A 144,179-nucleotide genomic window follows, 5' to 3' on the forward strand; every position below is an offset into this window, starting at 1 on the left:
TTTTAGAATGCATTTTATTTATTAGGAAATAAAACTCTGAAGGGAGTGGGTTTTCCCTTGACAGAGAAAGAAGTCAAACTGTGGTTCCAGAAAGATTCATATAATCATATAGGAAGTTCTGAAATGTTAAAATAATCTTGCATTCCTGGGATAAACCCCAGTTAGTAATGACATATTTTTCTTTTTATATTTTTGGATCAATATGCTAAATTTGGTTAAGAATTTTTGTATCTATATTTATGAGGGATATTTGCCTGTAGTATTCTTTCTTTTATTTCCTTTACTAGTTCTGCTGTAAGGATAATGCTGGCCTTATAGAATATATTACAGATTATTCCCTCTCCTATTTTCTGAAAGAATTTATGTGGAATTGGTATGATTTCTTTCTTTTTTTTATTGGAGTATAGTTGCTTTACAATGTTGTGTTAGTTTCTGCTGTACAGCAAAGTGAATCAGCCTCACGTATACATCTATCCCCTCTTCCTTGGATCTCCTTTCCATTCAGGTCACCAAAGAGCATTGTGTAGAGTTCCCTGTGCTATACAGTAGGTTCTCATTAGTTATCTATCTTATAGATAGTAGTGTATATATGTCAATCCCAATCTGCCAATTTATCCCACCCTCCCCTTTCCCCCTTGGTATCCATATGTTTGGTCTCTATGTCTGTGTCTCTATTTCTGCTTTGCAAATAAGATCATCTATACCACTTTTCGAGATTCTGCATATACGCGTTAATTGAACTCTTTATAGAGATTGGTCTTATGGTCCAGAATGTGGTATTTCTTTGTAAATGATCAAATTGCCCGTTGAATGAGTGTGCATTCTGCTGTTGTTGGGTAGAGTGTCCTATAAATTTTAAGAAAAGTTGGTTGTTGGTGTTGCTCAAGTTTACTATATTCTTCATGATTTTCTGTCTGTCCGAACTATCAGTTTTTGAAAGCAAGTATTGAGATCTCTGTTGAAAATTCCAGATTTGCCTAGTTTATCTTTTATGTTGTTTTTTATAACTTTTTACTTCTGTTAGCTCTGTTGGTAGGTGTATAAACAATTTGGTTTTGGTTTTGGTTTACATCCTTTTCGGATTGCATCCTTAATCATTATTATTACAATTATCTCTTTATCCCTAGTCATATTCTTTCTGTGGCTGAAATCCACCTTTCCTGATATTAATATAACCACTCTTCTTTCCTTATTGAGTATTAGCATGGCATGTATTGTCAGTCTCTTTTCACTGTAAGCTATTGATATCTTTTGTATCTAGTATGGGTTTCTTATGGATGACTTATAGCTGCTTCTTGCTTTATTATTATCCAACCTGGCAATCTTTGATTTTAGTTGGGATTTAGTTTACTTTTAATGTGGATATTGATATGGTTGTGTTTAAATGTACCACATTTCTACTTTTTTGCCCTTCCTTTCTTTTTTTTCTGATTTCCTTTAGATTAAGGGAATATTATTTATGATTCATTTTTATCTTTGCTAGCTTATTATCTTTACCTGCTTTTATTACTTGCTTTAGGGTTTACATGATACATTTTCAACTTATAAAAAACTACATTCAAAGGATATTATAGAATTTTGATATAATATAAAAACCTTACAACTCTGTACTCTTATCCCTCCCCTCCTGGCCTTAGTGCTATTGTTGGCATAATTTTCCTCTAGGTATTTTTTCTCTAGATGAAATTCAGGTAATAAGAAAAGATATTCAACACGTGTCATGTTTTATACATTTTGTATTCTAGGCATGTACTCTAACTTAGTCCTCACAGTTTTATGAGATAACAATCATTGCCTTCATTTTTCAGATGTGAAACCTGAAGCTCAAAGAGATTATATAACCTACCTTAGTCAGATAACTACTAAGTAAGGGAGTTGAAAATCAAACACAGATCTTTATAATCTGAAACCTATGCTTATTTTTATATACCACCATTTTCAATAAGTATTTATTGAATGAATAAATGAACTTCTAAATTAATGTATTTGAGGGACAAAAAAGGTACGCTGAATTCCAAAATTTTTACATTTGCTTTGCTTTGATAACATCTAAAATGTTCATAAGTGGAATATATCCCCTTAGCTTAAAATGATAAACAGCTAATGTGGCACACACAATGTTCACTGAGAGTATATCAGTGAACATGGAAGCAGTTAATTAATAAACAAGGGAACTTTGCTGCTCAGAAAATGTTTAGCAGTATTGCACAAAATATGGCATAGCACTATATGATTGAAGTGGCTATTTTCTCTTAAGTTCCAATGAGAAAACTATACTTCCAACCTTAGTACTTTAGCCATCCCCATAGGTAGGCAGAATAATACAACAGGATGCTGAGATTAGATATTTCAGAGATTAACAAGTGAAGCTGAAGGCCGGTACTCCACAGAATAATGTTCAGGAAAGCACAACCTTTTGGAATCAACTGATAAAGACTGCTTATATAAACATATTTATAAGCAGAAACTTCATGTTTTCAAATGAGTTGTGTTCTCTCAATATCTCTCTTTTCAGTGAAATGCTGAAAAGGAGAGAAATGAAGACATGAATCTATATTGCCATATTCTCTTAAATACAGCATGAACTAAGATCATCTTCCTTCAAGAAAAAAAGTGTGAGGAATTCAGAGAAGAGAAGAACAGAGACAGCCACTAAAGAAATATAAACAAAAGGATTTAAGAACATTTTAAGATTATTTTGTGGGGTTTGAATACTATTTCATAGGATATCAACTCCATGGCAGTAACCGTCAGCAAGTAAAGTGGCAGGTAAGGCAGGATTATTTGTCGCTGCTTGATGAGTATTGCGATGAAAGAGAAATTAGAGAGTTTCAGGGTAAGGTACAGGGGGTGCTGATTAGAATAATAGAAGGGAGTTGATGAACTGAATGAATTATGAGGGTTTGAATGATCTTGAAGAATTAGGAACTATGGAAATCAAGGGATGTGAAGGGATGAGAATGCCATGAGTATCACCTTGGAATTAGAACAGTTTTCTACAATGGTAGAGTTTAAGGCTGTGCCCTGAAGATGGATAGCTGATATTTACTGGAAATGGAAGCCATTTAGATGAAGGATTCTGAAGTACAATGACATAAACTGATGGCTCTGGTTATTTGGATAGTGGGGTATCAACTTCAGAAAAAGGTGGTGCAGAACTACTGTCTGTTGTATTTATAACTGGAAACACTGTCTTGTGACTCATAGTATTAATCCCAATCAGAATACTCTATCAGGATAACAGAATTTTTTATGTTACTTTACCAGTTTTTCATAATAATTCAGACCTAGGGTTCATATTAGGTATTTCTTTCTACCTACCATATAATTTTGGGTACACAGACAAACAAAGTTCTGTTTATTTCTTATGAAGGTATTATATAATTTCTTCCTATTCTGGGTGTTTATTTGGTTGAAGATTTCAGATTTACTTTTAGGGGTTTTCTAAGTCTGATATTTAATTATTATACAGTTGTAATTTAACCAATATTTCCCTTGCCTCAGCTTAATGACACTTCCTCCAAAAAAATTTTATGACTTCATATAACTTGGTTAGTTCCATTCTATACACACTTCTACCATACTGGAGCTGCTCACATTAAAAATGTGTCACACCACATTACAGTTTTATGTTCATTTTGAAGTATACAATGACATACCTTGAAGTCAAAGAGCAAGTCTTATAAATATGCTGTTTATATACCTTGCTTTGCCAGAGACAGTTTTATTTTTTAACTGTCTCTTCAACATCCTGTATATTGCAGTCAAATTGTCCTGGTTTGGATGCCAAATTATATGGTCACTCCACTTATAAACCCTATACCCCTAACAACCACCAGAAAGCTAGGTAAATGGTGATCACTCAAAGATTTATGGAATTAATAAATGAATGAACAATTAAGTCAATAAGTGAACTGACTCCAGTTATCCTTAATTCTGTTTTTTTAAAGATATTTTAGAATGACCTCTTTTAAAAATTTGATCATTCACTTTGTATCCCCAACAGAAAAGGACAAAGTGAGTAACAGACTAAAATATACTGTGCCAAAACTTGCTAACATTTTAATATATTACTTGTGAGAAAATCATTTCTGCAATTTATGTGGACAGTTATCTGTTTTTCTCTTTACCTCTTTCTCTGCCTCTCTTTCTCTTTTTTGTTTCCCTTTCTGTCTCTCTTTGATTCTTTCTTAGTGGCTTGTTATTTTTCATAATTCTTCATGGTATCAGTGCAGACAAGACTTAAAAGATCTCTATGCAGTGCTTCTGTTAGGTATAAAAATATTTCATTTATAGCTTTCAGTACTTCTTATCTATTTCTTTTTGAAGAATTTAATCGTGAATTATACATACCAGTGCAGCATGAAATATTCAGCTCATGTCTTTCACTCCAGTTCAGCCTATGAAACAAAGAAAGAGTGGTTTGAACATAGAAAAGAGAGGGTCTGTGTATAGCAATATCGACAGTACTATTTAATAGCATTTTTCCCATAGCAGGGCCCAGATGAAAAGTCCAGCATAACTAGATTTCATACACTCAGTGCAACTCATATAATTCATTCAATTAACTGAAACAGAGACATAGCTTTAAGCATTTAAAATACAAGAAGTGTTTTCCAAAAGTCAGAGAGAAACGATATTACTGCAAAAGTGAATTATCATTATTCAAAGCCATAATCAGACATATTTTATGAAACATGGAAAAAATTAATATAGGTTTTTAAGCCAATAACTATTTTTGAATAGTAACAGAAGATGTTCCTATCAATTTTAATTGATAATTGATGGATTGTTCAGTTCGATTCTTTATCATTAGAAGTTTCCTACTTTATATCTTTCTAAATCTAGAAAAAGTAAAGTCCTCTCCATTTACTGAAGAATTCTGAGTCATAACTGTTTGAAAAGAGTGCATGGGCTGAGACCTGATAGTTGGTTCAGGTCACTGTTGGCAAACTCTTCCTTAGGGAAAACTCAAGGTAATAATGTATTTTATTGAGAAAACTTGCCCTTCAGAACCATTCTTCAGTTCTTCTTTTGTAAACCAGTGAATATAGGATTTGTCTTTTTTAAAATCCAACAGTTAGGGGCCAGTGAATTTTATTCACCAATGAAAATGAATTTTCCTACCTACTTGATGTACAGAAATAATGGAAGACAATAAAAACAAAGAAATAAAACCAAAAACTTTGTGAGGTCTTCTTATCTACTGACTTTACAATATATAGAATGTCAAATTACTCTAGAAAATGTCTAATGTGTGAAATTTCCAGATTGTTTGTACTAACAACTTTTCTATCAAAGCCTTTATGGTTTGGAAATTATTTGAATTTGAGTTGAGTGGCACAATATGAACGCAATTATCCTGTTCAATGGAAACTTTTTTTTCTTTTTAAATATCTGTTTTTGTTTTCTTAAAGTCATTTTCTCTTCAAGCTAAAGAGTTAATTTATGATTGGGAATCTATAACAACATAATCTTGAATTGTATGCTTAAACCTCAAAGCCATCTTGTAAAATTCCTGTTAAATATGATATACTAAACTCCAAATTTTAAACATCCTTACCTGTATTTCTATTTTTATTACAGTTCATTTAAAAGTCATCTGATTGAATATTAGTTTTGTATTGTGTAAATTGAAGTGTTTTACAAAAACTGTATTAAATATGTTATTCTATCCCTAAACCTCTTAGGTAATCTAATATAAATACAAAAATTAAAATTAGATTTTAAATAATTTACATTCAATTCTAATAAATATAAGAGCACTGATTCTATGCCAGGATTTGTGTTTAGCACTTTTATATAGATGTTTTATTAGTCAACGTTCTCCAATAGGGGATACACTTATTATACACCAATAGGATATACACTTATTATAAGAATACACTTATTATAAGAATTTTTTCACAGGATTATGGAGGCATGGAAGTCTGTGCCACCTATAAACTGGAGAATGAGGAAAACCTGTGGTATAATTCAGTCTGAGTCTGAAGGTCTGAGAAACAGGTGAGCTCAAGGCGCAAGTCCAAGTCCAAAAGCCCTAGAATCGAGGGTTGGATTGTGTAAGCCCTGATCTGAGTCCAAAGGCCTGGAAACTAGGAACACTGATGTCTAAGGGCTGGAGGAGATGTATGTCTCAGCTTATGCAAAAAGAGCAAATTCATCCTTCCTCTGCCTTTTTTGTTCTATTCAAGCCCTCAACAAATTGGGGTGATGTTCACCCCAATTGTTGGGGTGCATTGGTGAGGGTGACCTCCTTTACTCAGTCTACCAATTCAAATGTTAATCTCTTCTGGAAACAACCTCACAGACACAATCAGAAACAATTATCTACCAGCTATGTAGGCATCCCTTAGCCCAGCAAGACGGGCACATAAAATTAACCATCAACAAATCTACCACATAATCATTATTATTATCTATGTTACAAATGGTGAAACCAAAGTATAGTTTGTTAAATGTCTTAAGGCCAAACAGATGCAAAGTGGTGGACTTGGGATTCTAAATGGGACATTTGATTCCATAGTTTGTTCTTTCAGTAGCTGACTACCAGTTCCATTCACAGAGACATTGTAAAACATGAACATCCTGCTCTAGTTAAAGAGTGGGGAAAAAACACAAAATAATAACGTTTCAACATATACTGGTAAACTATATTTTCTGAACAAGGTAACACAGTATTCAGCATACAAATTAAAGGCAAACTACAATGAATACTTCAAGTACTTTAAGACTATAATTTACTATTTTTAAATTTTTAAAAATTGTTTACTTTCTATTTTACTTCTTTTAGATTAAGTATTAATTATTACTCAGTTTACCTTCTATTACCTAGTTAGCCATTCTTTTACAATAATTATAACATTTACTTCAGAAATTTGATATGCATTCTTGACAAACTACATTCTAATCTAGATCAGATCTCTTAGTACTTCCCAAATAATGGTCTTAAAACACTTTAGAGTCTCTTCCTATATTTCCAAATTGTGAAATTTTGCTATCACATACTTTAATTCTACATATATTTAAACTCAATTGTGATAATTCTAATAACTAGAATTAACTGTGAATCTGCTTAATTGAATTTTTCTCATAGCCCCATCTCCTGGCTTGGCTGGTAAATTTCGAATACATACTAGACATTGTGTTTCAAAAAAATTACCAGTTCTATAAGATGTTATCTTTCTATAAGAGTAGTTATTTTTGTTTCTGGTATGCAGTTAAAGAAGGAGCAAACATTTTACTCTCTCCTGGTATGGAGCTAAGCTGAGCTGGATTTTGTTCACTGTTAGAGACCGTTGTGCTCCCAGTGTATACTTACACTTGAAGGCAGCTTTTCAAGAATCTCAACTGAATTTTTTCCTTTTTGGAGGGCCCTGAAATCCATTTATTCTCTCTATTGCACAATGAGAATAAAAATTCTTTGCAGTTTCTCAGCTCTGCTCGGCTTACCAATTAAGAAATGCAGATAAAAGATATCTACACTGAACTACAAGACATTGGTTAAAGAATACACAAATAAATGTAAAGATACCCTGAGTTCATGGATCAGAAGGATTAATATTGTTAAAATATCTATATTATCCAGAGCTATCTATAGATTCAATGTAAATAGCATCAAAATTCCAATGTCATTGTGTGCAGAAATAGAAAAAACAAACCTTAAATTTGTATGGGAACACAGAAAACCCCAAATAGCCAAGGCAATCCTGAGAAAGAGCACAGAGCTGAAAGCATCCCACTTCCTGACTTAAAACTATATTACAGGGCCGGTCGAGAAGATGGCGGAAGAGTAAGATGCAGAGATCACCTTCCTCCCCACAGATACACGAGAAATATATCTACACGTGAAACAACTCCTACAGAACACCTACTGAATGCTGGCAGAAGACTTCAGACCTCCCAAAAGGCAAGAAACCCCACACGTACCTGGGTAGGGCAGAACAAACAGAGACAAAAGAATAGAGACGGGACCTGCAGCAGTGGGAGGGAGCTGTGAAGGAGGCAACGTTTGCACACACTAGAAGCCCCTTCGCGGGCGGAGACTGTGGGTGGCGGAGGGGAAAAGCGTCAGGCCGCAGAGGAGAGCACAGCAACAGGGGTGCGGGGGGCAAAGCGAAGAGATTACTGCACAGAGGATCGGTGCCGACCGGAACTCACCAGCCCGAGAGGCTTGTCGGCTCCCCCGCCGGGGCGGGCGGGGCTGGGAGCTGAGGCTCGGGCTTCGGTCGGAGCGCGGGGAGAGGACTGGGGTTGGCGGCTTGAACACAGCCTGCAGGGGATTAGTGCACCACGGCTAGCCGGAAGGGAGTCAGGGAAAAGTCTGGACATGCCGAAGAGGCAAGAGACTTTTTCTTCCCTCTTTGTTTCCTGGTGCGCGAGGAGAGGGAATTAAGAGCTCTGCTTAAAGGAGCTCCAGAGAGGGGCACCAGCCGCGGCTAACAGCGCGGACCCCAGAGACGGGCATGAGACGCTAAGGCTGCTGCTGCCGCCACCAAGAAGCCTGTGTGGGAGCACAGGTCACTCTCCACACCTCCCTTCCGGGGAGCCTGTGCAGCCCGCCACTGCCAAGGTCCGGGGATCCAGGGACAACTTACCCGGGAGAACGCACGGCGCGCCTCAGGCTGCTGCAACGCCTCGCCGGCCTCTGCCGCCGCAGGCCCGGCCCGCACTCCTTACCCATCCCTCCCCGCGGCCTGAGTGATCCAGAGCACCCGAATCAGCGGCTCCTTTAACCCCGTCCTGTCTGAGCGAAGAACAGACGCCCTCCGGTGGCCTACACACAGAGGCGGAGCCAAATCCAAAGCTGAGCCCCGGGGGCTGTGCGAACAAAGAAGAGAAAGGGAAATCTCTCCCAGCAGCCTCAGGAGCAGCGGATTAAATCTCCACAATCAAGTTGATATACCCTGCATCTGTGGAATACCTGAATAGACAACAAATCATCCCAAATTGAGGCAATGGACTCTGAGAGCAAGATTTATTATTCTTTCCCCTTTTCCTCTTTTTGTGAGTGTGTATGTATATGCTTCTCTGTGCGATTTTGTCTATATAGGTATGCTTTCACCATTTGACCTAGGGGGTCTATCAGTCCTTTTTTTTTAAAATTTTTTTCTTAATAATTATTTTTGATTTTAATAACTCTATTTTATTTTATCTTACTTTATTTTATTTTATTTTATCCTGTTTCTTTCTTTCTAATTTTTCTCCCTTTTATTCTGAGCCGTGTGGATGAAAGGCTCTTGGTGCTGCAGCCAGGAGTCACTGCTGTGCCTCTGAGGTGGGAGAGCCAACTTCAGGACACTGGTCCACAAGAGACCTCCCAGCTCCACATAATATCAAACGGTGAAAATCTCCCAGAGATCTCCATCTCAACACCAGCACCCAGCTTCACCCAACAACCAGCAAGCTACAGTGCTGGACACCCTATGCCAAACAACTAGCAAGACAGGAACATAACCACACCCATTAGCAGAGAGGCTGCCTAAAATCATAATAAGTCCACAGACAGCCCAAAACACACCACCAGACGTGGACCTGGCCACCAGAAAGACAAGATTCAGCCTCATCCACCAGAACACAGGCACTAGTCCCCTCCACCAGGAAGCTTGCACAACCCACTGAACCAACTTTAGCCACTGGGGACAGTCACCAAAAACAATGGGAACTACGAACCTGCAGCCTGCAAAAAGGAGACCCCAAACACAGTAAGATAAGCAAAATGAGAAGACAGAAAAACACACAGCAGTTGAAGGAGCAAGATAAAACCCACCAGACCTAACAAATGAAGAGGAAATAGGCAGTCTACCTGAAAAATAATTCAGAATAATGATAGTAAAGATGATCCAAAATCTTGGAAATAGAATACACAAAATGCAAGAAACATTTAACAAGGACCTAGAAGAACTAAAGATGAAACAAACGACGATGAACAACACAATAAGTGAAATGAAAAATACTCTAGAAGGGATCAATAGCAGAATAACTGAGGCAGAAGAACAGATAAGTGACCTAGAAGATAAAATAGTGGAAATAACTACTGCAGAGCAGAATAAAGAAAAAAGAATGAAAAGAACTGAGGACAGTTTCAGAGACCTCTGGGACAACATTGAACGCACCAACATTCGAATTATAGGGGTTCCAGAAGAAGAAGAGAAAAAGAAAGGGACTGAGAAAATATTTGAAGAGATTATAGTTGAAAACTTCCGTAATATGGGAAAGGAAATAGTTAATCAAGTCCAGGAAGCACAGAGAGTCCCATACAGGATAAATCCAAGGAGAAATACGCCAAGACACATATTAATCAAACTGTCAAAAATTAAATACAAAGAAAACATATTAAAAGCAGCAAGGGAAAGACAACAAATAACACACAAAGTAATCCCCATAAGGTTAACAGCTCATCTTTCAGCAGAAACTCTGCAAGCCAGAAGGGACTGGCAGGACATATTTAAAGTGATGAAGGAGAAAAACCTACAACCAAGATTACTCTACCCAGCAAGGATCTCATTGAGATTTGATGGAGAAATTAAAACCTTTACAGACAAGCAAAAGCTGAGAGAGTTCAGAACAACCAAACCAGCTTTACAACAAATGCTAAAGGAACTTCTCTAGGCAAGAAACACAAGAGAAGGAAAAGACCTATAATAACAAACCCAAAACAATTAAGAAAATGAGAATAGGAATATACATATCGATAATTAAGTGTAAATGGATTAAATGCTCCCACCAAAAGACACAGATTGGCTGAATGGATACAAAAACAAGACCCATATATATGCTGTCTACAAGAGACCCACTTCAGACCTAGAGACACATACAGACTGAAAGGGGATGGAAAAAGATATTCCATGCAAATGGAAACCAAAAGAAAGCTGGAGTAGCAATTCTCGTGTCAGACAAAATAGACTTTAAAATAAAGACTATTAGAAGAGACAAAGAAGGACACTACATAATGATCAAGGGATCGATCCAAGAAGAAGATATAACAATTGTAAATATTTATGCACCCAACATAGGAGCACTTCAATACATATCAACAGAGGACAACAGATAGTAGTAGCATAAACAAATAGTTATTATTTGCCAAACTGTTAAATGATCGTGACTTCTCTTTTAAGATGTCCTTTTTTAAAAAGTTTTCATTTTTATACAATTTTTAAAGGTTACTTTCCATTTACAGTTATTACCAAACACTGGCTATATTCCCTGTATTAATACAATACATCCTTGAGCCTATTTCATACCCAATAGTTTGTACCTTCCCCCACTCCCCAATGGTAACTACTAGTTTGTTCTTTATATCTATGAGTCTGTTTCTTTTTTGTTATATTCACTAGCTTGTTGTACTTTTTAGATTCCACATATAAGTGGTATCATACAATATTTATCTTTGTCTGGCTTGTTTCACTTACCATAACACCCTCCAAGTCCATCTATGTTGCTGCAAATGGCAAAATTTAATTCTGTTGATGGGCACTTAGGTTGCTTCCATGTCTTAGCAATTGCAAATAATACTGCTATGGACATTGGGGTGCATGTATCTTTCTGAATTAGTGCATTTGCTTTTTTCAGACATATACCTAGGAGTGGAATTGCTAGGTCATATGGTAGTTCTACTTTCAGTTTTTTGAGAAACCTCCATACTTTTCAACAGTGGCTGCACCAATTTACATTTCTACCAACAGTGTATAAGGGTTCCTTTTTCTCCACACCCTCTCCAGCATTTGTTATTGTGGACTTTTTGATAATAGTCATTCTGACAGGTGTGAGGTGATACCTTATTGTGGTTTTGATTTGCATTTCCCTGATGATTAGCAATGTTGAACATCTTTTCATGTGCCTGTTGGCCATCTGCATTTCTTCTTTGGAAAAATATCTATTCAGTTCTTCTGCCCATTTTTTAATTGGGTTGTTTGTTTTCTTGATGTTGAGTTGTACATTCGCATCCTCTTGATGACCTCCTCTAACATGTCTGTTTAATAACTCTGGTGAATTATTTTGTTGTTGTTGTTTATTTTTAATAGTGAACTCTTTTACTGCTGTACTTGTTTTCTATAGCTTACAATACCACAAACTTACAAACATAAAACAATAGGTATTATCTCACAGCTGTATAGTTCAGCAGTGTGAACAGGCTCTATTGCATTCTCTGCTTAGGGCTCTGAAGGCTCTGGAGAAAATTCTGTTTCCAACCTCATTCAAGTTTTTGGCAGAATTCAGTCTTTATGAAACTAAGGGCCCCAATTCCTTTATGATCATCAGCTGTGGGCCTTTCTCAGACTCTAGAGGCAGCTCACATTCCTCCTTTCATAATTCTCTACATCTTCAACCATTGCGCCTGGTGCCATTACACCACCAGGGAAGCCCGAAAATTATTGTAATCTTTGACTTTTAGTCACAATTTCACTAAAGACGTTATATTACTAGTAAAGTATCACTCTCAACAAAGAACATTTTAAAAGTATTTTCACCATTGCTGTTATGGACTGAATGTTTGTGTTTCCCAAAATTTATATTTTGAAGTCCAAATCCCCAGTGTGATGGTACTTGGAGGTGGGGCCTTTAGGAGGTTATTAGGTTTAGATAAGATCCCATGATGGGATTAGTGCCCATATAAAAAGAGGAAGAGACCAGAGATCTCTCTCCCACATGTGAGGACACAGCAAGATGGCAGCAATCTGAAAGCCAGGAAGAGTGCCAGGAACCTAACTAGCCTACACCTGACCTTGGACTTCTCATCCTCCAAAACTGGAGAAACAAATGTTTGTTATTTATGGCACCCAGTCCATGATATTTTCCTTTAGCAGCCTGAACAAAGACAATGGCTGAAGTGCTATAAGTTTCTAGTTATAAAAGTAACTTCAGGGCTTCCCTGGTGGCGCAGTGGTTGAGAGTCCGCCTGCTGATGCAGGGGACACGGGTCCGTGCCCCAGTCCGGGAAGATTCCACATGCCGCGGAGTGGCTAGGGCCGTAAGCCATGGCCGCTGAGCCTGCGCGTCCGGAGCCTGTGTTCCGTAACAGGAGAGGCCACAACAGTGAGAGGCCCGCGTACCGCAATAACTTTAAATGATTTTCTGTGGATACAATACTTCATAGATTAAAAACATAAGTTTAGCACAGATTTGCAAATAACCAAAATCTGACAGAAAATAAAAAGTTTTAGAAGCAGGATCTTTCTGATCTTCAAAGAAATGTTAAAGGCAGGGAGCCAGTAAACAAAAATAAACTTAACATATTTGTGACAGAAAGTAAGATGTAAGGAAATATTGTTTATAAAGAGAAAACAAGAAGAAAACTGCCTTTTGTAATTTAGGGAACACTGTGGTGACATTTTATCTTTTATTCCTGCCTTTCTAACTCTCCTACACTTCTTTTTAGTTCTGAATTCTATTTACAAAACACAAATACATAAGAATATTAAAATGATGGCATAGCTATGTTAGTCAATCATATCCTACATTGTAATTATTGAGAATGTCATATCATATGCAGGATAGAGATCAAGTCTTGTTAACTTCCTCTTGTCTCAGAATTATTTGGACTATACTAACTTTATCATCTATTCTATAAATATGACATTTATAAACTGTCAGTGCATTTAAAATAGTGTATTTGGGCAAATATCTGTCAATATCCTATCAAATAATTGTGGATAACTATTGGTGAGACACTTTTGCTTTAGCAAACTGAATTTTAAACAAGTGTTACATGATGTACCAATTAGAACAGGAATATCTTACACGAAGAAATCTGTGTCTCTCATCAATCCTTTATTTTGTATTAAATAATAGAAATGCCAGGGGTCCCCAGGAGGCATCTTCCCACTCCCCTTACCAGGCCTACAATTCCTTCAGGTGAGCTGTTCCCTGTGGCTATGTTCCACACAACTAAGAATAATTCATCTTCAGGTGTGCTGCAAACTGCTTGTTTTCAATAAATGTAGTGATTTTTCTTAAATTGTTTTAAAGCTGATTGACTCATCCCTTGATCAGTACTTTTTCATTTTTAACATAATTGCTATCCATCAACATGGAAGAAACTTTACTCTTAATCATTTGGGAAGAAAGTTGTAACAAGCGGCATAATTTTTCTGTGCTGAGCCACAGCAAATAAAATGATGCAAAGTTTAAAATATAACAATTCTAGAAGTTAGATTATGTCTTTAAGATTGTTTTTCCCCTGAAAGATGTACTTCTATGGGACTCATAATTGTCTGGATGTAATTACATACAGTATTACAGCTGTCCAAGTATAATTAGATAGTACTTTGAAAGAGGTTAATGTATCACTCAGAACTGTCCTGGATTAAGCATCAATAGTAAACTTGCTCTATCAGTGTTGACCTCTATTCAATACTTGTCAAACTGAAAATTTAAAAATACTTTTCTCTGACATGTACTTTATTCTACTGGTAATTGTATAAATTTGCTTGGTCTGCTCTAACAAAGTATTACAATCTGAATGGCTTAAACTCAGAAATTTATTGTTTCACAGTTCTGGAGGCTAGAAATCTGAGATCAAGGTGTCAGCAGGGACATACTCCCTCTGAAGACATCAAGAAAGAATCTTTTCTTGTCTACCAGCAATCTTTCTTGGCTTGTGGCAGCATAATTCCAGACTTCACCTGGTATCCCCCCTGCATGTATGTCCAAATTCCCCCTTTCTGTAAGGACATCAGTTATATAGGATTAGGGCACCCCTTTACTCCACTATGACCTCATCTTGACTAATTACATCTGCATGACCCAATTTCCAAATAAGATCAGATTCTGAGGTAATGAGGGTTAAGACGTCAACATATGAATTGGGGATATAATTCACCCATGACACTAATACAAATACTTCTTTAAGCATCTGACAATATATTTATTTTTAAAACAAATCTCCATTTTAAAATAAAAACAAAAAATTCCCACCATTGAATTTGAAAGCATGTTTTTTGTAATTTGTTTGTGAATTCTATGTTTTAAATTTTACCATATCAAACAGATACGATTGGATGTAGAGCGACTATTACTGTATTCGAGTTAAACAATATAGTAGGGAAAATGCAATCAGGATTTTTAAACTTAACTTTATACAAGATCCATAAATACTCCTTTAAAATGAATACAAAGCTAAATGCTTCATATACAAGTACGCTTTTGCAAAACTCCATCATCTATTTCAAAAAGAGAGCATTATATTTTTGATAACATAATGAATACATCTTCAATCGTGCATTCCTCACTTTGATGCCTGCCATTCTCAAGATGTATGTGTAACTGTATTTTTTTCTGCTAAAACCCACCTCACCAGGGGATTCCATCTGCCAAATGAAGAGCAAACTTTCACATACAGGGAAAATGTTTTTACCCGCAACAAAAAGTTAGATCCTGCTGAGTGTTTCCCCAGGCTTCTAAAACTTCACAGGTGAAGCTCTGCCATCTTAATAAGAAACCCAAAACAGCTTTGATCAGCTAAACAGAAATAGTTTTTATTCCAAGTACATTAAAATACACAAAGAAAGCACAGTACAGGCAGTGCTTTTGGCCTTTGTTTCCTTGTTTATGATAGTTTGTAACAGAACTTTGAAATACACTTAAAAGTACTTTCTAACTCTAAAAGCACCATTTGAAACAATTTCATGCTGGGGGTGATAATTAATTCAATTTCCTGCTATTTTACAACCCTGACTCCTATTTCTTAATTTATTTGAGAAATACTTGCATGCTTAATCAAAAAAGCATAGGTCAGTAACTTTAAAATACTTATTTATGTTTTTCATTTTGTAAACAAGCTATTAAATTGTCCTAATTGGTTTGATAATCCTAAAAATAGCTCTGTAAAAATATCTATGGCTGTTAATTTCCTTTTTTAAATTCAAATTGTAATTTTTTTGAAATATCTAAGATCTGAGTTTTTTTCTGATTAAAATGTAATACTTGTTCAGTTTATATTGAGAAAGATGGGAAGAATTTAAAATTACATATGTAAGCCCACAAATATAGAGGCCTACAACTAATGTAGTTGATATAAAGCCGTTCCTATATGCATATATACTATATATAAAACAAAATTAAGATCTTATCTTGCAAATAATAAAATTCTATTGCTCTACTCATATGTTGTTTTCGATGTTTGTGTCATTTGTCTAACTGAAATGAAAATTACATGATTTCAGTGGCTATGTATTATTCTTTTGTATAGCTGCATCACAGTTGGTTAAAACATTCTTGTTATTTTTAAAAATTTTGTCTGTATTGCAAATAAATCTGTTATGAAAATTGCTGTTGTATCTTTAATGATATCTGAATATTCACCAAAAATTTGTTCATAAAATTACAAAAACCTGATCAAATTTTATAAACCTTTAATGCTTTGAATATATATATTACAAAGTTTTTAAGGGGTCAACCAACAACTATTCCCCAAAATAATGTATAAGAATCATTCATAAGCATAAGAACAAATTATTATCTTAAAACACATTAATAATTTATAAATGAATTTCATTTTTGTTTAATTTTGAGAATTTTCCATAACTCTTGAGGTTACTAATAAAAATTACTTATTAATTACATGTATTTCTGCTTATGTAAATTAACAGCATTTGTCCCTTTATTTTCTTTTTACAAATACCTATTTTTATTTTTTTGTAGAATATCAATGCCTATTTCTGATTTTTATGAATATTTTCCAGGGGTGTCATTTTGGGGAGAGAATGAGGTACATGGGGACTAGTTGACATTATTAAATGTTATGTAATAAAATCTATCAACATTATCTCATAAATTTTTCAGTGTTTTACGTTAAAAATGATTCCCCTTTGAGGTAATTTAAATAATGTCATATTTTCAAGTGTCACTTACTAACCTTGGAACTGGTATTCTGCAGAAATTGTTTTTGGAAATGTTTTGTGTTTTGTTATTGATTATGATGTTTTCTTTTGGACGAAGAGTGGTGTTTCATACATGAAGAAGTGTGTGACTATTACTAGCTTTTCAAGAGATTTTAGTTTTCCATCTCGATATGTGTGAGTATATGTATGTGTGTATTTTTTTTTTAATGGTTAATGTCCTAGAAGATAAAATATGAGAAAACCTAGATGATCTTGGGTATGGTGATGACTTTTTAGATACAACACCAAAGGCCTGATCCAGTAAAGAAATAACTGACCAGTTGGAATTCATTAAAATTAAAAACTTCTCTGGAAAGACAACATTAAGAGAATGAGGAGACAAGCCACAGACTGAAGATAATATTTGCAAAAGACACACTTGATAAAGAACTGTTATCCAAAATATACAAAGAACACTTAAAAGAAAATAAACCTTACTAAAAAAAAGGCCAAAGATCTTAACAGAGATCTCACTAAAGAAGACATACAGTTGACAAACAAGCACATGAAAATTTGTTCCAAATCTTATGTCTCCAGGGAAATGCAAATTAAAACAATGAGATACCACTACACATCTATTAGGATGGCCAAAATCCAGAATACTGACAACACCAACTTAAATATATATTACAAAGTTGAAAAAAGCCAATCAAAAAAACTACATCTTGTATGATTCCAATTATATGACATTCTGGAAAAGGCAAAAGTATGAAAACCATAAAAATGAATAGACAGAGCACAGAGGATTTTTAGGGCAGTGAAGCTATTTTATATGATTATACAATGGTTGATACATGTCATTATACATTTGCCCAAATCCACAGAATGTGCAACACCAAAGAGTTACCTGTAATATAAACTATGGACTTTGGGTGATAATGGTGTTAATGTAGGTCACTAATTGTAACATATGTACTCCTCTGGTGGGGAATGTTGTTAAGAGGGAAGTCTTTGCATACGTAAGGGCAGGGAATATAGGGGAAATCTTTATATCTTCCTTTTAATTTTTTTGTGAACCTAGAACTTCTCTAAAAAATCATCTTAAATCTATAAAGAAAGAAAGAAGAGATTGATGCATTTTACTAAATGTTTTTCACTGTCTATTGAGAAGACTATACATTTTTCTTATTAGGTTTATGAAACATCTTATTAAAAGTATTTTTATAAAAGCATATATATATATTCCATTTATATACTGTTGCAGAACAAATTTGCTACAGAACATAGTGTTGTAAAACAACCCACATGGATTATGTGGTTCAGGAATTTGGACAAGACTCCAGGGATTTTTGTCCTTTCTCTACAATGTCTCAGGCCTCAACTGGAAAACTCAAAGATTGACAGGGACTCAGTGGGTTGAAGACTTGGGCTTGACACATGGCCTGAGCTTTCTTAAAACAGAGTAACTGAGTTCCAAATGTTAGCATCCCAAGATAGAGACAGTCTGGTGGAAGCCCATTGGACTATAGCTTCATAAATCAGTCACTTTGGCCACATTCTATTCATTAGAACCAAGTCACTAAGTCTAATCCATACCTAGGAGAGGGTAGTGAGACTCTTTCTTTGAACTGAAGGAATTTCAAACAATTTACATACTTTTTAAAGTTCCATAGCCATCAATGCACTTCATGTAGCCCATTAACAATTCCCAGGAAATAAAAAAAAAATCTGGGTCATAAAATAAAATCTAACCTTTTCTCTTCCTTTGGACTTAGCCTAGTTTCACTTGCTCACAGGGCCTCTTACTCGGCCTTCACACTAGAGTTCCTAGCACCAAAGTGTTGTCATACACGTCAACTCGGTGGGCTGTGTGCAGAGTGCATGACACTCAATTCAAGATGGCGGTGGTGGGCCATGTGCAGAGATGCTGCGCCCGGCACTGTGTGTGATCTGGAGTCTTGAGCAGCACAGCTGCACCCTCCCTGCGAGAACCCAGCTCCCTCCCTGCTGCCAACAACCCTATAGAGCAGCCTCGCTGGAGATTTTTGTTTTTCTGGGAGACCATGCACTCTAGCCCCAGAGCTCTCACATCTCCATTCTCTGATCAAAGAATGAAGCTTTCCTTTGCTTCTGAATTGAACTCAGTCTCCTTCTACTGACAAGAGCAACACCGGGCAGAAGGACCTTTGTTGGAGACCAACTCAGGAGGGTCAATACCAAAAGGAAAAGGATCATATTTTTTCTTTTCTCTTGTTTGTCAGGATTATCACCCATCTAAAAATTTTAATGAACTCCTCTAAGAGTGCTCATTCCCACGTCCAAAGTGTGAACTCTTCTTTTCTCCCCTCACTAGGGAAGAAAATGAGGAAATTGGCTTGGATGTAGAAAAGTTCTCATCCTCTATCATAGTACTTTTTAAAACAACTTTAGAACCCACATCTCTTTCAAGTCAAAAATTCAATCGAGATATGGTTCCTTAAAGATTAAATGAGAAACAAAACAACAACTATCTAGACACAACACAGAAGGTGACCTCTCCAAATGTCTTTTGCATTGAGGTTGTCAAAGCAAAAATTGCACCAGACAAACTTAAAGAGGCAAGGAAGATCCAAGGAAGATCCAAGGCCAGATTTCAGACTGTGCTCAACAATTGTGAAATAATTTTTTAAAAAGAAAAGAAAAAAAATGGCAGTGGGGTTTTTAAGAACGGGGTGAGGCAGAGACCTTACGTCGTCTGTGTTTTTTAATTTTCTTTATCCAAAGGAAAAGTAAATATTCTCCCATCTTCTCAACAGGAAGTAATTTACAACTTGGAGCAAGGTTGCAGACTGAAGTTTGGCTCCTATGTTCCTACAGAAACCGAGAGATAGGGCCTCTATCTTCCTTATGATTACCTTTCAGAGGAATGGTTCTCAGGTCCTGGCCAAAGACAGTCAGGGGTTTTAAAACTGTGAAGAGCCTTTCTAAAAGATTTATATCTCAATGTGGCAGAAAATGGATTTACAATGAAAATTTTTCTAAAGTAAATACACTAAAAAAAAGGATGTCAGTGGCCTAGAATAAGGAATAAACCTGTCTGAAGTTTGGTCTAGCAGAGGGGAACTTTAAGGCCACCTTGGTCAGGACCCTAGGAGAATTTTTTAACAATTGCCATCAGTAGAGTGCTTTCCTAATTTGTCAGTCACTTGTGGAATGCTTCTGAGGGATGCCAGTAATGACTCCTGGCATTTCCTGCATGCCTTGCCTGTGTGCAGAGCAGCCTGTGTCAGCCAGAAGAGCCCAAGGACAAAGGCATGCAGGTGGTGGCAGCTGGAAGTCAAGCAAACATGGTTAGAAATTATGAAGACCAAGACGATATGAGTGGGGCACCAACAGAATCTGCCAGAGGTGCCATCATTGTCTAGAGCACTATTCAGGGCTTTAAAGGTACTGAACAATTTTTAAAAGTCTAAGTAATCAGATAATTTATGCTCAGAGTATGCTTAAGTAACTGGTTCTATCTTATCAAGTCATCAGGTAAAGTGTACTGTGGCAATAACAAATTATAATTTTATGGTTCATTAAAATGCATTTTATATATAATAACACTGTCAATAAACTGTTGATTTTTATTGTTTTCACTCAAGATTGCTTACTGAATGAGAAAAGTTTATTTTTTGGTAAAATAAGGGTTAAAAAATGCCTTAATTCAGTGATTTACATAATGAGTACATTTACCGAACGAGTCCTGGGTAAAAAATTTTGTTATCTGGAAGTGTAATAGAATTTCAAGCGAAGTTAAATTCTTTCTCTAGAAATTATTCTCACCCTAGCTTTCTCATACTGAAAACAAACCACAGAGTAATGAATCAATAGCCCTTAATGTTCTGGTCACAAAGACACTAAAAGAAAATAAATCTCACTCATATTTGTTTAGATAAAATAATCATCAGTCTCCACCTCAGGGGTGTTTTAGGAAACTTTTCAAACTTTCAGTTTCCTACTGAGTATTTAGCTAATAGCCTTTGATTTGATAGCTGTTTGGATGGCAATCTATTGGATTAAATGATGCCCTAAAGCTACCCCTTGGCAAAATTAAAATTCAGTATTTCTGTTGGCAAATTATGCTAGCTTTATTTAATTAGAGATTTCAAGGTGTCTATTTTTTATAACTCCGACATCTATTGAGCTCTGCTCTCGCATGTTATTAATTGCAGGGTTGGAATTGAAAATGTTTTCTTGTGAAGGATATTGAATTCTAGTGATCAGAAGAGGAGAAAAACAGATTCCATACAATAATGTTTAATGAAAGAAAGTATTAGAAGTTTCAAGAGTGTATCATTCTAATAATAGCACACAGAAAATTTGCTGTTTTTATACAACATATTGCCTTTATCCATCCCAAGGGATGGACAAAGCTTTATTTTAAAAGGAGCTGTTTAAGTTGGACTAATAATGCAAAGCCTTCACATGCTAAAGGCACACAATCACATTTTCATCAGACAATGGATAAATTTTATGAATAAGTATTGGAAAGTTTAGAATGCTTATGGTAATGTTGAGAAATAGGAATTCAGTTTCTTGGTAATACAACTGAACAGAGAACATTTTAAGTACTCTATATTTCTTGGTCTTGAAACATTAATAAATTTGGAAATAATCACTGAACTCTTTAAAAAGAAAAACAAAAAGAAAAAAGCAAAACTATATCTAGGTATGTAGTTGCCTACATTAAAGAAAAAATAAAGACTTAAAAGCAAGAAAAAGTTTAACACTGAGTTCGTGGTCACTGAGCTATGTATCCAAAAGAATTTTAATTAAAGTAATATTTAAGAGAAAAGGGAACCCTCTTGCACTGTTGGTGGGAATGTAAATTGATACAGCCACTATGGAGAACAGTATGGAGGTTCCTTCGAAAACTAAAAATAGAACTACCATATGACCCAGCAATCCCACTACTTGGCATATACCCTGAGAAAACCGTAATTCAAAAAGAGTCATGTACCAAAGTGTTCATTGCAGCTCTATTTACAATAGCCAGGACATGGAAGCAACCTAAGTGTCCATTGACAAATGAATGGATAAAGAAGATGTGGCACATATATACAATGGAATATTACCCAGCCATAAAAAGAAATAAAATTGAGTTATTTGTAGTCAGGTGAACAGACCTAGAGTCTGTCATACAGAGTGAAGTAAGTCAGAAAGACAAAAACAAATACCATATGCTAACACATATATATGGAATCTAAGGGGGAAAAAAATGTCATGAAGAAACTAGGGGCAAGACGGGGATAAAGACACAGACCTACTAGAGAATGGACTTGAGGATATGGGGAGGGGGAAGGGTAAGCTGTGACAAAGTGAGAGAGTGGCATGGACATATATACACTACCAAATACAGATAGTGGGAAGCAGCCGCATAGCACAGGGAGATCAGCTTGGTACTTTGTGACCACATAGAGGGGTGGGATAGGGAGGGTGGAAGGGAGGGAGACACAAGAGGGAAGAGACATGGGAACATAGGTATAACTGATTTACTTTGTTATAAAGCAGAAACTAGCACACAAATGTAAAGCAATTATACTCCAATAAAGATGTTAAAAAAATAAAAATTTAAATATGTAACATTTTTTTCAATGACAGTTGTTAATGACAGTACTTTTTTATTATAGGAAGGAAGGAAATTATATTTATTACCATAAAAAGGAATCAGTATTTTGCACTGTTATAATAAAAATGTAGTAGAGGTCTTTTTTGTTTGTTTGTTTTTTCTGTGTGTGGTACGCGGGCCTCTCACTGTTGTGGCCTCTCCCCTTGCGGAGCACAGGCTCCGGACGCGCAGGCTCAGCGGCCATGGCTCACGGGCCCAGCCACTCCGCGGCATGTGGGATCTTCCCGGACCGGGGCACGAACCCGTGTGCCCTGCATTGGCAGGCGGACTCAAAACCACTGCGCCACCAGGGAAGCCCTGTAGTAGAGTTTTAATACTGTGATATATTAATTTATTTTTAGTGGAATATCTCAGTAAGGATAACAATTCACTACAATACTAAAAATATTACATAAGTTAAAATAATTTGCCTAGAGTGGAATATAAATGAATTGAACAAAGATATTTAACTCTCACTCCTCATAGCTTTTTCCAGACATAGTTTAATTTGTGTCTTATACCTCTATATGAATGGCTATGACATTTTTTTGGCACTTCGGCAAATCACTTAAACTCTGTGCATTAATTTTCTCACCTATGGAATAGATATAATAAGACTACCTCATACATAAGAAACACTTAGAATAGCACCTGGCACAGAGCAAAGGCTTGTCAAATAAAATACATAAATAAAGCATTAGTGTCTATGAATATAACTAAATTCCCAGGAATTCTCTTTTATAAAAGGTCTGGGTATCAAAAGAAAATAAAAGTTAATTAAAGCATTTTACGTCATGTAGAAAAATGTGTTTGGCTTTTCAGAAACTGTGTGTCTTTTTAATTTTGCCCGTAATCTCCAGTAATGACTTAAAGGTAGATGGATATTTTCAGATAAGTATACTTCATTCTCCATTAATGCAGTAATTGTCAGCAAGATGGAAAACATACGGCACAGTATAAAGAATGTGAAGTATTCTTCAAGGAAAGTATATGCACTGTCTGCAGCAGAGTTTGTCAATCCCTTATAGAATGTCATTTACTTTATCCGGATGGCCAGTATGGGAAGTTGGATGTTGGTACCGAAAATAAAAGGGATAGGCTTTAATATAATAAGAAATAAAATATTGCCATTATCTTCATATATTTTCTTGACTAATAACATTGCTTGCTTTTTCGTTTTATGGAGTACCTTAAGGAATATTTCTTATCAGATCATATTAACCATGCCTTTGGACAACAAAATAGAGAAAATATAAACTAGGTGGTCAGATTTCTTTGGTTTGTCATGTCTACTTCTTAGAATATGAGTTTTATATAAGTTATAGTGTCATTTTTAGTGTAGCATTGAAGGGGCAATATTTAACAGGAATATTTAACAGGAAAATAAAGTGTAGAAATAGACCTCTCTAAAGACATAAGTAGACAATCTGACTTGGTTCCATAAATCTAGGAAATTTACTCTGCATTTCCAAATTTGTAACAGTGCATCCTTTTTATTGTAGGTTAAATTTATTTTCAAAATAGCACTGTTTACTCATACCAATGAATATTTAAGTGATGAATGAAGTTTTAAAAGCTATTTATGTCTGAAATTATACCTGGCTGATAATTCATGCAGGTATTTTATTCAATGCAGGTTACACCAGGCATTTTTTGAAGTGATTATTTGGCTTGTAGTGAAGTGTTTCTTATCTGGATATGTCCCTCAATGCACATGAGTGGACCTCCACTGAGCGAGTTTGCACCCATGATTTCGCTTTCCCATGTCCATGGTTGATAGGTCAAGGGGAAAATAAATGTGTGATTCAAGTTTGGTCAATCATAGGCTCTGTCCCAGAATTTTAAAATAGGAAAAAGAGAAACATAACCCTAGAGGGCTTGAATCTAAATCTTATTATTGAGAGCCCTCTCAAGAGGAGATCCATGGACATTCTTGTTTCTCAGGTCCCAGAATCTTCCCTGGTACTTGCCCTTCTGAAGGTTTAGCTTTCAACTGTTCCTTTGATTCTGTAAATTATGCTATTTTTACTCTAAAAGTTACATTTTTATACTTAAAATGTCCAGACTTAGTTTTGCTGTTTACAACTAAAATAACTTTGATTAATACACAAGTCTAAAAGAAATTGCTAGATGATGTCTACGAGTTAAAAGCTAATTAATGAGAAACTGGTATATGATATGAAGCAATATTAACTGGAATTTTTAAAAACGTGAATATTTTTAACCATAATACTTTAAAATGTTCCATTAAAGCATGGACTAATTCATAAGATTGGTTTGTTGAAATAACATATACAGAAATATCTGGTAGGAGTCAGAAATAAAAGAAGTAATTAACAGTTACTCATATACACACATATATCTATTCATGCCTCTGTGTATTATATTAACCTCCTTTGATTCTACTTTTGAACATTTTTTCAATTTCTTTTCTTGAATATGTTTGTTGTAGTCAACATAATGGCCTCCCAAAGATGTCCATGGAATCTGTGAATATGTTGCATTATATGGAAAAATGGCATTTTAAAATATGATTATGATTATGAACGTTGAGGCAGGGAGATTATCCTGTATTATCTGGATTGGTCCAACCTAACTTCATGCACTCTTAAACATGTGGAGAACTTTCTTAGGTTTGATAAAGAGTAGAGTTGAAGCATAAGTTCCCACACAGCAAGGGAAAGAGAACTCTTTTTTTTTTTTTTGCGGTACGTGGGCCTCTCACTGTTGTGGCCTCTCCCGTTGCGGAGCACAGGCTCCGGACGTGCAGGCTCAGCGGCAATGGCTCACAGGCCCAGCCGCTCCGTGGCATGTGGGATCTTCCCGGACCGGGGCACGAACCTGTGTCCCCTGCATCGGCAGGCGGACTCTCAACCACTGCGCCACCAGGGAAGCCCCATACCTGCTTTTAAAAAATATTTTACAGCATGAGAATAGTAGGGAAGATGTCAGAGAAAACTTCACTTTCAAAAGTGATTTATCAGGAGAGACCAAAGCAAATTTTAGAAAGTAACTATTTTGTTGTTTGCAAAATTACTTCATATTTTTATATCTGTGGTATTCTTTTATAATTGTATCTAAAAATATTCCTAGTCATGTTTGTTGCTCTCTGTTTTGTTGTATACATACAATACGTATTAGAGAAATTCTTTTGGACTAATTTTCAAACATAAAACAAAAAGAATAAGTAGCTTGCTAAACAAGTAAAACACACATTTCTTTCACAATTATTTTATTTAATATTTCTTCTATGGCCCTTTATCTTACATAATGTAATGAAAACTGGATAAAAAATGAAGACTGAACACTGGATACAAACTAAACAGTCTAGAATACCTATACCTATAATCTGAAGAAATGACAAAGTGTTATGAGAAAAATAATGAGTCAAAAACAAAGAAATAACAAAGTGTTATGAGAAAAATAATGAGTCAAAAACAATGAAGAAAAACAGGATGAATGGCATCAGCAGAGTCAAATTTTGAGAAATTGTTCAAAAGTAAAAAGTATTGGGGGGTACTTCCCTGGTGGTGCAGTGGTTAAAATTCCTCCTGCCAATGCAGGGGACACGGGTTCGAGCTCTGGTCTGGGAAAACCCAACGTGCTGCAGAGCAACTAAGCCTGCGAGCCACAACTACTGAGACTGTATACCACAACTAGTGAAGCCCACGTGCCGAGATCCTGTGTTCCGCACCGAGAAGCCACCGCAATGGGAAGCCCGTGCATCACAATGAAGAGTAGCCCCCTCTCACCGCAGCTAGAGAAAGCCTGTCTGCAGCAATGAAGACCCAACGCAGCCAAAAATAAATAAATAAATAATAAATAAATTTATATATTTAAAAAGTATTGGGATAAAATTTACAAAGAAAAAAGCAAAACCAAAAAACTCTCTAATATGTATGTGTATATATGTATACTTTATATATATATACTGGAAAGAATATAATACAATGAAGCTCACAAAAATGAATCGCTGCAGGTCTTACATTTAAGGCTTTAATCCATTTTGAGTTGACCAGTCACAGAAGGACACGTACTGCACAATTCCACTTATATGAAATATCTTAAATAAACACACTCATTAAAAAAGAGAATAGAATGGCTGTTTTCAGAGGCCGGGGGATAGTGGAAATAGGAAATTATTATTCTATGGGTATAACTTTTCTGTTGTGCAAGATGAAATAATTTCTAGAGATCTGTTGTATAACACAGCACCTAAAGTTAAAAATACGATTTTGTGCACTTAAACATTTGTTGAAGATAGGTTTCACGTTAAATGTTCTCATCTCTCACACACAAAAAGGCAAAAGGAAACTTTTGGAGGTGATGAATATGTCTCTTACCTGATTGTGGTGACAGTTTCACAGGTGTATTCCTATGTCTAACTCATCAAATTTTATGCATTATATATGTGCAGTTTTTTAATATATCAATTTTACTTCAATAAAGCTGTTAAAAATAAAATAAATGAATATCTGCTATATGTATCAACAAGTAGATACGTCAAAAACAAAATCTTGAATAAAAAAAGAAAATGCAAAAAAATTAATTGTTGCAAAACTTCTCTATTCAAGGAAAGCCAAATGACTCCAAAAGAGTGATGGTTAGGGCGAATGTTTGCAAAATGGCAAAAAAGATTAACTCAGCTTATATGTCACTTCTCTGTCAACACCCTGGCTCAACACCCAGGAGAGTTTTAAAATCATGTAAATACCTGTACCTCACTCCCCCTGAATTAACGATGTAATTGGTTTGGGAGCCCAAGTATCTACGTATCTTGGAAGTCCCTAGCTGATTTTAATATGACACAGGGTTGAGAACTATGTGTTAAAGCTGGGGTCAGCAAATTACAGCCCTGGTGCCAAATCTAGCTAGCCACCTATTTTTACTTAGCTCACAGTCTAAACTGGTTTGATATAATTAAAAGGTTGAAAAACAAAGTAAGGGCTTCCGGGAAGATGGCGGAAGAGTAAGGTGCAGAGATCACCTTCCTCCCCACAGATACACCAGAAATACATCTACACGTGGAACAACTCCTACAGAACACCTACCAAACGCTGGCAGAAGACCTCAGACCTCCCAAAAGGCAAGAAACTCCCCGTGTACCTGGGTAGGGCAAAAGAAAAAAGAATAAACAGAGACAAAAGGATAGGGACGGTACCTGCACCAGCAGGAGGGAGCTGTGAAGGAGGAAAGGTTTCCACACACTAGGAAGCCCCTTCGTGGGCGGAGACTGTGGGCAGCGGAGGGGGAAAGCTTTGGGGCCGCGGAGGAGAGCAAAGCAAGAGGGGTGCAGAGGGAAAAGCGGGGAGATTCCCACACAGAGGATCAGGGCCGACCGGCACTCACCAGCCCGAGAGGCTTGTCTGCTCAACCGCCGGGGCGGGCAGGGCTGGGAATTGAGGATTCGGCTTCTGTCGGAGAGTCGGTAGAGGACTGGCGTTGGCGGCATGAACACAGCCTGCAGGGGGTTAGTGCGCCATGACTAGCCGGGAGGGATTCCGGGAAAAAGTCTGGACCTGCCGAAGAGGCAAGACACTTTTTCTGCCCTCTTTGTTGCCTGGTGCACGAGGAGAGGGGATTAAGAGCGCTGCTTAAAAGAGCTCCAGAGATGGGCGTGAGCCGCGGCTAAAAGCGCGGACCCCAGAGACGGGCATGAGACGTTAAGGCTGCTGCTGCCGCCACCAAGAAGCCTGTGTGCAAGCACAGGTCACTATCCACACCTCCCTTCTGGGGAGCCTGTGCAGCCCGCCACTGCCAGGGTCCCAGGATCCAGGGACAACTCCCTCGGGAGAACGCACGGCGCGGCTCAGGCTGGTGCAACGTCACGCCGGCCTCTGCCGCCAGACTCGCCCCGCACTCCGTGCCCCTCCTTCCCCCCGGCCTGAGTGAGCCAGAGCACCCGAGTCAGCGGCTCCTTTAACCCCGTCCTGTCTGAGCGAAGAACAGACGCCATCCAGTGACCTACACGCAGAGGCGGGGCCCAATCCAAAACTGATCCCTGGGAGCTATGAGAACAAAGAAGAGAAAGGGAAATCTCTCCCAGTAGCCTCAGAAGCAGCGTATTAAAGTTCCACAATCAACTTGATGTACCCTGCATCTGTGGAATACATGAATGGACAACGAATCATCCCAGATGGAGGAGGTAGACTTTGATAGCAAGATTTATGATTTTTTCCCCTTTTCCTCTTTTTGTGAGTGTGTATGTGTATGCTTCTGTGTGATTTTGTCTGTATAGCTTTGCTTCCACCATTTGTCCTAGGGTTCTATCCGTCCTTTTCTTTTCTTTTTTCTTTTCCTCTAAATTATTATTTTTTATTTTAATAACTTTATTATATTTTATCCTACTTTATTTTATTTTACTTTATATAATTTCTTTTTTTCCTTCCGTCCCTCCTTCCTCCCTCCCTCCCTCCCTCCCTTCTTTCTTCCTTTCTTTCTTTCTACTTCTACTAATTCTTTCTTTCTACTCTTTCTCTCTTTTATTCTGAGCCATGTGGATAAATGGCTCTTAGTGTTGCACCCAGGAGTCAGTGCTGTGCCTCTGAGATGGGAGAGCCAACTTAAGGAAAGTGGTCCACAAGAGACCTCCGAGCTCCACATAATATCAAATGGTGAAAATCTCCCAGAGATCTCCATCTTAACACCAGCAGCCAGCTTCACTCAACGACCAGCAAGCTACAGTGCTGGACATCCTATGCCAAACAACCAGCAAGACAGGAACACAACCCCACCCATTAGCAGAGAGGCTGCCTAAAATCATAATAAGTCCACAGACACCCCAAAACACACCTCCAGACGTGGATCTGCCCACCAGAAAGACAAGATCCAGTCTCATCCACCAGAACATAGGCACTAGTTCCCTCCACCAGGAAGCCTACACAACCCACTGAACAAACCTTAGCCACTGGGGACAGACACCAAAAACAACGGGAACTACAAACCTGCTGCCTGCAAGAAGGAGACCCCAAACACGGTAAGATAAGCAAAATGAGAAGACATAAAAACATACAGCAGATAAAGGAGCAAGAAAAAACCCCACCAGACCTAACAAATGAAGAGGAAGTAGGCAGTCTACCTGAAAAAGAATTCAGAATAATGATAGTAAAGATGATCCAAAATCTTGGAAATAGAATAGACAAAATGCAAGAAACATTTAACAAGGACCTAGAAGAACTAAAGATGAAACAAACAACAATGAACAACACAATAAATTAAATTAAAAATACTCTAGAAGGGATCAATAGCAGAATAACTGAGGCAGAAGAACGGATAAGTGCCCTGGAAGATAAAATAGTGGAAATAACTACTGCAGAGCAGAATAAAGAAAAAAGAATGAAAAGAACTGAGGACAGTCTCAGAGACCTCTGGGACAACATTAAATGCACCAACATTCGAATTATAGGGGTTCCAGAAGAAGCAGAGAAAAAGAAAGGGACTGAGAAAATATTTGAAGAGATTATAGTTGAAAACTTCCCTAATATGGGAAAGGAAAGAGTTAATCAAGTCCAGGAAGCACAGAGAGTCCCATACAGGACAAATCCAAGGAGAAATACGCCAAGACACATATTAATCAAATTGTCAAAAATTAAATACAAAGAAAGCATATTAAAAGCAGCAAGGGAAAAACAACAAATAACACAAAAGGGAATCCCCATAAGGTTAACAGCTGATCTTTCAGCAGAAACTCTGCAAGCCAGAAGGGACTGGCAGGACACATTTAAAGTGATGAAGGAGAAAACCCTGCAACCAAGATTACTCTACCCAGCAAGGATCTCATTCAGATTTGATGGAGAAATTAAAACCTTTACAGACAAGCAAAAGCTGAGAGAGTTCAGAACAACCAAACCAGCTTTAAACAAATGCTAAAGGAACTTCTCTAGGCAAGAAACACAAGAGAAGGAAAAGACCTACTATAACGAACCCAAAACAATTAAGAAAATGGGAATAGGAACATGCATATCGATAATTACCTTAAATGTAAATGGACTAAATGCTCCCACCCAAAGACACAGATTGGCTGAATGGATACAAAAACAAGACCCATATATATGCTGTCTACAAGAGACCCACTGCAGACCTAGAGACACATACAGAATGAAAGTAAGGGGATGGAAAAATATATTCCATGCAAATGGAAACCAAAAGAAAGCTGAGTAGCAATTCTCGTGTCAGACAAAATAGACTTTAAAATAAAGACTATTAGAAGAGACAAAGAAGGACACTATATAATGATCAAGGGATCAATCCAAGAAGAAGATATAACAATTGTAAATATTTATGCACCCAACATAGGAGCACTTCAATACATAAGGCAAATACTAACAGCCATAAAAGGGGAAATCGACAGTAACACATTCATAGTAGGGGACTTTAACACCCCACTTTCACCAATGGAGAGATCATCCAAAATGAAAATAAATAAGGAAACACAAGCTTTAAATGGTACATTAAACAAGATAGACTTAATTGATATTTATAGGACATTCCATCCAAAAACAACAGAATACACATTTTTCTCAAGTGCTCATGGAACATTCTCCAGAATAGATCATATCTTGGGTCACAAATCAAGCCTTGGTAAATTTAAGAAAATTGAAATTGTTTCAAGTATCTTTTCCAACCAAAACGCTATGAGACTAGATATCAATTACAGGAAAAGACCTGTAAAAAATACAAACACATGGAGGCTAAACAATACACTACTTAATAACGAAGTAATCTCTGAATAAATCAAAGGGGAAATAAAAAAATACCTAGAAACAAATGACAATGGAGACACAATGACCCAAAATCTATGGGATGCAGCAAAAGCAGTTCTAAGAGGGAAGTTTATAGCAATACAATCCCACCTTAAGAAACAGGAAACATCTCGAATAAACAACCTAACCTTGCACCTAAAGCAATTAGAGAAAGAAGAACAAAAAAACCCCAAAGTTAGCAGAAGGAAAGAAATCATAAAAATCAGATCAGAAATAAATGAAAAAGAAATGAAGGAAACGATAGCAAAGATCAATAAAACTAAAAGCTGGTTCTTTGAGAAGATAAACAAAATTGATAAACCATTAGCCAGACTCATCAAGAAAAAAAGGGAGAAGACTCAAATCAACAGAATTAGAAATGAAAAAGGAGAAGTAACAATTGACACTACAGAAATACAAAAGATCATGAGAGATTACTACAAGCAACTCTATGCCAATAAAATGGACAACCTGGAAGAAATGGACAAATTCTTAGAAATGCACAACCTGCCAAGACTGAATCAGGAAGAAATAGAAAATATGAACAGACCAATCACAAGCACTGAAATTGAAACTGTGATTAAAAATCTTCTGACAAACTAAAGCCCAGGACCAGATGGCTTCACAGGCGAATTCTATCTAACATTTAGAGAAGCGCTAACACCTATCCTTCTCAAACTCTTCCAAAATATAGCAGAGGGAGGAACACTCCCAAATGCATTCTACGAGGCCACCATCACCCAGATACCAAAACCAGACAAGGATGTCAAAAAGAAAGAACACTACAGGCAAATATCACTGATGAACATAGATGCAAAAATCCTCAACAAAATACTAGCAAACAGAATCCAACAGCACATTAAACAGATCATACACCATGATCAAGTGGTGTTTATTCCAGGAATGCAAGGATTCTTCAGTATACAGAAATCAATCAACGTGATACACCATATTGACAAACTGAAGGAGAAAAACCATATGATCATCTCAATAGATGCAGAGAAAGCTTTTGACAAAATTCAACACCAATTTATGATAAAAACCCTGCAGAAAGTAGGCATAAGGGAACTTTCTTCAACATAATAAAGGCCATATATGACAAACCCACAGCCAACATCGTCCTCAATGGTGAAAAACTGAAAGCATTTCCACTAAGATCAGGAACAAGACAAGGTTGCCCACTCTCACCACTCTTGTTCAACATAGTTTTGGAAGTTTTAGCCACAGCAATCAGAGAAGAAAAGGAAATAAAAGGAATCCAAATCGGAAAAGAAGAAGTAAAGCTGTCACTGTTTGCAGATGACATGATACTATACATAGAGAATCCTAAAGATGCTACCAGAAAACCGCTAGAGCTAATCAATGATTTTGGTAAAGTAGCAGGATACAAAATTAATGCACAGAAATCTCTGGCATTCCTATATACTAATGATGAAAAATCTGAAAGTGAAATCAAGAAAACACTCCCATTTACCGTTGCAAGAAAGAGGATAAAATATCTAGGAATAAACCTACCTAAGGAGACAAAAGACCTGTATGCAGAATATTATAAGACACTGATGAAAGAAATTAAAAATGATACAAATAGATGGAGAGAGATACCATGTTCTTGGATTGGAAGAATCTACATTGTGAAAATGAGTCTACTACCCAAAGCAATCTACAGATTCAATGCAATCCCTATCAAACTACCACTGGCATTTTTCACAGAACTAGAACAAAAAATTTCACAATTTGTATGGAAACACAAAAGACCCCGAATAGCCAAAGCAATCTTGAGAACGAAAAACAAAGCTGGAGGAATCAGGCTCCCTGACTTCAGACTATACTACAAAGCTACAGTAATCAAGACAGTATGGTACTGGCACAAAAATAGAAATATAGATCAATGGAACAGGATAGAAAGCACAGAGATAAACCCACACACATATGTCCACCTTACCTTTGATAAAGGAGGCAGGAATGTACAGTGGAGAAAGGACAGCCTCTTCAATAAGTGGTGCTGGGAAAACTGGACAGGTACATGTAAAAGTATGAGATTAGATCACTCCCTAACACCATACACAAAAATAAGCTCAAAATGGATTAAAGACCTAAATGTAAGGACGGAAACTATCAAACTCATAGAGGAAAACATAGGCAGAACAGTCTATGATATAAATCACAGCAAGATCCTTTTTGACCCACCTCCTAGAAAAATGGAAATAAAAACAAAAATAAACAAATGGGACCTAATGAAACTTAAAACCTTTTGCACAGCAAATGAAACCATAAACAAAACCAAAAGACAACCCTCAGAATGGGAGAAAATATTTGCAAATGAAGCAACTGACAAAGGATTAATCTCCAAAATGTACAAGTAGCTCATGCAGCCCAATAACAAAAAAACAAACAACCCTATCCAAAAATGGGCAGAAGACCTAAATAGACATTTCTCCAGAGAAGATATACAGACTGCCAACAAACCCATGAAAGAATGCTCAACATCATTAATCATTAGAGAAATGCAAATCAAAACTACAATGAGATATCATCTCACACCAGTCAGAATGGCCATCATCAAAAAATCTAGAAACAATAAATGCTGGAGAGGGTGTGGAGAAAAGGGAACCCTCTTGCACTGTTGGTGGGAATGTCAATTGATACAGCCACTGTGGAGAACAGTATGGAGGTTCCTTAAAAAACTACAAATAGAACTACCATATGACCCAGCAATCCCACTACTGGGCATATACCCTGAGAAAACCATAATTCAAAAAGAGTCATGTACCAAAATGTTCATTGCAGCTCTATTTACAATAGCCTGGAGATGGAAACAACCTAAGTGTCCATCATTGGATGAATGGATAAAGAAGATGTGGCACATATATACAATGGAATATTACTCACCCATAAAAAGAAACGAAATTGAGCTATTTGTAATGAGGTGGATAGACCTAGAGTCTGTCATACAGAGTGAAGTAAGTCAGAAAGAGAAAGATAAATACCATACGCTAACACATATATATGGAATTTAAGGGGGGGAAAATGTCATGAAGAACCTAGGGGCAAGACGGGAATAAAGACACAGACCTTCTAGAGAATGGACTTGAGGATATTGGGAGGGGGAAGGGTAAGCTGTGACAAAGCGCGAGAGAGGCATGGACATGTATACACTACCAAACGTAAGGTAGATAGCTAGTGGGAAGCAGCCGCATAGCACAGGGATATCAGCTCGGTGCTTTGTGAGCGCCTGGAGGGGTGGGATAGGGAGGGTGGGAGGGAGGGAGACACAAGAGGGAAGAGATATGGGAACATATGTATAACTGATTCACTTTGTTATAAAGCAGAAACTAACACACCATTGTAAATCAATTATGCTCCAATAAAGATGTAAAAAAAAAAAAGAAAAAAAAAGTAAGATTTTATGATGTGAAATTTTAATAATTTTCAAATATCAGGGATAGTATTTAAATTTCAATAAATAAATTCTTATTAGAATACAGCCATGAATCATCATTGACTTATTGTCAAAGGCTGCTTTTCACTACAATGCCAGACTCATATGGTTGTGGTAAAGATATAGATGCCAAACCAATATATTTAATATCTGGCTCTTTAAAAATAAAAATTTCCAACTCTGGTAAGAGAGTAAAAATGGTTCCATGCTCACAGTTCTCTGGCGCTAGACTGGGATCTGGAGTCCGTGGCTCTGATATCTGGCCCCATCCTTTGAAATCTGTGTAAAAACAGCCATGCCTTCATAGTTTCGCTGGCTGCATTCCAAGTCTCATCTTCTGTGGATCTCACCTGTGGGGCACCAGGTGGAGCCATCCTGGTCTACCTGAACTGGAGATGCACTCCCTCCTTTGAAACCACCCTGTCCCTCTAAGCCCTTGCACTCTAGACCTATACTTAGAGTGGCAATCTTGATGCTCCCTGAACTGCCTTCAGAGTCACTCTTCCATTGTCTTGGAAAATAGCTCCTGGCTTCTGTTGAGATGGCTGATCCACATTAATCTTTTTATCAAACAGTAGCTTAACCATACCCTTATTGTTCTCATTTTTTCAATATGGATAGGTTGAGAATTTTCCAAATCTTTAGGTTCTACTTCCCTTTTGCTCAGCAACTTTATCATTAAGTCATTTCTCTCTGCTCACTTTTTACTGTGAGCAGTCAGGGGGAGCCAAGTCACACCTTCAACATTTTGCTTAGAGATCTCCTCAGCTAAATATACAATTTCATCACTTGCTCACAAGTTCTACCTTCCACAAACACTAGAATATGAACACAATTCAGTCAAGTTCTTTGTCACTTTACAACAAGGGTAACGTGTTTTGCAGTTTCAAATAATGTGTTCCCTATTTCCATCTGAGACCTCATCAATGGGGACTTTATGACACACGTTTCTACTAACATTCTGTTTTTGATTACTTAGGTTTTTTCTAAGAAGATTGAGGCTTTCTCTAGAGCTCTGCTTTTTCATTCTTAACCTTTACCAGAATCACTTTTAACTGTCTGTTCAAAGTGCACAGCAATGTAGACTTTCCTAGCCTGGACCTGAAAACTTTTCCAACTTCTATCCATTACTCAGTTCCAAAGGCACTTCCACATTTTTAGTTGTTCGTTACAGCACCACCTACTTCTGGCAGCAATTACTGTCCTGCCTATTTGGGCTGCTGTAACACAAATACCATAGGCTGGATGGCTTACAAGCCACAGAAATTTATTTCTCACAGTTCTAGGCAGTCTAAGATGAAGGTGCTGAGATTCACTGTCTGGTTAAGACCCACTTCCTAGTTCATAGATAGCCAACTTCTTGCTATGTCCTCACATGGAGGAATGAGTGAAGGAGCTCTCTGGGGTCTCTTTTATAAGACACTAATCTCATTAATCAGAGGCTCCACGTTATCTCCGCCCACCCCAACCCCCTCCAAATGCTATCAAATCAGGAGTTAGGTTTTTAACGTATAAATTAGAAGGGGACACAAAAACTCAGTCTATAGTAACTACCATCTGCTAAGCAAACTTGTAGCAAAACTTTTTTTTTTTTTTTAATCTGTTATACTAATCTATCTTTCTGCCTGCCTGGGATGAGAACCCAATGCAGAATATTTATGCTCAAGTCTCTGTACTTAAGTTTTGAAAGTGGTGCATTGCTAACCAGAACTAGAAGCCATCTGTCCATGGAGGTTGTAAGAATTCTGATCTTTCTTAATGTAAAAATAACAAAAGGAAGATTTTTACCCTGTGGTCAAAACGCACATTGTTGTATCCAGTGAAAAGAACTTTTTCAAATAAATTTTCCAACTCTAGAATTTCTATATCTGTCTTTTAAAATTAAAAAAAAATATATAAATGAATAACAGTGAAATAGAATATTAAAAGAAACTTATCTGGCATTTAAGTTAAAAATCCTTTCCTCTAGAGTACTTAAATCTTTCTAGATACTTATCACTTAACTTGGACTTTTTATGATTCCAAACCTTGTTATCTAGTATGTGCTGCAACTAACATTTTCATAAAGAAGAACATTTTAATACATAAAGACATATTCTATCTGCACAAAACTCCAAAAATATTCTGAGAACAGCAATTTACAGGTTTTTTTAATGTAAAGGGACACTATTATTTCAATACTTAAAGAGATAAAAATGTTGGCTTTTTCAAAGACACTGAAAGTTTTATAAAAGAACATCATACCCAGTAATTGTTATTACCATTCCATAAACCTCAGAAAGGAATATTTCCATAAAAAAGGAAGCCATTATATTCAGTAAATTTTCTTGCAGCCAGAGATACATATCATAGAAATAGTCATTACTTTTTTTGTATTATGAAGACAAAAACACATAATAGTATGTGAAGGAAATCATTATGTTAATGAAAGGTTGATTATTAGATGTGTATTGTTTTAAGTACTTTAACGTTAGTTTAAAGTTATTTAAATAAATTAAGGTATTTATGTATGCATAAATATTTTAATATCTTATATATTCAAAATTAGTAGAAAATACATCTTCATGTTTTCTAAATTGTACAGTTTTTTTATTCTTAGCTTACTTTATTGGGACCTATTTACTTCCATGCAATATATTAAAAATGATATTAAGTATTGTGTAAATTACTTTTTAAACATTATATGAGACCCAGATAATTAAAGAGGAAAATCAATTTTCCGGTTATTTACCAAGCATATAGCTCTTGGGTTGTCTTCCTCAATAAGTCAGGCCCTGTTAAAGTCACCCTGAAAAAGCAGGGGGCACTTCCACTAAAATTTGGTTCAGATGTGGAGAGTGATGATTGCTCCCAGGGCAGGGCTCTCAGGGAGGTCTTAAATGTCTCGAGAGAGCCAAGAAAGGAGACTGGCTCAGGAGTTTTTATTGTGGTTGGGGTGGGACAGGGGTGAGGTGGGAGCTTGTGTGGTTTGAATTTCCTGCAGGTAACAAAAGACAGAGCACTGAGGATTTCTTATTAGCTTGCCCGGATATGGGCACAGGGAACAGGGGATGCTTAAAAGTTGTTAGCAGGTAAACATCAAAAAATGGAGTCAGACTCCTGCTTGGTCACTCATCTGCAACTAGTTGTGCCTGATAGTTTGAATAATCATCCAATGATTTTGTGAGGCATTATTAAAAATGAAATCATTTCAATAGTGTATCATTTCATTAATAAATTAGGAGGACATAGTGTACACAGTGTTCGAAGAATTCAGAATAGTAATAATACTTAACATTTTTATAATATTTTATGTTTTTCCCAAAGTACTTTTATATTAAAAATCATATTATACTCTTCAGATTTCTTAGGGTACATTATTATTGATATTTCAGAATACTAAAAAAAATTATTTCAACAAAGTAGCTTTTTACTGTTGTACTAACTGAAATAGAAATATATTTCTTGTTTCTTGAAAAGTTCTTGATTTGTAACCCAATTTAGTCTCAATTCATATTTTGTTTTCCATCTCTTAAGATAATATGGTAGGGGGAAGAAATGGGTTATATTACGGAGACCTGGAAATATTATGAATTATGGTACCACAACACTAAAATAGTGGAGGACTTATTAAGTTACTTATATCCTAAATTTGATTAGCTCCACTCACAAAATAATCAAACACAACCCAAAAGAATTTTGATCCAGATAAACTTTTACATTGGCTCAGTAGTACTGAAATAATAATGATTACAACAACAACACCAATAAAAACACCAACTATTTCTTTTCCTGGAGCTAGACAAATTTATCCTAAAGCTCATATGGAAAACATACACATTCAATATTAACTGAAAATACTATTAAATATGGGGAACTAGAATAACATACTGTAAAGTCTTTACAATTAAAACATTATCATGCTGACTTGTGTAATGTTATATATTTAGAACAGAATAAAACATCAAATAAAAGTACATGGACCTTTACTGTACAATAGAGGTGGCATTTCAAATCACTGGGAAAAATCTTTTTACTAAAAGTTTTGGACAAACTATAGAGCCATTTTGACAATTGGATCAAAATATAACTGCTTACACTGCTAAATGAAACAAATTTGATCAAAGATCTGAATGTTAAAATATATTTGAAAGTATAGACAAAACCCTGGATATATTTCTTTATATCTTGAATGTTGGGAAAGCTTTAAAGTTCTGGCTCAAAATCTAGGTGTGATTTTTATTGCAGTTTTATTTTTTATGCCATATAAAAATAAAACAGAAACTTCTGCATGACCAAAAGCAAAAACAAGAAACCAAAAGAGGCAAAGTTCAAAGAAAATGACTAATTGGGTGAAATTTTTACATTATATATAACAAATAAAGGGTTGATTTTCCCATATAAAAAGAAATCTAAGGGTGACCTCAGCATCATGACGGCAAATGACACTCCCTTTGTCTCTCCTCTTTAATCTACAACCAGTAAAACATCTATAATTCAACAAAGATTCGCCAAACACACCAGGATGCCAGAGAATTGCACACATCTGTGCATCTAAAGATGTAGGCGGGGGTGGCTAGAACACACAGAGGAGGTAGAACTAGGGGAAAGTGGAGGCGGTGCCTGAAGTACCAGCCACCCAGCTTCAGCGGTTGAGGGCACAGCCCCAGAGAACCAGGTAGCATCAGGCGAAGTGGTGCATATGACTCCATCCTCCTGGCCACAGGGGCACCCATGCCCACAGAGAACCAGGCAACAGTGAAAATGGGGCCTGGGACCACATCCCTCCAGCCATGGAGGCACCCACAACCCTGGGCCCCCTGTCCACAGCAATGGCACCTGCAAATCTGACAACCCCAGACATGGCAGAGGCTCCTGTGACCTGGCTCCCTTACCACCCTCTCTTTCCCCCTGCAGCAGTGGAGCCTGAGACCCAGGAGACCCTAGACAGAAGGGAGGTGAACACCCTTCCAATACCCAAGGTGGTGACACTAGTAAAACCAGCAGCAGCAAGGAACCAATGACTGAGAGGCACAAGCAGCAACGGTGAGGGCATCAGGTGACAACTCGGGCAGAGGTAGTGGAGGATGGAAAATGCCCATTCTCAAATAAAACCAGAATTAGCACAAGTGTTGGGGAAACTGGATAGCCACATGCAAATAATGAAATTAGATCACTGTCTTACACCATACACAAAAATCAACTCAGAATGAATTAAAGGCTTAGATGTAACACCTGAAACCATAAAACTCCTAGAAGAAAACATAGGCAGTATGCTCTTTGACATATGCTCTTTGTCTTTCTTAGCAGTATCTTTCTGGCAAGGGAAACAAAAGCAAAAATTAATGAATGGGACTACATCAAACTAAAAAGCTTCTGTACCGCAAAGGAAACTATCAACAAAACAAAAAGACAACCTATCAAATGGGAGAAGATAAATATCATATATTTATCATATATCAGATAAGGAGTTACTATACAAAATATATTAAAAACTCATACAATTAAACAACAACAAAAAGCAAACAACCCCATTAAAAAATGGGCAGTGGAGCTGAATAGACATTTTCCTAAAGGCATATAGATATCAACAGGCACAAGATAATATTTTCAACATCACTAATTATTAGGGAAATGCAAGTCAAAAACCATAATTAGATATTACCTCATGCTCATTAGAGTGGCTATTATCAAAAAGGCAAGAATAGCAAGTGCTAGAGAGGAAGAAAATGGAATGTTCATAAATTGTAGATGGGAATGTAAATTGGTGCAGCCACCATGGAAAACAGCATTAAAATTCCTCAAAAAATTAAAAATTGAACTACCACACTATCCAGCTATTCTACTCTGGGGTCATTCGAAGAATATGAAAACAATGATTTAAAAAGATAAGTGCACCCCCGAGTTCACTGCAGCATTATTTATAAGAGCCAAGATATGGAAACAACCTCAGTGCCCATCAGCATTGACAGATGAGTGGATAAAGGAGATGTGGTGTATGTATATAATGGAATACTTCTCAGTCATAAAAAAACAGATGAAATCTCATTTGTGACAGCATGGATAAAACTTGAGGGTATTAGGCTAAGTTAAATAAATCAGACAGAGAATGACAAATACTGTAGGATTTAACTCATTTGTGGAATATGTTAAAACAAATAAACAAAAACATACATACAGAGAACAGAGTAGTGGTTACCAGAGGGTAAGAGGGGTGTGGGGAGGTGAAATGCATAAATGAAGTCAACTGTATGGTAACCTTTGTAAACTAAATTTTGGTAGTGAGCATGCCGTAATGTTTGCAGAAGTTGAAATATAACGCACTTCACTACACTCTACCCTCTCTTATCCTTCCCAATCACAGAGTCCAGTACTCTCACTACAACTAATCTGATTCCATACCTTAAGTCTACCTATGGAGACATATTTTTATATTTTGCTATATGTGACTAAACCCACTTTCTTTAAAGACTCCCAAAATCTCTCCTCATTCCCTTTCCTCCTTCTAGGTAGTACATAAAATGCACTGTGGTCAGCCTCAATTCAAAAAATTTTTAATTTGTATTCTTGAATATACTTTCCCCTTTTATCCACTTTTCTAATTTCTTCTTAGAGTTCAAGACCCAAATAATTTCTACTTTTTCACAAATCTTTTTTCTAAATTCTAATGCCATGTGCTGAAACTTTCAAATGTTGTGACCTGTATTATTCACTTATCTGCTGATTTAAAGTATTATTTAAATGTGTCTTATTGTGTATGATTGTATATTAAATGGAAAAGTGACTTCAGGTGTGCAAAGGACTTTATATCTTTGTGTATACACAGCTATTTGTTGAATAGACAAATGCATAAGTAGAAAAACATGAATGGTTACAGTCATCGTCTTTGTCTAAAAATATACTTTTATCTTTCTTTGTATATCTCTCCTCCATTATTAATTTTAACAGAGGGATTAAGCCAAAATAATGGTACGGTTTTACCAAGATTTATATTCATTCTTTTAATTTCTGCTTTGCTATGACATAACTTGTTCAAGCTATGGACATCTTTATAGTTTAAAATGATGTATAAAGAAAAGTATTTGGCACTTTATTAGCTAATCCTATTGCTAAAGAAAACATTGTGCCACGCAAGGTAACAGAAGTTGATTTTATTTTAATATTGCCAGCAATAGGGAAGAGAGCATAAGCCAGTTGTGGAAATTCAGCTCCACTGAAATAAAGGGTGAGAGAGGATTAAGAGCTGTGGTGGAGGGATCATAGGCCACCTGTGTTTGCTAATTGTCTTTACCCACAATAAAAATAAACTGTCTCGGGCTTCCCTGGTGTCGCAGTGGTTGAGAGTCTGCCTGTCGATGCAGAGGACATGGGTTCATGCCCCGGTCCGGGAAGATCCCACATGCCGCGGAGCGGCTAGGTCCGTGAGCCATGGCCGCTGAGCCTGCGCGTCCAGAGCCTGTGCTCCGCAACCAGAGAGGCCACAACAGTGAGAGGCCCGAGTACCGCAAAAAAAAAAACAAAAAAACTGCCTCATATTTTCATGATAGTTACCTGAAGAAGGAGGTAGTTTTACAGTCTAGAGTGAGACACCCTCTGAAGTTAGGTTCCTATTCTTCCACAGAGACTGAAAGATAGGGCACTACTTCCCTTGAGGATTACTTTTCAAAGGGATGGCTCTAGGATCCTTGAAAAAGACAGTTCTGGGTTATAAAATTGGTAAGAAGCTTTTAAAAAGAGTTAAATCACCTAAGGGCAGAGAAAGAACTTGCAATCGCAAGTTTTCTAAAGTAAGGATTTAGGAAAAGTAGGATCAGGGTCCTAGAGTCAGGAAGAAGCCTGTCTAAAGTTTGGTCAAGCTGAAGGGATTGTTAAGGTCTTTATGGTCATTATTCATTAAAGGACAAGATATGTCCTGTAGGCTCAATTGTTTTTCTACAAAAGAAATTCTACTTTAAGGTCAGAAAACTTTCTATTATTTTACAAAATCATAGCACCTTTTTGGTTTCCAAACAGTCCATTATTTTCTACAATCCAAATGTCCCTATAATGTTTCATTCATTCCACAGGTCTTCATGTGTCACATTGTATAACCTGTCTCTCTCACTGCATAGTGAGTTATTTAGGGTTAGTGACTATATATATATATATATATATATATATATATTCTAGAAATATGAATGATGTTTCCTGAAGCTGAGTCAGTAAGAATCTAGTGGACTGTAAAAAATGTCAGTTATAATCTTTCTTGAATAACTAAGAATTCCATATATGGATGGTTATATAATTTCAAATAAATTATTTTGATATATAAGTATTTCTTCTAAAAAGTTTGATAGTTCTAAATTTTACTTTTGTTATACACCTTTCAAATGATAAATTATTAAAAATCATAGTAATTTCTTTTGGAATAACATTTCTAATTGAAAAATAAAAAAGAAGGGTGAACTTCATCCATAGCTGCTCTAATTGATTATCATTAATTATCTTAGTTTGTAAGGAATTGGTCTTTTCTTTTGAAAATTCTTAGTAATATCAGAGGTACAAAGTTCTGTTTGTGGAACATTGCTGGTATCAGTGCAGAAATTATTAAGAGACATTTCTTATGCTAGTGCCTGATTTTTCTGGCCAACTTTATTACATACATTTGGTTTTATAAACAGAAGATCACAATATTTTTAATATTTCTGTTTAGAATTTTATCAAATATATGTTATTTATTCTCCAAAATTTATGTGACAAATTCTTTGAATTTTATTTTTTTTGTATTCAAGTACCATTTATTTTTTTAGAGAAAATCTGATAATTCATTGTAAATTGTCCTAAGTATTGAAAACAAAAATTATACAAACTATATGTAAAATATAGTTCAATATTATAAAGGCAGCCTTCTGTATCTGCGGGTTCTGCATCTGCAGATTTAACCAGCCATGGATAAAAGCAAGAAAAAAATTTTTATTTCAAAAAGTTCCAAAAAGCAATACAAGATGATTTAAAGTATATGGGAGAATATGTGAAGGTTATATGCAAATACTATGCCATTTTATATAAAAGAGTTGAGCTTCAGTGGTTTTTGGTACCTGTGGGAGGTTCTGGAACCAATCCCCTGCAGATACTGAGGGACAACTGTATAGTTTAATTTTACACAGTTTAATACTTCCATGGAAAGCAGCAGAATCTAAGAGAGAGAAAAAAAATATGTTGTTCAGTAGGATAAATTTTTTAAATATAAAATAAGTTTCTTTTAAAACTCAAATTCCCATGGCATTTATTTAAAAAGTGGATTATACATTCTGATATCAACTTTAGAACCAATTAAATTACATGAACCCCATTATATGTTTTCCTCAGAAACTTTAAGATCAATGTTCCATCCATAGTGCATTGAGGATAAACGTTTTACACATCTTTTTCAGTAACTGTGTTGGTAGCTGAAGCATGTAAAATTTTTACCACAGGGAGTTTTAAAAGAAAAGGAAAAAAACACGTCTACAAAGAAATATTTAAAGGGAAAGTTCCTTCAAACTGGATCTTTCTACTAGCATAAGTTTATTTTTTCCCCAAAAGCTGTGGGTGCATATATTTAAAACTTGTTATAATTTAGGAGATATTAAAAATATGTTAGAAGATAACCAAAATCGTTGAATTTAAAATTACTAATAATTGTGTTAAGCACTGTAAAGTGAAATTTATTTTTTGATATCTTGAAAATGCCACGATTTTAAATGAAATTTATACTTCTGAGTATTTCTTACTATATTCTCTCTCCTTTTGTTCCTTTGTATCAGAACTTTTCCCACCCTCATGTTTCGACTGTCTTCACTTTTAAGATGCGCTGGTCATGAGAATTTTTTTCTTATTTGTTGAAGTATACCCTAGTAAATATCAGTAGGTGAATTTAATGGATAATATGTCTTTTATAAATACATTATAAATTATAGTACGTGTTTCTTGACAGTCTACAAATGAAGAGCTTTATTTCACAAATTATTACTTATAATGTACCTTTTTCCTAAAATGCTTTAAGTGCTTTATGGATATTTGTTCATTACACAAATCAGGAAAGCAAAATCAAAAAGCAAAAGATGTCTTAGTGTTTTGAAAATTTATAATATAAATCCTAATTATAATAAAATTAGAATATAAAATATTTGCATAAGGTTATGTAGCATACAATATTTTAAACTGAATAGTTGAGAGAAGAGTTTCCTGGAACTAGATATATACATTTGAGAGGACAGTCTCTAGAACGAATTGCATAAAATATTAATAATTGGCCAGTTGCACTCAGTGCCTACAGAAAAAGATCTAGAAAAGATAATCAGAAGACTAGAAATGATAGAGTCAGAAAGAACACAAGTTTTTGGAAAGGGAGATAGATGATCTAAGTTCGTTCTGAAGTACAGGAAAGGCTTAGCTAGAATTAGCCAAAAACTTAATATAGTTTTGGCATTACAGGTTAAGAAGATAATTAAAACATGGGTAATTTCTACCTCCATATTTTCCAAATTATATTCAAAGAACTAGTTCTTGAAACATTTATGGAGGTTCTGTAAGTGTTTATATTCTGTTTAAACACAATGTTTAAAAAATGAACAGGATTTTTAACATAGATTCTCTGACCTTTCACATGCAAATATAATACATTGCAAATTTCTAAACGGGGGCTACTGCAGGCAGTATATCAAAGTTATTTGACTTTAATTCATCAGTGGGACAGGAGATCCACAACACATAATTTGGGGAAAATGCTCCAAACTTAACTTAAAATATTTTTGTGTGTTTTCTATTGAAGCAGATAAAATAATTTACTGAAGAAATAGAGTTGATGGATATTTGTCAGTTTCATTATAAGACCAAAAATCTTTTTTATCCTGTAATTGCATGCGAAGCCCCATTTATAGCATATGAGACTCACAATGTAATAATACAACAATGAAAACAGAACAAATTCTTAATTTATGACTAACATTGAAATACTCTATTATTCTTTATATTATTTTTCACCTGTTTCAATTCATACCAGTCTTCTACTCATTATGGGTCATAAGTACTTTTGTATGCAGAACATTATTCTTTAACCTTATTTATAATTATATATCTCATTAATTGTTGACAAATACCTTGCATATTTTTATTCTATTATGGTCTGATTTGGGGACACCTATTTTATTAGGCATTTTGCGGACACAGTTTAAAATCCTTCAAAAATATTATATTTGTACTGAGTCTAGGTAATATTCATGTGTGTTTTTTGTTTCTGACAAGCAGTTTACTTCTAACCTAGAGACATTTATATGACTTTTAGAAATTAAAACTTATTCAACATCAGTGCATTGCAGCAGATGCATAAGAAAAATTTACTCCTGCATCTAGAGGTTCAGCTTCAACGCAATGAATATTATGCAAACAACCTAACGATGCTCTGCCAAAGACTGGTTTATTCAAGTCTCATACTGGATATCAGCCGAGAGACTTTTTGGCTATTCAAGCTACTCCTTCTGCTTTATTTTTCTACATTGTTTTTAAGCCTCACCAACCATTTATGTTTCCTTCATTAAGAAAGGATACTGTATATTTTTCACTTAACAACTTTAGTTTACACTGAAAATTTTGAATAAGTGGATACTTAAATACAACAGATGAAATTAATATGAAATATATAGTTGTTTCAAATCTTTTTATAATACCATTTTCTTTTTAAAAACAGTTTTGTGATCTGTATTTTTCATGCTTTATAGCAGCACTTCAAATTTTAAAAGGTACCACTCATTGAAACAAACCTCATAATTATAGAGCAAGTAGCTGTATATGCAAAAATCATTTGGGAAAATATTCTCAAGGCTCCAGAGAACATTCATGTTAATTAGAAAGCTGAGTAATTTTTAGCCTTATATTCTATAAGACAAATATAGTCACAGAAATTTACGTAATGTCTTGGATATAGTTACATTATATTTAAATCATGATAAGGCATTATTATTTTATTGATGCCATGGAATTATCATAAATATGTTAGCATAAAAACAAAGTTTTTAAGGTATTAAGTAAAATAATCAGAACATATTTCTAATACAATTGTACCTTAATCTAAACATGTTATACATATTTGCAAGGAACTATAGTTCTGGAATTAAATTTAGGAAGAAAACTAGTAATATATTTAACTGCAAATTTCTATGCAGCATTTATACTCTAAAAGGTACTTTTTAGTCATTGTGCATTTTATGTCTAGGTAACAAACTTCTAATTGTCTCAGCTACAACTTTATACTCCCTGTGAAACATACGTAAAAAACTTTTTGTGTCATATTCCTTCTGTTTCATTTTGACTTTTTCCAATTATTATGATATATATTACCAAGTTTTCCATATGTGGGTAGGAACAGTTTGTCCTCCACATGAGACTCATGTAGAAACAAAAATAAAGTGAGAACTTTCCTTGTAAAATATGCTCTATAGCATCATGGATTTTAAGTTCCTTAAATGACTACAAAGGGGATAAATCTCATTTGACAAGTAAATGCTCTATGTTCACATAAATAAGTACAATATAACTACAATATGATTTTCTGAATATTTCTTCCAAATGGATACAAACACGACTGATACCAAATGGCCACTTGACTTCTATAGACTAAAAATTATTTAAAAATTTATTGTACATTACATTCAAACATTGATCGAAATATATTTCGGTCTAATACTTGCTTCCTTCTTTTGCCTTATTTGATTCTATGATACTTTGTTTTTCATTTCTTTCTCATTTTTTTATGTCTACTCCATGCTCTGAACTATTTTCATTGGCATTCTCTTCAATCTCTTGTATTGATCTCTCCCTTTATGTAAATAAAATGAATTTGTATGTCTCTAGGTCTGACTTTTCTCCAGTCTTATCTTTCATTTTCACAAACCATTAGACAATATGGCGGGTGTAATCACAAAACAAAATAGATTCAAAATTGAATGTTGAATGTATAATATTCTAATTTCAGTAAGTACTGTTTTATGCATTTCTCACTCATTTTCATGTCACCATAATTCTCTCAGTCACCCTATTTTGCAAACTTGAAATTATGTTAGGTAATGTCTCTTTTTTACTATCCACATCTGTTAAGTTTCCAAAACCATCTACTCTAACTTTGTGCCTCTTCATTTCTAGCCATCTCTACCCATTTCAAGTTTTTCATCTTTTCATCTAGACAAATGTAGTACCTTTCTAACTGACCTCCACATACTTAGACTTTGACTCTTCCATTTTTTTCCACACACAGTTGTCAGTTCTAAAGACCAATTTCAAGTATATTACTTCCTCAAAAACCTTTCTATGAAGATATTTTCCAGATGAGTTATACATTTTTATAATACTATGCAGTATTCTTCACAATGTACTGCAGTGAAAAAAACAAGATGGAATGTGTAGTATGCTACGCAATGTTATATTTAAAAAATAGAAAAATAAACGATAAATGTTTAAATAATCTTTCTGGGGAAGCAAAAAAAAGTAAAGGGTAATGGAAGCTAAACTTCTTATATGTGCCTTTTTTTTCTTATCACTGAAAGTTTGTATCCTTTTCCTAACTTCTATTTCCCTCACCCCTCAGTTCTTGTCAACCACTTTTCTACTCTGTTTCTATGAGTTCATCTTTTTAAAAAATACTACATATAAGTGATACCATAACTGTTTTGTCTTTATCTGCCTGGCTTATTTCACTTAGCACAATGCCCTCATGGTCCATCCATGTTGTACAAATATATGTAATGTGATACATAATGTTATCTCTTTTCTTTTTGATGATAGCCATTCTAACATCATCTTTATATCTATCTTTAAGAAGATATCTCATTTTGGGTTTGATTTGCATTTCCCTGATTATGAATGATGCTGAGCACTCTTTCATGCACCTGTTATCCATTTGTATGTCTTATTTGGGAAAAAATGTCTTTTTTTTTTTGCCACTGAGTTGTATTAGTTCTTTATATATTTTGGATGTGAATCTCTTATCAGATATGTGGTTTGCAAAGATTTTCTCCCAGTTTTGTAAGTTGCCTTTATATTTTGTTGATTGTTTCCTTTGCTCTTCATTTATTTGTCATTCTGATAGTTCAGAACATAGGGATAAATAAATTTTTGGTCAGTGAAAGTTTCTAATTATAGAAATATTACATAAGTAATCAAATAAGAATTAGAATATCTCTATTTTGCAATCCTTAATTAAGAGATCTAATAATTATCATTAGTGGTAATGTCACAAAAGCAAAGGCAACCAGACATATGTATCCCTGGCGTCAGTCAGGATTCTCTGGAAAAACAAAATCAACATGATATATATATCAACAAAGATTTATTACAAGGAATTAGTTCACATGACTATGGAAGTTGAGAAGTTCCAAGACCTCAGGAGAGAGCTGATGGTTTAGTTCTAGTCTGAGTCCAAAGGTCCAAGAATGAGGAGAGCCAATGGTATAAGTTTCAATCTGAAATCCAGCAAGCTTGGAATACAAAAAATGTTGATGTTTCAGTTCCAGTCTGAAGATAGAAAAAGATCAATATTCCTGCTCAATCAGTCAGACAAGAAGAATTCTCTCTTACTCATGGAAGAGTCAGCCTTTTTATTCTACTCAGGCTTTAACTGATTAGATAAGGCTCATTCACACTGGGGAGGACAATCCCCTTTACTTAGTCTACCATGATCTCATCCACAAATACTCTCACAGGCACACCCAGATTAATGTTTTATCAAATATCTGGTTATTTTGTGGCCCAGTCATGTTGACATAAAGTTAACCATCACAATACTGAATGGAAGTACATAGAATTTTATATGAGGCAGTCTTGTCAAAAATAATTAAATGTGGGCTTCCCTGGTGGCGCAGTGGTTGGGAGTCCGCCTGCTGATGCAGGGGACGCGGGTTCGTGCCCCGGTCCGGGAGGATCCCACGTGCCGCGGAGCAGCTGGGCCCGTGAGCCGTGGCCACTGAGCCTGCATATCCAGAGCCTGTGCTCTGCAGCGGGAGAGTCCACAACAGTGAGGGGCCCGCGCACCGCAAAAAAATAATAATAATTAAATGTGGGTACTGTAAAAACTTTAATTCTAACTACAAAGTCATAAGAAATTACTTTGTGTCTACAATCATACATGTACGAATATGATATGAGAATACGATTCTTATAAGATTTATGAACTGTTTTCTTCAATAAAATATTTCAAGAAAAAAAAGAGATATATGGGAACTTGAAATATTAAACAACATTTGAGTCATTTTTCCAAGTCATAATATATGAAAATTGTTTGAATAATGATTCAAACAAACAATTTTTAAAAATAGGTATTTGATGAAAAAGTTTCAGAGAATAATGATGGTAATGGTAAAACAATATAAATCTACTTAATGCCACTGAACTATACATTTTAAAATGTTTAAAATGGTAAATTTTATTTTATGTATACTTTACCACAATTTTTTAAATACTTAAAAATATAAAGAAATGTGGAAAGTTAATACTTGAAGACATTAAAAATTAGTGTTAATTTTAGATTTATAGTGATGTGTTTTTTAAGAGTGCATGTTATTTAGGGATACCTACTGAATATCTTCAGTTAAAGTGATGATTCATTGGATATGATTCAAAGTAATCTAGGAAGGGATGGGGAAAGTGGTATAGATTAAACAAACTGAAAAAAAGTACAATTACAGTCCCTGATGGTATGCATCAATGTTCCTCTTTCCCTTTCTTAGCTGACAAATCATTTCTGATCTCTGAGGATTCATTTATCCAGGGTTCTTCTTTTAGTTCCTGTTTTTATTTGTCATAAACACAAATCTTAATGCTCTGATCTTTTGTCTGGAACAACACTAGCACTTGTTCTGCCAAATCACATTTTCTAACAAAGCTGTAATAATAAGGAAAAAAGGGGGGGGGTAAAAGAAACCATAAGGTATTTAGATTTGAGTCTTTGTGCATTTAATTAGATAGAAAAGAGTTGGATCCCCTGCATTATTTCAAACACGGTGCAAAGTTTGGTGTAATCCTTAACCATCTCTATATCCAAAATGGCCCAGGCTCAGTGAACAGATATGCACCTATCCTGACATTATAAGTCATCAGGAGGACGGCAATTCCTGTAATAGAGAAGCAGGTCTACTGTCCTTCCTTGGGACTCACAAACCTCATTCCTAAGATAAGAATGGTAAGGAATATATATTTTAGGGTAGATGAGAGAAAAATCAATCATTTATCATTAAAATCATCCTTATATTCAAAACTTACATGGAGAAAAAAGAAAACAAGAACTATCAACAAAGTGCAAGAAGTCAGCAAGATATTTTGGAGCAAAAATAATTACACAATTTAGAAAACGATTTCAGACATCTCCAGCACTGTGTTTGCATGATCTTTGTCTCTACCTTGTATGCTGACAGGCTCTGAAGACAAAGGACATGCTGGATGAGAAAGAGTAGATTAGGGAAGATAAAAGCGCCTGTGCTGCTACTGTGTCTGCAAGTAAGAATCAGGAGCATGAAATGGTTTTATTAATTCCACAAATACTTAGTGAGCAAACCAGTGTTGCTCTGAACTCAGAAAAGATGCAATCTTTAACAGTTTCATCTAACGAGAAAGACTTCAGGTCAGGCTAAGGGGTTAGTTACCAGAAGGGGTGCCAATATTAGTGCTGTGCTGGAAAGGAGATGTTACACCATGAAATGCAAAATGAAGAGTGAAGAGACAGAAAAAGTGATCACTTTGACAACAGCACTGAATGTCATTGGGAAGAAAGGAAATACACAAGCATTGACAGTCAGGATTATCTAGTACTTTGTATTAGTTATTTTCTGATTAAAAAAATCACCACTGGTATTACCAGTGCAAAACCTATACATGTATAAAAACACAGAAGAGGGCTTCCCTGGTGGCGCAGTGGTTGGGAGTCCGCCTGCCGATGCAGGGGACACGGGTTCGTGCCCCGGTCCGGGAGGATGCCACGTGCTGCGGAGCGGCTGGGCCCATGAGCCATTGCCGCTGGGCCTGCGCATCCGGGGCCTGTGCTCCGCAACGGGAGGGGTCACGGCAGTGAGAGGCCCGCAGAGCAAATAATGTTAGTATATTTATTCCTGAATATTAATGAGGTAAATTTGCAAAGATATTCTACTATAAAGACAACATTAATCATAAACGGTAAAATATTCAAAAATAATTGAAACAAACTCAGTAAGTCAGCTGGCAAAAAATGTTTCACACATTGTCTTGAATGGTTTAAGTCTCTAAACTTTGTACGGTGAGTTTAGTTTTCTCTTTTCTGTTGTCTCAATAGATTATTCTAATATCTATATTATCTCACAGCTTTCCTACATTTAATGCTTACTGTCCTCTGAAATCATCCCATTCTTTAAACTTCAGAGAATTTTAAAAAGTCAATGACAAAAAAACTTGATTCACAGTCGCAATTACAATTTAATTATACCAATTCACATTATTAATAACTAAAAACAAAAAGTAAAATCATGACTATATAAGTTGCTCAGTATTGCTAGGAAGATTTTATAAATCATGGAATTTTTAGTGTGTGGATGATGGCTTATGAACTTCACTAATGATTTAGATAATATATTTAAGTTTTAATTCCACTATATTCTGCCTTAAAGATTTTTCTAATGACCTATTCAGGAATAAATTAAATCCATTTACTTTCTCTTGTTAAGGTTAATCAATTAGCATGTTTTTTATTTCCCCATAACTTTATATCTCTTCCTCATATTGAAAAATATTATATAATATTTCAGAGGTAATCATTTTATATTACTTATATTTTATTTCAGAAATGTTATATTATTCAATATTTGTTACCATATTTTAAGTGCTGTAACAACATAATTCTATAATTAGTTAATTTTAGTACTCAGCAAGTCCTTCAATAGAACACAATCCTTATGTACTAATTTTTAAAATGTATCTATCTTTTCTTCTAAGTGTTTTGTAAATCTTCTCTTAACTTTAAAGCTGAATATAATAAGTAAGGAATGCATCAGATCCATGGTATTCCCACAAGAAGAATATAATTTATGAATTGCTTTAGCCTTCAGCAGTTTCTGCTCTATTTTTACAAAAGTCAGTATACCATATGGTCAATTGATTATGGCCTTCCTCCTTCCTGGTACAGGATAAATTTTTTTTCAAGTACAAGTTAAAAAAGAAAATAAATCCTTTGAAAAATATCTCTCAGAATTGTACAATTCTCCTAAACTTTGTTGCTTACTGTAGGGTGTAGCCACATATGTCTGGGGTACCTAGTTCCAGTTTTGTTGGTTACCTTCTTAGTAAAACAGGAACAATCATGCCATATTAAGACATTTGCTTTGCAGTGCAGAAATAATTGATCTACCATATATTTTCTGTTCTTTTTGTCTACATGCACAGTAGCAATTGCAATTTAACTATACCAATTCACATTATTAAAGAATAACTAAAAACAAAAGGTAAAATCATGACTATATAAGTTGCTCAGTATTGCTGCATATGTAACCAATTACCACAAATTTTGTGGCTTAAAATAACACACAGATTTATCATCTCATAGTTTCTGATCTGGAGTCTTGGCATAGTATGGCTGCATCCTCTGCTCAGTGTCTCACAAGGATTCAATCAAGGTATTGGCCAAACTGAGTTTTCATCTGGAGGCTAGAATGGGGAAGAATAACTTCTAAGCATCCAGATTATTGGGAGAAGTAACTGCTTTGTGATTGCATGACTGGGTGCTTCAGCTTTTTGCTATCTGTCTGCTAGAGGCCACATTTAGGTCCTAGAGGCCACTCATAGTTCCTTGTGGCCCCACCCATTTTTTTTTGCCACAAAGACTTCCTCAACATAGCTGCTTATTTCCTCAAACCTGCAAGGATAATCTTTCACTGTAGTCTAAGATGAAGTCTTATATATCATGTAATGAAGGGAGTGACATCTCTATATCCCCACAGAAGTGCCACATTCTGTTGGGTAGAAGCAATTTATACATACTGCCTGCACTCAATGTGAGGGTATTACACAATGGTGTGGACCCTAGGAGCTGGGAAATCATGGGAGGGGGGTGCTTACCTTAGAGTCTGTTCATCATAATGATTTTCATACAAATAGAAATGGTTCAAGCATCAAAGATGTATTTAATTCATTAATATTTCAACTGTTTCAGAGTAGAATTCAAAGTACAGTACTTGTACAGTCAGATGAAGAATGCTGGAATGAATTTACAAATAGATGCAAAAATTCATGAAACTGGTCAATATCCACAGGGCATTTGATTAGATACAATTTTAATTTCTATGTAAAGAAATCATTTGCACTACTCTCAGTTTTCTACAACTGGCAGTAGAATAGCTAATAAGACAACTGATAGTGGAATAGCTCAAAAGCAAAGTGCAGAGTCTCCGTGGAATCAGGTGACCCAGAAAAGAAAAAAGCAAGCCCAGAATTTTTTTCTCAGTTTCAAAATCTTAAAAAAATTTTTTCTTTACAGCACCAACTCTTCCCTGTGATTATGATAATTTCTAATAAATAATTTTTTAATCCAAAAATCAGCCTGTCTCATTTGATTTGGACTGATTTTTTACATAAGTTGCTGCAAGAGTGTTGATTAATTGTATAGACTTCCTAGAGACTATATTTTAAGTCTAGAGTTATACAGTATTGAATAATTAATGTCTGCAAAATTAACTTCTGTCTAGAAGTTTCCATAAAGAATCTAAGATTGAATTTATAAAGTTTCTTTTGTTTGAGGCCAGAAAACAAGTCCAAGAAACTCTACCAAATTTCACCTAATTTACTCTCAAGTTGGGGTGAATCTTTCTGTTCTAGGGGTTCACAAAATATTCTAAATTTCCTGGTCCAAAAGGTGACCTTCCTTACTAACCATCAGGCTAGGACCAGGCACCAGGTCCTAGCAAGGCACCAGGACAATTTTTCTAGGAGGGTTTTGTAGGCATTTACTCTGTAAGTACAGCCAAAGTTAGTTCCTTAAAGTGCTGGTCATAACTGATTAAATGAACATCATTTTAAATATGATACTCCACTAAGACCTTAGCCACATGATCAATTTGTCCAATTATATCATGGAAAAAAAAAGATGCTTAGTGAACCTAAGCAAATAAATATATTGCCATGAAAAGTAATTAGATTTTATAAGTGTTTATGATTTCTGGGATGTCAGGGTGTGTCATTTCAGTTTACAAAAGCAAAGTCACTTCATTTAATGGGGTAGCTTTAAAAGAGCGTCCTTACATACATGAATAATAGAACATTAAGACAATATGAACAATATTACAAGCAAATAACCACAATAAATTTTCTTCACCAGTTTAATCAATCCTATGTTTTTAGCTCTTGTTCCTCTCCATCTTGGTTTAGCATGAACCCAACATAAATGTTCTTGATTTAAAGGAATCACGAAAATTCTGATTCGGTCTACTGATATAGTCTAAATATCGTCTAAACAATGTCAGCTCAGAAGCTATAAAGAAAAGTCCACATTTGAGTTTAAAGTACCTGCTATTGTTTTTTTCCTTGAGGCTTTGAAATTATTCTTCTTTGTTTAAGATAAAACTCTGATCAGCACATAATAGTATATCCAGCATATATCAGAGTAAAACAAATACTATTTGTGCTACAGACAAAAAGCCTATGGTATTTCTATTATTTTTTTCTAATAATAAATTTCAAATGTGAAAAGTCTAATTAGAATTCACAATAAAATTAGTGCAACTGGGCTTCCCTGGTGGCGCAGTGTTTGAGAGTCCGCCTGCCAATGCAGGGGACACGGGTTCGTGCCCCGGTCCGGGAAGATCCCACATGCCGCGGAGCAGCTAGGCCTGTGAGCCATGGCCGCTGAGCCTGCACGCCCGGAGCCTGTGCTCCACAATGGGAGAGGCCACAACAGTGAGAGGCCCGTGTACTGCAAAAAAAAAAAAAAAAAAATTAGTGCAACTGACAAGGAAATAGGGTTTTTTCCATGGCATGAAAAAGGAAGTTAATAAAACTATTCCCAAAAAATTTAGACGAAAAATCTCTAATGATAATAAATATACCTATTTTCAATGAAGTCAAGAAATGTTATGCATCTGATTTATAAGCCTAAATGAACATAATTTTCATAAAGAAAAAATATTAAAATAAAACAGGAAATAATTCTAAGATATACCAAAATATATACAAAGAATATCAGGTGAAGAGATTCAGTAACTCTGGAGAAGGCTTGAGACATCTCTAGTATTATAAAACTTTATGAGAAAGTTGAATGTGCTTTCCAAACTGAAAACCTCTAGCCTAGAATGTGTACATTCAAAGTAAAGAAATAAAGTTATGGCCAAGTAGACATAAATAATAAGAAAAATTATGGCTGAAGACATATATTTTTGTTGCTTAATACCAGGCAAAACATTGTTAGGACTCTGAGAAGTAAAGGAAAACTCAACATAATTGTATCATAAAGTCTTGATCAATATTTTCCTTGAAGATGAAAACATAGTCTGTACAGTGAGAGCATTGGCAAACTTCTAGAAACTTTCCATCAAGCAGATAATTTCTGAAATATTCATATTAATAACATCTTACCTATTCAAATTTAAATTTAGGATGTCTATGCCATTCTTCTTACTTGACTCTTTCCATGAAAATAATCCAACAAATCTGTTTATGATACCTCTTTCTCTAAGATGGGGGAAAAAACTGTCATTTTCCAGAGACCCTGTGAGAAACTTTTCAAAGATAGTTTTACATGTAAGAGATATCCTGAAAGTTCTGTAGGTTTTTTTTCTCCAAATAAAAGCAGACCTGGGGAAGGCAGAAATTAAAAATTTGTCAAGAGATCTGAATCAAGAGTGACTGAGAAATAATACTTGATTATCTGTTTAAGTGGCAAATGCACACAGAACATAACTTGGTTGTAAAGAACCTCAGCTCTTTTATAAGTGAGGAAACACTGGTTCTTTGTTTTTTTCATTAAATAATCAGTGGTAAAACATCATCAACATAAAGCATAGAATACTGTTCCAATAAAACACAGAATCTCTTCTACCTATTATAGGAAAAGACATTAGTCAATAAACCAAGGAAACAAGCTAATGGAAATAAAGAAAAAATTGCTAATAATTTAACATATTTCATAGTTTCTTTTTAGACTCAGGTATTATAAACCAAAGCAAAAATATCACTTTCTGTGTTTTGTCCTTCATTATTATGCTTTTTCACATTCTGGAACAATCTGACACTTTATTTGATGATAGATCTCAGGGGAACTGTAAGAGCAAAATTAAATTTATATTAATATTTTGTTGTTCATCATGTTGACATGCAATGTGTTAATTATTCCTATCTTCAAGTGAATCTACAAAAAAGTACATTTAAATGTTTCTCAGCTTTCATGTTTAATAAATATCAGGATCTTTGGGGTCCTCAATTCTCAATAATTAACAGTTGTAAAAGGGTACAAGGTGCCAAAAAAAAAAAAAGGCTTAGAAATGCTACCTTATGACAAAACTACTCTTTTTTCCTTGAAAATCTAAAGTACATTCACAGGTGTATTTTCTTTCACTATTATTCTAAGCAGAATATCAACCACTAAATTGATTATAACTTTTAATCCGATGAGTAACTTTTATTTCACAGATAAAACTGGGGGATGAATAACTTAGATCTTTCATCATTCCAAGCATTTTGGTTTTCCAGTAGAATTCATAAATATACGTAAAACAACTTTCTACAGCCAAAGACCTCCATATGCAGCTTCTTAAAGCTTTTTTTTTTTTTTTTTTTTTGTGGTACGCGGGCCTCTCACTGTTGTGGCCTCTCCCGTTGCGGAGCACAGGCTACGGACGTGCAGGCTCAGCAGCCATGGCTCACGGGCCCAGACGCTCCGCGGCATGTGGGATCCTCCCGTACCGGGGAACGAACCCGTATCCCATGCATCGGCAGGCGGACTCTCAACCACTGCGCCACCAGGAAAGCCCCCTTAAAGCTTTTTAAATGATGATATCCACTGACATGAACCAAAATTACATATCCTCTATAACATATAAATATGTGAAGGAATTACATAACTTTAAAATTATGCTTGTAATTGATGTAATTATTCTATATTAACTAGAATATATACAAGTATCTGATAATCATTCAATATCAGTCCAAAGATTTAAGTTGCCCAAAGATCTTGAAAATTATCTTCAATCTGATATACTCTAAAACATAATTACCTTGAAATAAGAAGTTTGTCAAAATAATGATTTTATTTAATTGAGCACACATTTATGTTAGCTATTTCACCAGTAAACTTCTATATGTTTGGGAAAAGTAAATCAAAGTAGAATAAATTGTAGCTTTTTGACTTGAATTATAATTAACACTGACAAATCAGAGGAAACAAACATTTTTATTAAGGTAAAATTATTAAATTAGTCTAATTTACTTCATATTTATCTAAATATGGATTCTTAGGGCAGTTCTGAGTTTCTGTAGGAATAATTTTTCAAATATATTTAAAGTATTATAAGTTCAATTTCCTTATTTCCTGATAATTTTACGAGTATTTATCTATAAGCCAACCAGAAAATAATTCCTTTATAATCTAATTTACTGATATTCTCTGAAGATAGGGCAATTTTATATAGTCACAAAATGAGAAGGAAAGGCTTTTTTGAACTACAGACATGTATGTAGACACAGAAATAGCTTGAATTACACAGTTTTGGCCACAGGTCAAATTCATTGGTCCTGATATTAAAGAGTAATTCTGCTTTCCAGTGGATTGATGTGTACTCAAAATAGACAAATATACAAAAAATAAATAATGACAAAACTAGCAAACCAAATTCACTGTCATCTCTAACCCAACAGAGAATAGATCTCTATAAATCTATTAATCCATTTACAGATCATCACATGATCACATCAAAAAACCAAATTCCCAATCATTACTGGCAAAACTGGGGAATCACTTATTAGATATAAGCAAAGCAGAAACAGAAACAAAACAAAATCAGTAGAGGAGGGTAAAAAGTACTAGAAAACAAAGAATCAGCAGAGTTAAAGTTCTAGCTGTGCTTGAAACTCACCTGTGGAAGCCTGAGCTTAAGCAGCTCATATTGTACATTTCTCCAATAAGATGGTTTACTTGGCTTCAGGTGAATCCACTGGTAATCTCTGTTAATAACACCCAAAAATGTTAAAGTATTTTTAAAGAAGGTAATACTATAACTCTCACAGGAATATAAATTACTCACATGCCAAATATTCAACTTATTAATTAATAAGGGAGACTGAAAGTAAAAACTGCAACCAGTTCAAAGGAAACTTTTGAGTAGAAATAGTTAAATATGAAATGCTGAAGTGAATTTAAAAAGAGAAGTAAAAAATGTTAAAAGCCTTTTTCTATCCACATGGCAATAAGCAATTGTCTTCCAACACATAATTTACACATCCATGGAAAAAATAATCTACACTAAGGGCAGGTTATCTACAATTTATAGAGTTGTAAAATATCTCAATGACAATGAAAGGTGCAAAAGCACCTGTAGAATCAGATAACAAGGAGGAAGATACCCAATAATCTACCAGTGCATTTCAACTCTTTCACAATTGTTCCTGACAACAGCAATTAAACACCTTCAAATGAAAATTTCTATGTTGATTTCCTTACCCTTGTCCTTTCAAGCATGGAGTTTCAATGATACAGAATTATCCACAAACATATTTTCTCAAGGTCTTGTATGTTCCTTGGTCAGTAGAGATTTTTAATCATTTTTGTTCATTTTTTATTAATCTTATCCTATGTATCTCATATATATGAAAAACGTGTTGAAGTTCTTATATTTTAATCTCTTCTTTCCTTAGCGTCCAGACATAATCTAATATTTTCGCTGCTATTGCATATCCTTGGTTATGATTTGTCAAATCTCTCTTTCTCTCTCTCTCTCTTTCTCACTCTCTCTCCCACACACAAACACAAAGTAAAATAGAAACATACATTCTAAAATATTAACTAGGTACTAGGCTGTGTAATATGGTTTATTTTTTTCATCTCTTATATTTAAAAAATATTTACAATAAAGTAATACTTTTTCTTTTTAAAATATTAAAGAATAAAATATTAAATTTTATTAAACACAAATAATGTTCTAAAATCACGCTTTTAAACTTGTAAATAATCATTGCTACTTTGTAGAAAATTATATGTCTATTACCTATTACTATTGAATATATTTCATTTTCTGTAAAAGCTTAAGATGCATTCTATGCATTTACTTTCTCAATGATTCTATATTTCTTTGTAAGGAGATTTTATGTAAGTAACTTCTTTAATAATAGGAATGACAGCTGAGTCTTTAAAACATGCTTGATGCCTTGGAAAATTACTGCTTTTATTTTCCATCTCAAATAAACAATTAAAATATGAAAATAGAAAATCTTGCATACAAAGAATAAACATAACTTTCTATTCTATTCCTTTATTTTTATTCTTTTCTTTCTATTTCTTTTCTATTCTCATCTATACATTAGTTGTTCCACTATCATTCCAAACCTTTTCATTATATTTTAAAATAACTCCTTGATAAATTTAATTCTTCAAATACATTAACATTTTTTATCCCCCTTCCTGACTCAAAGTCAAGCACATACTTAATATTACTCAACAAATGAATTTTATTCCATGTGCTTAAAGAGAATTCGAGAATCATAGTAATGAAATATGTACCTTAAAAGATAGTCATCATATCATAGGGACTTTGACTTGCTAACTTGTTCACCAAATTTGCCCAGAGTGAAAGCAAATCTAACTTTTCCTTCATCACTTAATTCTGTGAAGAAAAATGAAAGGCTGTTTTGCATTTCTTTTGATAAAAGTGCTCGCTAAGCAGAATTTATAAGACACAGTTTGCAGTTGTATACTTGATTCCTCCCGATGTCATGTTATTAAACTTTTGGGAAAAGATATATCCTCTGATACTTTTGGAAGTTAAATGAAGGATATTTTAAGTAGAATTCTATTGTGTTTTATAAGACAGAGGCTCTTATTCACTTATTTTAAAATGCATTAGATGTTAACTTTTTCCCTGAAGATAAATACATATTTTAATAAAAATGGTTCTGAAAAGAGGTAATTTTGGTAACAAGGTAATTTACAGAGCAACTATGAAACTATGTATATATCAGCTTCCCTCTTTCTTCCAGGTCTTCAACATTATGAAAGAGGAAAGAGGATTACTTGTTAGAAGTGGTTTAGAATGATTTTTATATCAAAATAATCTTTTCAAATACATACATTTTAGTTCTATTATATTGCAAATTTTTAATTGTATTCCGCAAAGCCACAAAATGTTAATGATTTAGATAAATATATTGGTCATACTGACCAAAAGCATTACTCCACTAAAATGACAAAATTTTGTTTTAAGGTAATATAAATTCACTTTAAACACTGTTTAAATGTTACCTTTTTGCTTTCCACACTACAAATTTTAAAAGAGAAAACATTAAGAAAATTTAACAACATAGAAATATAGATAAATGAAGTTTAAAAGAGAAATACTAAAGGGTATATTTTGTTATTGCAAAGCAATAAAAATAAATAGATAATAAATGAATAAATTATTTCAGCCATGTAGTAATTTAAAAATATTTCTCAAAGAATTTTTGTTGCCAAAATAAACATCAAGGTTGCAATTACAGAATAAAGACAAACTAACAATATTCAAGATGTTATTATTATGAAATGTCATCAAAGTTTTATTCACCAATTAATGCTTACATACCTTTCAATTATTGGATAATTTAATCAAAGAGTTTAAAATAAAAGAGATTTCTACCATAAGATCACAAATTAAGAATGAAAAATGTGTAATTCACAAATAGGGAGTAGATGAACACATTTAACAGATAAGTATTTAGAATTTCACATGAATATGAAAACACATGGGTAACATTATTAAAAAAATTGATGCACATCAAATCTAGGTACAAAATAATCAACATAAAAGAAAAAGATGAAAACAATTTTTATAGAACTATTTACCATAACATTCAATGCACAAGCTCTTTTGAATTATTTAAGAAACAAATATAGACACTACTTAAACATTCTAGATTAAATAACGTGGAATTTTTTTCTATCAATTTAAAATATATATTAGAATGTTGATTCAACTCTGAATGAAAATAGCATAAAAATTATAGGCTCATAAAAATTGAATATATATATTTATATAAATTGTAACTAAAATAAAAATTTTAAATCATACACATCAAAATAATTCTATTCACATAAAGTTTAAAACAATCGAAATTAAACTGTATGGTTTAGGAATGCATATATAGCTAATAAAAGTACAAAGGAAAATCACGAAAATAATTGTCACAAAAGTCAGCATGAGTAAGTTGGATCAGAGAAGCAAAAGGCCTCAGCAGTTCCATAAATGTTTAATTAATTGAGCTTTAATGTTTTTCACTATGTAATCCTTCATATACATATATAGAAAGAGTATGTACATTTCTTATGTATTCTATTGCACAATACAATATGAGAGAGAGGGAGAGAGGAAGCAGAGCTCGCTAAGAATCTATCTGTAGGAGCTCCACTTTACACAATTTAGGATATGTTCCCATTCTAACTGTGACTTTTCCCATTACAGCCCTCATTTCACTCTCAGATCTGGCAGACACTAGAGTAGGATGACTAAGAACATGAACTCTTGAGATATATCCTGCCTCTGATATCTCTGATATTTATTTATTGGGGGGGTCGAGAAATAAATAAATACATATATAGAAAAATAATCAATTCATTAAACATAAGATTAAGGCAATAAAAGCAGAGTCTCTGGAGTCGGCCTGTCTGGATTCATTTCTTGGCTTAGCTACTTCTCTATGGATCATGTCCACAGAGAAGTTAACATCTAGTAAGTGCCTCATTTTTCTTATTTTTGAAATAAAAACAATTAAAATAGTTACCTTACAGGTTCATTCTGTGGGTTCCAAAAACTAATATATTGAAGCATTTAGAACAGTCCTGGAGAAAAATTAAGTATACAGTAAACATTACTTGCCTTTTTAAACAATAATGTGTGTATTCTACGGAAATGTCTCTCTAATTATAGAGATGAAAAACAAAATAGAAACTGAAACTCATAGTACTATAGACATATTTGTTTCTTTTTGTTTTCACATTTCAGGAAATTTAAGTAAGCTACTGCTTTTGAAATTGAGATCAGTTGTTGATCTAAATATAATAATTTATATTTTATAACCTATATATATAAATATAGTTATATGTATAATTTAAATGTTATGGATGTGAGTATAGATTTTAGCCAATAAAGGGTACACATACTTACATATATAATGTGTTAAGGGGACTAAATGTGGGTACAATGCACAATGTTTGTTTTGTCCACAAGCAATTATCACAAGGTGATAAAATTGTTCTCTCTGGGTTATTACTAGGTAACCTTGACCAAGCTGCCTATGAACATTCCTGTGATTTGAAACTACAGGGAACATAACCTTTGGAGAAAGAATTTTTCTGTTACTATGAGTAGGAGGACATGGCGTTTATCAAAGTTGTAATTCTGGTGAAAAAAAGATGAAAAGTCATTTCAGATATATCTTTTCTGGGTCTTCAACTCTAAGCTATATTCAACCTAAAGTTCCCTATAAATAGAAGTTTATCATTACCAATTCAAGTACTTTATATAATATCAAAAATGAGGCAACAAAAAAAACAAAAACAAAAGGTGTGTAGCTGAAGACCTCTTATTCATTTTGCCCATCATTTATGCAACACTATTCAATAAGAAATTACCTGGAGTGTTAAATAGCCAGTGTGTAAACAGTGCAGAACCTGTGCAAAAGAGTTCTTTGATATGCAAACTAAAGCCATGTTTCTAGAAAGCCAGCACTAACCAAACTTGGAGATTGGCACATTAAAATGTTCCCTTACTTGCAGCATTTTAATTAAAGCAAGTTCAGGGGAGAAATCTCATTTTCACAGGCATCAGTCATCTGTAAAATCCCTAGCTTTTGCTGATGCAAATTAGTTCTAAAATATACATGCCAAAAGATAGGTAAAGTGTAAGAATTTTCTCAGTAGTTATAGAAGAATTCTCTGATGGTTCAGGGATGAGTAATTTTAATTCTTTAAATGTATTTTTCTAAATTACTAATTTATTTCAATCTAATTTCAGAATTAGTGCAAAAGATTGTTTTGTGAATCTCTCCTTCAGTTGCTCAGAAAAACTATGACATTGTAATAAAAAAAAGGCCACCAAGTGATTGCAAAAATTTGGAGTAATAAAAATGGGAAAGAGTTTGAGAGAAGCAGAAGCAAATAAGAAAACACAACTCTCAGGCAATTCAGCTTTTTATTGAACACAAAGTGGGTACCTTTAATTTAGTTCAAATGATCTCAAATCATTTAGAAAAATTAAAAAGGCTTTACAGAGGCTTAAAAGCAATGCTCTTTACTACAGAATGAAATATAAATATACATCCAACCACTACGGCCTAATTAGAAATTTTTGTCCTAAGGCTAAAGGTGTTAAATGAAAGGCTTAATGCCTTCAGACTTCAGCATCATCAACACTGGTCAGTTAATAAATAAGAGAAAAGTGGACACTTGGAGTCTTCTTGCCTTTATACTAGCAGTATTCTTTACCAGACAGGCTTTCCCTTTCTTTTATTTGTATCAATCTTGATAAAATTTTACTTACCCTTTGTGATACTGTGATTTATAATAAGAAATGTATCTTTGGTCTTCCTCCCTTTTCTGGCACAGAAACATTTTCTGGTCCTAAAACCCTTGCAGTTTCCTAAGTGAGGTGACTTTTGGAAAGGCCCCAGGTAACCAAAGGATGGGCTGGTTGCTAGGAGAATCAACCATGTGACTAGAGGGTTGGAACTCTCACTGCCCTGCTACCCTTCCTTCCCCCTGACCTCCTGAGAAGGGAGAGGAGCTGGAGATTGTGGAGACTGAAAAAATCACCAGTAGCCAATGATTTTATCAGTCATGACTATGTAATGAAGCCTCCATTAAAAACTCAAAGGACTGAGTTCAGAGAGCTTCCAGATTGGTGAACATAACGAGGTGCTGGGAGCATGGCATGCCTGGAGAGAGAATGGAAGCCCCAGGTGCCTTTCCCTATACCTTGCCCTATGCATCTCTTCCATCTGGCTGTTCCTGAGTTATAACCTTTTGTAATAAATTGGTAATCTACTAAGTAAAATGTTTCCCTGTATCCTGTGAACTGCTTTAGCAAATTGATGGAGCCCAAGGAGGAGGTCTTAGAACTTCCAATCTACAGCCAGCGGCTCAGAAACACAGGTAACAACCTGGACTTGAAATTGGCATCCAAAGTGGATAGGGAGGGCAGTCTTTTACAACTGAGTCCTTATTTTGTGGGATCTAATGTTATCTCCAGGTAGACAGTGTCAACATTGAGTTAAATTGTGGGACACCCAGATACTATTGCTGAATTATTAGTGATGTGGGAAAAAATCTCCCTCCCTCCATATTAGAATGGGTGTTAGAATCATTAGTTGGTGTCAGAAATGGAATTGATTTTTCGAAGTGCAATACAGTACAGAAATTTACCCTTCAAGGTGCTTATTAGACTGTAGCAAGCTCCATATTTTATGAGTTTTATGAGTTTATTTCTAAAGAAACTAAGCCTAGCACCTAGCACAGTGCCTGTAACATTTTGGACATTCACTATATGTTTGGTGTATGAAGGTTCAACTCAGATATCCTCTTCATTTCTATGCACCATGCTTGCTTTCACCTGCAGGTTACTCCCACCTTTTCTAAACAGATGAAACAATTATGTCTGTCCTAAATTCACTGTAGTAACTCATTAAATTATACTATTCTTAGTGCATAAATGATATGATATCCATCATTTTGCCACATACATGTAGACACTGTATCCTGAGCTACTATTAAACTAGGCTTTAATCCTAGTACCTATCACAGTGGCAGTAACATGCCAGATTTTCAATAAATTTCAAATTAAAATTCAAAAGTAATTAGAAGAGAAGATTCTGGGAAGACGGTAGAGTAGGAAGTACCCAGGATCTGTCTCCACACCTAGACAACAATTGCACTGGCATAATCTCTCTGATACTATTTTGGAGCTCTGGAGTCTACTGAAGGTTTGCAACTTCCAGGGGAAGACTGACAGTTGTAGTTCACTTTGGTCAATTTCAGCTTTTAGCACAGAAGCAGCTACATGTTACCTATAACCAGACCCCTAGCAGGCAGCCAAGCACAGGTTCCTGGTGCAGTGTGCACATACCTTTCAGGAGCCAGAGTGGGCAAAAATAACCCTGTCCTCCAAATAGCAGAGATCTGATAGCTGATTCCTGCTTCTGATCACAGAGGTAGAGACAAAGAAACTAGCGACCATTACTGCTGTACCTCCGCCACTATTGCAAGTATCTCCCCCGCCAGCTGACAGACTTCCAGGAGATTTAAGGGGCTGGAGTATTTCTTCTCACTCCTTCACTTTATGTTTCTCTTTTTCCCCTTTTGAGAACCACATTTTAAGGAAGAAAAGACATTTGAAAACATCTTCAGATACGGGGAAAATTAGAAAATGACTGCCCATGCTCCGGGAAAGGCTCAGAAAGGATTTGAGAAGACCTTAAATTTACACCTCAGGCTGACCCTTGGCTCAGACAGCCTATGACAATTAAACAAAACAAAACCAGAAAACCCTGGAGAAGGGGGAGAATATGATTTCCAGAGCAACCACTTTATTAGAGTCAAACGCCCAGTTTTCAACAACAAAAAATCACAAGGCATATAAAGAAACGAAATAATATGGCTGACTCAAATGAAAAAATTAATTCACAGAAATTATTTCTGAAAAAGAACTGATGGGTGATCTACCAGACAAAATTTTAAAACAACCATTTTAAAGATGCTCAAAGAACTATTGGAAGATGTAGAGAAATAAAGAAAATAATGTATGAACAAAATGGAAATATCAGTAAAGAGAAAAATCTAAAAAAAAAACAAACGTGAAACTCTGGAGCTGAAACATACAATAAATGAAACAAAAAGTGCACTAAAGGAATTCAAAGCCAAGACTATTCAAGGGAGAAAGGACAATGTTAACAAATGGTGCTAAGAAAACTGAATATCCACATACAAAAGAACGAAGTTGGATTCTTACTTAACATAATATACAAAAATTAACTCAAAATGAATCAAAGACCTAAATATAATATCTGAAACAATAAAACTTATAGAAAAAAACACAGGGCAAAAGCTTCATAACATTGGACTTGGCAATGATATGATACCAAACGTAGAAGTAACAAAAGAAAAAATAGACAAATTGGACTTCATAAAATTTAAATATTCATAAAAATTAAAAGATGATCAACAGAATAAAAAGTACAGAATGGGAGAAAATGAATCATATATCTGAGAGGGAATTAATATCCAAAATATATTAATATCCCAGATGATCTCCCAAAACTCAACAGCAACAAAACAACCTAATTCAAAAATGGGCAAAGAACTTGAATAAACATTTCCCTAAAAAATGATATATGAATGGCCATAAATATATGAAAAGGTTCTCAACATCACTAACTGTTAAAGAAATTCAAATTAAAACTACAATAAGATACCACTTCATACCCAATAGGATGGTTATTATCAAACAAACAACATACAAACAGAAAACAGCAAGCTTTAGTATGGATGTGGGGAAATTGAAACCCATGTGACACTGTTGGTGGGGATGTAAAATGGTACAGCCACTGTGAAAAACAGTATGGTAGTTTTTCCAAAAATTAAAAATAGAATTCCCATATGATCCAGTAATTCTCCTCCTAGGTATACACCCCAAAGATTTGAAAACAGGGTCTCAAGATATTTGTGCACTCATGTTTATATCAGCATTATTCATAATAAATAAAACATGGAAGCAACCCAAGAGGCCATTGACTGATGAATGAATAAGCAAAATATGGTTTATAAATATAATGGAATATTATTGAGCCTTGAAAAAGAAGAATATTCTGTAATATGCTACAACACCGATGAAACTTGAGGACATTATGCTAAATGAAATAAACACAATATCTACAGTGTAGTACTAATAATAGGAGTAGAATTGAATCACTAATATATAAAAATGGACATTTTTGTCAGTGTCTTCTAGATAACATTAAGAAGCATGACTGAATAGCCTACAAAAGTCTGGCATTTCATTAGCATGTAATCATGACTGCCAGCCACAACCAGAATCTGTGTCTCTCCTACTTATCCAAGGAAACTCAAGTTAAGCAAAACATCATTTACATAGTCTCTTACCCCTTCTGGCCTCCACTTCTCTCAAACCTCCTCCCACACAGATACTTCATTGGTTGTTTCTCTCCCCTGTAATCCCACAGCACCTCTACATTTGACATTCTGTTGAAATCTAGTTGGTTCCACTAGAAAGTAATTTCCTATAGATCAGGACTATATATAATTGTAATTGCATTCCTAATCACCACATAGTCTTGGTCACATAGTAAGCATTCAATAAATGTATGAACTCAAGCAGTCCACTTAACAAAAATAAAAAGTGAAAAAATCACATGCGGTTTGTGATATTTTCTTCTTAATAGGATGTCTCAAACTGTAGAATCAAATGATTTGAAGACATTGTGAGACGTGATTTCGTGTATGATTTTCAACATGTGCCATTATAGGACAGAGACACAATTTTTTTTGTGCTCACCTTATTCAGATTGTTTAAACCAAGATATTCCATAGTAGATCAAACTCATCACATACATATTAGTAAAGGATATGAAGAGTAGTTTCAAAGTTACTAATAACAAAATGCAGAGAAATACTATTATTATTTGGTAGATCATCTTTTTTACAATCCTCCTAGGATTGCAAGGCTCCCTTCAGCCTTTTAGCCACAGACCATTATCTTGGAGTCTGGGGTTGGCTCTAGCGAAGTCTAAAGAACCACATTCCTCCCTTGAATGGCTGCTATCCATTTCTTAAGCTGGTAGGGTAACATGCATACATGTTGCAATGGTAAATTTTACTCAAGTTTCTGTCTGATTTATACTGTGGATAACACTTTTATTGGCTTTTTTTTTTTCTTTTTTTTTTACTGTTGCAAGAACCATTTGACCAGCGCTCCTGTTAGAGCAGAGCTTCCACTGGGACTTTCTTCATGTTCATATAGAGTGGGAAGCAAATATGGGACATTTGTGATTTATATTGAACATGGCAAATGGTTTTTAAGTATAAATGCTTTCAGTTTCCCACAATTGTGCACGAACATATGTTCACTATCTCTTTCAACATACAAACATGAACCTACACTGTCATAGACATCATGACAGAGGGAGCAACTGCTAAACACTGGGACGTAAACACAACTTTATCCCTGGTGCTTAACACTTACATACCTCTTTCTTCCAGTCTTGTCCCTCTCCTTTTACATAAAGCTTGCCCAAATTCAGTAGACTTTTTCTTATAGTACTTTGAAATTTGAGTTCAGAATTTATAAAATGTCCCCAAAATATCTTTAAAATATCATATGGCATATTCTAATGTTTTAGGGAAAGTAGCTTTTAGTCGTTATTCAAACTTTGCATTTTTCCCTGCACTGAAAGACAGCTATCAATAATTATACAACAAAACGACATATACTTCTATCTTTCAATATTTTAAGAATACTCGCCAAAATTGAGATAAATTAAAACATTAAGTTACTGGCAGCTCATTCTGAGCCCTATATTTTGTACCTCTCATCAGATGAATAGCAGGATTTATCTAACTACCTTTCTAAAAGCAATATTAGAAAAATATGCCTTTGTAAGTAGAAGTAAAACTTAAATTTGTAAAGAATAATTTTGTTGAACTACAAGTAAAGTTTATTATTTTGTAATAGGAAAACTAGATAAATCTAAAGATGTTAAAATAGAAAAACTTGAACAGAGTGAACGTAATTTCCATAGGACAGATTTTCTTTCTCGCATTTATCCGCATAGTATAATGAGACACACAAGTAAAAATAACACTCTGCAATTAATCTGTGATATTAGCAGTTTAGTCTCAGAACAGTAACTTAAATATTTTTTAATTAAATATTAAAGTGTCAGTTAACATAAATTAAAAATTAATATGCTTTAACAATATAAAACCTTCTTTCTCCTATTATTTTCTAGTGATTATTTACCAAGTGAGTTTTGTGAGATTGTTTTCATGTGCTAAGAATTTCATGTTGAAAATATATTATCCATGTGCAACTGATGAAAGTGTATCAGCCCCACTGAGGTTTAAATATCACATGATGATTAATCTTTGCATATAACTGATACAGTTTGATTTTAGCAACTGTTAACTTGGCCTCAGGTTCTCTTGAGCAGAGATTACAGCAAACAGATGCTTCTGTTGGTTTACAATATTCACTGAAGGCAGCCAAGTTGATACTTGATTTGAAGCAATATACACATACATACAGAATGCACAAAAAGCATGTATGGGGACTTCCCTGAGAGTCCAGTGGTTAAGACTCTGCGCTTCTACTGCAGGGAGCACGGCTTCAATCCCTAGTCGGGGAATTAAGATCCCGCAGGTATGCTATCATGCACACACGTATGCACATTATACATGCATGTCACACAGACAACATATACACATAAATCTATACACACAGTCTTTTCATACTCTACTAGTTTCAAAGAATCTTATGTCAGTTTCAAATAATTAGAGTCATGGATATCCGTGTATCTCCGTGTTCTGAGGGAAGCAAATAGGAGGGGAAAATTTGGGGTAGTTGTACTTGGGGGTCTAGATTTTAAATAAAAAGTCCGTCATGATTTCAAATATTTGTAATAGAGGTGGATATCTTACATGTTAACATTGATATTCACTATATTTGCAACAAATAACTGGAAAATTAAAAACACTATTATTGCAAATTGTCTATAAGTTTATGCAAATATTGTTGGTAATATTAACTAGCTATATTAGTTCATGTCTTTCATAGTTACTTGCAAAAAAAAGTTACTCATGAAGAATGGCAGAATTGGCTGTCATTCTGTATTTGCTGCTATGGCAGAACAGTTTCTGAGTTAGCTAGGGTAATTTTAGACAACATATTTCATTTTTCCCTAGTCCATCTGCACACCTGAGGTAACTAGAATGCTGTTGACCATGTACTTAAAAATAAAAAGAGATTAATTAATATGCTGTTGCACACCCAGAAGGAATTTGAATCACTCAACCAATACCCAATTCTCCTACCTCTACCTCTGGGTAAGACTCCTGCACTGCACCTCCCAAGTCAACCTTAGTGTCAGACATAAAGGATTTTACAATTTAAGGCAGACCCACAGATTTCCTCCTTTTCCTAAAAAGTTCCATCCCTTTCCATCCCACCTCACCACAAGATTACAAGAATAACCCCTGTAAGCAGCCTAAGGGACCTGTACCAAGAAAGAAGCTATAAGAATTGATTTAGGTAGTTCCCTCATGGCCTAGTGATTACGATTCTGGGCTTTCACTGCCAGGGCCCAGGTTCAATCCCTGGTTGGGGAACTGAGATCCTGCAAGCCACATGGCTGTGGCCAAATAAATAAAAAAATAAATACAATAGTGTTTTTTCGTTTTTTTGTTAAAGGAATTGGCTTATACTTTCCCTCAGAAGGCCCTAAAAGTAATCCCATTGTGTTTTATATATCCCTTATCCTCAGCCCAATGCTAGAAATCTAAACAGTGAAGACACTGTTTAAACAGAATATTAAATGATTGCATTGTACTAAGTGATTGCGTTAAATTTTAGTTATTTAATTTAATTAATTTAATACTATCTGTGTTAGCTCCAAAGAGCGAGCAGTTAAACCATCAAGAAGTAAATTTTTCTTTCAATAAATAACTGGGGTGTTATTAATTTGTGAGTCCTTTAAAAAGACAAATGATAAATTGGCATAAAATATTATTAATATATGTAATAAATGTTAACAACCTTAATCTATAAAGAATTATTACAAATAAACTTGGCAAGGTATATAAAAAAGCAATTCATAAAATATTAAATAAAAGAAGATGATGCATATATATATGGAAATAGCCTCCCTCTCCTGCAGGAGAAAAATATACATAGATATGAAATGCTAATTTTTACCTACCAAATTCATGGTAACTTAAAAACTAAAAATATCCTGCCCTGGGAAAATATAGACAAGAAAACTTTTCATAGTCTATTTTCTCTTAAGTCCATATATTTAGTATATAAATTTGTCTAGGATTCAGAATTTTTGCATTAATTTCTTATATAACATTTGCTTTTAACATTTCACTTCTCTAGGAAGAGTTATATTCCTTTTACATATATAATATTATTTATGTATGCCTTCTTTCTTTAATATTTGATCATTCTCTGGGTAATTTTGCCTCTTTGGCCTTTCAGTTTCATTGACATTTTGTTTCCTTTTTTTTCTTATTTTAAAACTGTTCTCATAATTTTATAAATTCCCTTTTCTTTTTTTGTATTTGTTGAAGAAAATGGACTATTTTTCTGATACAGTTTCCCATTATGTGGATTTTGCTGATTACTCCCTCTTACTATGATTTTTTTTTTTTTTGCGGTACGCGGGCCTCTCACTGTTGTGGCCTCTCCCGTTGCGGAGCCAGGCTCCAGACGCGCAGGCTCAGCGGCCATGGCTCACGGGCGCAGCCGCTCCGCGGCATGTGGGATCTTCCCGGACCGGGGCACGAACCCTTGTCCCCTGCATCGGCAAGCGGACTCTCCACCACTGCGCCACCAGGGAAGCCCTCTTACTATGATTTAACCTATTTATCCAACTCCTGTATTTCTTGTAAATTGGTAAGGTAATTAGACTTAAAGCCTTGACCAGATTTAAATTTTATTTTTCTCTTTTGGTGAGATTCTTTTTTCTTCCTTCCTGTCTTATTGAGATATAATTGACATACAGCATTATATAAGTTTAAGGTATACAGCATAATGATTTGATTTACATACTTCATGAAATGATTACTGCAATAAGGTTAGTTAACATCCATCATCTCATATATATACAAAAGAAAAAAAATTTTCCTTTTGATGAGAACTCAGGATTTACTCTGTTCACTACTTTCTTACAACACAGCAATGTTAATTATATTAATCATGTTGTATATTATACCTCTTGTATTTATTTATCTTTTAACTGCAAGTTTGTATTTTTTAACCACCTTCATCCAGTTCCCCCTCTCCCCAGCCCAGGCCTCTGGTAATCACAAATCTGATCTCTTCTCTATGCATTTGTTTCTTTATTATGTTATGTTGTGTATTTCTGTAAGCAGTCCCATAATGTCTGGTGGTCTCTCTCTTTTCATGATATTGCCATCTGTATATAATACTGCCCAGACATATTAAATCATTAGGAGCTTCAATATGCCAATGTTCTAATTCTATTATTTCTTCTTCATTTATATGCCATATTATTTTTATTAAAAAACTTCTCATTATGATTTTTTTTCCTTTTAATCCCAGGTACCAATTTATAGAAAATGCAGGGATATGTTTTCCTTTTTTTTTTTTTTTTACTAGTTTTGGAATTGTGTAAAGTTTCCCTAGAATCTTCCAAATGAAGTTTTATTTCTTTCACTTTTCTCCCTTTTAGAGTGTCGTTATTAAATCATGGATTAATTTTATGTGTTTCAATCACTTAAATGTATATATATATATATATATAGAGAGAGAGAGAGAGAGAGAGAGAGAGAGAGATAGTATATATGTATACATGTATTTGTGTATATATTTATATACAACTAATACATATTTGTATATAAATATTTACATATAAACAGATATTAATATAGAAATATAAGTATATATATATTCATTGCTTAATTTTGGGGAAGCTGGCTCCTGAATCCTTTTGATATGTCTATTAGATTTTATAGTTTTTTGGTTTTTTGATATATTATATTCCAAACTCATCATCTTTATTTCCTACTCCATACCTGTAATTATCAGTTTATTCAAGGAGCCCTGGATCCTCTTAGTAGAAATTAGTATTTTGAGACTCTGAGCACTCAGTGCTATCAAGTTCATCATTGTTTCTAGGTCTTTTTTAGAAAGATCTATGATATACTGTTAAAGATTAAATATATCATGAGTTTATACCAAGACTTACACTACACAGTAGGATTATATAAAGTGTTTGGTTAACTTCATTAATCTTGAATCCCTATCTCCTCTCAAACATGCTGAAAATGCTATTCTCAACACTAACTTAACTAAACACTAACTTAACTAAACACTAACTTAACTAGTCATTAGCTTTATCCCCAAATATATACACTACAGCCTCAAAATAACAGTATCAACAGTCTCACAAACAATATCATTTTTATTAATTATAGGTAAAGTCTTTTTTGCAATTTCTTTTTTACTAGTATATATCCCACTAATAGTTATGTACAGTTTGTTAGTATATTTTAAATCTCTGGGAATAGTTATTTATAAAAATATTGTGCCACCAATTCAATATGAAGTAAGATTCTTTAATTTTAGTTTACTTTCAATTCTTAGGGTTTTTAAGAAGTTCATTTTAGTTTTCTTAATTATGTAAAATACTTATATAATTCCATTCAAATACATAAAATATATTCAGTGATGACTACCTTCTGTTTCTGATCTCCACTATAATCTCCATTATGCAAATAAATATGAAAATCTGCATAAACAACAGATGTCTTAGAAAATGTAATTTAACAAAGTTCACCAAAAACTAATAAAAAGTCTAAGTAGACAATTTTTATAGAATAAGTAGAGTAAGTTTCAGAAATATACTCCCTTAAAGAAATTATATGGTCATGAGTTTACCCTGATAAATCTTTAAAAAGCAGATAACCTTAATGCTATTTAAGCATATAAAAGAAGGAAAACTACCAGATTATTGTTTGTGAATTACTATAGCATTTATAAAAATACTAATTTAGAAGTTTACCAAAATAAATCTATAGACTAATATCACTTGCAACATTTCTCCAAAGAAGATAAGAAACAGCCAATAAGCACATGAAAATGCTCAACATTATTAGTATTAGGGAAATGCAAATCAAAACCACAATGAGATACCATGTTACACCTAGTAGGATGGCTATAACAACAACGAAGGCAGAAAAACAACAAGGATTGACAAAGATGTATTGAAAATAGAAATGTCATATATTGTTAGTGGGAATGCAGCCACTGTGAAAAGAGTTTGAGAGCTCCTCAAAATGTTGAAAGTAGAATTACTATGTGGCCCAGCAAGTCCACTCCTAGGTAAAAATCAAAAGAATTTAAAGCAGGGACTCAAACAGATATTTGTACACCAATGTTCATAGCAGCATTATTCACAGTAGCCAAAGGGTGGAAGCAATCCAAATGTGCATCAATCGATGAATGAATAAATGAATATGGTACAAATAAACAATGGAATAGTATTCAGCCTAAAAAGGAATGAAATTCTGACACATGCTACAACATGAATGAACCTTGAAAACATTATGCTAAGTGAAATAAGCCAGACACAAAACTGCAAATATTGGATGATTCCATTCAGATTAAAAATCTAGACTAGAAAAAAATGCATTGGTAAACAAAGCAGATTACCAGGAGCCTCCCTCCCAGGAGGAATAAATGGGGAATTTTTGCGTAATGGGTATACAATTATTTTTTGAGTGGTAAAATAATTTTGGAAATACTGGTGACAGTTCCATAACATTGTGAATGTAATCAAGGCCACTGAATTAATACTTTGAATTGTTATAATGTAAATCTTATGCTATGGTCATTCTTGTTCCCCCTCATTTTCAATAAATGCTGTGGACATTTCTTACAAAACATTTTTCCTCTACTTATTTCTTAAGGCCCGGAATAATTGCTACTCTAGCTCAAAATAATATTTTCTTGCTGCAAAAGTCAGATAGAGTTGTTCCCTCTTCTCTGGTCCAAAATCTCCCTCTATTTGCATCTCTTATTGTATTTATCATACTAAATTGCAAATTATGTGTGCATACCTTTGCCTTCTCCTCCTAGCTATAAGCTGAGAGAAGGAACAAATATTTCTCAACTTTGTAAACTTAGCATAAAAAAGGAGGGGCATTCAAAAATATTTATCAATTTAATAGACATTTTAAATAAGGCCCAGGTCCAAGACCCATTATTTACTAACAAAATTTTATATAATATTTTAAAAATAAAACATCATGAGTATGGACGCTGTTATCGACATCTAAACACTTCCACTGAAGAACTAGTTTAAGTGAGACAAAGTATATTATGGACTTAGAGTAACATTGATTTTGCAGTAATTTCCATATGTTGGTTACCATTCATACTATAGTTAGTAAAAACATCTGATAGAATACTTCTGTTTTGAATTATAAATACATTTTCTATATGATGATATTATGCATGTTAGATAGTTATGTTCAAACAAAACTTCACAAGTGAAATATTACAGTCAGTTTACCTTTGAATCTGTCCCAAGTAGCCATCAACCCATTTCTACTTGTATGGATTTCTATACCTAATTAAGTAAATTAGATAATAATAAAGTTATTCTTACAACCTAGTTGGAAACGTGGGAGAAAAAGAAGCAAAATAATAAATGTATACCCTAAAGATCACCCTTGAGGCTATATCTTCATTTCAAGGTTTATTTTTGCCTGATTAGATAGTGAGGCTTTTGGAATCTTCAAATAACAAAGTTTCCTTCTTCTATGAACTTCTATGTACCAGCCTGGTTTAACTCCTGCAGTGCTTCTAGTCTGATTCTCTTCCTAGGAGTAGTGGAAGCCTTGAGGAGTCCTTGCCTCTGTATTCATCAATAATAAGGTCCTACTAGCTTTCAGTTCCTTTGCTGGAATATTTCAAGCCATTCTAAGGGCAGTCTATAATGGGAGTAATACTTCCAGAATGTACATGGACATGCATTTTCAAATTGTTAGGTAATCATTGCCTCCTAGAAAAATACTGGTGCCCCTCAATGACCCATAGTTATAATCCCAGTAATGACTTCACAAGTTTGTCTCGGCTAATACCTCTATAGGCAGCAAAGTTGTTACAAAATTTTCAAATAGAACAGTTTAAGAAACTCAGCTAAAATCCTTTAAATAAAGCGGTTTCTTCAGGTGAGAAGAACAACCATGGTGGATACAAATCAAGATTTTCTTAATATTTTTAAGGATTATTTTCACTTGTATATTTGTTACAGTATGTATTCCCAATAGAACTACTGAAAATTTTTATTTTCTTCAATTTCTTCTAAACTTAAAGCAGTAAAATTTATTAATAGTATTAGTTCAATTTTCAGTGATTAATGGAGTCATTCTTGTTTGTTATTTAAAAAATTACAGTATTAAAATATATTCTCAAAACGCTTACTGCAATTTTATAACCATAAAACTTACCATTAGTAATAAATATAGCAGCACTGGCCTATAAACATATGTCATTCTCAGCAAAAGTTTATTACTATGTGAGGTCCAGAGGCACACTATATTTTCAAAGGTGGAATGAATTTCTCTCAATATTCTCTTTGTAAAACCATAGCACTTTGTGTCTTAAGGCACTTAACATAGTCTGTCCTGGATTATGGCTATGTACATATATTCTTCTACCATATTAGATTCTGTCCTCCTTCAGGATATTATTTATTTTCAGAGTTCACTACAAACAGTATACACTGATGTATAGCAAAAGTGTGAAGTTAGAGGGAACAAATAAAGCCAAGTCTGTGTCTGTGCACCAAACAGCTCTGAATGGGTCACTTCAACTAATTTGTATCAAGTATTAGACTGAACACTGACCATTATAAAAGATACCATGCTACACTGAAAACCCCTTAGACAAAATCATTACCGTGTGCATCCGTATTCTAAATGGAGTGCATTGTACATTCACAGATATTACTATTCTGAAACTTGATCCTACTATGTCTGTTCTATAATGGCACTCTGTTGTTTTAATATTTTCTTGCTCTATTCCTTTTTCTTTTTTAATGTTTTTATTGGAGTATAATTGCTTTACAATGGTGTGTTAGTTTCTGCTTTATAACAAAGTGTATCAGTCATACATATACATATATCTCCGTATCTCTTCCCTCTTGCATCTCCCTCCCTCCCACCCTCCCTATCCCACCCTTCTAGCTGGTCACAAAGCACTGAGCTGATCTCCCTGTGCTATGTGGCTGCTTCCCACTAGCTATCTATTTTACATTTGGTAGTGTATATATGTCCATACCACTACCACTCTCTCACTTTGTCCCAGCTTACCCTTCCCCACTCCCTGTGTCCTCAAGTCCATTCTCTAGTAGGTCTGCGCCTTTATTCCTGTCCTGCCCCTAGGTTCTTCATGACCATTTTTTTTTTATAGATTCCATATATATGTGTTAGCATATGGTATTTGTTTTTCTCTTTCTTTCTTTTTTTTTTTTGTGTGGTATGCGGGCCTCTCACTGTTGTGGCCTCTCCCGTTGCGGAGCACAGGCTCCGGACGCGCAGGCTCAGCGGCCATGGCTCATGGGCCCAGCCGCTCCGCGGCATGTGGGATCTTCCCGGACCAGGGCACGAACCCGTGTCCCCTGCATCAGCAGGCGGACTCTCAACCACTGCGCCACCAGGGAAGCCCTATTTTTCTCTTTCTGACTTTACTTCACTCTGTATGACAGACTCTAGGTCCATCCACCTCACTACAAATAGCTCAATTTCGTTTCTTTTTATGGCTGAGTAATATTCCATTGTATATATGTGCCACATTTTCTTTATCCATTCATTTGTCAATGGACACTTAGGTTGCTTCCATGTCCTGGCTATTGTAAACAGAGCTGCAATGAACATTGTGGTACATAACTCTTTTTGAATTATGGTTTTCTTAGGGTATATGCCCAGTAGTGGGATTGCTGGGTTGTATGGTAGTTCTATTTTTAGTGTTTTAGGGAACCTCCATACTGTTCTCCATAGTGGCTGTATCAATTTACATTCCCACCAACAATGCTCAACATCATTAATCATAGAGAAATGCATATCAAAACTACAACGAGATATCACCTCACACCAGTCAGAATGGCCATCATCAAAAAAATCTACAAACAATAAATGCTGGTGAGGGTGTGGAGAAAAGGGATTCCACTTCATTTTAGTTATCTAATTTACTGACATATATTTTTTAAACAGAATTTTCTATAATGCCTTTTATTTCTCTAAGATTGGTAGTGATGCACCATCTTTCATTCCTGATTTAATAATTTGAGTATTCTCTGATTTTTTCTTCATCAGTCTAGCTAAAGATTTCCCAATTTTATTGATCATATTAAAAACTAAATTTTTATTTTGTTGTTTTTCTCTATTGGGGTTCTATTCTTTATTTCTTTTAATATTATATCCTCTGTAATGTTTATTACTTATTTCCTTCTGCATGCTTTGGGTTTAGCTTGCTCTCTTTTTAAAAGATGGAATGCTACGTTATTGATTTTATATCTTTTTAAATATTGGTATGTACAGCTATAAGTTTCTTCTAAGCACTGTTTTAACTGCATCCCATAAGTTTTCTTGTTATAGTTTCATTCTTATTTATCTTAAACTACATTCTGTTTTTCCTTTAGTGATTTCTTCTTTGAATCATTGGATATTTAGAAGTGTGTTGTTCAACTTCCACAGATTTGTGAGTTATCCAAATTTTCTTCTATAATTGACTTCTAATTTAACTCCTTTGTCATCATGGAATATATTTTGTATGAGTTCAGTTCACTTACATTTATTAAAACATGTTATGGCCTATCTTGAAGGCCATATGGTCTATCTTGAAGAATGTTTTGTGTTCACTTGGTCATAATATTTATTCATCTGTTATTGGTTAAGTGTTCTATAAATGTCTGTTAGGGCTAGTTGGGTTTTCGTGTTATTCAAATCTTCTATTTCCTGTTGATCTACTGCTTGGTAGTTCTATCCATTGTTGAATGTGGGATATCGAAGCTTCCAACTATAATTGTTGAATTGCCTATTTCTCCTTTCAATTATGTAAAGGTTTGCTTCATGTATTTTGAAGCCCTATTCATATCTTTATAAATCTATATTGATCTATCTACCTATATTCCTTTTATTCTTCAAAATAAAACTGTTTTCCTCTTAAAGTATATTTTAAGAGATGTTCCAGTGTTTTTTTTTCTCTTTGTCTTTCCATGGTATACATATTTTCAAACTTTTAATTTCATCCTATTTGTATCACTGAATCTAAAGTATCTCTTTCAATTTTTACTTTTATAAAAGTGGAAGACATTGAAGGGTTATTAACAGAGCACTGACATGATTTGTCTTACAATTTAAAAGGATCACTCTGATGGCTGTGTTGAGTTAAAAAGATAGTGTAATGGGAGATGAACGGCATTATGCATTTGGCAAAACCATAAAGCTGTACAACATAAATAGTGAAACTTCATGTAAACCATGTACTTCAGTTAATAATAATGTATCAATATTGGTTCATCAAATGTAACAACATACCACACCAATGCAAGATATCAATGAAAGGGAAAACAGGGTGCAGGAAAGAGAGCAAGTGAGAACTTTGTACTTTCTGCCTAATTTTCCTGTAGATTTGGAACTTGCTCTAAAAAGTAAAGTCTACTAATTTAAAAAATAGGTTACTATAAATGTTCCTTATTTACTTTTACTTCATCAGTTAACATTTCTTAAGAAGAATTTCTTAGGTAATTAGGTCTGTACTGAAAGAGACACATTTTTGAAGAATTATATAATTTTCAAGCTAATGAGTCTTTTAGTATAAACAGTGATTAAACAATCATTGATTGAAAATCATTGTGTTAAATTGTGCTTGTTAAATGGAAAAGATATATATATATCTTTTATGTATATAATGTACATATGCATATATATATATGTATATGCACAGAGAGAGATAGATGAATTAAAGTATACAGCTTAGCTGATAAATTGACTATTTAAAGAACTCAGAAAAGTTACAGAATCCTACTTTAAGAAATTTTAAAGCTTTGATCCTACCTCAATAAAAAGGGATATATTTAAACACAATGAAGAGTAAATTAGAGTCATCATGGCAGATATCTTTTACATTAAGTAACATTCAAACATTTTCTGCATACACTCAGTTTATCATTCACTTTACATGCAAAAATTCATTCACTGGGTAGGTAATATATGAGTATTAAGGTTATTTTTAGGGTATGATATTTCTCTTGCTTTTTACTAATAAGATTTCTGGAGTAATTTTTCCCAAAATTTGTTTCAGAAAACACCCCACTGGATTTTATCTGGTTTTATGCAAAAAATATATTAAAAATAAGTTGGTAAAATGAGTTGAAGAATCACTGAATAGTAAAATTCATCACAGAGTTTCAAAGCACATTAGCATTTTAAAGACCCTAAAAAGTCATGCACTGAAGAAAGCTCTTTTACTCTGTTTAACTCAGCATTTCCAAACTTATTTGACTACAGCACACTTTTTTCTTGCCTGCAGAATACTATTATTATCTCAAGGAGAATATATGTTCCACAAGAACCATTAGGGACATATTCTGGTCTTATCCAACCCTCTCATTTTATGATTGGGGATATTTAGGACCCAGATAAGTTAGATAATAACCCCAGATCAGTTAGATAATTACCCCAAATCATATAGCAAGCTAGTGACAAAAATGAGACAACAATTTAAATCCAATTATTCCCAAGCTACTCCATTTTCTACTAACTCACACTGTGTTTTTCATTTTTAGAACGAATGTTCTATTCCCCCAACTTCAGTGATTTGAAGGATATCTAAATGCCATTACATTTACTTTTAAAGACAAACTATTTTATGTGTATCTCTATATGTATTCTAATGTATATATTTGTTTATGTATATATCTATGTCCCTATGAGTCTTACATATGTACATACCAGAATATTTATGTTTACTTACTTACTTACACCTTAGCAAGAATTGAGAATGAACAGTGTTATGTATACAAATTAGGTATGGGGATCATTTCAAACACATTACATTTAGATATTATCTAACAAGAAAATTACATAGCTCTACAAAGTGCAGAAATAGCTTCTCTGGAGTGAGCTGGATTACATCATTAAAACCTTGAGGACAAAGTTCAAGTCAACAAAATTGATTTACTCAATGTGTCAGACATTAATTCTATTAAATGTAAACTTAAAGGATAGTAAACAGAATGGAGATGGAACAAAGAGGGTGACACGTGGTTAAGACAATGGCATTCCTTTTTAGTTTAGTAACCAAATTCAACATTATTCAGCAAGTGGCTCTGGATATCAGATAAAATTCTTTACCTTGGTCCATTCTCAAATCATTCTTATGTTTCTAACTGTCCGTATTTTCCTAGAAAATTTAATGTAATTCACATAATTGCAGGAGCATAGAAGACTGTCTTCCCAAAAAAGAAAATTTCAGTCTCATTTTCTCATTCTATTTTGATAGAAAGAGAAAGTATTTTAATAATGCAAACTACATTTTTCTAATATGAAATATGAAACTGGTTTAATATTAAATCATGTCCTTTCTTATGAAACTTGTATTATTTTTGCTCATGATTTTAGCATAAACTATTTGAATGAGGAAAGCTTGAGTTACCAAAATGCCTGACTGAACATTTAATAGCATTTCATATAAATTTTAACTGGACCTGTGTTTCTATCCAAAGAGGAAAATCCATTTTTAGCTTGGTCCACAATGTCTAAGTTATTCTTGTCTGAGCAACACACCTATAAAGACTTCTATCACCACACTAGTATGGCTAGAATACTGAACAGAATCATCTGGCCAAAGATACACAGAGAGAAATGCTAATTAAGTATGACCATGAAAAGAGAAAGGAATGGCCTCCCTTTTGTAATAACTACAGCAAGGTGTATTTCATGAACTTCATTGGAGAAAACAACTGTTGTTAGAAAAACAGCCGATAAAGATGATAATATTTAAAATCTGAATTACTGATATTCAGTCTGCACAGACTGAAAAATTATTTGCAGTAAAAACATTGCTATACTGTTGATGGGAATGTAAATTGATGCAGCTACTATGGAAAACAGTATGGAGGTTTCTTAAAAAGCTAAAAATTGAACTACCATATGATCCAGCAATTCTAATCCTGGGTATATATCTGGAAAAAATGAAAACACTAATTTGAAAAGATATATGACTCTGATGTTCATAGCACCACTATTTAAAACAGCCAAGACTTGGGAGCAACCCAAATGCCCATCAACAGGTGAATGGCTTAAGAAGATGTGCTATATATATCTAATGGAATATTAGTCAGCTATAAAAAGAATGAAATAATGTTATTTGCAGCAACATGGATGCAACTAGAGAATATTATGATTAGCGAAATAAGTCAGAGAAAGACATATGCTATATGATATCATTTATATGTGGAATCTAAAATATACACAAAATGGAAACAGACCCACAGACATAAAAACAAACTTAAGGTTACCAAAGGGAAGAAGCAGTAGGGGAGGGACAAAGTAGGGATATGAGATTAATAGATACAAACCAGGATACATAAAATAGATAGGCAGCAAGGATTTACTGTATAGCATGGGGAATTGCACCCAATATCTTTTAATAATCTATAATGCAATATAATTTGCAAAAAACTGAGTCACCATGCTGTACACCTGAAACTGTCATAATATTGTAAATGAACTATACTTCAACAAAAAATATACATATATATATATATATATACTATTAGATATATTAATATTCTATTGCTGCATAGAAGTTGCCATGATTTTAGTTGCTTAAAACATCACAAATTTATGATTTCACAGTTTCTGTGTATCAGAACGTTGGTTACATAGGTTCTCTGTTCAGGGTCTTATCAGACTGAAATCAAGATGTCAACTGTGACTATGGTCTTACCTGAGGCTCAGTGTTCTCTTCCAAGGTGAGCTCAGAATTGGAATTGGTTGTTGACAGAATTTAGCTCCTTGTGGTGTAGGAATGAGGTCCCTTGTTTCTTGCTGGATGCTGGTCAGGGGTGGTTTTCAGCTCACAGAGGCCATCCCTCAGATCCCAGCCATGTAACTTTAAAGTAGTTAACTTCATTAAAGCCAGTAGGAAAATTTTTCTTCAGTTCACTACAACAAAGTCACATAAAATATAATGTAATCATGGGATTGCCTATTGCATTACCTTTGCTATATGATGTAACCTAACCAAGGGAACAAGCGTTCTATTATATTCATGGGTCCAGTCCAGCTTCACGGGGAGAATATTCTACAGTATGAGTACATCAAGACATGGGAATCTTGGGGACCAACTGAGAAGCCTGCCACACTAGAAAACAACCTTCCATTTTACAAGAGGTTGGAATAAGAAAAAGCCAGGGAACAAATAAAACGTTCAGTAATATCTGTGAAACAGCATAAAGTCAGGATGAAAATAATTCTCATACCCAAATGCAGATAATGGAAGATGTTGGTTTTCAAATTAAGGTTTATTTCGTCTTTCATCAAAGACTTAATATTTCCCTCCATAGGTATCTTTCCATTTTATAAAATGCATACTTCTTTAAAATTCTAAATACATTAAGCCTTTAAACATTCAAAAATAGGTACTGGTATTCATATTAAAAGTCATCTTTATACAATTTTGAATATATTGTTTATAAAATTAGTAGAATTCCATGCTGTTAGTTCAATCTTTCCTAACTAATGATTTGTTTTACTAGAGTCTAACCATGATGGTTTTCATGTTCCCCTCAGCTTAACTAAACTTGAGACAGGTTACCTCCTGACTATAGGCCCAAGACTTCCCTTTTCTTGGAGCATTTACTTTAGAAAACTGGCAATTGTAAATACTTTCTCTGCTCCTTTGAGATGTAAATCTTCCAGAACCCAGAAAACATCTTTCTTGAGAACTTGGGAGCACCCCTTTGAAATGTAATCATCAGAGGGGATAGCACTTCTATTTCTCAGTTTCAGTGAGAGGGTAGGAACCTAATTTCAGTGACAATTAGCAAACACAGATGGCTTAATCCCATTTACCATCCTCCTTCTTAATGTCAGTACTTTTCCATTAACTCGCCCCAAATATTTAAAAATTCTTCAATTTTTTGTTTCAGGAAAATCCAGTTCAATCTCTCCTCTATTGCAATAGCTGTGACTCCTACTGCAATAGTCTTGAATAAAGGCTTCCTTGCTTAAAAGTGCCCAGTGTGATTTCTCTTTGACAAGTCTCAAATTAAATAACCATGAAAATTATTGTTACTGCACAAGATAGGTCTCAAATGACTATTTTATTTGTTTTATTGATACCAGAAAAGACACGTTATGTATGTATGGAGGACTTGTAAAAAGACCCATGTCAGTAAAGATTATTTGTGTCTGATAGTGCCGAAGAGTGCACTGTTATCTACACAATCTGAACTCACATAAATGCTTACAAAGCAGCATCTACATTCTCATCTCATACTAGGCAAGCAGCCAAGAGTCTCATGGTTTTACAAACTATGTAGCAAAAATCTTTGGGTTATGGAAAAATTAGAATCTTTAAGATTACATCATCTTTCATAAGCTTAAAAATACTGTAGGCTTCTCTTGTAAACTTCCTTTTTCATCTTACAAAGTCTAAAAATGTTACAGCTTATACATTTAATTTTTACTAATGAAAAGAATGTAAATGTATTTATGCTAATGATGTAACATGAGCAAGATGAAGTGCAGAGAAGTTGTTTTTTGGAACACAAAAGAAAAACTGTATTACTTTGTTGCAAGTTTCCTCAAATTTACAACTATCACAGTTTGGGACTAGATAAGTCTTTGTTCTGAGGGGTCATTTTATGCATTGCAGAATGGTTAGCAGCATCCCTGGTCTCTACCCACTGGGTGATAATAGCACACCTATTTCAAGTTGTGAAAACCAACAATGTCTTCAGATACTAACAAGTATCCCTCAGTGAGTGTGAAGGGAGGAGAAGGAGAACAAACTCACCCCTCCTCCGTTAAGAACCACTGCTTGTTGTTAGAAGACAGGAAATAAAGACATTGTTGTCAATCAATATATTGGAATTTATTAAACCTGTGGTTCATAAACCAGCTAATCATCTTCCTTACATTGGGAATTGTAACAAAAGCACAAAATCATTATTTGACATTTACTTACCCATTGATCTCTAGGCATGCCTGGTCTAACATGAGAACATCCGAACTATTATCAAAGGTAACCTGACACTGTTGTTGGTTAGGTCTCTTGGATATTTAACTTTAAGAACAATGGGAAAAAATTAACTTGTTAGACTACAATTCATGTAGAGCACACCAAGCAACACTATCTGTATAAGTGAAACAAATTAAGAATTTGAGAATTGAAATGAAATTAAATCAATGTATCATAGGCTCTGAAATCAGTTACTTTCCCCATGTCCCTCATGCCAACAGTGTGAAGTAGAGTCCACCAAGAGGCAATGGCACTTTATTATGGCACACAAAAGGAGACAAGGTACCAGACAGAAATGATAGGAATATATCCAAGCTAGAGTAATAATGTGGTGGTGCTTTACTTATACTACATACAAAGGGTATTTTTTAAACTAAAATATTGTCATCTTTCAAAATTCAGCCCAAATGTTACCTCTTCCAGGAAATATTCTACAACCTAAAATTTGGATCTACAGGCCCAAATCTATACTATAATAAAACTGAGCATTCCTTGGTCGTAGCACTTACAATATGTTGTAAAGGCTTATTTGTCACTGCCTTTTATTACACTGGAAACACCTTTAAGAGCCAGGACTGTGGCCTTGTTGATTTTATATTCCTAATAACATGGACTGATGCCTAACATGCAGTCACTGTTTGCAGGATGAAGATATAGTAAATTAAATAAAACATTTAATCAAAATAGAACTCCTTATCCAAATAATAAGTTAAACTATACAGCATATGGAGAGGCTGAAACATAAAATCCACTAGGAAACAATCTAATAAAGTTATAACATTCCACTGTATTTGATAGATTGGTATTTACTTACTTATTCTTTCCCATAATATGTTTTCATAAAGTCAGACCTTAAATTCCTTTTCCCTGACATCTCTCTCTCAATTTCTCCTTATTTAGGATACATAAAAACTAAATCAAAGAACAAAAAGTTTTTGCACTTTCCTTTTTGTTAAGAACCCAGAGTCTCATTTCCAAAACAAAGTATTACCTGAGTGTATCTACCCTTGATGTGTCATATACCTATCACTGGATTACTCCAAACTTCTATTAGCATTGAGCAAGGCTCTGAAAAGTAGTAGCTACAATGTTTCTTCAAAGTACATGTCTCATCTGCTGCCGGGGGAAAAAAAAAAACTTTAAAAAAAAGTTAAACATTCATAGGGAAAAAAACCTCCAAACCTCAAAACTTTAAAACATAACATATATGACTACAAGAGATTTGTTGAGGTGAGTGATTCAGTGATGCCACTAATAGCCGTTTCTTTGGTACTTGGTGCTAGATATTGTGAATGTGTATTCATGCAAAGCTCAGCCCACAAACTTAAAAGGTTGAGACATAATTTATTAAAAACCATCATGTGCCAGGAAATGTGATTAATAATCAACTCCCCAACTACATGTGAATTATATGCATCCCTTTTCCAGCAGACCGAGACTTCTGCTGAATTGACATTAATGGTCCTTATGTATATTTAATAGAAAAGCAGGTTGCTTCACAAAGATATTCTCTGAATGGAGATAAAATGAATAAAGCAGTAAGGGAATGAAAGATAGCTGTCCAACAGAGTTGACTACAAAGAGATCTACAATGATAAGGGAAGAACAGAATACAATGAGGGAATCTAATCAAGGCAGAGGCAATAAAAGTGAAAATTTTTAAAGTTGGATAGATTTTTCAGATAAAATGAAGAATAACTTCTGACACAGTGAAACAGGGAAGCTAGGAAAACATATTTTTGGTGCCAGAGATTGACTAGGAAGCTTTTGCTTCTAGAACAAGTAAGCTAGAGTGTTGTTTCCTCAAACACCAGGAAGTGGCCTATTATGGTACTGAATAAAAAGATAAATATCAACAAGAGAATAGATACCAGAGGTTCAAAAGAAATTCACAGTTATGTAGTATGATAAAATTCACATATCTGCTAATTATTTCTTGAAATTTCCTTTGCAGTAAGGATTTTCTATTGAGAAGGGAGATTATTGGTATACTAAGGGGAGGGCTTCAATTTTTAGGGTAAAAGTCTAACAAGGAGGTCTCCCATAAATTCCCTGGAAGGGGACACCAAGTATGGCTAGCAGAAATTCAACTTTTTCTATGGATATTACTGCCAGTGTTATCACATACAAAACATCAGAAGATATATCAAAAGTGATTACCACTCAACTGCACATGTATTTATTTACCTCAATTGAATAAAATTACTTTGAAGTCATACCTTCCCAGTGGACAGGGTATTATATCTCAATGTTCAGGAGATGGTGGGACCCCCTCCTACCTAGGATTATTCAATAGCCTCAGCTGTCATAATTATTCAAAAAAGATGCCCTGGTCTTGGTCCTCCCTGGCCACGGCTGTTGTGCTCATCTTCAAAAGGCAAATATTTTTTGTCAAGGTTTAAGATCTCCGGGGTCTTTGCTTAGGTGGAACCTGACTCTAATTTCAAGCTTCCCTAGTCATACCTTGTAGACATTCTCACTTCCAATCTTCTACTTCCATGGCACCACGCATGGACAGAGAGGTTGTTCTCTGTACTCCAGTATATTGAAAAGCTGAAAAATAAAAATCTGTTCCCCAGACTTAGGAAAAATTCTGAAAACAACAACAGTAAAACTTTATTTTCGTTGGTAAACACCACCCAAAACAAATCAACAAAAAATGTGGAAACTTTCATTTGAGTATGTAACAATTTCAGTTTGAATGTCCTAAAATTTAAAACAACACCAAACCAAACAAAAAAACCTCTTAGTCACTTACCAAGCTTAGATGGACTCAGAACACAAAGCTTAACTACCCTCCAATAATGAAGAAAATAGAATTCCTTTTATTCTTTTTATAAAAATAATAAGAACAAAAACTCTATGTTTTATCCTCCCACAAAGTCTATCTGTAACTGAGTCTAAAAATACAAAGTATTACAAACTTGAGCTTTTAGATAGACATGTTCATTTACTACATGAAGCTTTTAGGTATTTATGTATAAATGTCAAATTCTGACATTATGGCATTTGGTAGACTGATTCTCTTGCACTAGCAGAATCTAAGAGAAAGAAGAGACCTTATAAACAGTAATTTATGGAAGACTGAAAATAATCCAGATATACTCAGAAACTAATTTACTTTACACAATATAATTTCTGTATTGGACCAAATACTATAATAACATTTCTGTAACAGCAAAAGCTGGAAATGACATAAAATTCAAAAATTTTGGTGAAACATTAAATTTATTATTAGTAGAAGCTATATTTTAAAATATTTGCCCATAAAAGATCACATTAAAATATTTAATATGTAGAAAAACAAAATTAAAGAGTTTGTACACTTTAAAATCAGTTCTTTCTTGGAGAAAGAACATAACTATATTTGTACTCAGACAAAAGACAGGTAGGAAACAAGAGATGATTTTTGTTTCCTATATAATTTTCTAGAGTTTTCCATTTTTGCAATAGTTTATGCTCATATGAAACAATATGTATCAATAGCAATAAAATAATAAAATATGCCTAAATTACAAGAGATTATGTAAAATTTGAAATAAAATTAATGCAAAACAGATAAGTGGCAAGAAATCAACAAGAATAACAACTAAAATTTCTATGGGAAAGTGTAAAAGTTAAAACCGGAAAATAGAAGTTTAAAAATCAATTTAGGAAATGAGTAATAATGACATGTCTCTTTGTATTAACAGGTAATTCTTAGAAGTAGTAATTAAAATTTAAAGTACAGAAAATATGAAATACAATATGTTTAATGATTAAGGTGGTATTAAGTAAAGCAGAAATAAAAGTAAAATTATTCACATATATCACAGAAATAACAATTTGAACATGGTATTCTTTTTTTTTTTTAACATCTTTATTGGAGTATAATTGCTTTACAATGGTGTGTTAGTTTCTGCTTTATAACAAAGTGAATCAGTTATACATATACATATGTTCCCATATCTCTTCCCTCTTGCATCTCCCTCCCTCCCACCCTCCCTATCCCACCCCTCTAGGTGGTCACAAAGCAACGAGCTATCTCCCTGTGCTATGCGGCTGCTTCCCACTAGCTATCTATTTTACGTTTGAAGTGTATATATGTCCATGCCACTCTCTTGCTTTGTCACAGCTTACCCTTCCCGCTCCCCATATCCTCAAGTCCATTCTCTAGTAGGTCTGTGTCTTTATTCCCATCTTACCCCTAGGTTCTTCATGACATTTTTTTTTTCTTAGATTCCATATATATGTGTTAGCATACAGTATTTGTCTTTCTCTTTCTGACTTACTTCACACTGTATGACAGACTCTAGGTATATCCACCTCACTACAAATAACTCAATTTCGTTTCTTTTTATGGCTGAGCAATATTCCATTGTATATGTATTATTTTATATTTTGGGCCTATTCTGGAATGATCTAACTTAAATTCTCTCGTCAGTTTATTTTACTGCAATTCCATTTTTCTCAATAAACATTTAGATCCATGAATATTACATTAAGTACATATTCAGTTAATTCAAATTTTCAACTCCATCTTCAAATCTCCTTCCTCCCTTCACAGAGATTACACGTGTGCATAGAGAAATTTTATAGTCATCATGGCATTTGGATGAAGAGAAGACTTCTGGTATTATGCTGCCTTGCAGTAGGGCATCTTGCTTTGGTCCTATAAGTTTTGATTGGTCCTGTTCATATATAACATTCTGGTGTCTACTGCTGTAGTCCATAGTTAGTTAATGATATATTCTCTTAATTGTGTCTTAGTGGTTTAGCTTTGGTCTCCCACAGAGAGAGACCTCCCTACCCCTACTCTTAATATCTGGTAATGATTCACATTTAATCCCTGGACCCAGGGTTGGATTCATGTTTTGTGGTTGCAGAGCTTATGCAATTTTAGGTAATTTTTTAGAGAAAAATAAAATAATTTTGGATACAAAATTAGGGCCTTTGAAGGAGCCCATACACTGGGGGGCTCTTAAGTTTCAGTTTCATTAGCCTCATAGTAAATCCACCTCCTCCAGGGCCAATCAGATCACCTAGCACACTCAAAGTTCAAAGCCATTTTATCCCAATGCAGTTCTTCTATTATACTAACTGAAAAGCTAGTCAGTCAGACTCTTAACTACTACCACCTGTATCCTTCCTGGGGATATGGAGCAACTTCAGGGTCTCTTCCACATTACATCCAGGCTGTAGGTTCCCAGGAGAACTGCCTTAGGCTATTCTGTTCAGGAACGCTATGTCACTGCTTAACTAACTACTGCCACTAATTTTTGTATGGTTCTCAAACCAAGATTTTAAAAGAAAGGAGGGGTAAGTCCTTCTCATAGCTTTCTCCATGACCTATCTAACCTCCATCTAACCTCCACCACTACCAGTATGAAGGTCCAGAGGAGGGGAGGGAGATCAAAAACACATTTAAGAACATACTACTTCTTCTCCTGCCAAAAATTTACTTAGGGTGAATGAGTGGAACACACATTTTTTTTTCCTGTGGCAGAAGCTTTATTTAATTTATATTGCTTCCTTTTCCTTATCTAGGTAGTTATAATCCTGCTCTCATCCATAAAGATGGAGGAGTAAGAAAGGGAATTTTGTCTCCACTCTAATGTTGGAAGGCCCAATAAGAAATACTGTAGAATTATCTTTCCCATTCTACATTAGGTTAGAGTGAAATAGAAAGAAGTAAAATTATGCAAACTCAGAAGCAATGGAGGATATGTTTCTTTAGTATGTGATAAGCTTGCATATGTACAGAGGGTTGGCATTATACCAGTGGAGAAATAGTTGTCCAAGATATAGGAATGAGAGGGAATAATGAAAGGAATAAACCATAGAAAACTGTTCCAAAAAAACAGATACCCAAATTAATCTGTGACCAAAAGAATTCATATTCCCTTCTGAGTTACGTTTGTATTGGTCAGTAAGGAAAGCTCAAAGAGCTGGCACAGGAGAGAAATAGGAATCACCAACAATGGACACTGAGATCAACATAAACCTTCATATTTCACTTCCCCTTTCACAAAGTCAGTGTTTTCTCCCGCTGAAAGCTAAAATGGCTAGAGAATGTAGATTAAGTGAGATGAACTCAAAAGAATGACTGAAAAAATGTAGTTCAATCTTTAGATCAGCACATCTTTCAGTCATATATCTTTTGTCAGTGTGAAACTTGATCTACAAATTCTCATACATGGAAAACTAAAGGCCAGGACTTACAAAAAAATTCACACAAAATCTAGTCTTTTTTTTTTTTAAATGAGAGTGAACTTTTAAAGAAAATGAACAGCATTAGATTTAGAGGAAGATATCTTTCATGTGCACAATTTACAATTCCTGCTCATATCCCCTTTGCCTCCTGGTAACATTAATGCTAAGGAAACCCTTGCTTACATATGTAATCAAATATAATGATTAAAAGATGGTTGAATTATAAGCATAATCCAAAAATAAGCAGAACAATAAAATTTAACCCCAAACTCCCACTAAAGATGACATTCCAGAATAAAATATAAAAAATTTAGATTATTTTGATTTTTAATTATATATTTCAATAGCAAATGTATTTGACATTTGACCATAATATGTATGTCTCACCGTGAATGTCTTCTTCATGTTTCACCACACATTCAGAAACTGTATAGCTTGATCCTACTTAATATTTCAGTTTAATTGCATAGTACAAACTCATATGTGCTTAGCAATGATCATTAAAAATGAAAAAGATCAGTACACAAAACTATAGTCCTACTTAAAATTTTCCAGAGGCATTTGATGCGTAATAACTATAAATATACATGTTCTGTTCTCAAAGATGTCTTATTTAAGTAAACAAAGTACTTCCTATGTTTTTCAGTTAAAAAATCAGAAAAACCTCATGTGAGGTTGAATTATTCCAAATTCTGTTGGAATAAACAACCTGGAAAAGCTTCCGTAAATGTGTAGTCACAAGAGAGCCATCTGGCTCCACGTAATTATACCCATCTTTCATCCAGTTCTGAAGCTAAATATAAAAGTAGATCCAGGAATATCATACAGATTTGTGATATACACTTGGGGATGGTCGATCTATAAACCAATTAACAGATTTTATTCATATGGGTGTGTTCCTGTCTTCATTTATATTACACATCCAAATAGAGTACAGATTCAGAGATTATGGAATGAGTTGCTGCTAGAATGAATTATTTCTGGTGAAGTATTTCAGAGTGAAATTAAACAGAAGTTAAGACATGATAGGGTGTAAGATAAAAAGTAGATGATATCTGACTCTCTTTTTTCATATAAAATCTTTGAGTCAACTTGGTAGATGCCTTGCAAGTACAGAAAAACATTTGTGGTCATTTATTGTGCAAGATCTCTAACTTTTGAAAGATCACTACAAGGACTGGATTCATTGTTCACACATTATGGCCAAATTTTCACTTATTAGTTTATATTTTGTCTAGAATACCTTTCTTCAGAATAGTGCATTTCTGAGATAGTGCAAGAACTGCTAAAATAATTTTAACCCTAATACAATAACATTATAGCCATACATATTGTATCAGTTACATATTTTATCTTTATGTGAATGACATTGTCAGCTGCTCTATCCCATACCTCTACATGTTACATTATAACTCCTCTGTTTTCATAGGTTATGTTAATATCATCAACTCTAGGTTGAAGCCTGTTCATGTGTTATTAACTGTACAGATTATATTATGGCAATTCATGGGTGCCTTAACAACAACTCTTACTTTACAGCAAATATAAAACTACTTTTCATAACTTTCATTTTATATAATAAAAAATTAAGTTAGAATGTTGCACTTTGTCAAAGAAAATTATTTTCAGGATTATATCCTCATTATTTCCTTAGTCATGCTGTAGCTGACAATGTGTATCAATTCATTTACTATAAATATATCCTTAGGGAATAATTTGAATAATGTACAAAAATGTATGAATAGTAATATTTGTATATGGTATCACCCTTTCATAGGTAAATATTATATAGGTAACTTAAAACTAACTTAATCATTCTGAAGCATTAAGTGAATAATGAAGATGAATTAAAATCATGATTACATTATATGTAATAGCATGGAAAAATAATAATGTTGAGCAAAAAGCACTTAATAAAAATATGCATGGAATGTTCTGATTTCTACTGTGAATTTTAATAGGCACAGATGTGTATTATTTTGCATGCATGAACATATGCAGGATACATTATGTGAAAACTGGGGAACCAGTACAAGTATTTTCAAACAGTGAGTTACTGAAAAAAAAATACACAACTCAAAGGCTTTACAATTTTAATGAATTAAAAACTTTTTCAGGGATGTCATAAAATTAACTGTTTCCCAAATGAGTTTCAACGACGAAACATTTTTTTGTAAAGCAATAGTGAGACCTTGTTATTAAGCCAAAAATATTACAGATTAAAGAGCAGACTGGATGAAGAAAAAGATGAGGAGAAAGGAGAAGGAAGATGGGGGAGAGAGAGAAGTAGAAGCAGAAACAGGGTGGCAGAGAGAAAAATTAAGAATCAGGTGAAAGACAATGTTACCACTACTTTCCCTCCCAAAAAACACATCATGAAAAAGGCAAGTGAGTGTGTTGCTATGGGTTCTTAGCTGGAGACTTCTCTTCAGCCTGAGACTAACCTAAGAAAACTATAAGAGGCAGCAAAGTCCTTTCTGGGACTGGGAGAAGTGACAAAATCTTTAAGAAAAAAAGATTCCATTTGGTTATGCTTTGGGATTTTCCAGTGCGGAATATCTCATTCATTTCTAATTTCAGCTTGCCCATAATGCGAAAAAGATCACTAACATTTTCATTTTCTTAAAAACTTTACAATGACCAGTACTCACCAGAAAATATATTTATCTATAGAAGGTAAGGGACTTTAGAAAAGAAGAAAAGTGGTGGCTAAGAAGGAGATTGGTAGAGTACCAGGTGTTGGTGATTAAGGGTATGATGTTTGGAGGTATATAATGCTAAACAAAGACAAGTCACAGGGTAGCCAGGAAGAGGAAATGTAGTATATGTTTAATGGATGATTTGGAAAATTTCACTGGTGAAATACTTATGCTAATATCTGAGCATCTTGGTTCAAAGTTAGAAAATATAATTTTAAATATTAATGAAATATTACTTGTCACCTTTGTCAAAAAGCAACATAATACCAACATTTCTGATATCAGAATTAGCCATTTAAAAATAACATTTAATTGACCTACTTTTTCTACTATATTAACTTAAAATTTGATTATAAAGAAATATGCAGCTCTCTAATTCTTATTAGTACAGACAAAATAAAATTAAATACTTCCAATTTGGCAATGGCAGACTAGGATATTTTAATCTACTTACCTAGACAAACAATAATAATTATTAAAATATGAAAATCATTAATTAATTCATTCAAAAAATATTGATTAAGCACTTATATTCCAATCACTGATATAGGTATACGGGATACATTTTGAAGACCCCTGTCCTTGTGGATCTTACATACTAGCAGAAGAAAACTGGCGATATTTAATAGACAGTAAAATAAGTAAATTCTTTAGCATGCTAGAAAAGTAGGAAGTACCATGTACAAAAGTAAAATCTGGGTAGCAAGAGACTAATCTGGAGAGCCAGAAATTTAATATGGACCTGAATTTTTAAGTAAATTGGTCAAAGTAGCCTTCTTTATGGTACTTTGCAAGATGCATCCATTTGTCTTCTGATTTGAAGGACATATTCCCTTAGGCTCCTGACAAATGGATCTCTATGGCACTTCACAGAAATGCCACGTCCCTGAATCCTCATAGATTTACTTTCTCATCTCAGGGGTGAATATGTCTTATCAGGGCCTCCAATGTACGTACCACCTCCTGTTGGTCCTGTCCAATCAGCTTGATATCATCAAGGTGATATTCTGTGGGATGTTCAGACGATCCACTTCTGACAGAGCAGCAGATATAACTTATCTCTGAGAAAAACATGTAAATGAATACTTTAATGTTCTAATATAAGTTCAAGCTATTCTGGTCACTTTTTCTAATGCAAATGGGAAATAATAAATTTACCAAATTAATGGCACATCATGTACTTAAGTCCTTATTAATCTGCGCTAGCAACAATATCAAGTCCAGCACGGCATCTGCAATCAGGGCCACTACTTATCTGAGTCTGTGATAGTTTATAGTTCTTCTCTAGGATCCATCCAGTTTCTGCAGAGGTGAATTAAAAGGAAACATAAGAAGAACCTCCATCCTTTAGCTTGGTGCCTGTAATCTCTACCATCAACCCACAGGAAGCAATGTTAGTTTTGATTTACTATTTTGTCTAGGGGGCTCGGGGCATGCAGGGTCAGAGGCTGTGGCCATTGAATAGAATCTGCCACAAAATCTAAAAAGCTAAGATTGTGGTCAGAGGTCTGACCAGATCCAATGGGAGGAAACTTAGATGCCACCTCTGGATAGGAGGAACATACATCACCTTGTAAGACCATCATATGGCATGGGAGATATTGTTCTGGCCATTGTGGAATGTAAAATCTTGCATGGTAACTGGAAAAGAAAGAACTGTAGAGACAAGGCCAGCACTCAGTAAAGGTTTTGATTTATTTTTCCTGGAAGCAATAAACGCCATTTAGCTTAGTCAGGCAAAATTAGACCTGAAGGGTAGAGGTTGGATTGTGGGGACAAGAATATTCAATGATCAAAGGGTATTACAAGAAGTCATCTTGGCTGATTGCACCTTTGGTCTAGGATAGTAAGAGCAGAGGTGAAAATAATTGGATTTGAGGATATTTAGGATATAAAATAAAATGTGGGAAAAGATTGTCAAGAGCAGGCATGGGACATATAGATAACAATGGCAACTCTTACGTTTCTGGCAATGCAAAAGATGAGTGATGCTGCAATTTGGATGAGAAGTATGTTTAGATGAGAAAGATCATAAGTTTTACTTTGTAGATTTCAAATTTGGGATGCCTTGTAGCACTCCAGTAGGGGACTGGATAGTCAACTCTATCTTAGCAGAGAGGCTATCATTGGAGATTTAAGTATGTTGGGCAGTTGGAGGTGTCTGAAACTCTGGTGAGATTATATCACTTAGGGGGAGATTGTAGAATGAGAAGAGAAGGTCTTCCAGAGCAGAACTTTGGGATTTCACTATATTTTATCTGGTAGATTAAAATAAACCTGCAAGGAGAATAATAATAATGTAATAGCTATAATGTAATTACTGAAGTGAATTAACGCCATGTAGGAAATTTTATCTGTAATTTAAAATACGGAAATAGGTGAACATGTACCCATGGATACTACTTTTGGAAAATTTAAAAAATAAATGTCAGTGTTGAGCAAACTAGAACCTCTAAAGTATTGTTGGAAAATGAAGTTAGATCTTCCCTCAAATTTTAAAATCCTGAAGCATCCTTCAAACAAAAGCTAAATAATATATTTGTAAACCTAAGCTGTCCTCTGTATTGTAAGTATAAAAACTTGTACAGGAGGGCTTCCCTGGTGGCGCAGTGGTTGAGAGTCCGCCTGCCGATGCAGGGGACACGGGTTCGTGCCCCGGTCCGGGAAGATCCCACATGCCGCGGAGCGGCTGGGCCCGTGAGCCGTGACCGCTGAGCCTGCGCGTCCGGAGCCTGCGCCCCGCAACGGGAGAGGCCACAACAGTGAGAGGCCCGCGTACCGCAAAAAAAAAAAAAAAAAAAAAAAATTAAATGCTTGCTGAATAAGTGAATAATTAGTTAGGTCAAGTAACTGTACCTCTTTTCTAATTGCTATTTCCTCTTAAAATTTAATAGTAGTACTATACTAATTAGGATAACTGTATTAATGTTCTAAATAAGTATCATTATTTATAATCAGTACAATAATACTACTGAAATAACAAAGTGTTATAAATCTTACATAAGTTGATACCTATATGTTCTTAGAATGTCCTTGACCCATACTGAGCCCTCAATAAATGTTAGGGGTTACCATTATCTATTACCAACCATATTAAGTTGCATTGGAAGACCTCTGGAATACTATGACTTCATATAGCTCTAAAGTTGTATAAGTCCATGTCAGTAGTTTGATCAATACTAAAAGAAATGCTTTTCAATGTGTAGGGTTTTGTTTCTGCTTCTAATGAAATTCCTTTTTAACATTGTTTTCAGGGCATTTCTCCAGAGGAAATAGCATGATGTTTTGCTCTAAATCCATACAGGATAAATGATCTGGAGTCATTAGAATATGGTATTATGCACAAACAACTAGACAGGAATTCTACTACAGATGATTAGTCAACTGTGAATACAGCAGTCAGCAGATGGACAGCTCCAATGTACCACATGAATTCTGTGTGAGAGTGAGTCTCTGGTAAAAACTAAAATGCTCTTGATGAACAGCTGCCTTTTTCTTAGGATTCTAGTAAAGTGATACCAGTTAAGTTTTTTATTGCCATAGCACATGGCATAGAAAGAACTGATTACCTTGAATAAAGGTTGTATAAAAAGGTTTTATAGTTTGCTGTGTTAATTTTATATTTAAGGGACCTTCTGTATTTACATATTGAGCATCTGCATTGTGTTATCTGATGTGTATTTTATGTGCCTATAATTCAGAATGAACAATTGTAAATTTGCTCAGGCTATTAGCTAATGACGGGAGAATGTGGTTTACATAGGTCTATAAAAAGATAAAAATTAAAATGCTGAGATATTGAGATCTTAAATGGTGAATTCCTTATATTCAGTGACTGAATAAAACCAGTTTGCATATTTTTACTCTTGCTCTTGATTACAGATATTTCTTAATTCAAAGGTAATTTCAAGGATCATTGTTGCAACTTTTCCGCCTCATTAATAAGGCCTCCAACTTCTCTTGTTACATTTGAATATTGAATTAAGAACAGAAGAATAAACAAGTCCATATTAGAATTATTTTAAAAATTCATAGTACTAGGCTTAAACATATACTTCATGCTAATATTAATATGCCTATTTTGAGAAGATAATAATGCTTTCATTGAGTACAACTTTACTGCGCATGACACTTATTGGCTTTATTTTTATATGTGGTGCTATGTTATTCCATGCATTTTCTAAAAAGATTTTTTTAATGGGATAATTGCTTTATTTATTTTTTCTGTAGATCCATCCATATATGTAAAGCTTTTAATAACTATATTCTCATTTGTAAAACTTAGTCACGTTCATAATGTTTAATGAAGAACATTCTTCCTTATTTCACATAATATTAAAGTCTGTCATGAGATAAGAAGTGACTACCTATGTATTTAATTTTATGAAGATAAAAGCCATTTGTTTGATGGGGAGAATAGAATAAAAATATTTCCCTCAGAATACAGTCTAGTAAAGTCTCATTAATTTGTACTATAGTAAATCTCATAATAGAAAAATGCTTCAAAATTTTAAGTAACAATAAAAATGTAAAAAGTACAATTTAAATATATTTAATTATTTTTGAAACATATTTTAATACCTTGTCTTCTCTTTATTCTAAATTAGTGATATTTGTGAAACTAAAATACATATACATATTTTGCTAAGTATATATGCTGAATATGTTCATATATATTACTTAAATATTGAATATATATGTGTGAGTACATATATATATACATATATATATATCTCAAACACTGACAACTTTTCAACAATCCTAGGTATTGGATGTACACAAATGAAAAAGGATATCCTATACTACCTCAAGGAATTTATTACTCAAACAAGAAAACAGGGCTTCCCTGGTGGCGCAGTGGTTGAGAGTCCGCCTGCCAATGCAGGGGACACGGGTTCGTGCCCCAGTCCAGGAAGATCCCACATGCCGCGGAGCGGCTGGGCCCATGAGCCATGGCTGTGGAGCCTGTGCTCCGCAACGGGAGAGGCCACAACAGTGAGAGGCCCGTGTACCACAAAAAACAAAAAAACAAAAAAACAAGAAAACAGATAATCAATAATACATAGCACAGAATAAAACTAAAATGAAAACTATTCTACAAAGTGTATGATTAAAATACAGGGGTACAAAAATAGGGGTAATTAATTTTGCCAAGGAATGCCAAGAGGAATCCTTGATCAGTGACTGGTAAAGCAAGTATAAGCAAGTATACAACTCTTTCTCTGGAAACCATCCTCATACCTCATGCATAGAATATACTAATCCCCCTTCATTTGTACCACCACTGCCCTCTGGGTATAGCCTTATGATTTCAATTCTATATTTGTAAATTCTTTCTTACATGTATATTTCAGCTAAATTATGATTTTTTTAAATCCAAGAATGAATTCATATTTATTGTTATATTCTCAGGAGATAATGCCATGCCTGACATTTATAAATTGCTCCCTATTTTCAAAATAATTTAATTGGCATAAAATGCATGCATATGTACAAATTTTAGGATTATTATAAACTTCTTGGTTTTTTTTATCTTTCAGAGTTGTGATCATCATTCAACTAAAGGATGAATCAAAGTTAATCAAAGAGTAGCCTTCCAAAATATAGAAATATCATCATGCTTGTTTAACGAGTTGATATTTTAACTATGCTTTACATTTAATTAAAAATGAATATTTGCGCACACTTATGAATACATATATGTGAAAAAACAATTAGTCAAAATACTTGCTATTGCAGGTTATTTTTCTTATGCTTTTAAAATATACTTTAGGGTATCTAGTAGCTTATATTTGCAATTTTTGATATCTCATAAACACTTAAAATTGTATTTTCAAAATTAATATTTACATTAATTTATCCTGCTACTACTATGATACTCTTTTTACTCACATTAGGTGTTGTTTTAATTCATTAAGTAATGTTAAAAGTTTTCTCTTTTTATACATTAAATTTCATATTTAGTCTGTATTCCTATATTTATATATATGTATATCTGGTATATTGATGTTGGTCAGAGAATGAATTGAGTGTACTGTCCAACAGGGTAGCCATGCAAAACTATTTAAATTTAGATTTAAATTACACAAAATTAAAATTCCTTTTGTAACCCCATTCCAAGTGTTCAGTAGCTATATGTGGCTAGTGGTTATCCCCTTGGACAGTGCAGATACAGAACATTTCCATCATCATGTAAGTTCAATTGGTCAGTGATGATATGGACAAGGATTTAGTGCTAGAGTATCTATTCAGGTCTAGTTTAGATAGTGTCTTACTTAAAGGAGGTACTTGTTATGGTACTGTGTGTATCCCCAAAATTCACGTCAAAGCCCTATTCCCCGATATTTGGAGATGGGGCCTTTGGGAGGTAATCAGGGTTAGATGAGTTTATGAGAATAGGGCCTTCATAATGGGATTAGTGTTCTTATAAAAAGTGGTACCAGAGAACTTGCTCTCTTTCTCAACCATGTGAGGATACTGTGAAAAAGTGGCCATCTGCGAGCCAGGAAGAGAGCCCTCACCATAATCTGACCCTGCTGACACTCTGATCTTGGATTTTCAGGCTCCAAAACTGTGAGAAAATAAAAGTCTGCTGTTTAAGTCTCCCAGTCTATGATATTTTGTTTTAGCTCTGGTTGCCATAATGACTAATATAGTACTGAACAGCACATATACCAGACAGTAAAGAAACTTCTCATGTTAGAAGACAAAGAGGATTTCCAAAGACTATTTCTAAAACTTAGCATAAAAGATACCAAATATGGAAGGAACTGCATGTGCGTGTATGTACGCATGTGTATGTATCTGTGTGTATGATTTTACTGATTCTGGATTTAAAAAACAAGTGTACTTCTTTGGGATGAGCATAAGAAATCAGAAAACTTGCTTTCTATGAAGCTCATTACCTATGGAAATAATGAAATCTCCTAAGTTACAGCAAGCCATTCTGATCTTTTCCTTCGTTAATTAACTTGTCAACTCCAGGGACCATAAATAGTGAGAGGTTGTCCTGGTAACAGTGCCAAATATAAGGCAGCCTTTCAAAATGCCAAAATGTTTTCGACCAGCCTAACGGCAATCACCAGTTTGAGAATATGTTAGTCAATTAATATTTTGGTATAAAATAGTTGCCAATATGACGAAGTGTTCAGGATTGGTGAGCTGAGCCACTATTAGATCTAGTTAAGTTAGCAAAACCCAATTATTCAAAGCCAATTCATAGAAAACCAACGCCAAATAGCCAATTCAATTAACTTACTTGTTACTTTTAATTATTTATAAGGTGTTCTGTAACTCATATTAAGTATAAAGTGTACCATAATTCACATTAATTAACATAATAATTCAGTGGGATACTGGAGGCTTTTGTGAAGTTTTAGTGACCTTACATTTTTTTCTCTTTAAGTATACAGGTATTGATTCCAAAAGACTAAAGATCAAAGGGCAGACAGAGAAGCTGCTGTCATATATACAAATTGCCCTATAAATATTTAATGGTATAATATTGGTGAATCTGTAGCTAAATTTAGCAAATTGATTTTATCAAAAGATTAAGCAGCCGTTCAGGAAATTGACTTTTAGGAGATGAATTCTGAGGAATCGGTCTCCTTCCAGCTACTATCATTGATTGCCAAGTGGCCACAGCAGGCCAATTTCTAAGTTTGTCAGGATATAAGACCAGGTTCCTTAGAGCAAACACTGACCTAAACAGGGAGGCAAATGCTCAGCAGAGGGCTAGAGGTGCTTCAAGTTTGCCTTAAAGTGGCAAAAACATTTAGTTTAACTTGATCTTTGTAGCAGAAATTAAATCACAGGGTCTTTTCTTAAAACCCAACCTTAATGGACTCTTTTGTTTGGGAGATTTAGATAGATCTTTACCTGTACAAAGAGTTATTGATTTTTTAGCAATACTGCTAAATACCAGAAACTTAGCTGGATATGTCATCCATCAATCTTATCAGAGGTTCTAAGGGAATCTGCAAGTATTTGTATGTAATAGAAAGGATAGAAAGAAAATGCAGACACGTCCAAATTAAGCTTGTAAATATTCTTCATTAAAATATGAGTTTTTAACAAGACAATTAGAATGGCTTATAAATATCATTCAAAGCACTAGAAAAATGGCCTGAATATTATGAGGAAAAGCATGGTTCTAAAATAAATGAACTACACATATATGAAAAAATTGTCTTCTCAGTAAAATACAAAATAATATTTTCCTTATTAAAAAGAGAACAGATAATAAACATGTTGGGATAAATTATTAAAAGATATACTAGACAAAATAAAGTTTACATTTTCTGTAATTTGTGATTATTACATTTACATTGAAAAGTAATCACTGAGGAAAAATTCAATTAATACAGTCATGTATTTATCAACTACATGTAAATAATGAGGTTAAGATAACTTGCACAGAACTTATTTTTAAAGTTCCATGGATGTTCCCCAAAAGAACATAGGCTAAATGGATCAAATGCTTCCATATAAAACATAATCATAATGTCATGTTAGCTAGTTGCTATTGATTAACTTGTCATCATTGTCCAAATTTTCTTTTTAAAAACTTACAAAATTTTAAAAAATATATAAAGCTTGATTTAAAGACTATAGAAGATCAAAGTCCAGAGACCCCAGGCACAATGTCCACTAACTTGTAGGTCTTAGAGAGTTCAATGAGAAACACAGTAAAGGCCTCTGAATTTAGTATAAGTCTGCCAACCAAGAAGATGTAGGAAAAAAATATTTAGATTTAGATTTTGCTTCACCATCTATCTCTAGATAGATATTCCAATGTAGATATTCTAATAATTGATAATTAACTAGCCTTCTTTTGTTTCTACAGATTCTGTTCTGAGGTTTCCAAAGTCATTTTTTCCTTCCTGTTGTCAAGTGGACCTTCTAATTTAATGTGTATTCAGAGACTGAAACTCTCAGCATACAACATAGACAGGATAAAGAAGAGATGGTTGGAAAAACATCACAAGCTAAGATATAAAATTGCATATACTGGGACAAAACAAAAGAAGAGTACTAAGAAAAATTCATGTTGGGTATGCCTTGTGTGAGAGCACTGCCTTTTGTATATTGTCTCTGGACATAGAATAAGTGTAGACAGCACTATTCTTTCCAGTAAACACAAAGAACTGGGCAGCTCTAACTGAAGATTCTACTTTAGTTAATAGTGTCACACAAGATAACTGTGATGCTGGTCTCTAGATAAAAAGCTAGTGTGTATGACCAATAATTTGCCCTTCAGCTTTATATCCTTTATAGGATATAAAATCCACATATATGTAGGTAAACACTAAGAGGGTCAATGATTCTGTCTGTTGGAAGAAGACTCTAAAAGGATTATTCTCCATTGATGAGAAAAAGGGGAGCAAAATAAAAACTTATTTTTTCTAAATTTTTAAGGAAAATCATGACTCTAAGTTAATAGAGATTAAAAGAAATTTTTTTTGTTTCATTTTCCTGTATTCCCAGTATAATTAAAACAGTAATGGCCTCTATACGATAGGAATATGGTAAGAGGAAGGATGCAATGTAGAATTTGACTGAAATAGGAAATCCAGAAAACAAAAATCATAACAGCAAATTTAAAATCTGACTTGAGAAAATGTTGGCAAATGAAAACTGAATCATTGAAAAATTTTTCTATTATAAAATTGAGAATATTTCTCAGAATATGAGGAAAAACCAAAGAGTACTAAAAATATAATGAGGGATAAAAGATTAGTTTAGAAAAAAATATTCAAGTTGAATAGTTTTCCCAAAGAAAAAGCCAGAATAATTTAAACAAATTTGATGATCAAAGCAAAAATAGAAGAAAATCTTTCTGCACTGGACAATTATGATTTCAGGGCTAAACAACAAAATCTTATATCTAACCTCAAAAAGTATATGCACAATGCAAATGCAGAATCATAATAGCTTCAGAATTTTTATCTACACCATCAAATTCCAGAAGATATTCAAGCAGTATCATCAGTACCTTGTTTAGAGTAGAAAGGGTTCCAAGGAGTCTATACCTAAATAAGTTGTTGTGTCTGTGAGCAGACAAAGGAAAAACAATAACATACAAGATTTTAGAAAATTATACTACCATTTCTCCCAAAATAAAAGAGTAAATATTTAATAGTGTTCTCTATTGAACACATGAATTAACCAAATCAAAATTAAGATTGGAAATGCATGTGTCTGAGCAAATACAGTGGCGGATGAGAGCCTTTGTGTGGTTCTTTGTGGTTGGCAGCAAGCAGAACGCTGGGGTAAGGTGCTGTGCAGATTATAGCTAAAAGGGTCTTTGTTGATGTTATCAAGTGAATCAGAGGAAAAAACTTAGGCTTCCATGGGTTGCCAATATTCTGTCACTTAAGGCTAATATTCAGGTATGTCTCTTGGGTCCTTTTAACAAAGCCGTATCTATGAAGAATGTGTACACATATTGCACAGACACAACTGGATTCCAGCTCAACCCAACAACCATCTACAACTGTACACTTGCTCCTTTGATTTCAAAATTAAACTGTGGGACTATATAGATAACATTCTGATAAACACTTTCATATTGGACATAAATTTCATGCCTTCTTTTTTCTTGCTTATGAGAGACTATTTGAGTGATATATATGGCCAATATCATAATTAGAGGAATTTTGATGCTGATAGGAAGCACACATACATATGTTTACATTGCTTACATGCCACGATAGGATCATGGATCTGGCTTTTTCTGCACCAATCACCAGTCCGATGAGTGGCCGTTTTAAATTTGTATGCAATGGAGTGCCAAGATACCACAATGAAGAGAGAGTTTATCTCCCACTTAGGGGATACTACTGACCATCTCTTAGTCTTAACTGCAGGGTATTGGTTCTATACCTTACTCTGATAGTGGAAGACAGGGATATCTTTGATAGTTTTACAATTTATCCAATAATTAAATCCTTGGCAGTAAACAAAACACCTACAGCCTGCAGTTTTTCTTTTCTAGACTGATCCAAACCGAGCTAACAAAGGCTTTATTTGGATATCAATGCAACTTCCTTGCAATAATGGAACGACAACAAGAAATGGAAATTCAGCTTGAATTGCATATGAAAACAGGGACACATAATAAGAAAACACAAGGGATCTGTCCCTTCTTAACACAAAGCTTAATTTGCTACATAAAGATTATAACACATCTTTCTGTCTCTGTAACACACAAAAATTATTAAAACCACATCTTTGCTCCAGTTGGTGAAATTATCACTTCAAAATGTGAATATTAACAGATGATTCTGGTACATGGAAAAACGCTGTTGGTGGAACTGTGACTTTATGGGCAGTTACCACAAATAACAAGCAACTCTTTGTTGTTTCTTGGAAGATGATTACTTGTTAGCTGAGAAAAAAAGTGAAATATGACATTGAGAGGCAGATGTCAATAAGCTGCAAAAATAGGGAAACTTTGCTTTGGAAGATTAATGTGTCTGAGATTAATGTGTCTGAGAACATATCTTCTTGGTACTGCTGAAAATTATATTCTTTGCTATTGATCTGCCCAGTTATGCATTGGAATAGAGTGTAAAATTAAATGTTAGAATTGTGAACTTGATCCTAATTCAGAGAATGTCGCTACAATATCTTGGTCTTCAAAAGATTCAAATTTGTTTGTACTTGAACCCAGTGAGCTAAGGCCATTTTGTATTCAGAAGGATATCTCCAAAGAGGAGGTTTACGGGGGGTGAGGGAGGGGGGAGGGGGAGGTGTTTGATCCTGGGGAAATCTCTGAATCCTTCACATCAGAAGTTCACCAAAGAAGAGATCAGTTTTACTTACAGTTTTGCTTACAAAACTCACAAGCCTTATTGATATTTAGACCAAAGTCTCCAGAAGAAAATTTGGACTGAATGTTCAAAGAGACAAAATTCAGTTCAAAAGATAAATGGTAATAGCAGAAGAAAGTTGTCCAACAGCACCATTTTATTTCATGTACAAAAGCTCAGGCCCCAACAGGATGAAAAATAAATAAATAAAGCTTTGGCTAATGACTGGTACAAACTACCTTTAAGAGAAAACATACTTCCGTTAGTGAGTTTCTTTCTACTCTAGCCCAGGCACCGCCCTCTGTTTTCTATGCTTCATGTTTGTAAATTCATGGCTGCTATCCGAAAAGAAAGAAATTAATGATCCAAATAAAGAAAGTTATTTAATTTGATACAATATGATATAGATTTTGGAGAAGACACTGAACACGAGCAGTCTAAAAGTGAAAGGAAAAAAAAAAAACTAAGGGATGAAGGAAAGTAGATAACATCTAGAAAACTGTTAAGTTTTCGGAATGAGGACAGAATATTAAACTTTAATTTTTACGTTTGTACACTCAAACCAACATTTTAAATGTTACTGCTGCTCTAAAATATTAAAGATGGAAAAGTAAAGTTAGGAACAACAGGATGAGAAAATAAAGTATACATGGGGCAAAATGAATAAGGAATACACTAATATATAGAAACAGGTATAACAAATTGTATAAAGATTATTATAAATTTAAATTAAGTTAAAAAGTCAAAGAGAATACCTTAAAATATCATATTGATAGTAAAAGTTAATATCTAACCAAACTAAATGTCTAATCATTAATCCCATTGTTTTGTTTTGTTTTGTTTTTGTGGTACGTGGGCCTCTCACTGTCGTGGCCTCTCCCTTTGCGAAGCACAGGCTCCGGACGCGCAGGCTCAGCGGCCATGGCTCAAGGGCCCAGCCACTCCGCGGCATGTGGGATCTTCCGGGACCGGGGCACCAAGCCGTGTCCCCTGCATCGGCAGGCGGACTCCCAACCACTGCGCCACCAGGGAAGCCCTCATTAATCCCATTTTAATTTAATGAATCTTGAGTTGTAGGTTATAAAAAATAAAAGGTAGGCTGAATTATATTTCTCATATAAGGGAAAGTCAAATGATATAATTTTGTTTTGTTCTTTGATAAATTAAACATATAAAATGAAATGAATTTGATTGCTTACAGATAACCACCCTGTTTAAATCACTAGCAAATATAAAAGAAAACTCAACTTGGTTCATATGAAACATAAAATTGGAAATTATCAGAATGCATAATATACAAAGTACATTTCCAAGTACTTGTTATAGTAATCGATCAATTGCATGAGAGAAAATCTTCAGATTAAATTGAAACAATAATTTCTAATATGTTGTTTATCACTGTTTTACTTAAATAGAATAAAAATGAAAGATGACAAAAATATGTCAAGTGAGTTTACCCCAAAATTAAGCAACAATAGCAATATTATTTGCTAACAAAAAATAATCCAAGGCAGAAAGTTGTGTTGTATATTATTCCAAACATACAAACAATTCCACTGATCCTGATGTCCAATTCCAGGCTCCCAAAAGCTTTTTCTTAATTTTTCATTGATTTGAAATTCTCTTGTCCCTGGCAACATCTGATTGATGAACATTTATTTTTCACTAAAATTCGGTTCAAGAATCACTTTCTCTACAACCTCTTTCAAATAATGCAGTCCATCACTGCCAAACTTTCAGGACTTCCCAGCAACAAACTGAACATGTTCTCTCTTGTACCTCTTCATCTACATATATTTATCTAAGTTATTTTCATTCTGTACCATATTCATCTACCAGCTTATCCAAACAGACTGTGAGTTCCTTAAAGTTAAGATACTATATACTCTTCATCTTTGTGGCAGAGATGGACTGGTCATTCACAAAACCTGTTTTATCTACTTCCTGGGTCCACAGTTAGACAATATTTCTCAGCCTTTCTTGTAATTGAGTGTAGCTCGAAGTTCTAACCAATGGAATGTGAGTAGAAGTGTTATACATACTTTTACAGCCTTATCCATACAAAGTTCCCGCTTGTCCTCTGTGCCATTTTCCTGTCCCCTGGCTTGATGCACATGACAATGGTAACTTCAATGCTGGAATAAGGTGGGTTTCCTGGATCACCACGGTTAAGAGAGGTGCCGCCTGTATATTAGAAACATAGTTTTGGACTTCTCACTAGGGAAAAATTAAAATAAACTTTTACTGTATCAGCCACTGGGATTTTGTAGTTTGCCTCACAGTAGCTAGCATTACACAATTCGATGCTGTTTTTGTATCCTCAACACTTGTCACTTATATCATCTGAATAATAGTTGCTGAATGAACAAGTAACATGTCTTTAACTCTCCTTTGTTCAAAGTAATAACTTACAACTCCTGTGAACAAAAACATCTCTTTTCAGTCATCCAACATTTCCCTTCTTTCCTAATAATCTGAAATTTATGAATAACAAGTTATCATACCACTCAGAATCCCACGAATATTTTGGCTTTAATATTTTCATTGAATCTGGAGAAAGAATAGAGTTTATATAGTTAAACTGCACAGTGATTTAATTTTTGTAACAAAATAGATTTTATATAATTGGAATAAAAATTTTGTTAATAATATTATACTCCAAGTTATAAATATTTATTAAAAATTAACTCAAATAGGAAATCATGTAAAAATCCTGCCTATTTAAGGTAGAATATAACTTGTTCTTCACTTGGAAGAACTTTATTAAGTTTTACCATACTCATAATTCCTTAAATTATTAGAGAATATATGGATCCACTGCTGTATCCAAATTGCTTTCCAAAATGCTGTATCCATATGGCTTTGGTAATATATCATTGCCAAAGTGTAATCGAATTTTTTTTTTTTTTTTTTCGCGGTACGTGGGCCTCTCACTGTTGTGGCCTCTCCCGTTGCGGAGCACAGGCTCTGGACGCGCAGGCTCCGCGGCATGTGGGATCTTCCCAGACTGGGGCACGAACCCGTGTCCCTTGCATCGGTAGGCAGACTCTCAACCACTGCGCCACCAGGGAAGCCTGTAAACGAATATTTTTTAAAGAAGTTTATTTAATGTAATACGTATGTTTTTAGAAACCATGTTGATTGTAGTTTCTCTGAAGTATATAAATACAGAATATACCAAAAATCTGAATTAATTATCCTTGCATTTCAATATCTATTATCAAGATTTCTTTATATTGAAAGACTACACTGGCAATTTTCTAGCCCATATATTTTATTGTCAACTTCCAATTTTGATTATTTGACTCATATTCACTGAGATATGATGGTGAAGTTAAGAAAATGGAGATGAATATAAAATAATGGATCATCAGAAATAGTGGGTTTGCAAAAGTATAAGTGTAATAGAAGGAGAACTATAAGAGATATATCTGGGGGCAAAAAACATGATTGAATAGGTCAAGAGTCAGAAGGGCTGATACCATGGCACAGATTAAAGGCTTTCAAAAGGAATAAGAATACTTTGATTCATGAGGCTGAAGGGAATGGGGTTATCCGTAAATACAGAATTATTTTAGTGCTGTAATAGTAAATACGACTTTCATTTTAGTCAAGTAGGAAACAATTTTGTTTAGAGACAAGTGTAGAAAAAGGGAAACCAGTTGGGAATTCCACAATATAAAGGCAGAAGGCAAGCCGTTTTAATTAAGTTGTAAGGGAGTGAGGACCATATCGTTGTCAGTAGACAAAGTACGAATTAGACCAAAAAGAGGTGACTGGATTCAAAGTAATGGTGCAACAATATCATTTTTGGGGTAGCATATAGATAGATACCTACTTAATTGGATATTTTATTGAATTAGTGAAAGACAGGATCAATAATATCTTTTAAAATATTTTAATTAACTTAAATGTTTTCTACCTTGAGAAATAAACATAAGCATGTTATGCAGAATTTTCCGAGTATGATGGAATAGGATAGATTGATCAATGGTATTCTCTGTTATCTAATAAAAGGATATGAACTGAACACTCATGTTATTTTAATATTTAAGAGGAGACTGTAAAGTGGAAAGTATATCTACATTCACATGGAAGCAGCCGCAGAGCACAGGGAGATCAGTTCGGTGCTTTGTGACCACCTAGAGGGGTGGGACGGAGAGAGACACAAGAAGGAAGAGATATGGGGATATATGTATATGTATAGCTGATTCACTTTTTATAAAGCAGAAACTAACATACCACTGTAAAACAGTTATACTCCAATAAAGATGTTAAAAAAAAAGAAATATGTAAGCAAAGGGTAATAATAAATCATTATTTCCATGCTAAACCTGGCAGAGGATTTTAGCCACCATATATGTAGTAAAAACTATCTCACAATAAACCAAAATAGTGAAAAAGTTGAAGCAGCATTGTGACAATAATCTTTTAAAATGTTAAGCAGACCCTAGCTTAAAGAAATTGTACTCCTTATTGGAAGCAGATGTAACTAAAGTGAATCACTGCTGAAACTAGACCAGGGATTTAACTTATGATGTGATTCTGTGTTTGCTATGTCTATCGGGAGACAGGATCTCTAAACTTTAGTTACAACTATGTTAAAGGAAGAAATTACCAGTATAAAAAGCCACTAACAGAGTCATAGATAGAGAGGCATCTATAAATAGCATCTCCCCTCCAAAAAATTCATTGGATATTGCTGTTCCTGAGAAGAGAGGAAGGTGGTTGAGATGTCTGAACAGTGTAATAACAGAAATAAGCATAGAGCATAGCTGCAGATTGTACTGTTTAAAATATTTGTTACCCCTTTCTCTGGCCCACTGACATCAAGCTTAGCTATGTAACTTGCTTTGGACAATAAAAATAAATGGAAATGATGTGTGAAAGCCATCACAAGGTTCTGCTGTGAAGATGATGTGGGGCAGGGCATCAGCACAGTGCATGAGCAAGAAATAAACATTTTCTCTTTAAGTAACTGATATTTGGATGTTATTTGTTACAGCAACATAATTTAGCCTACATGATATTGCGTATCACTTTTTGCTAAACAGTTCTGAAAAAGACTCCATATAGCACTATAGCTCACCTTATGAACAGGAGAAGCACATCAAGGAAAATATTAATCAGTACATTGGGACAAATACCCTTTCTTATCAAAATTATAAAGAGGATCCCAAGGAAGCACTATTTACAGAATGAAAGGAAACAAATACCTTCGTAAATGAAACGCAAACAATGTGGTCCTTAATGGAGGGCAAAGAAGGAAATCACACAATATGACAGGCAACAAATGGGAAAGGATATATGGAATGGGAGGGAGCAGTAACTCTGATTTTTATAAATCCAGTGTGTGTTCCAATTTGTGATTCATTTATCAATGGGGTCTATATTTAGTTTTATTTTTTCTTGCTCTGTATACCCTTTCACAACACACAATATTTAACTGCTACTACCCACAGGTGAAGGGTTATCAAAGCTGGTTTCTATCTTAAAATCTGCCCTTACATTTCAGACCCATATAACCAACCAGGAAATATCTCTACATGATAGTCTATAGGCACCTTCCCATCTTTCCTCATTATTTCACCTGGAATGTTACAATCATGTCATAGTTTCTTTACCTTCTGGCTCACTACAAGCATATTAGTCCTCAACATTACCATCTTAAGAGCTATCAAAACTGTAAATTTGACCATATAAGTGCCTCTTCTATTTTTAAACTCTTCAGTGAATCTACACTTGCTTAAAAAAAAAATGATAAAACTTTGTAGCACATAATTCCAGGCTCTTCATAACCTTCTCTAGTTTCTTCTCCAAAATAATTTTCTACCACTTCCTTCACACAACCGACACACAAAACTTATTAACCTCTTTCACTTGCAAAATATTCCTTCATCATAAAACACACATGTAGGTATGGAAAAAGAATACATAAATACACTAAAAATGGCATTTGCTCTGTATTTATCCGATAAAGCTTTTCACCTCCAATCTTCAGCAAAGCTGTTTCAATTATTTCTTTGTTTTTTCATGCCATTGGTGTACATGGTATCTGGACAAAGAATGTTAAGTATTGATAGTGCCTGACAACATGCAAAATCATCTCAACCACAAATAATCAGTCAATTCTCATCGCACATCTAAGCAGATTTCAGAACCACATTTTCACATAGTGTCCATATAGCCACAAAAATAAGTTGTTATTTCATACTGTGTGTATATACAGCTTGAGGAATATGGTGTTTTTAAGGCAGATTCCATTCGTATTTGATTCAGGGAACTAATTTAAACTGACAAAATATTTTTAAGTGAATCATTCAAGTTGTGCTCAAATAAAAAATTTAGGGCAAGTAATTTATATGTGTGCCTCAAGCTTAAGAAACACCTGCCTCTTCTCACTGTATGTCACAACAGGGGGGTTCAATGGATGAATGGATCTGAGATCACATTAAATGCCTTGCAGCTTATCCAGATGCCAGAATAAAAATGTAGAAAACAAATACACCTTTGTGGAAATCAGCCCTTTACAAATTTTAAAAAACTTTTTATTGAAATGCGATACCTCCAGAAAAGTGCACGTGTCACAAATGTACAGCTGGATGCACTTTTCACAGTCAGGAACCCATGCAACCAACCTCAGATTGAGAAAAAGAACATCACCAAGCATCCCAGAAGCCCTCTCTGCCTCCTCCTGACCTGTCATGGCAGAAACTAGTCTCACCTGTTCTTGTACTTTATATAAATGGAAGCAAATAGGAAAAAATGCAAAAACAAATCTAGGTGCAAAGATCCACTGCAGGGTATTTAAAAAATGCAGGGCCACTAGACCAAGCAAGGATACCTCACTCTTCTTAATCAGAATTTCAATCATTGTAAGAGTAGGATAAAGTCAGAATTTAGACAACAGTATAGGGAAATGACTGCACTTGATCATTTTTCAGTCTTCTGGTTTCTGACATATATAGTTGAGATAAATGCAATTCTTACTTCTCCACACACATTACCATTGAAAGCAAGTGATTACATTAGTTTTACCTATGATGAGAAATACAAGAAATACTTAAAACTTACCAAGGTCAGAGCACCTTTTGCTATATACCTTATATTAATAAATCATTTTTTAAAGTTTTCAATTCTATCTTTTATAACATGTAAAGCTAAATTTATCTGGTTTCCAGCATTTCCTGGATATATATTTTACGGGAAATATTTTATACTTGACTTTCCTAATAATTCTAAGCACAATTAAATTTATTTTTACTCTTCCCTTACCATTATTGAACCTATGCCCAGGTGACAAGAATTAGTTTTATATAAATCTAGGAAGATCATATTTTGGAGAATAACTGTTTCATTGAGCAACATCATAGACATGTGCCAAAAGCAAACAAATGATTTTTTCTTAACTGCACTAATGCTTCCCCCTCCATTCAGTTGAATAATTAACTTTATGGTGCAATACCTCACTGTCACTTAAGATTACCTCTCCTTGCAGAGAGGCTGTTGACTCTGAATCCCCGGATAGCATGCTAATAGTGAAGAGAGCAAGAAAGAAAGAGAAAGAAAGGCAATCAATCAAACAAACAAAAAGGGAAAAAAAGTTTGCATAGCCTGTATAGATAGGAGTAGAAAGGGAAGATAAAAGCTACGTCAAGAATTTTCTGTAATTGTTAATCAACTATACCCTAATATAAATTTAAAAAGTTAAAAAAAAAAAAGAAGAATTTTCTGTAAAGAGTACTTTGCACTATCTTCTCTCAGGGTCCTTTTTCTTCGATTCATTCTACCACCTACTAAAACCTGAGTTTCCTTCTCACCAAATTCCTTCTAGTTTTTAAAAAGTGTAGTGCTTAAGCATGAAATTCCTCATATTTCCGACCCCCCTCACAAATTTACTTACATTCACACCCGTGTACATATATTATTTTATTCTCCTGCTCATACAGTGTTTTTGTAGCTTCCTGTAGCCTTCAACAGCTTAACCTCTCAGTTTCAGTTAGTAACTTAGTAATTCAGTTAGTAATTTCTCTAAAATTAGTAATATATGTTCATGTCTCTAAAGAAAAAGTAGATTTAAAAAGTGGAAGTCTCAGATCTCCTTCCCCTCAAATGAAACAAAGTTAATTAAGTAAAAGGCTAAAAAGAAATAGAAAATGTCTATATCAACAGCTACCAAATCAAAATTTTAAAAAAAGAAAGGAAAAGAAAAAAAGTACAAAGTATAATTTATTTAACTTCAAAAAGTGGAGATCAAAGAAGTGAGGAAAGGATTTTGGATTGGCACAAAGAACCAGAGAAAGATTTCACCTCTACATGCATGGACTCCCCAGGATCCACACTGTTGAGATGACCAAATCTGCAAAGTTTCAGAAAAATGCCTAAGTTTTCAATTAAATGGAAGTCTACGTATGTTTGGACTATTGAAACTGGCTGTTGGGGAGAAAACCGCAAAGTCAAGAAAAGCAAATAATGAGTTTGATTCTCTAAGAAGGAAATGAAATCTCCTTGGCAAAACAATCCATACCATAAGAGTATGGTATATAACAAGTAAATTTGTGCCATCCACCATTGTGTAAAAAAATTAACTTTGTAAGACCAGAGAGCAGAGTTCAAGTGTTGTAACAAAGCCTGAATACAACCTCGCTAAACAAAGCCCTCCAAGTTTACCATTTTCTTTACCTACAGAAATGTCAGAGAATGCAAAATTCCTAGCCCTCACAATATATTTGTGGGAAAAAATCAAACTGCTCTGAGATATAATGGAAAAAGAATCCGAAAGTTTTGAAAAATTATATATGGGCAGAAACACCCAAGCACAAGAAAGATATAAAGTAGAAAATATTTAAAACACTACAGAGTGAAAGAAAAGAAGAAAGAAACAAAAGATATACAAAGAAAACCACCATAAGAGGAAATTTTAAGGAACCCCCCCAAAATGCTGTAGATCAATGAAATAAAAGCAAAAGATCTTAAAGATGAGGTGACAAAACCACAACAAAAATAAGTGAAATTCCAAACCTGAGAAAACATATTGAGAACCTAGGAAACATCACTAAAGACTTATATATTAATTAGACATAGCAAGTATTAATACAATAGTATAGAAACCTGAATTGTTGTAAAAAGGGCTTTAAAAAACCAAAGTGAGTACTCATGAAAAACAATTTGATTAAGTAGCTACACATAAAGAAATACATACAGAAGGCAAAGGAAAAACAAGATAAAATGTAATATGTATTTCTGAAGCAGAAAAGTCAACAGATGGTAAAGATTTATTCAACAATATACTCCAAAGGAATTTCTATTAAATTGAGGGTATTTAAAATGGAGTTTTGATAATATGAAGCACTCTGCTCCAGCGACATTTGATACAGAATGTTCAGTACATGATATGTCGTACGTAAGGTATTGTTCCTTGACTATAAAGAAATCAGTGAGTAAAACAAAACAAAAAAATCCCTTATTTCACAAAGCTTTCATTCTTTTGGAAATATGGCATGGAATGTGCCAAGTCAGTGACAGAGTCAATTCTAGATGAATTGAGCAAGGTATTTTCTATGTTCTTCTTTGAACTTCTCAGTATTTCTAGTTTCTGGAAAGAACAAAAAAACCCATGAGCCGATATTCACTTTTACTAATTTCCTTATCACCCAAATTTTTGTTTCTCCCAAGACCACTTTTCTATTTACTGTAAATATGCTGGAACAAGTTATTAAATATTTTCGTAGAATTTCCAAAATCTTATGTGGGGAAAAGAATAACACTTCAAATATCTATAATTTTTTTAAACAATTATAAGAATAAATTGTAGAGTAAAGCAATTCCTATCTGGCTATAGATAGAGAGGCAATTTTAGTATATGGAGTGTGGAGTCAGACAAATTCTGGTGCAAATTGAGCCTGTGCTGCCGAACACCTGGATGATTTTGAGAAATCGACTTGGACACTAATGTCTACCTATAAGATTAGTGTGGTATAAAATATGCATCGAGCTTCATATTCTTCCTATAATGACTATAGGATACAAGTTGGTTCTTAATGCTATTTTCATTTTCCATATACTTCTTTTTTGTTTTGTAAGTCAAAAGCACATCTGGAAAATGACTTAAACAACAGTGGTGCTCAATACTGCATACCCACTGGAATCACTAGGGAAGCTCTTTAAAAATACAGATGCCTGAATCCCATCACTGGGGATTCTGATATAATTGGTCTTGGGAGGGAATGAAGCTTCATCTTTTTTTAATCTCCCCTGGTGATTCTTATGTGCAGCCAGGTTTGAGACCTACTTATCTAGAAAACACTTCAAATGTTTTCATTGGACTAGATTATTTTTAATTCCTTTAAGTCCTTTCACTTACATTTTGTTGAGTTGTGTCTGCCCTATAAAACTACTATCAACCAAATTCAAATCCTTGTCAATTTTACCTCCTAAATATTTCTCAAGCTCATCTCCTACTCACTTTCCCTCATATTAGCAGTCTGGCCTTCATCATGTTCCCCCTGGGTTATTAAATAGGTTCCTGACTGCTATCTCTCTATGATTTTTCTTCTCAAATTATTTTTCAGGCCAGCAATAGAATCTCATTCACTTCCTGAATCTTTTCAATTCTTACTTATCATGTAAGATGGAGCACAAGCCTTGCCCTTCAATGTCCTCCCCCACTTTTCTCCTGCTTAACAATGAGCATATCTCTGCCACTTCCACTACACAATCTGTGTTCAAGTACCATCAAACTGATTGTAGTGTCATACCACTACATGAAACATTGTATTACTTTGCTTATTGCCATTCTGTTTCTTCTCCTTCAAATGCCATCCTTTTTTTTTCTTTTCCAGGATCATCCTTTGAGATTTCTCAGAAATTCATCCCCCTGAAAAACTTCTAAGCTCTTTGTTCGAGGCAAAGAACAACTGCCCTATATTCATAAAGCTCTTGGTGCATTAATCTACCAAAATTCTTCCATTAAATTGTACGTTCCTCAATGAAGGTACTGTGTTGATCTTATCTTTGTATCCCCAAAGGTTAGTATTTTTACCTGTGGTGATCAGTAAATATGATTTGATTAAATTGGTCCAAGGAGCAGAAAAATGTATCAGTAGATATTTTGTGCTTTCTAGAGTAGAAAAATGTCTCACTGGAAGTGGCAATTAAGAATATTTTTACTGAGTTTTTAAGAATCTTTTAGAGTTACTGATGGCTAAAACTAACTAGGGTTACCACATACTGTGATGGGAAAATTGTACTATATATTTTATGGGGTCATGATTTCTGTCTTGGAATATATGGAATAAATTAATGGGCTCCCATCCCCTTGGATTGTGCAAATCATACATGGTACCCTAGGCTAATGCTAATCAAATATGCTAATGCCTTGAAACAGTAACTTTTAAAATTATGGCATTATGCTTATAAATTAATAAAAATATTCATCTCAAGATAAATCAAAAAATTTTTAAATCAGCAGATGTGAAAGTATCATTTAAAAAATTTTGTATTCCCTTAATCTTTTTCACAACAAAGGAATTTCAACGAGAAGCTTCCATTTAAAAATGGATCACTTTTTTAAAAAAGTAGCCCTTTTTGTTTAAAATATTTTTGTTTAATTATTTTATTCATGGGAAATAAATTTGTAAAATGACAAGTTATTAGAAGGCAAAAATTAAAAGTTAACCAGATTTTCTTAAAGATTTACATGGTCTACTAGAAAAACCTAGTTCTGGGACCTTTCTTTCATAACTGATTTACCCTGTTGTGACAGATGTGCATATACTATTCAGTTTTCTTCTTGAAAAGAGTTTTTGATTTTGCCTTACACTTCTGCCCTGGCTAGATGTCACCCATAGCTTTAGTTTACCTCATACAATGACTAGCCAAGCATCACAAGGAAATAGAATCTAAGAAATATTCTACAAGCATGAACTTGATAGGATCATGTCAGAAATGGCAGATCACCAAATTTTAAGAATTGGAGGCTGTCTTCTAGTTCTAAGATGGTAATTAATACCATCTTCAGTTTGGTACATTTGCAAGCAACATGAACAATCTGAGATACCATGTAGATGCCACGCCTGAAATATGACTTGGATGGTTTGGGATGATGACCTGTTCGGGGCATCCAGCACTTCCATTGTAGGGTAAGTTTTGTTGTCACAAGTCAGTGTCCAGGCAGATGATGCATTCTTGACAATGAAGCCCCATAATTAACTGGTATATTCCAAAGGCTGTTACCATTTTTTCAGGCTGTAAAAATGTTCTTAATGCTGGTACTGATCAGTTGATAGTTTCCCCACATCTTTTACGGCTGTAAACTGGGGAAATTTTTTGATAGTACAATCAGATATTTTGCTTCCAGTATCTAAAAGAAAGGTATTGTAAAAATAACTGCCAATTTCCTTAGAATCCACTTTCAAATTCAACAACCCAGTTTGAACACCAGTTATAAAATACCCTGGATCCTTGTTATGACAGTCCCCTTTTTGTTAGGACACATAGCTCTTTCTGTTCGCAAATTACCACAAAGAGATATCAATAGAGACAAGTTTAATTTTGGACTTCAGCTTATCCAAGAACCAAGCACATTTAAGGAACCACTTTGTCATTTTACCAGCTTCCTCCTGAAATTCGATCATTCTCCAAGAGAATCTTGGGATTTCTACCACATTCGTAGACCAGATGAATACTAAAAGTGGACTTAGCTCAGTAGAGTACACTTATGACTAAGAGATTGAAGAAAGACCACTTGAATCACTATTTGACTCATAATTTATTCTAATGGAATAATTTGATATCTGAACTAAGATGTAGGCACAAAGCTTTTATTACATGTAATAGATTAGAATAAAACTTTATATGTCCCAAAATAGGAATAATCAAATAAATCATGATGCATTTTTATTATGAAATGTGTTTTCATTTAAATGTTGTTTATGAAAGATATTCAAAACAACATAAAATGCCTTTGATACAGCATTACATAAGAAAAAACAGGACACAAAATTGTGTATCATATATGATTTAAAATATGTGATAATATATGAATAGAAAAAAATAGAAAATAACACAATAATGTTATGTAGTGATTATCTCTATCAGGTAATTATTGATGGTTTATTTTACCTTTACCTGAAATTGCTCTGCATTTTCTTTTTTTAACTATAAATCACTTTTGTAATAAAAACTTTAGAAAAAAATTAATTCAGATCACATTAGATATTGATGAACAGAAATATGCTCAAATTTTTATGTTTTAAATTATTTTATGGTGTTTTTGAGGATAGATTATATATATGAATAATATATATGAGTAATACACTTTAAAATATTAACTCATTTAATCCTAATAACAACCCTACTGAGGCAAGTTCTATTATCATGCCTGTTTTACAGATGAGGAAACTGAGGCACAGGACACCAAATAACTAAGCAACTTAACCAAATACATACATTCTCGGTGATGGAGCTGGGATTCTAGAATATGTGCTATTATCTGTTACTTTCATTCATGGTATTCACACCTAATGAGCCATTTTACTTTAATAAACTTGAGGACAGATGCCTCTCAAGAAGCACTGTCTCACAATTCATGGCCATGTCATTGGCTTTAAAATGTTTACAGGCCTATTTAATTTTTTAGATTTCCCTAAAATTCTGCAAAATGTTAATTTTCATAGCCAGCATTTTGTAGCATCTATGGAAGGAATTTCTTTTACATTGGCCTCATAAGCATTTTTTGATTGAATATAAAGTTTTTAGAGAGACTGCTGAGCTTGAGTTATAAATGATAAGTCCTTTTTTATCACGGCTGGTTCCATTAATCACTCAGAATGGATAACAATGTGCTGAAATGTACCTTTTCTCTGTGCATATTACTAAGCATTATTGTTGGGATATGTTTGGGTTTGCACTTTGCAGCTGCCAGATATGCCTTGTTATATGTTGCTTAAACATGAGTTTCCAAGAACATGAATAAACAGTGTTTTTAATAACAATAGCTATCACTCACAAAGTAGTCTGTAATTTAGCAAGTTTTCAATTGAAAATGTAAAGACACTATGCTAAATAAGCCCCAGAACAGATGTTCTCCTGCTTGGTTTCCAAAAAGTTTACATAATTTAAGTGATGTAAAGTTTTCAATTAACATATTTCCATAAACATAGATTATTTTCATTCTCAACAGCAAACATTTACTACGTCTTGATATGTGCTGCAAATTCTGCAAGATATTATAATGCAAAGATACAGTGCCTGTTCTCAAAATTGTGTTTGGGACAGGATAAATCATGGAAAAAACTGGATGGCTGAATGAGTAGGTAGGAAAATAATTAATAGCCAGGTAAACAGCATAGGAATTTGGAATCTGAAATTTTAGTTGAATCCTTCTTGACAAGGGTAACTTTCCTAACTTCACAAATTCTGTAATTGCACATTTGCACATTTGTAAAATTAGGCTAGATGGGAATAAAATAAAATACGTAAAACATGCCACAGTAAATAATAATATCGGTAGAGGTCATCACTGTATGAGACGAAGAGCAAAAGATCTGCATCTACTGTTGTGTTCACTGGCTCTTGGTTAATTATTGGCTTTTAGCAGGTTTATGATAAATACATGTTTCAGAAGGATGATAACAGGAAATAATTCCTTCAGGAAATCAAGAGCAATAATAACCTCAAAAAGAAACCTCAAAGAAAATTTTCCCAACATGATATAACTTGAGCTATACATAGGGAAACACTCTAGAAAATATATAATTATTGAAAAAGTAAAAAGGGCAATCCAGAAAAAGCCAATTTTGGAAGCAGATATACAAAGGTTGAAATCTTAACAACTGAATATATAAACTTACTTGTATAGGAAATGGGTACAGAAATAAAATTGGAGACATAGCTAGGGTGATCTCATTATAAAGATTCTTATAAGTTAACATAATGCTTTCCAGGTTCATCCACGTTGTTGCAAATAGCAGGATGTCCTTCATTTTATGGCTGAATCATATTCCATTGTGTGTGTGTGTGTGTATATTTTTTATCCATTCATCCATGATGGACACTTAGGTAGCTTCCACTTCTTCACATTATGAATAATGCTGCAATGAACATAGGAGTGCAAATATCTCTGAGATGCTGATTTCACTTCTTTCATATATATTCCCAGAAATGGGATTAATGGATCATATGGCAGTTTTATTTTTAATTTTTTGAGGAATCTTCATACTGTTTTCCATTACTGCTGTAGCAGTTTGCATTACAACCGATAATGTACAAGGATTCCTTTATATCCACACCCTTGCCAACATTCATTATCTCTTGTCTTTTTGTTAATAGCCATCTCAAATTGTCTGAAGTGATATCTCACTGTGGTTTTGATTTGCATTTCCCTGAGGATTAGTGATGCTAAGCATCTTTTCACGTACTAGTGGGTCTTAATATATCTTCTTTAGAAAAATATCTATTCTGGTTCTTTGCTTATTTTTAATCAGGTTATTCATTTTTTGCTATTAAGTTGTATGAGTTCCTTATGCATTTTAGATATTAACTCCTTATCATACATATGGTTTGCAAAAATTTTCTCCCATTCTGTAGGTTGCTTTTTCATTTTTTTGGATTATTTTCCTTGCTACGCAAAAGCTTTTCAGTTAATGAATGGACTTGGAGGGCATTACGCTATGTGAAGTAAGCCAGGCAGAGAAAGATAAATACTGTATGATATCACTTACATGTGGAATCTTAAAAAAAAAAAGGCAAACTAATAGAGAGTAAAATGATAGTTGCCATGGGCTGGACACGGTGGAGCTAAGGAAAAAGGGAGAGTTATTGGTCAAAGTGTACAAACTTTTATTTATAAGATGAATAAGTTCTAACGATCTAATGTACAGCATTGTGACTACAGTTAATAATATTACATTGTATGTTTGAAATTTGCTAAGAGTAGAATTTAAGTATTCTCATAAATAAGATAATATAATGAAGTGATGGATGTGGTAATCATTTCACAGTGTATATGTATATAAAATCATCACATTGTATACTTTAAAAATATAAAATTTTATAAAGCAGAAATAAATGAGACAGGAAATAAGCATACAATAAATAGCAAGAAAAAGCACAGGAAAAACTCAACTATCTTGTTGGAGTATGCAAACTTAGGTGTTTATATTATAAACATAAGCCAGAAAGTTAGTACCATGAAAAGTCAGAATAGAGGTTACTTTTAGGGAAAAGAGTAATTTTGAATGGGATGAGGCAGGCAGAGGGCTTCTGAGATGCTAGCCAACTATACAGGGTGGTTACACACTTGTTTGCTTCATAATAATACTTTATTAAAATTTTAATTTTAGACCAAAAAAATACAATTTTGTTTGTCAATTATACCTCAATTAAAAAACAGTTAACATAAAAAAGAAAATAACACAATATACCAATAAAATAAGAAGTCATTAAGGTTCTGTGAATGGAAAGATAAAGTGTAAAAACAGTATTTTAGAAGTACAAAATAAGTGTACAGAAAAAATTAGAATTCATGAGAAAATGCTGAGGCAAAAAGAAATAATTATCCTAAACATGCAGAGAAGAGCTGTACCTTTAAAAGTTACTCATTCAACAGACTGAGAAGAAATAGTTCAAATATGGAGAGAATCCTTAATGAAATTTATGTTTTTAAAATTTTAATTTTATATTGAAGTATCATTGATTAAAAATGTTGTATTAGTTTCAAGTGTACAGTAAAGTGATTCAGTTATACATATACATGTATCTATTCTTTTTCAAATTATTTTCCCATTTAGGTTATTACAAATATTGAGCAGAGTTCCCTGGGCTACACAGTAAGTCCATGTTGGTTAATATATTTTAAATATAGCCGTGTGTACGTGTCAATTGCAAACGCCCAATTAGAGAAATATTTTTTCCTAAATATGGCTAAAAAATTAGAAGTTAGAATAATATGAAATACAAGCAAAAATGGCAAGATAAAAGGGGAAAAATTTTAAAAACCCTGTAATTTGCTAGAAAATTAAAAATGCATTAAATTCAGTAAATTAAATGACTAGTAAATTTGATAAGTGCTCACAGAATTAGGGAAGGCAAAAAGAGATGAAAACAATGAATAAAGATCTTGACTAACAAGGACAGAGAAGAATAAACCAAGACGAGAAATAGTCGTCTATTGTATGATTCTAAAAAGAAAAAGAGAAACAATAATCAAGAGATTTAGAAATAAAAGTTACTGAGATTAACATTATAGATCTAATTATAGATCTATAGATCTAACATTTTATAGATCTAAGTTTTATTGGATCAAAGCCCCATCCATCCCGCTCCATATTGTTTATGTCTACTTTTATACTATGCTAGATTTGAGTAGTTGCAACAAGGACGATATGACCCATGAAGCCTAAGATATTTCATCTCTAACCCTTTAAAGTTTGTAATCCCTGATGTATATACCAAACCACACCTGATAAATAGTAGCTACTTGTCATTATTATTACCTTATTATTATTTGAAGTATTTTTCATTTGTGTCCAGCTCATTTGAAAATAAAAAAATACATAGCAGCATCATAAATATGGAAGTAATATATATTTCAACAAAAGTCATAAAAATGTGGTGTTTTACAAAAATTTAGACATTTACTACTTCACATGCTATAATAAAGGTGAAAGTTCATCTTAGTGCAAAATTTTTTAAAAGCAATTTGAGAGCAGGCAATAAGAAATGTTTGTCCTTTCAACAAAGAAATGTCAATTTCTGAAATCTACAGGATGATTTTGGAAATAAGAAACATAAAGATTTACTCTGTGAAAAATTTTTAAAAATGGAAGAAAGTAAAGATGAAGTTCATTTTTTACAGAGTATTACAAACACATTAAAATGTTTTACTAAGGTTTTTAATAAAAATACTTACATATTATATATCTCATTTTTTCAGTCATCCATCCATTCATTCCCCCCAACAAATAAATATTTATTGAATGTCTAGATACAATGCTAAATGCTATATATATAATGGTAAAAAAAAGAATACACTATCCCTGCCTTCTTGGAGCTTATAATCAATCTATTAGGGGAGAAATTACATCAAATAGTCATGCAGATATAAAATTGCAAAATGTGCTAAGTGACATGAAGAGACAATGTTGAGAAATATAGTGCATTTAACAAGGAGTGTATCTAGTCTTCTGAAATTGAGTTAAGGGAGCAGTAAGAGAGGCACAGCATAAGAGAATTGGAGGTTCTAGACAGTGCAATAAAGGAATAAAATGTTCAAGGACTGAAAAAATTTTTAACTATCATTATTTGCCAATGACAGGATTGTGAATATAGAAAAAAATCTGCACACACTATTGGAATTAATAAATTAATAGCGAGTTTGCTGGAAGCATGGTCAGTAAACAAAAATCCATTCTATTTCTCTATGTCAGTAGTAATAGAAAATATAATTTAACATGGGAGCCATTTTCAGCAGCATAATAAATCAGATAACCAAGAAAAAAATGCAACAAACAGTATGTGAGACTTCTACTTAGAAAACTAAAATGAATGATTGAGAGAAATTAAGGAACTAATTATGGAAGAATAGACCATAAGCATGATTATAAACTGTCAATTCTCTCTAAGCTGATCTATAAGATTTATTTGAAATCACAATCAAAATTTCAAGGATGGTTTGGGGTAGGTTATTGATAAGTTGATCTCAAAACTTACATGACATGCGAAGTTTAGAGAATGGCCAAGTTAATCTTGAAGAAGAAAGAGAGCAGTAGGACTATATGACCAGATCTAAAGATTTATTAACACACTATGGTAAATAAGAAGGTGAGGTACTGGCCCCAAAATAGTTCAATAGACCTATAGAGCAGAGTAGAGCCTGGACTCATACCCAGTTGTATGATTTATGACAAAGTTTATGCTGAACAAATATGGGAGAAGGGTGGGATTTTCAACAGAAGTTGTTGAATCAATTGGATTCTCACATGCAAAAAATTAATTGTGAGCCTCACTATAAACAGAAACATCCCAGGTGAATTGTAAATCTAAATGTGGGAGGCTAAATCAACAATATTTTTAAAGATAATATATATATATAATATATTTATGACCTTGCCCATAGTCATTTCTTAAACAGGGTATCAAAAGCATTAATAACAAAGAGAAGAATTGATAAATTGGGCCACAAGAAATGAAGAACTTCTGTTTATCAAAAAATCCACTGAAAAGTGTGAAAAGGCAAGCCACAGAGCAGATGTTTGCCCAAAATATACCTGAGAAAGGAGCTTTACACAGAATATGTTTAAAACTTCTATGCACCAATAAGAAAAAGCCATACATTCCAATTTTTTTAAAGGATCAAAATAACTGAACAGACAATTCACAAAGAATGGCCAAAAAAAAAAAAAAAAGACTGGTGAACATATTAAAAGATGCTCAACTTCACTAGTCTTCATCAGGGAAATGGAAATCAGTATAATTCCATGCAGAAGGTCTAACATATAAAAAATAGGTAATAACTAATTGCTGGTAAAGATGTGAAACATATGGATTGTCAATGAACTTTAGTTTTCTCATTACTATTTTTTCTTCCACTAGTTTGGGAATTTTGTACCCATTTTCTATTATCTCAGTAATGACTCTTGAAAGTTTTTAATTTAAGAAGTTAATTTAATTTCTTATGTGGAAGGGGTAAGGGCAAGAAAGAGCAAAGACACTCCTGAATAAAAATAAGGTGAGGGAAATCATTCTGCAAAACAATAAAATTTTGTAAGAGCTACAGCAATTAATACACTGTGGTATTTGCACAAGAATGGGCAAATAGAATAGAACAGAATAGATTATGCAGAAATAAACATTTCTATTTAAAACATCAGATGTGAAAGAGTTGGAAAGAAAAATATCTATTCAACAATATTATTATTGTTATTATTATTATTAATTGGTTATCTATATATATTTATTAAAAAACATGAAATTTGATTTTTTACTAAATATTGCATGCCCCCCAAATCAAAATGAATCAATTAGAGTCTTAAACCTGGAAGACAAAATCTTAAAACTCATAAGAACTATAAAAGAATAGCTTAATAATCTCTGGATAAGAAAATATTAAGTAATTTTTTAAGTTTACTGAATGTAATAGAAGGGAATAATACACTTGATTTAGTCAATAACTTCTGTTGATAAGAATAAACTATAATGAAGCAAAATGCAAGCAACAGCACACATAAGTGGCAATAATAGGTATTCAGATTATATAAAGAACCCCTGAAAATCCATAGGTAAAAAACATAATCTAATAGAAAAATAGAAAAATACTAAAAGAGACATTTCATAGAAGAAAACAAATCATTTTAAAATGGTAAACACATGAAAAAAGATGTTCAACTTCATCAGTAATAAGGAAAAGCAAATTAAAACTCCCAATGACATGCCATATTACACATATATGTTGGACAAAAATTTACTGACAGTAACTAATGTTGGTGAGGATTTTGAAAAATATGGGACTCATTCTTAACAGAAAAATAAAATGAGATGACAATTTTGGAAACTATATACCATTATCATGTGAAACTACATGCTACTGCATTGTACTTCAAGATATATGCACTATAAAATCTCTGCCATATGTGAACTGAGATATGTACAAGAATATTCTCCGTAGCATAGTTTTTTAAAAGAAAAAATACTGGAAACTATCCAAATGTCTATGGATTAATAAATTACTGTTTACTTAAACAAAGGATTTTTAAACAATGGAAATTAATGTATAAGATGCAGCTGACAAAAATGATAAGAGTGATGAATACAAATAGAGCCAAACACAAACAAGAAAAGTTCACATTTAGAATAAATTCAAAATTCTTTACCATGACTTTCAATTTCTACACATTCTGGTTCCATCTGATATTCTTATGAATAATTTATTTGTTGATTGATTTACTTTCTGTCTTTCCCCTGCTGAAACTGACATTCCACGAAAATGGAGATTTTTATCTATGTTGTTCAGTAGAAGCGTGACTGACATTGAATGAGTCAGTACACTATTACACTTAAGTAATTATAGTTCATTTTTGCATTATTGAAATCTATTTACTGTCCCTGAAACTCTGGATTTTCGATGGTGATTGCAGCTTCCTTGGGTACAAAATAAATTTCACTATGGTATACAATGTTGATGATTTACCTTGTTATCTACTCTGTCCTTCCTGTTTACTAAGATAAAAATTAATTCTGTTTAGGGCTCTACTGTATGCAGAAAAGTTCTAAATATATGAGCTCCGTTACAGAAATATGAACAAATGTCACACTTTTGGCCAATGGTGTGTGTAGAATTTCAGATAAGCATTTTAAAGAGAAGCAGACCCTATGGCACATCACATGTCTTTTTCATGTTCTCTTCATTTTCCTACCTGGAATATAGCAGGAATCCAGACCTAGACTTCCTATCCTTTTGTAATATAAGAAAATTTAACTGCTGGAAATTTATATTTCTTTGGAAAAGAAAAATATGTGTATCAAAATTGGGAAAAAAGTGAAAAAAAAAGGATTGAAAGGTAAATTGATAAAATCTCCAAGAAAACAGAACTAAAAGATGTAAAGAGAAAGATCAGAAAGGAAAAAAAGAGAGAAATAGAGGATAATTCTAAGAAGTTCAATATGTGACTATTAGGGTTTCAAGAAGAAAACCTAGATGTGGGGAATAATCAGAAGAAATATAAATTGCCTAGATTTGAAGGACTTATATGTTTCTTAGTAATAAATGAATGGAAATCTAAATCAATACACATTTATTTTTAAATTTTATTTATTATTATTATTATTATTATGGTTTTGGCTGCACTGTGTGGCATGTGGGATCTTAGTTCCCCGACCAGGGATGGAATCCATGCCCCCTGAAGTGGAAGCATGGAGTCTTAACCACTGGACTGCCAGGGAAGTCCAATACACATTCATTTTAAACTTCAGAAGACTGAACTTCTATCACCCTAAGTTTTGACATGTGAGCTCACATTCAGCCATTCTCCTCATCCACTCACATCTCCATTCCAGTAGCTTCTCTTTTCTTTATTTGATCAGGTCTTGACCAAATAGACTCACAGCATAAATAAATATAAAAGGTTCATATTTTTTTATAATCATGAGGCTTCAAGCACAGCATTGTAAATTCTTCCTTGTTTTAAACCATTTGTTTCTGAGCCAAGCACCTGAAAAGCTCAGCACAGTGTCCTGTGTGTATTATGTATGTGAGTATATGTACACAAACATATATAGGCATGTTCGTATATATGTGTGCGTGTACATATATGCATATATCTTTGTGTGTGCATATAATTACATATATGTACACACATATATGGTACTTATGTATGCAGATATGTGTGTGTGAATATACATATATGTATAGTTACACACTATTCTGTGTAGGAGTCTTATAATTTATACCATTTTCACCTTGTTTTTTAAACTATTTTATTTATAGTCCTATAAAAAATTTTAACCTTTTATTTTTTTGGAAAAATCTCCCTTATATGGAATCTCAGTGAAGAGTATCTTGAAGAAGACATATCAATAATTTAACTAGGTGTGAAATTAAAGAAATGCACTTGCCAGAAACTTTTATTTTTTTGAGTGTTTGAGTTTGAGTTGATGCAGCATCCTTAGCCTACTTCTCTAGTTCTCAATTTTGGCACCCCAGTACAATCATCTGAGAGCTTTTAAAAATCCTGATGCCCAGACTTACTGGCAGACCAATTAAGTATGAATCTCTGGGAGTGGGAACCAGGCATCAGTATTTGTTAAAACTCACCAGCTGATTCCAGTGTGCCACCATGATTGAGAACTGGAAGGCCTGAAGGGGATGGAATGAAGTACAGGAGGTGATTTATGTGTATTTAGGGTAGGAGCTCTTCATGGGTAATTTAGTAAAATGCATGGTAAGGCTGCAAATTTTTCATTCATAAATAAATAAATAATAGATAAATTCTCTCTCACACACACACACCTTTGACTTGTATTTTGTGAAAATAAAATAAATATCCCTATTTCACTAAAATTCCAGCTCATTTTGTTGTGCAAAATTAATAACTGAAAAGTGATTTTCAGAGACTGGTGGTTCCTTACAGATGTACCATAAATACTTCATAGGTTGATGTTCCCTGTATTTCCTATCAGCAACTCTATAGAAAAATTAAGTAGGTTATATATCTCCATTAAAGATAACTGTAAACAATAAAATGTCTCTCCCTAAAATATAAAAGGGTGCTAAATAGGATTGATTCTGAATATAAATATATGAGAAGATTTTTAATAAAAAATAAGAATGTAAATTTACATGTCAATTTCTCAATATTTTGAATTAGTATTTACCTAACAGTGATTCTATACATCACAGACTTCATCCTGTGTTATTTTAATACAGAGATAAAAGGCAGGAAAAATAAATGGTTCCACCTTATTTTTTTAATATAAATTTATTTTATTTGTTTACTTTTGGCTGCATTGGGTCTTCCTTGCTGCGCGCGGGCTTTCTCTAGTTGCTACGAGCTGGGGCTACTCTTCGTTGTGGTGCGTGGGCTTCTCATTGCAGTGGCTTCTCATTGCAGTAGCTTCTCTTGTTGCGGAGCACAGGCCCTAGGCGCATGGGCTTCAGTAGTTGTGGCTTGCAGGCTCTAGAGAGCAGGCTCAGTAGTTGCGGCGGCACACAGGCTTAGTTGCTCCGCGGCACGTGGGATCCTCCCGAACCAGAGCTTGAACCCATGACCCCTTCATTGGCAGGCGGACTCTCCACCACTGCGCCACCAGGGAAGCCCCTACAGTTCTACTTTATTATAAGTTTCTCACAATAAAGAAAAATCGTGTTTTTGACTAATTTGGCTGAGAATATGGAGTTCAAATAAGGGACATATCAATTTTATTCCCTAGAAATCTTTTAAAATATGCAGCTTCTTTGAAGACATGGACAGTGACAAAATGCCTAGCAGTAATATAAATCATGTTCCACACTGGAATCAACAAGTGAACTTTAAAAAAACTAACTCCTTCTTCTACACCCAGAAAATCTGACTTAATCCTTTGGGGTGAAGTCTAGACATTGTAACTTTAAAAAATTCCCCAGTATTTTACCCATTACCATAGAGTTAGTACACACAGATTATATGTCTTAAAATATGATAGCTGAACGTTTGGTGTTAATTTCATAAAAAATTAACACTTTCCTCCTTTTTGGAACCATGAAGTTCACATACCTGCATAGGAGTTATCAAGAGAAATCCTTAAGAATATATAAAGTGTTTCTGCTGAAATCACAAAAAGCAAGAAAGGGACTTTGGCAACTATTTATTACATGATTTCCTGCCGTCTGAAAAATCTCAGATGTGGCAAATCTACCTCCCCAACTCTGTAGTTCTAGCTTTATGAGGTACTTATAAGGTGAGGTTAAATTTACTATTTAGCATGAGAATGAGAATTTGTATCACATGCCAAGAAAAAATATATCAGGATATCTCCTTTTAAATATATCTGTCCTTACTCCCAAAGTTTTCATTTTAGTGTCAGCCACTTAACTCCATGTCTATCTATCTCCATTTTTCCCCTTAAGATCACTATTATTAACCCACAATCTTTAGTTTTAATAAAGCTCCAAAGCCCAGGAATTAGCTCCTCCTACCCCTCTTAGGATCAAGGACCATCTATTATACTTGAGTATATGCTTAATGAATCTCATTGCCTGCCACCATCTGTATAACTCCAAACAGCTTGTTGAAATATTCTCTCAAGAAAATTAGATCTCATTAAAGAGGAAGAGGAGGAAAGAATGGATCATTTCCAGCTACTAAGAAAATAAAACTTTCTCCATATTGTTATACTGGTATGAAGAATGTCTAAAACCACCCTTTGTTCCCCCTCCTAATGCTTCCATCAATCTGAGATGTTCAACCCCATTTTAGTTGACATAGTGAAAACCCTAAGACTTGCTCAAAAGAGACAATGTAGCACTGCTGCCACTCCTGATTCATGTAGAATTCCTGTGACTAAGAATGGGAGTTTGGATAGAAACTACAGTGACCATTAATTTCAGAACCTTCAGGAAACTATGCTTTTGGAGAGCCCCTTCCAATATGCTCCCAAGTTAAGAAAGAAATGACAAGGACTTTCCCACTGGCCACTGCTGAAGCCTGCTGTATCTTAAAAGGCGTGAACATTCAGTTAATTCAGTTTCAATTAATTGAATTCAGTTAATTGGATTCAGTTAGTTTTGTTTGTTATATTCCAGGCACTTCTTTAATTGATTTACAGAGTTTGAATCTCATTTCTCAGATCAAGCCTATAAGGTACTGATATGATCTTCATTTTCAGAGAAGGAAACTAATGGTCATAGAAGTCAAGAAATAAAAATGCAATTCCAGAACAAGAAGCTTCTTTAGCGTTATGGCACGTAGTGTTGCCCAGTAAGCCTAGACGCATGATTTGTGACCAGGATATTGTGATATTGCACTAGCAGACACAATTCTCTGGCCATAATTCTGGGATGCTTCTGACCTGCACCATCCTGATTGCTTCTAAGTTCCTCCAAACTGCCATCCATGCATAAATAAACTTTTCTACTATGCCAGAGATCTGAAATAAACAATCCTAGAAGGTCAATCACTGAACCATAAAGGGAGAAAGGGGACAAGAGAGCAGGCTGCCCTCACTCCCTGTAATCTTGGCACTGCATACTTCTTATTTATGCCTCAGTTTTAACCAGACAGTGCTGGATTAAGTGGATAAAGGATATTTTGTTTCCTCAATTCATTTTTAAAAAACCACTTCCAGTACATATCAAATCTTAACAAATATGTAAATTCTTTGTAATTGGCATAATTGGCCCAAATAGTGATAATAAAAATGATCATGCTGATAACAACTGGTCTCAGCCCTTAAAAATTATCTAATTTGGGCTTCCCTGGTGGTGCAGTTGGTTGAGAGTCCGCCTGCCGATGCAGGGGACACGGGTTCATGCCCTGGTCCCAGAAGATCCCACATGCCACGGAGCGGCTGGGCCCGTGAGCCATGGCCGCTGGGCCTGCACGTCCGGAGCCTGTGCTCCGCAACGGGAGAGGCCACAGCAGTGAGAGGCCCACATACCGAAAAAAAAAAAAAAAATTATCTCATTTAATTACAGTAAACCTAAATATGTTTTATTACAATACTTATTTTACAGATAAAGATTTTGAGGCACTAATATGTTAAATAATTCATCTAATTTCACACAGAGATCTCTTTTTATGGTCTGTTTTCCCCCAATCTGTGATACTATGTGTTTCAATTATTTTAGTGATTCAGCAGAACTGGTATTTGCTAAGTAACAATTCATGCCTAAATTTTTCAGACTGTTGAGTATTTTGAGTATGTCATTATTCACGGAACTCAAAATATCATCTATATAAAGTAGCCATTCTGAACAGTACATATTTAAAATTATAGACTCTTGGAAGACAGAAGGATCATTAACCTCCATGGGAAGCTTTCCAAATGACAACTTGTTCTTTTAACATATGGATGCCGTATTTTCTCTTTCCTCTCTAACCAAAAGGATTTGATTTCAACACTTCTGAAATCCAGCACCAAAAAACATTGTTCCTAGAAAATAATCTTCATGATTCTTGGTTCCCAAATTTACCACATGCCAATGAAACATAAAGATTTTATCAGAAATACAGAATCCTATATCCCATTCTAAACCTAATGAATCTGAATCTACAAGTTTAAGGCCTAAAACTGTATTTTAACAAGCTTTTCAAGTGATTACAAGCCACACAGCCCAGCACTGATCTTCTTATTGTATGGAAAGAAACCAAAGCTTTAATGGTTATCAAAATGTGATCTCCGGGCCTGCAATGTCAGCATCGCCTAAACTTGAACTTCAATTCATAAATTCTGAATCAGAAATCTAGGGATAGAGCCCAGCAACCTCTGTTTCAACACGACTTCATATGATTCTGATGCATGATTAAGCTTGAGAGCCATTGTTTGACCAGTATTTCTCAAATAGTAATGTGTATATGGGTCACATGGAGAGTCTGTTAAAATGTAGATTCTGATAATGCTGGTCTGAAGTGGAGTATGAAATTCCTCATTTTTAATATGTGCTTTGGTGATGCTAATCACCATACTCTCTCTTCGTGTGACTATTTAAATTTAGTATAGTTCACACAAGGCAAAAAAAAGAAATCAGTTCTTCAGCAACACATGGCTGGATGCTACCAGATTAGATAGCACAGGTATAGAACATACACACCACTGTAGAAAGCCTATTCAACAGCATTGCACTAGAGCTTCTTGAGCATGTAGCTGAAGGTGACACTGTGTATCTATTCAGGGGACAGAAATCCATGCACATCTACATTTTCCCAATGTCTTCTCACCACTAGAATGATGAAAATGTCTCTGTTAAGTGATTCAGTGAAAATATTGTTAAAAGTGAGCCTTTTAAAATGATCACTAAATCATTAATTTGAGAAAGCTGAGCATGGTTCATATTCAACATATAATGAGTGAAAAACACTCCTGGTTACAGCAATTACAATATCTCTTTTCACTTTTCAGGTACTAAAGGATGCCCCGATCAAAGCAATGGGGATTGAATTGAAAACCCATTTGGGACAGTCTCAGGAATGAAAGAATGAGATTAGAGTATTTGGATTTTTTTCTACCTCTGTTTTGTTCTCTTTTTCGTAGGCTTCTGGATGCAATCATTGGATGGTAAAAATATCAAGATGTTCTGTTAAAGTATGTTGGTTGTGACTTAGAACACAAACTTTGAAAATATACTATTGGCCCAATCAAGAGTCATCTTCACTATAGCTCTTCTGCAGAAGGAAAACAAAAAACAACCAAAAATTCAAGCCTTTGTTAAACGACTAACAAGAACAGCTCTAAAATGACAGTTATAGGGGAAGCAAGAATCTGGCAGAATTTATAGGGGATGGCAACTCAAAATTCACCTTGTTCTGGGAATTTTTTATTGTTAAGATTCTCAGAACGTATGGGGAAACTGAAGTTGCATTCACCATTAGATGGGATGTAGAAAAAGATAGGAGTCATAGTTTTTCAGTTGTTAGTTGGGGAATTTTGGTTTAATAAAAAGTGTATACAGAAAGAGTTGGGGCTAAGTTCTTACTAGTGTCAGTGAAAAAGTATGTCATGTTCATCATTTTTCACATTACTGCCCTGAACTCCATACACCTTAAAAAAACTCAACTTTTATAATCACATATTCAAGACAGTAATAACCATCAATACGCAAAGCACGCATTGTTTCACTCAATTTACTAAAATGTTGATCAGTTTTGTTCTTTACACTACTTTAAACTTTTGAATATTGTAATGGATATTGCCTTTGCCTGTCATGTTTTCCCTTCATCTCTCCATAAACAGGACACATCAGAGACCAAATACCACATTCTCCTGGCCAAAGGATTTAATTCATCCATTCATTTTTTCATTTAATATACAAAATATTCAAGTATTTATTCAACATATAATACATCCACTGTTCTAGATGGTAGAGATACAGTAATAAACAATCCATTAAGATTTCTGACCACATGATATTTATTTTCTATTAAGTGGAGAAACACAATAAACAAAAATAAACAAAAAAAACTCTGTAGCGATCAGTGCTATGATTTTTAAAAGAGTCAACATAAATAACACCCACTGGCACTATCACCAGCTCCACGTGTTCTATTTCTGCATATGGTTTCCTAACCCACTTTTCTGGGCTTAAAACTAGTTAGATCATATTTCTTTTACATTTTTATTTTCTTCTCTGAGGACCCAGACCAACACAATCTCAATGGGTACCTGTGTCAACAACAAGAGTTGAACATAACCTACAAAGAAAGAATTAAGTACTCTATTGGGGGAGGAAGCAATTTGAAGGAGTAAACTTCAGAGGTTAAACTATTTTCATTGTTCTGTTTCCTTATTTTTTTAGTGCTCGTGAGAGTATTTCTTCAGGGTGGTATTTTATGCAAAAGATTCAGATTAATATTTCAGTTGAAGAGACTAAGCAAAAAATTAAACTGATCACACACTCTTTGGAGGGGTGGTCCACTCTGGGTCCCAGGTGTCCCTACACATTTTTGCTGAATGTGCCCCACTGCAAGACTTCTCCCAATACTGAGTGGTTTCCATAGTTAGTTACAGAAGCAACGAAGTAGGTCAAGACTGAGAATAAATGCCCTCTCCCTGCCGGGAAGAGAATTGTCTTGTTTGCTGCTTATAAGAATGTTTACGCTAGCTCAAAAACATTGATGAACCTGCAGGGCAGTATGCTAAGTGAAATAAACCAGGCACAGAAAGACAAATACTGCATGATCTCACTTAGATGTGGAATCTAAAAAAATCAAACTCATAGAAACGGATAGTTGGAATGAAGGTTGCCAGGGGCCTGGTGGTGGGGGAAATGAGGAGATACTGGTCAAAGAATACAAAGTTTCAGTTATGCAGGATGAATACGTTCTGAAGATCTAGTGTATGATGACTATAGTTAATAATATTGGATTGTATACTTGAAATTTGCTAATAGAATAGATTTTAAATGGTCTCACGCCACACACACACAAAACACTATGTGAGGTGATGTGTTAACTTGTTTATAGTAATCATTCACAACGTATACATATATCAAAATATCACATTGTACACGATAAATATTTACAATTTTTATTTGTCAATTACTTCCCAGTAAGGCTGGAAAAAAGAACTGGGCCCTTGACCCTGGGTCCCTCTCCTGTTAGGCAACCCACTGCATGTGTAGGTGTCATCGGTCCCTCCATGCTGCTCAGCCAGACTTGGGGGGTCAGAGAGCAAAGACAAATTTACTGACCCTGGTTACTGCTCTGTGGTGGGTAACAACTCTTCTGTCTCTGTTTCAGGAGTCGCCTGTCTTCTGTCACCATCTACACACTGTGGCAGATTGAATTGTTACCTTGCAAGTGGAGTAAAATTTTATACCTTGTCAGTTGATGACATTCACTATGTCTCTCTTTGCAAACCTGCTTCTCCATGTTCCCTTTTTTAGTGAATGTGGGTCCTATTCATCCTACAAAGAAAATTTCTCAAGTATCTAAGAACAATAATTGAAGTCCAGTGTAATGCATAAAAGAAATTAATTAAACATTCTTTCTCTTCAATCAGAAAATACTGTTCTAAGTAACTTAATATAACTACTACTATTCACTGAAGATGCATCCTATAGGATTTAATGAGACACCGTTCATGTTCCGGTTGTGGTTAGGAGAATATAATCACACATTTAAAAAATATATTGGCTTGAGTATAACATCAGTTAATGAGCTGTCTTTTTCATCCCAATGCTTCATTTGAATCTTACAATTTACCTTAATTAAGTAGTTGAGACAAATGATAATATAAAGGGTTTGCACAAACCCAATTTAACTGCTCAGCTCTTGAGTATGTTTCGTTTGAGCATAGAATACTATTTATGTGTGCATAAATTCCTATACAATAAATTCACAAAATGAAGTGCATTATATAATTATACTCTTCCTACTGGCTTTTGGTCCACCTTCATTAAGCATCCAAGTGTCCAGATGTTTCAGGAAATGCTCAGATAACTAGAGATTACATATAAAAAGTCTGTGCCAAATGAAAAATTAATGTTTCTTCCAATGTCTTCACAGTAGAATCTAACTCTGGATGAGAAATGAAACTATGAGGGATGAAGAATTTTAATTCTTTTAAGATCTAGTCATATAAATTTATAAAATCAAAACTTCACTATTGAAAGTATATATATTTTTTAAGTATATAAATAGTAGATTGTGTTGAGGAATTATTCTGTTTTCCTTTTATATCACCTTCAGTTTAAACATACTATGAGGACTTCCTTGGTGGCGCAGTGATTAAGAATCTGCCTGCCAACTCAGGGGACACGGGTCCGATCCCTGTTCCAGGAAGATCCCACATGCCACGGAGCAACTAAAGCCGTGAGCCACAACTACTGAGCTTGTGCTCTAGAGCCCGCGAACCACAACTACTGAGCTCGCGTGCCACAGCTACTGAAGCCCGCCTGCCTATAGCCTGTGCTCCGCAACAAGAGAAGCCACCGCAATGAGAAGCCCGTGCACCGCAACCAAGAGTAGCCCCTGCGCAGCAATGAAGACCCAATGCAGCCAAAAATAAATGAATAAATAAATAAATTTATAAATAATAAATAAATAAACATACCATGACATAACAAACGCCTCATGTATCCCAGATGTTCACCTCATACGTTATTAACGATTAGTAGCATTCAGCTATGCATACTGCACAACACATATTCTGAAGAAATGATTCAGTGTTTTAGAACTCAATATTTATTCAAGGGGGAAGGAGGTAAAATGACTGTCATATTTTCTCTTCCCTATCACTTATTGTTCTTTATATGCAAATATTTGATTCCTAAAATATGTCAGAGAATAAAATGTATGAACCTTACTGAATGGTACCTTAAAGTGCTCTTTTTAATGACTATACTCTTGTTAATGGATTAGTAGCAAAGGTCCTTTACCATCAATACCAAAATTACTGTCACAAATAAAAATGAAAGAATCAGGAAAATTTATTTTGAATGATGTGGCCAAAATTATTAGCTAATTGTTTTAAAATTTTCAAAATGGAAATCATTAGTTTTATAGCTAATATTTGCCAGTTTTGTTGGCTGTGCCTTATCTCATAAATAGCACACTGGTTTTGTTGACATGAACTAATTGCCATTTGATGTATGCTTTTCACTATTCACGTCCCTGATGGTGCTTTTCTGGTACTGGCATACTTCACATTATATAAATGTGAATCTGAAATTACAATTTAAATTTAGTAAATGTACGTACATACTGAAGTGAAGAGGTAATAGAGAAACAAAAGGACTCAGAGGTTTGAAATTAGTTAAACCTGTATTTGAACCTCCTGATATGCCACTTAAGAACTACTATGTTAATTTAGGCAAAGTACATGGCTTCTCTCATTCCCCATCTCCCTCAGGTGTAAACTGAGGTTACTGAATGCTTCCTAGTGTTGTAGTGAGGATTAGAGATACTCTGAATAATGTGTCTGTAATGTGCAAAGAACATCATAGGGTCTCAAAAAATGATTACTGTTGTTACAAATTTATTTGATAAACTACATCCCCTCTATGTTATTGAAATTTTTCATAGATAAATTATCAATTTATTTCTTGAAAAAAGTAAAAATAATTTGGTAATATGAATAGTAACTCCTATTATCACAACTGAGTTTCCTTTCAGAGTGTTCTTGTTTTAATATAATTACATCTATATGTATGTTAAATTATTGTCTTTTTCCTTCTAATGATCTATATAAATACATTTTTGTATTCAGACTGAAATTCTAATTTTGATTTTACAGACCATATTCACATGAATGAAAATATTTACGGTTCTAGTTAGGAAAAACAGTGAAAAACATGATTATTTTGCTACTCTCACACATTCATACCTGTTGATGTACTACAGTTTCCTTTTTTGTATAACCACATTTTGCAACTCAGGCTTGAAAAGTTCAGATAAGCCACTGATACTCTCAACAGATTTTTCAACTCAACTCTGTTTCTGAAAACTTTTATTATTTCTGTTTTTCATTCCAAATTTATCAAGACAACAAATACTCAGGTAGAAACCATAGATAGATTGAAAGAGAAACCAAGAATACCTGGGAAGGTAGAACACCTTCGTCAGAAAGTTGTTTCTTAGGTGGTTGACCTGAGACAAACTGCCCTGAGCAAGAGGCCACACCAGTGGTTCCTGTGGGTATGGCAGCAAAGGAATACCAAGAAGACTGTGGTCTTTAACTGTCAAGTTTGAGGCTCACTTGACCTGAAGTACAAGAAAAATCCCCAGTCTTCTCGGCACCATCCCTGAGAATGAGCCCAGATCAGAGAAACTGCAGTGGGTGCCAACAGAGGAAAGCAAGGGTAAGATGAGAGAAGCCACAGTAGATGGATCACCTGATGCCCAGAGAACAGCCCAGGAGCCAATGACTCTCCCTGGCTGCTGTAAAAATATGTAAACCATGCTGCATACAGATGTCAATGAGAGAGTAATTAAGGAGATACAACAAGGAGAATTTAAACACTCAGTGCATAGCAGTACACAATTTTAAAGTAATTATTTATGCATTTAAATACAAAAATAAAATTCTCAAAGTTATCAGCGTATTTCACAGCACTCATGCTTTTGTTAATTATATCTTAAATAAATTTGCATGTAATTAGAGAATATATATCCAAACTTGTCCAAAATAGTCCCATTTTATGCCTCTTGTCTCAAGATAAATAATCATTCCTATTTTATAATCAAAGTATTCCATTTTGGACTATAATTATAATAGGTTGTTTAATTTAATCATATTTTCTTTGTATTGTGCTTTTATAGTGTCCAGATTATACTTTTATAATATATAATACATCATTAATGCATGATGAATATATCATACATGTCATTCTTGACCTTTAAAATACATGAAAAATTATTTTGTTGTAAGTTCATTTATCATTTTACTTAAAGCCATTCTCTATATCAGTTTTTGAATTAAAGCTATCATAGCATCATACAGAGGATTCTAGCATAATTACTACAAAGAATGAAGTAGTCTCCTGAAGATGAAAGAAACAGTTCTAACCCATTACATGCTGACCCACTTGTATTCCTATTGATCTAGCATCTATTCAGAGTATTCCTGTAACTGGAGAAGAAAATACCAAGCTAGTTGCAGCAGATTTCCCTTTTAGCAGTTCTGAAATTTCAGGTGTTCACCTATGCTCCCGTAATGACTCCTGTGCCCAGCTATTTCTCACTTCAGCAAATAACAATAAACAAATTCCACTACACAAGTCTTTTATTTTATGGCAATTGGAACAGAATAACCAAAGCATTTTAATAACTTGATGATTTCATTATAATAAAACTCAGTTATTGTTTCCCAAAATGATTCTCTTACCTAATATGAATGTTCAAAATTGAAAGCAAAGAATAGACAACTTTAACTATCCATGTTGCTTGGCATCTCTGGTAATGCCATTTGCCAGGAATTTTTCACAGGGCTATAATAAATATTGTCATATGGAACCAAATTGTGCCAACCACAGTGTGCCCCGTAATTAAGAAGACTGATCACAGGAATAAATTGGAGTACACAAGAAAAACCATGTTTTTAATCATTAAAGCAGTGGCGCAAAGGATAGAATTTGGGTGGGCACACGTTACAAAGGAAAAACAGCTGCACACCTGCTTCATGTTTTATGAACATCATGAGTATATTTAATACTCAATTAAATAATCATAATTATAATTTAGGGGCTGCCCTCAAGAAAGAATATCTTAACTTTAATTATCTGTCCAGGAGTTGCAACTCTGTTTTGCATATATATATATGAGCAATTATGTTTAATCATAACACAATAAACCAAATTTTAAAACTACCTTGAAAGCATTTTCTAAAATAAGTAATAGACCCATTCATGAAATGTAATGTTTATCTACCTTTATTTTTATAGGAAGCTCTTACATTGATTTTATATATATATATATATATATATTAGTCAAATTATATCAGTTGTAATCAATGACTAGAAGTGGCCCACCATTGTGGAAATTTTCATTTCATTAAAAAAAGGAATTTGAACAGTATGTAAAGGAAGTATGTTATTACTGCTAACTTTCACACTTTGTTAGAGGCTTTGTGTGATTTATAACTTTACGAACATTTCTCCCAAAATTAAATGTTTCCTTTCTCTAGGGCCTCACCATAAAATAGTTATGTAACTCTGGCTAAGTTCCTGAACGTCTGTTTTTGCAATTTCTCATCCATAAAATGAGAATGATAGTGATATCTATTTACCAGGATAATTTTAAGAAGTAAATTAGTTAATAAATATAAATTTCCTAGGGTAATACTTAGCACATAGTAAGAGATCAATAAATGTAGCTACGGTTTTGAAGATAAAACCAAGAAATGGAAAGGCTAAATCATTTATCCAAGGTACATGCTAGAACAAGATAGTTTAAAAGCAGTAATCAAATTTAAATTTATAACTTATAGGCTGATTATGCTAAAACTCATTATATGATGCTGTGTTTTTGTTTTTTAAATGCTTCCTCAATGTTTTTAAAAATGAATTATTCATAAGAGCATCTATTAACAAAAAAGACAATTGTTAACAAACAGAGGAAACAGACTAACATATGAAAAACAGTGAATAGTCTAATGTTACCTTTGGTTATTTGACTTTCTATTAGTAGGGCTTTGGGTAATTTAATCACCACAGAGATCGTGGAAAGAGGAAATTAGGATTCAAAACACTTAATGAGTTTGCAAAGTCTTCCTGATAGTGCAAACTTGGATCTAGATACATATTTCTGATGTCAACTTCTGTGTTTTTTTCTATTTAACTACAGATTTCTCTATCAACCTATACCATGTCCCCACTAATGTCCAATAACAAGGCACATACACACCAGGTGCGCACACACACATACATACATGCACATATACAAGCATAGATGTGCCCCCCCACATCCATATCTGCATTTATGGTGTTGGAGTTTCATACATTTATGTCCTGAACCATCCATTATTTCCTTTTGTGACTAGTGATGTAGCTAACAGCCAAATTGGTGGCTGAATCAGCACCAAAACAGACTCCCCAGTGACTACTAAAATGTGCTTTTAAAGCAACTTCTTACAGTCTCCATTCCATAATGGAGATCAAAGATCAATGACAAGACCTCATTTCAGGTGACAAAGACATGAGCTGATTTATTCCCTATTCAAAGTGAGAGCTCTTTCCTCACTTCAAAATATTTAATCCTGTACATCAGAGATCCTCTTTAATTTTACACTAACATTAAAGCATGTCTTTCAAAAGCTAACATCAAATTATTCATTTTTTCTCAGATTATTTAACCCTCTCCATCATAAAATGTTGTCCCTACTGTAATCTATATTTGCTTACACCAAAGATCTATGATGCTTCACTATGTTTGTTTAGATGTCTATCTCCCATTCCTAAATAGTAATCTCCCTTTATGGACTGTCTGACTTGATATAACCAGCATGCAGTATAGGGAGTGGTGCATAAAAGATGTTTTTGAATGAAGGAATAAATGCATGAAAATGTAATTATGATGTTAAAGAAACTACTTGATATCAAAAAGTATATGGTTATAAAAACTTTCCTGAAGACATTACATAACTATTTAGCCTTCATATGTAAACTGAACATTATGCAAACATGAGTTATTATTTGTATATCTACTTTCTATTAAACTTTTGATGAAGAGGGTTTTTTTCCCTTTAAAATACAGCTCTAATTAATTCTACTTCTTTTGACCTCCACTGACCCCACCCTAGTCCAAGAGTCATCAACTCTCTAATTATTGAGCATAACTAGTCAGTCACAGATTGTTATATATACTTTAATTGAGTTGCGAATACCAGAAATTCTGGATATATGGCTCTCTCTCACTAGAAATATTTTTAGTCACATTTACTTTCCAATCTCTTCCCTCTTTTTATATTACCTCATACAAGTCTATAATTAGTATTTACCAAATAAATCAGGTGCATTACACTAAACTAAATTGTCTTAATCTCTTTTATAAAATTCTTGCTGCAGTCAAAAACTAGATACTCCCCTTGTTTCCTTGGATGAATGATTAACTTATCCACTCTGCTTCCTTCATTGATACCCCTCCCCAGGTGTGAGCTTCTCTATACTCTCCAGGAAGACTTTATACTTTGGAAGCAACAAAGCTTACTCCCCTGATGCCTGATATTGTAATGAAGACATTTGAAGAAAGTCTTCCAAGGGAAGATGAAGAATTATTTATGTAACTATATACCCTCCCTTCTGAAGCCCTCAGGAATATCTAAAATAGCATAATATTGTCTCACAATCTAAATGGATTAATTAAATTTGAAAGACTTGCTGATGACAATAATTATACTTGAATCAATGCTTCTTCTATCATCTTATCCCAGGGGTTCACAGAGACTACATCACACTACTTCTTCTGGGATATTTAGCAGCAATGGAGCAGATCAAAATAATTCCTTTCCTTTACTTAATTAAAAAAAAAATGTGGCCTCCATCTTTTTAAAATAATCTTACAACATTTAACTTAGATTATACACACACATACACACACATAAATATGGTAGAATTCCTAGAAATAGACATAACTTCTTTGGGGATTAACTTAGCTAATTTATTAAAAGTATTTATTTGCATTTGCTCATTAAACAAGAAGTACAAATATACAAGAGTTAAATTTTTTTGAAGATATGCAGTTCTATTTGAGAAACAGACATCAAATGAAAGCTCTAAAGGGGGTGGTTAGTGTAATTTATCTGTAGATAAAACTCATTCAGTGTTTCAGTGCCTATACTTACCCTGAGGCACTGGTCTCATTAGGGAGGGAGAAAATAGTGCCCTGTATCTCAAGTTAATCCTTTGAAAGTACAAGATCCTCAGAGGGAGTAACTGAAAGTTCTTTATATCATTTTTGTCCCATGGATAGAAA

This window comes from Delphinapterus leucas, chromosome 2, assembly GCF_059928025.1.
Source record: "Delphinapterus leucas isolate spDelLeu-1000000601 "Yukka" chromosome 2, BTC_Dleu_Yukka2, whole genome shotgun sequence".
Lineage (NCBI taxonomy): Eukaryota > Metazoa > Chordata > Mammalia > Artiodactyla > Monodontidae > Delphinapterus > Delphinapterus leucas.